Raw genomic sequence first — 130891 nt, 5'->3', positions numbered from 1 at the left:
GGGATGTAGAACAGCTCAACAGATGTGTCCAGGCTTTTCAACTTGTCATATAAGCTCTGGGCATCAGGAATGTCTCCTCCATGGGCTACAATACGGTCTGCCGACCTCTTGAGGGCCCCACCCACACCATCTGGTGCCCCCTTGCCATGACTAGCCTCAAAGAAATTCCACGTTATTTCTTTGAAGCCATACTTGTAGGGTTCTGTTGAGAGGTAGAAGAAATTTCCCTTTTGTCGATAGTGCGTTGCAGGCCCGTCGCTGAAAAAATGAAGTATGCTGACTTGTGGGTGTCGTTCTCTAACTACTTTCAGAACTGGATCAAGGTGGGCCCAGATGGCCACAGGGTCATGTCTTCTGGAGGGTGATATGGAGCAGAAGGTGTGTGGCGCTTGTTCACCAGTGGTGTAGATCACTCCAGTGTGCAGACTGGCCTGCTTGTGTGAACCTCCAAAATGCACAGATTGTATTTCTTTGCTGTACTTGCATAAGTAATTTTCGCTAAAATCTATATGCAAGAGTGACTCGAAGTGCTTCAGGCTGCTCCTGAGCTCCCTGTAGGCATCAAACTGCCATTTAATGTTGAGAACATGGCGCCTAAAATGGAGAAGCCTCTCCTGGAAATCTGTGTTAAGGTCATGCTCTGTTGTTATTATCTCCCTTTTCACTGTGATTGTTGACACCTTCTCATCCTTCGTGATCTTCTCTGTAATCCACTGAGACAAACGGATGTTCTCATTCCCAGGAGTTTTCAGCATTGGGTGACAAGTTAGGAAGCATTCACTGCACTCACCGTAAGCACAGACCTTTGCTTTTGGGTCGCACATGGTTGCTCCAGACATTTCCTCGATGTTTCTTGAGGACAGTAACCTCTGGCTCTTCAAAGCGTTGGCAATGAATTGCAAGTTCTCATGTTTTTTGCAGAGACATGTGTCACGGTCAGAGGAAGAGGGGGTTACCACCCAAAAGGGTCTCAGACGGCAAAAGGAGGTGTATGAAATGTGGCCAATTTGCTCAGAGACAAACCTCATATGCAAGTTCTTCATTGTATCAGTAAGCAGCCTATTATGCATCTTTTTGTTTCGCCGTGTGACTGTTTGCTTGCGGCCAGTTGTCATTCGACTGACATCATCTCGAAGAAAAAATGATGTAACGTTCTTTCTAATCTCATTTCGACTGATGCACTTCCTTCCACAATATGTAAGATCCACAGGATACTTTGCTCTCTTCTTAGAGTAGCCAAAAGCAGTCTGAGCATACTTTTGGAGCTTGTACTACTTCAGAATATTTCCACTGACCACTTTTGCTATCAACTGCTTCTCTCTGTTTGTTTTTGCATGTTCATATTTTCTTCTAATATTCTCAATCAGGGATGTATGGGAAAGAAGAGCTCTTTTGATGGGTGAATTCACTTTTTTACGTTCCAACAAAGCATCCACTTGTGTACGTGGTGAATTTGATGCACTTTTTTTTTCTTGGCCCGATGGTACCTCTTCTTATATTTTTCAGTTTTAGTTTTCTCTTTTTCGAGCTGTGCCTCCAATATTTTGATTTGTTTTTTCAGTTGTCTCTTCGAACTCCTTTGAATGCTTTTGCCTTGACGCCGTTGCCTGAAACACAAAATATTTGTGAGGATTATTAGGATTTTAGCAAGTTAGTTGTCAATATGTCATTTTATGCAGACATAAACAGTTGATAATTGTCACTCAAATAATTCAAAACTTTCTAATAAATCTCATTAGCCAAACTTTCAATGACCTGACCTGGATGGCCCTGGCTCACGCTTATTTTCAGGAGTTTCAGGAGCTGAAAGGGATTTGGGTGGTTTCTCTGCCTGTAGAAAGGCACTTGCCCTGTTTCTGGCTCTGGCTTGACTTTTTGCCTCTCTCCATTTCTTTCTTATTGCTCTCTTCCCCCTTTCACTGAGCTCATAGATCCCCTTCTTCTTCCCAGTCTCTCTGTCTTTTTTCCATTTGTCCCTTTCCTTCTCAAAATATGTGCTCCTTCTCTCTGGGTCAGCATCACGACGTTCCCGATATCGCCTTGCTATCTTAGCTCCTTTGGAACTCATACCTTGAAAAAGACAATTCAACATATTCCCTTAAACACCTTAATTGGGAGTCTGTATAGCATGTACTGTTACAAAATGTCTGTAATAGCTGTTGAAATATGTGTAACATTGTCAGCATGTGGCCTAAACTATGCAAATGTCCTTCCTGTCATGAACCATGTCCACCCTGTCATGGAAGGATTGCTGACAGGGTGGACAATGACAGGGTGGACATTTTTGGCTAATGTTAGCATTTAATTAGCACACGTGGACCTTACAGCTAGCTAAATGATTCAGTTAGCAAGAGGACTGTGTGCTGTTTAACACATATATTTTGAATTTCTGAAAAATTTTTATATTAATGGATATTTCACCATGACAGGGTGGACATGTTAAGCTTGACAACGTCAAACTACACACCAAAAATGATGAAAATTACGAAAAAATAAGAGTAAATACTTACTCTGCAACTAGCCACTGTTTCAGTCTCCACTGAAGAAAGGCAAAATGGTGCTTGTGATGCTACTGAAAACATCATTAGGTTTCGTAAAGGGGCAGTTCGCCCAAAATGACAGGGTGGACAGCAATTTCAGGGACACATGCAAAATGTTCAATATTATTATGAAAATAGAATACACATAATAAAAATGACTCGTTTTATCAAATAACTTGGTGTGACAGTAAGATAATGTAAACAAAAAAAAATATATTTAGTATAATTTAACCACTTATGACACAAACTGAAGTCAGCAACAGTGTGTGGGACATGCCAAAATCATGTACATCCAAAGGAAAAAAATGGTAAAAAAAATGAAGTAAACACATTTTAAGATACATATTATTGTACTGATATGTGTGCAAACCTTTGGTCACTTATAGTAAGACTTCAGAGTTTAATTATTCTGCTGCATTTTCATGATGACTGAGTTATTCTGATGGGGACACCAAAGGCACTTTATAATGATATTGACCCATATATATACATATATATCACAGAAGCAGGACCTGAGAGTGGACGTGGTGCACCCCCACGGGCCCCACCTGCAAAGAAACAGAAGGCAACACTGGGTAGCTTTTTCAAAAAATCCCTCTCCAGCAGCAGCACATCAGGTATTACACATCAGCAGGCCATTGAAGCTGAACTGAATACCTACCTGCAAACACCTGATGCAGACAGCGAGGCCGACCCCCTGGTATGGTGGCAGGTCCATGCACCGTCCTTTCCTAGAGTGAGCTGCCTGGCAAAACGCTACCTTTGCATACCTGCCACCAGTTCCCCCTCGGAGCGTGTTTTCAGCACGGGTGGTAACATTGTGACCTACCATAGGGTAGCTTTAAAGCCTGACAAAGTCGACAGGTTAGTCTTTCTCGCAAGAAACCTGGAGTGAAGTTGCCAAGAATATGCAGCAGTGTTCAAGGAATACAGTAGAGTAGCATAATTTTAAGTTAAACTTTTAAGTTTATTTCATTTGGTATTTCATTTTCTTAATACCAATGTTCAGTTCTGTATACTATGTTTGAAACAAGACACTTGATGTGAAGTTTGTGCAATGCTACCTCTAAAATGTTTGAGAGATGTTTGAAACAAGGCACTTTGATCCTCAACATTTAGTTATTTTATTTCAGTTCAGTTCATCTAAGATGAAAAAATACTTGAAACATGCCTTACATTATATGTTGCTCTGAATGGGTATTGCTGTTATATTTAAAGGGAAGCACAGCCATCTCCACTGCTATGCAAGCATGCTGCATTATGGTTGTAGATGTGCCAAGGTATTTGACATGCAATAAAAAAATTTTTTGTACTGTCTGACTGTCTGTACCTCTTTTTATTTATTTATTTACTTTTATTTAGTTCAGTACACTACCTCTAAAATGTTTGAGAGATTTTAAAAACAAGGCACATAATCCTCAACATTTAAGTTATTTTATTTAAGTACATCTAAGATGTCTTGGTTCTGGTTGTTGTTGAATGTTTTGTATTGTCAAACATTCTAACAATAAATATATAAAAATAATCATTCTGTTTTCTTTGGGGTCCAAAGAGAATACTAATATTAAAACTATTATTGATAAAATAAATAAAAAATAAAAAAATCATATTGTGATAATTATCGACATCGAGCGATATAAGAAAACATATCGTGATAAAAAAAATTGCCATATGGCCCAGGCCTATGTACGGGGTCCGATTGTGTGGAGAGTGGCCCATTCAAACCTGCAGTAGAACCTGTTCGGCTGGTGTGGAAGCCGGAGGTTCTCCACAGGTTGGGGGGAATGGTCTCTTTTAGCCGTGATGCTCCGCAGGCCTCTCCACACAGATGAGGGGTCAGGATTGGCAGAGAGGCAGCTCTCGAGGGTATATCTGTAGCTCCTCTTAGCTTTCCTGATCTCTCTCGTCAGTGTGTTCCGGGCCTGCTTAAACAGGGCGCGGCTTCCACTCTTGTAGCCCTCCTCCCTGGCTCTGCGCAGCTGCCTGAGGTTCGGTGTAAACCAGGGCTTGTTGTTGTTGAATGTGCGAAAGGTCTTAGTCTGCACGCACAAGTCCTAACAGAAGCTGATGTACCATGTCACAGTGTCAGTGAGTTCATGCAGGTCTGGGGTTGCAGATTCAAAAACACTCCAGTCTGTGCAGTCAAAGCAGGCTTGAAGGTCCTCTGTCCACTTTTTCACAGACCTCACTACAGGCTTAGAAGTCTTTAGTTTCTGCTTATAGGACGGGATCAGATGAAACAGGCCTTCAGCGTCATCTACCAGCAGGCTTCAGCAGAAGCTACCAACACCAGGTATTTCATAGACTTTCCACTTGTCCTTGAAATAACCAAGCTAAATGCCACCAAGAAAGTCTGCAATTTCAGATGAGGAGATAAAGAGATCGCTTAACTTCATGTCAGGAGAAATTGTAAATATCACCAAACAGCAGAAATTGATACTGGACCTGATGGGATGGATCGTAGATCTCAGTGTATCTCACTCAGAGCTTAATCGGACTAAGCAATAATTCGGTTTTCTCGTCCAATCGGAGTTCTCACCTTGTCCCCGTATACATGCAGCTGAGAAATTCGAATTATTGACGGGAACGTGTCCTCCTCCCAACAGTAGGGGGTGGCGTGAGTCTTTTCAGCTGGTCAGCTCCTTTCGGTTGACATATTACATCATTACGATATGTACGGTAGTACATAATGTACGTGTTACTTTGCAGATAAGGTGTACCCTATTTCTCGTGCTCATGGTGATTTTAAAAGGCAGACAAGAACGTTGTTTGCTGTTGGAGGGCTACAACAACACTTCGATGCTACGCTTTGTGCCGTCGCCACGGACCCAAAACTCTCGTTCTTGTTGGATGCGGGTTCTGCACAGACTGGTGGGAGAGTTTGTGTACAGGTTTTGCAAAGGAACGGTGTCTTCAGTTATACACACGCTCATTAAAGTGCCGACCGTGGAGGAAGCTCGTGCCGCTGCACGCCGTTTCCAGCAGAATAACAGCGAAATTACAAAAAATAAAAAAAATCAGAAAAACATCTCTTTGGTGTGCTTTTATTTACAAAGTTAAAATTCTTCTAACTTACAAAAAATGTGAACGAAAAGGTAGAAATATAAATACGAAAACCGGAGCCCTGCATTTGCTGCGCTGTCTTTTTAAAAAGGTCTCCGTTGCGCGTTATTTTAATATGTCCATCTCTTTTAGAAGAGAAAGCATCACCCCGGTCTCATCCTCTCTCCAAATGTCAACATTCTTATTCGCGTTTGCCAGGTTGTTTCGCGCTGTCTGTTTTGTTACACAATGTAGTTCTGTGGTCATGAGTCGCGAGAGGGAGGCGTGACGCGTGCACACTCGCATTGTCCAGTAATTAGTCCGATTAAGGCGTATATATGGCAGAGAAATTCAAATTCCAATCGCATTATCTGGGTGTCTCAATCGTAGATTCAGATTTTGACCCAGAAAAGTGACTGTCTAAAGAATGTGACCAGAAATTGATCAGAGAGTTGCTTGGCAACTAAAATGGTTTGCTAGTATTCAATAAGCACTGAACTGGCTGCTCCAGTAACAAAGCATGGCAAGGCATCAACATGTTGCGATGGAGAATTCTGCCCCTCCCTGTTCCTCGTTCAGGTTTTACCTCATACACTGGGCTGTTTTCCCCCTTTTGAGAGACAACAATGTGGATTTGTTCTTCCCAGTGTGAGCGCAGTTTCCCAGGCCCCCCATGCTCTGACATGTTTCTTACAAGAACCCTGTCACCTGAAAAAAACACTGAGCTTTGCCGCTTTTGGTCATAGTTAATTTTTCCTCTTGTCGTAGTCTTTTTGATTGTTTTTGTTGCAATGTCACACGCTTCTTTCATTTGTTGTTGCCATTTTTGAGCGTATTGCTGCTGTGACTTATATCCTTCCTCCTCATTTATCCCAAAAAGTAAATCAATTGGCAAACGGGGATGTCTTCCAAAAAGCAAATAGAAAGGAGAAAAACCTGTTGCTTCACTAGTCGTGCAGTTATAGGCATGTACCACTTTACTCACATAGTCACTCCAGTTTCCCTTTTTCTCCTCATCCAAGGTCCTCAACATTGCTAAAAGAGTACGATTAAATCTTTCGACTGGGTTCCCCTGTGGATGGTATGGAGTAGTTCTTGAGTTGGCAATGCCACTGATCTTTTGTAACTGCCTGAACAACTGGTTCTCAAATTCTTTGCCTTGATCGTGGTGTAATTTTGCAGGAAAACCACATTTTAAAGCAAAATCATCAAAAATCTTTGTTGCAGCAGTTTTGCCTGACTTGTTACGAGTTGGGTAGGCTTGTGCAAATTTAGTGAAGTTGTCAATGATCACTAAAATATACTCATACCCTCCCCTGCTTTTTTCAAGGTGAAGATAATCGATTGAAACCATCTCAAACGGTGCTGTTGCAGGTACATGACACATGGGTGCTCTACTTTGCACTGCAGGTTTTTTCTGAATATTACATTTACAAACCTGAGTGATGAAAAATGCAATATCATTTTGCATCCTAGGCCAATAAAATCTGTTTCTAGCCAAATGCAAAACCCGTTCCACCCCCAGGTGACCCATTTCACAGTGCAGGTACTTGTACACCAGTTCTTTGTACTGATCAGGTAGCACAATTTGAGTACAGGTTGCTGTTTTACGTTTCAACAGACCCTCTTGAGAAACGGAAAGTCTTTTCCATTCGTGCAACAGTTGCTTAGCTTTTGCTGTTTTCATGTTCATGACCCATTTCTTTGGTTTCTCCACCAACTTCTTCAGTTCAATTACATGGGCTATGACAGGATCTTGCAGTTGTGCTTGCAGTAGCTTATGAGGTGTTACTTGTATATCTGGCTGACTATCTGTAGTCATTTCTTGGACAAGTGGGCTACAGCTAATAGCTGAAATCCAATCCACTTCACACTGCTGTTGGTTTTCAACTGCACCAAATATTGCACCAAGCACTTCAGGTGAACACTGCTCTGAGCACTCACTTATGAAGGAGTCCATGCTCACCGGCGTGCGGGATAGGAAGTCTGCGTCAGTGTTGGATTTTCCTGGACGATATTTCAGGGTGATGTTGAAATCAGCCAGCTCTGACACCCAGCGATGTCCTGTCGCATTCAGTTTAGCTGTACTTAACACATAAGTTACAGGATTGTTATCACTGTATACTGTCACAGCGGGAGCATAAAACAAATAATCTCGAAACCTTTCTGTGACAGCCCACTTAAGTACTAAAAACTCTAGCTTCCCTGAATGTAATCTATAGTTTTTTTCTGCTGGTGTCAAAGTCTGTGAGCCGTATCCGATTACTCTTAGTTTCCCGTCCTGTCTCTGATATAAAACAGCCCCGAGACCCTGTTCTGAGTCGTCAATGTGCAGTATGAATGGATCCTCAAACCTTGGATAAGCCATTATAGGAGGGTTAGTTAAAACATCAACTAAATAGTCCAAAGCTTTCTGGTAAGTATCAGTCCACACTATCTTCTGGTTTGGGGGAAGCTGTCCTACCTTTGCTGACAGCATGTTGGACTTTGGCTTAGGACTCAAAGCTGTATCTGCAGAGAGCAGGTCATACAAGCATTTAGCATGGCGTGAAAAGTCTTGTACATAACTTCTGTAGTAACCTAGGAAACCAAGAAGTTTACGCAGCTCTTTGTTGTTTGTAGGTGGTTTTGTTTTCAATGCCTGTACTGCAGCTATTTCTTTATTGTCCATTTTGTAGCCATCTGCTGAGATCACCTTTCCGAGATAGCGCACCTCATTTTTAAAAAGGTCACATTTGTATTTTTGCGAGACATTTTAATAGGACTTAGAATTATTTTGTTTCATACTGTTGACTTGTATCAAAACACTGTCCGAGTGTTACACCACTCACTGCAGACGACTCTTGTGGTGTGGGAAAAACGTTCATTTATTGCTTCGCAGACAGGAAAACTCCGGGAAAACGCTAGGCAGCAGGCATACAGCAACACGAGGCAAAATCAGTTCTTCCGGGCTCGACTATCGACTGTAACGGTGTATAACCGATCGCCACCTGCTGGCAGGTGGAGCCCGTGAACTTGTCCCCTCCTATACACATCAAACAGTTTGAAAGAGTGACAACCCTCAAATAAAACAAGTGCACAATAAACTCCTTACAGGTGCCACACGAGCAGAGAAAATATGTACGCTGAAACGATCACTTCAGTCATAGTTGAGTTGTTTATTATTAGACAAGAATATCTGCACAACTTACGTCCACACCAAGCACAAAGCAGGAAGAGCTCTATACAACCCATGTTACCATGCTGGCAGCGTGAACATCTTCAGTTTCGCTGCCAGCGAACACAACACACATAACAAGCAGAGCATGGAGTTAGCGGTGGTGGCTAACAGTTCATCAACACGATTCAGCGGTTGTACGTTGCAAGTAGTCTTAAAACTAATGTTGCTTGAGGTTACAATACACTTACATTCCTCATACATGTTTTCAAATATTGCCGTGGCTGACTATTCTCTCGTCGTCCACCAGGGGGCTGAGAGTGTGCCTGAGCTTGGTCATGAAAGGAGATCCGGAACGCATTCACGTCAATGTGTTCCCAGCGTTAAAAAAAAAAACTGTGAACAGAGCGTTTAGAACCATGCCCAACAACTTGCAGGGCTCACGTCCAAACGCGTGAACCTCATTATTTGACGATTTTGGATTGTTTGACGATAGGGTTCAACATTATAACAGTATTTAGAGCTCAGAAAAGTGGAAAAGCATCATAGGTCCCCTTTAAGTCTTTCCAGTTCAATTTAATTGCTCTCAGCCACTCTCTGCCAAACAATGGAGGTGCATTTACTTTCACTACGTACAAAGGCAACTTAGCACACTGTTTAATTTAACTTGCACTTTAATGACCCCTTCTGGTGTCAGAGATTCTCCAGTGTACGTCTTGAGTATAACTTCCGTGGACTGAAAACTTCTGCCTCAGGAAACCCAACACTCCACAATTGAGAAAGAGTGTCTAGCAATCAAGTCGGCGTTGGACAGCCTACTAGATAGAGATAGATACTACCTTCCCTGGAGGGAGTTTGACCTCCAAACTGACCATAGAGCTCTGACCTGGATCTAGTCACCCAAGGACTGGAACGCCAGGGTGACTAGGTGGTACCTGGAGCTGCAACCCTTCAAGTTCTGCTTAAGGCATACGGCAGGCAAAGATAAGATAACAGCGGGCTTCCTGTCAAGATTGCCAAAAATCGCCGCTGTAGGAGAGGAGGGTCGTAATGTGACAAAGGCCTATCACTGAGGACTGACAACACATGGCACTCAGCACACTAACACTGGTACGACACATTCACATTTCCCTCTGTCATTGTGGTGAGTGCATGCATCACAATTACTTAAATTCTGAATATTTACATCATCCCTTACAGTCATATCATTCAAGAAAACACACAGTCTCTGTTCAAACAAGTTGGGTTATTTATTCACAAATACTTGAAGTGTGGGTTCTTATAGCTAACAGCAAGTAGCCATCTGCACAGGTGTGCTGATAGTGGAGCATACCATGTGTGGTTCCGTAATCCTTCAATTAGTAGTGTTGTGAGATGATTCAGGGGTTCCTTTGTCAGGAGAAGGTGGTGAAATCGTGTATGTTTTGTTCTGGTTGTGAGAGTAATGGCAGAGAGCCTTTACTGTTACTTTAATACCCTTAATGATGATGATGGTGATGTCGCTTCATGGAGTGTCTCTTGTGTATTGTGACTGAAGTTAGATTGAGGGAAAGGAAAGGAAAGGTTCTCCTCACCTGCTTTGCTCTCCCTTTTTCTCACGTTTTTTTCCCCTCCCTTCAGACCCTTCGGCTTTTATGAAGGAAAAAGAACAAGCTCTCAACCTTTTCTTTTATCCTCCTGTCCCACACTGGTGGTGTCAACAGGTTCTTAGAACCAGCTCCACCTCTGATTGGTTCCCTGCAGGAAGCACCCGTGGTGGCCTGGGCCTCCATCTTCCTGGAGTGCGCTCACGAGGAGCAGGGGGAGGGGGAGGACGCCGCCCCTAGGGCGTGTTTTCATTGCCTCACCTCGCCACGGTTCAATTGTGTTTTCACGAGACCGTGGACGGAGTCGACGCGGAAAAGCGGGACAATGTTTTTGACAGCATCATTTCTGTGCGATACACAACAGCGCAGCAATGGACAAAGTAGAGGTTGTTTCATACCTGCTGCTCGATCTGTGGTTGCTTTTCTGTTAAAGAAAGAACAGTTTTCCTCACTGAAGTCACAGTTGATCATTTATGCAGGCAACATTTATAATTTATTGTTTTGTTTTCTGGGAGAATAAAGGTGTAGTTCAGCCTTTATATTTTCACCAAAAGTAAACACGAGACAGATACAATGGGAAATAGCATTTATTTAAAAACAAACAAACAGAAAAGCAGACAGTAAACACGCCTCCTTATTTGAAATAGCTGCCCTAGCGAGCCAAGGACGACTTTGTTAAATGCCACGGTGTTCGAGGCTTCCTCGCGGCAAAGAGCCACGTCCTCTCGACCAATCCGTATTTCCTCTCGTCTCAAGACTCCTCGGATTCCCTAGCTTACCGCGCCTCACGCAGGAGTAACTCGATTTGTTTTTCCGAGTGTTTCACCATTTGCCGCTCGTCATTTTCGCGAATATGGTTGAACACACTCGCGACGTCGAGGGTGTCTTGTATTCACGGTAAAATGGAGGAGTTGGCGTCGATGTCCGCTCCGACAGGGAACATCGACAAGGACAGTGAGCCAATCCAGTGTCCTGCTTGTCGCTACATCACCACTAAACTCGCCTCATTTCGCTTGGACCCTGGGGGATTGAGGTACCAAAACAGGACCCCCACCAGCCGTGTAGCGGCCAGTGCGAACGCCCTACAACCGTACCGTGGCGAGGCGAGGCTAGGCAATGAGAACGCTCCCCTACTGCCTGGACTGCAGTGAGTGGGGTGTTGTTGTGTTGTGTTCCTTCTTACCAGTAGATGGTGTCAGGTTGGTTCTATAGTGGCATAAAAAAAAAAAATGGACACCTCCCTCTGTTTGCCCTGCCCATGCACAGAGCCCCTGGTAGTGAGCCCCGGTATTGCAGCGTGCACGCTCACTTGCTTTCTTTTGTTTTGCTCTTATTTTGGCGGCGCCTCCAACAGAATGTCCAGCCAGCACCAGCGAGCCCAGCATCAAGCTGGAGGGTCCGAGCTCCAGAGGAGCGGAGGACAAGTACCACCGCAACATGTCATGACTGCAGGTACGTCCAGAGTTTCTGCTGCACCCACATCAATGGTGCACGCCAAAGGAGAATAAAGAGGTGGGTTGCCTTGTGCAGGATTTGGTAGGCGGTCTTTGGCTATTTTTTTGTTTGTTTTCAGCATGTCTCTGGTCCCACACATGGCCTGACTGTTGATAATCTTCACATGGAGGATTCTCTTATCAGTGACCATAGTTGCATATTCTTTGATATGGCAAATGTTGAGAAGTTCCCATCATGTAATGGCCAGGGAAGGAAACATTTTATTCGTCACCTAGTTGTTGAAAACTTTATTTACCTGTTTGATGCTGAGCCCGTTTCAAACAGCAATGATAATGATGTGAATTCACTGGTGCAGAGCTTTAATCTGCGATGCAAGTCTCCTCTTGATAAAGTAGCTCTAGTCAAATTGAGATCCATCGCTCTTAGGAAGCCTTGCCCTTGGATAAATGAAGAGTTTTAACTTACAAAGCTCTTCATTCTCAGGCTCCTTCTTATATTAGGGAACTCATTGAACTTTATCATCCTCCAAGAGCCCTTCGCTCTGAGGATTCAGGTCTTTTAGTTATCCCAAAAATTTCTAGAGTTAGGTCAGGAGGTAGGTGTTTCAGTTTTCTGGCACCTTTATTTTGGAACCATCTTCCACCCTCGGTGAGGGGGGCAGACACAGTTAGTTTATTTAGGAGTAGACTTAAGACTTTCCTTTCTCTTAAAGCTTATAGTTAGACTCCATCCACTGTCAGTTAAGCTGCTGTAGGCTTACGCCGTGGAGGGAGATCTTTCGCTCCCGTTACAGGGATCGTTGCTCTGTGCAGGCGGAGCCTCTATCACTCTCCTCTCCCAATCAATCTTTTACTCTATCCACTCTGTCCAAGCTCTCATTATCCTTTGTATAGTATGCTCGATATGCATGATACTGCCGCAGTCTCTGTGTCCCCGGCAGGTGATGACCACTGCGCCAGGAGCTGGATTGTGCTGTCCTGGGGGTCTTGGTGTCATGGCTTCGTCCCACCACCACGCCTAGGACCTGGACTTGTCCTATCGGCAGATTGTCCATCGAGATAGGCTCTTGCCTTCCAAAGCATGGACACTTACACTGCACATGGACAGCAGCCTTGAATTATTTCCTATTCTTTGTGTTTATATCCGTTTTGCCTGGTTGGTGTATCTGTTTTTCACTCTGTCCTGTCTGCCACCCAGGCTCACTCTGCTCCTTTCTCTCTTTCTCTGTCTCTCCTCTATTTTTGTAGTTCACCCCAACTACTCATAGGCAGATGATGGCCCTCTGGAGTCTGGTTCTGCCCTAGGTTTCTTCCCACAGGGGTGTTTTTCCCAGCCATTGTCGCATCTTGCTTGCTCCGGGGGCCCGGTTGGTTCTCTCTGATTGTATAAAGCGCTTTGAGACGCCTTTGGTTGTGATTTAGCGCTGTACAAATAAAAGTTTATTATTATTATTATTATTATTATTATTATTATTATTATTAAGAATCACAGAAATGAAAAAACACACAACTCTCGCAAGACTGAGCAGCTGTGGAAAACATTAACGTTTGAGGTCCACAGGAGATTAGCACTAAACAATCTGATTAAGTCTGCAACTGCTGCTTACTTTGCCCAACTTAGTTCTTTTAATAAGAGAAATCCAAAGTTTCTGTTTGACACCATTGGCTCTAATATATCCCCTGAAGTCCCTGCGACCACGGTCTCTTCCACCACTGACTGTAATGCTTTTGCGAACTTCATAGTAGAGAAGGTCAATGACATTAGAGCAAACTGTGTCCAAACTGTACCAAACACTTGCACTTCTCTGCCTCCTCGGTGTAAATAGTCCTTGTTTTCATTGGTCTCACTGTCAAACATTAGTGCGCTGTTTACCACCATGACACCGTCCTGTAGCCCCCTGGACATACTTCCAACATCATTGCTCCTTAAAACTTTTGGCTCCACTGGCCCCTGCATTACTGAGATTATAAATCAATCTCTCCAATCTAAGATCCCTTTTCTGGCTAAAATCCTCAAAAAGGTGGTAGCTGTACAATTAAATGCCTTTATTGAAGTAAACTCTATCTTAGACACCTTCCAATCAGGCTTCCGGAAAAAACACTGTAAACAGCTGTTCCCCCCTCCGATGTTTCTGAGAGACGTCAGCAGCGGGTTATGCACCAGAAAACGACATTCAGCAAGAAGTTATAGTGCTCCAAAGCAACGAGAGAACACACATCGGTCGCAACAAAGCCCCTCAAAACACGGTGGAAACTAAGCAATGTGGCTCATTTACTTTCCGCTACCTCGAGTTCAAGACCACCCTTCATTTTCAGCATAAGCATATGCATATGCATATGCTTTTGGATGACCTGACTGTCACCACTACATCCATACCAGGCAGCAGGTGGATTCTCCAAGGCCTAGAGAAACTCATTGCCTGGGCAAGGATGAGTTTTAAGCCAGCAAAATCAAGGTCTCTGGTGCTGAAGAGAGGGAAAGTAGTGGACAGGTTCCGCTTATCACTGGCTGGAGCCACCATCCCTCCCATCACAGAGAAGCCAGTTAAGAGCCTCGGGAAGTACTTTGACTGTAGCCTCAAAGACTCTGCCTCCATCCAGAGAACCAGCAATGAACTTGAGGACTGGCTTAGCTGGGTTGATAAAAGTGGTCTGCCAGGGAGGTTCAAGGCCTGGACTTACCAGCATTCCATCCTGCCCCGGATCCTGTGGCCCCTGCTAGTGTACACAGTACCTATAACAACAGTCGAGGGCATGGAAAGAAAGATCAGCAGCTACCTGCGAAGATGGCTCGGTCTACCACGCAGCCTAAGCAGCTCTGCTCTGTATGGCACCAGCAACATCCTGCAGCTCCCAATCAGTGGCCTCACTGAAGAGTTCATGGTGTCCAGAACACGGGAAGCATTGCAATACAGAGAATCCAGAGATCCAAAGGTGGCATCAGCTGGTATCCAGGTGCGAACAGGCAGGAAATGGAGTGCAGGCAAAGCCCTGATCGTGGCTGAGGCAGAAAGAACTGGTGGGGTCCATTGCGACAGGGCGTGCTGGCATTGGTCCAGGCTGTTTGTGATGTCCTGACCACAAACCATCACATTCCACAGAGCTGGAGAGAAGCCCAACATACCACCACGGGCAAAGTCTGGCCCCCTCACCTCCGCTAATGACTGGCAACTGGGAGTGGACCTGGGCAGACAGCTGAAGTTCCCTCCCAGGATAATATCAACCAGGCTTCGCCCAGACATGACCATTGTCTCCGATTTCACCAAGCAGCTGATCATTCTGGAGCACACTGTGCCATGGGAAGAACGCATGGACGAGGCCAATGAGAGGAAGCGTGCCAAGTACCAGGAGCTGGTGGAAGAGTGCAGGAGGAAAGGCTGGAAAACGATCTGTGAGCCTCTGGAGGTGGGCTGCCGGGGTTTCGCAGGGCGTTCACTCTGTAGAGTGTTCACGCGGCTAGGACTCGTCGGGGAGGCAAAATGGAAGGCTATCAGATCCACAACTGAAGCCGCAGAGAAAGCCACAAGATGGCTTTGGATTAAGAGGGCAGTACCGTGGGCAAGCGCTGCTGGAACACAGGCCGGGATTGATCACCCCGGCCGGGTCGCCTGGGCTGAGGGGGTCTGATGTTGAAAGACCCGAAACCCGATGATCCCAGGATACAACGTCACTGATGATGTGTCTCAGTGCATCCGCAAGATGTATCTTTCAGCCAAACTCACATACACACCAACAGTTGTCAGTATTTTTTCATTTTTCACACCCGTGCCAGAAGACGACAACCACCACCACCGTGACTCGGCTGTGCTCAGTGACCTTGGTGCAAAGTCTTGGAGGACCTACCTCAGGTCTTCATGTGCATCTTACCAGATCAGCAAGTTTCCTAAAAACCCCACTATAAAAAAAAACAAAATGAGGAGGACATGAAGCCAAGTAATGTCATAAACAATATTCATTTATTGAGGATACTACAGAAATATTCCGATCTACTGTTAAAGTCGATTTTTAAGCTTTTTCACGACATGATGACACCAAAGACGCTCAAACAGACAAGAAAACCACTGACAAGAGGACGGAGCCTCAAAACATGTTGTTGTCATCGATGATAACTCAGCACCACGATACTGGTGAGACCATGTCAAACACGTGAAGCGGCGATGGCACTAGCATAGCAACTTAGCCAAGTCAGGACGCCAATTAGATGGGGGATGATCTGTCACAGTCAGAAATGAACAAGAAACACTAAACATAAACACAAATAAAAATGTAGTTATTATTTATATTCTACTGTATATGGCATTGACAAGACAGGCAGCTGCGAACACTCACAGTGGACTGGTGTGGCACTGGCCTTAGTTACTTGCTTCTGATTAGTCAATCAGTAAAAGCAAGTAAAAGCATTTTTTTTTTCATTTATGCATAGAGAAAAAACAAAACATGAAAGCAAAGCTTGTCTCCATTCTCGGCCAGATCGATATAATTTAAATGAGAAATGAGTCTGATAAGTTACGAGTGAATGGCCGTCCAATAGACAAGAGCGATCGTCCAGACACGAGAAACGACGAGCTACAAAAACGACGTTGAGTTTGGAGTTAATCCACTGGATACATGTGGCCACAGCGTCACTGCAGGGATCTTAACAAGAAGAGACAGAACAGCAACAACAAAAAAAACCCTGCTATGGCTAACTGCTCACTAGCGGTCGCCTAGCACTTTAAAATCAGCAAATAGAATTTTTTTTTATAAAACAATCTTTGATAATATTATTGTTACTCTGTCAAACACTTCATATTTCTAGCCCATATAAAAACATTATTTCTCCGACATTCCAGAAAATATTCCATATGACATCTACTGTTTTCATCTTTAGTAACTGTAGCATAGAGACGTCTGATATTAAATATTTCATAAATATCCCCTTTAAATAGCAATACTCTAAAAAACAAACAAACAACAAACTGGTTCCTGTTTGTAGCTCAATTTTACATTCCAACCATTCCGACGACGAGTTGCAGGCTTGTCGCTCCAGACACTGAAAGGACAGAACAGCGAGGAGGTGAGAAAGTGAGAGAGAGACAGAAGGTCAAAGCAGAGGTCAGAGGTCTGAGGTTAACGGGGCGTGACTGCGTTTGAAGAGGTGGGAGGGGCCACAGCTCAGTTTAAAAAACAAACAAACAAACATTCACCGTCTCTGTTCGAATGGCCTCCTCACACATGCGACTCGTCCAGGTCCAGGTCGACGGGTGAGAGTGGCAGGGGCGAGCGTCGCGGCGAGGGCGGGGCCAGGAGGGGGACAAGGAGGGGGGCCAGGAGGGGGTTCTCGGTGCCGCCGTCCTCGCCCAGCTGTAGCAGTGTGGCGCCGCCACCGCCGCCGCCACGGGGCAACAGCGCCGCCGTGTCCTCGTCGCCAGGGCTCTCCCTCATCATCCTGGGTGGGGGGGGCAGGAGGGGCGGGGCCGGCGGGGGCAGGGGTGGCGGCGGCGGGGGGCCCGGGGCTGGCGCCGTGCCCAGCACGGGCAGCGGGGGAGGGAGGGGCGAGCAGGTGCGGGAGAGCGGCAGTGGGGAGCAGGTGCGGGAGGGTGGGGTGGGGGTGGAGGGGCGGGACAGTGAGGGGGGCGGGGACAGACTGCTGCGGAGGCCCCACTGCTCCCGCTTCTCCTTGCTGCTGAGCGGCGGCGGCAGGGGGGATGAGGTGTGGGCGGGGCCAAGCTTCAGTGCAGGACTTTTCAGCTTTTGAAAAAGAAAAAGAAAAAGAAAATAAAAACCAAACAAAAAAAACAAACAGGGGTTGAGGTGGAGGAAGGGGAGATGCCTGAGCCACACCCACAATGAGTCACATGACCAAGTCGGACCAGAGTTACACAGGTAGAAAAAGACCAGAATCTAATAACCAGTGACTAACGCCAACTGTGCTTCCACAACAGTTTTTTTGCAAAATAAAAGCGATATTTCTAAAATTTCGACAAAGTACAATTGCAATTTGCAGGTGTTTCCATTGAATGGTGTGAAGCACATAAGCCATAATTCTCCAAAACCTCATCCTGCGAGTTTTTACGAGAATTACTTTTGATTTTGTTTATTTACGTTTGTTAGCTGTCAAGAACGGTTGTAATATTTTTGTCTTTCGTTACTTGTAAGGAATATTCCGTCTCCTCCTCCGTCCAAACATGACGTGCCATTTTCACTTGAAGTGAACTGGTCACATGGCCCCGTACGTCACGTTCTGGACGTGTAAATGCGAAAAGTGTTTCCATGACACTTTTGCGATATGCCTCTATATGGATACCACCTCATGAGAGCATCAAAACCTTTCAGCCATATTTGAGAGGTTTTTCGAAGTTTAGGTGTTTCCATAACCAGTTTTTTATTGCCATATTTAGGTTATGTACACTTCTAGGGATAATGGAAACGCAGCTTCAGTCGCGAAGACAAGCACTGTTTTTTTTTCGGACTAGAAGTCGCATCAGTAAAAAAAAAATTGCCATGAAGAAGAAAGTCGTACTGGACTATAAGTTGCATTTTTGGGGGGAAATTTATTTTACAAAACCCAAGACCTAGAACAGACATTTCATCTGCAAAAGGAAGTTAGAATAATAATAATAGAATAAAGAACACGCTGAATAGGTGTACGCTATGTAAAACGTAACACATTAGCGTAATTCAGCAACGCGTAGCATAAACTCCAGCTCTGGCCATCGTAGCTTTTAGCCCGCGATCAGCTTTCTTTGTTTTCTTCATTGCAGTAAGAGTTGACCTCTGCTTTTTGTCAGTCCCTCACAAGTTTCCCACTGGCTCCAAACTTTCTTTCTGCTGCCCGATTACAGTTTTCAGCTGCATAATTCCTTGCAATCTGCAGAACGGGATTTTCTTTTTGGGGGCATTTGTGTTCAGTCTTCCTCAGTTGTCTTTAATGTTTAAGTACATTTTCAGTGTACAGGAGTAAGACCGATACTTGTCACTAGCCTCAAGCGCCCTCTGGCGGGGAAAGGTAATGTTTACTCCTAGGTCATGTCAGTCACCGTGAATTAACATGTGACCTGTTCCAATTGTTTGTATTATAAATGAAAATATTCTGCTGACCTTTAGGACAGGCTACAAATATGATAAGTATGTTTACATGATGTGTAAGTGTTGAATGTCTGTTTCTAAATGTCAATAAAAAACTAAAGAAAAAAAGAAAAAAAAAGAACATCTAACATTATATATTTTAATATATACAAGTCGCACCTGAGTCATGTATGAGTCATGTATGAGTCACATGACCAGCCAAACTATGAAAAAAAAGTGCAACTTACAGTGTGAAAAATACGGTAAGTAAGTAAGCAAGCAAATCAATAAAATAAATAAATAGCGATGAATTTGGTTGAAATCAAACTAATTATTCAACATTTTATTTTGAAAGGCTGCTTCGTACCGGTGTGAGGGCGGGGCTGTGCAGGTCCGCAGTGACCATGGACGCCGCGACCGTTGGCACCTCCAGCGTGGGCGACTTGGAGGGGGCGGGGCTTGGCCTCGGGTCGTCGCCAGGGGGCTCTGCGGCGGCTGCCGGCTGCTGGAGCTGCGTCTCCGTGAAGGTCACCGACCTCTTCTGGTCGCCATGCGCTGGTCGCAGGGAACACAAGAGAGGCGCGTGATTGGTCAGAGAGGCGGTGGAGGAGGTGGGCAGGGTGGGTGGGCACAGCAGCAGAGGGCTATGACATCAGCAGGGAGTGGGGGAGGTTGGGAAGGGACACAGGAGGAGAGGGAGGCAAAGACTGGCGGGGCGGGGGCAGGGGCGGGGGCGGGGGCGGGGGCGGGGGGGTTCAAGACACAGACATGCAGAGCGCCCTACAGGGTGAGGTTGCAGAAAAGTCAATGAACTAATTAAATAAATAAAGAGGGTGAGGGGCCGTTGCAGGGTGGAGAGGAAGGAGGGTCAGGCTGGTGTCTCACCTTCACAGTCCAATAAAGTTTCTTTATTTGGTAAAAACAAAAAACAAAAACACAAAAACACAAAGGGGCATGAGACAGAACAGAGTGACAGTCAGTTCGGTGGCTCAACACACACACACACAATAACACTGGAACAACAACAAGGTTGAGAATGGAGATGATGCGCACACGCATGCGCACACGCATGTGCGTGCACGCGCGCACGCCCACACACACACACACACACACACACACACACACACACACACACACACACACACACACACCACAAACCTATTTGAGCCTTTGAGGTCAGAAATACCAACTAGCTGAAAAAAGGTTTTTAATGATATAATTGTTTATTAATTATTTGCACATGGAGCAGCTGTTTTTCTTTTCTTTTCTTAAATTGTTTGATATATTATATACTTTAACAAATCGCACGTTTTGTAAGTGGATCCACGCAAGAGCTGAGACTCGTGGTGAGCAGCACAACAGCGTCAATTATCACAACCCGCCTCGGCCCGAACCCGCTGTCATCAAATAGACCAATATGTCTTTGAGCACGGCTTTGTATTCCGTCAAAAAGGTGGTTGTAAATGACCTTAATGGCCTAATGTCACTTCCAAGCGCATAGAACAACAATGAATAGAATACATCAACATAACGCATTTATCAAATGAACCCCAGCGTCCCTCTTCAGGCAAACTAAGTACATAGCAGCCTAATTTGTAACTGTAACTGTAACTTATTTCACCCACCAGCCCAATAAAGTGAAAATATGTTGACACTGCTGTAAGTGGGCTAACCTTCACTGCCCCTCACTAACCCCAACACTGTCCCAAAAAGGTACTGGGGGAGGCAGGTGGAAAGCGAAGGGGTGGAGTCTTGATGTCTCCTGATTGGGATTCGTACTTTCACGACCCAAACTGGGGTTAGCCCGGAGGGGAAGGAGCTTGTTAGCAGCGCAAAAGTTTTCCCACAGTTCGGTATGCATCATGGGTTTTGGGCCACAGTAACTGTACGGATCCGATATCTTATCTATCTTATATATCTATATTAAACTACTTTGACTAACAAAGGCAATATTGTATTGAAAAAATAATTAAAAGCACATACACAATCAAAACACAAACTTTTTTTTTTTCCAATGTGCACTATCAGATAAATTCAACATAAAACCACCCAAATTAAATATAACATTCACGACTATCCAATAAAAATGAACAAAATTTTAGTGCATAGCACTGAGCCAATCGGAGATCAAGGGGGGGGGGGGCTGAAGGACAACAAGGCAGAGTTTTGGCTTCACTACAGTAGGATTCGCAATATCCATCCAGTTTGGACAATGTTTGTTTTTTTCTTCTCACGATGCAAGACGCTTCATCCCTTACATGGAGAACATGGCCAGCAAGGGGCAATAAAGGAGTGTGTGTGTGTGTGTGTGTGTGTGCGTGTGAGTGACTGAGTGAGTGAGTGAGTGTGTGAGAGAGAGGGAGAGAGAGAGCATGTGCGTTACCCAGCGGTTTGTTCTTGGGCTGGATGCTCCGGCGGGTCGTGGAGAGCCGAGCGCCCGATCGGCTGCGCGATTCTGTCTTCGGGATGGACAGCAGGGGGCGCCGCAGCTGCGTGATGAGGAAAAGTGAGACGTTTTGATAGCTTTGTGGAAAACTGATGCTGTGGATGCAAATTCCTTGGTAATAACAGACAATATGACATTTTTTAGTAGCCTTCTTTAAATATAGAAAATGAAATACAATTTAAAAAATGTCAATTAAAATGCTTACAGGCACATGCATATCGAGACATCTGACTGAGAACTAACCTGTCTGAGGCCGCGCTTCCTTCCTAGCGGGGGCTGGATCAGGAGGTTCTGTTGACCCGGTTCACTCTGCACACTGGCAACCCTGGTGTCGCCAATCACAAATGCATGCGCACACACACACACACACACAAACACACACAAGTTACAGTGCTGGACAGACCTTTGCCCGCTCAGCCGTCCATCTACGCTGCTGTTAACCTAACCACTCACTCACTGACTGTACAGCACAGCACGTATGAAGTTTGCAAGACAACAAATCACTTGTGTGTGGCGGTAAACAACAACAACAACGACAACAACAACATCGAGTGCTGCTGTGACTGGAACACTGAGGGAGACAACAGGGGAAAGTCGGGACTGGAGTCGCCGTGCGATGCTGCTGCACTTTCCAATTATCTTCAGACTTAAAAAAATAAGAAATTTGCGAAAAGAAATTGAAAAAAAAAAGAAGAAGAAATAATTCTTTCATTTGAGATTTTTCAGGCGTTCCCCAGTTCCCTCTGTCCCCGACAGATTGACAGGTCCAGAGTCGGACGGCCAATTTGATCAGCTGGAAGCCTGATAGACACGAGATGGGAACATCATGGCGCCGAATGGGACGACAGGCTGACGCTGTTGATGGTGCAACCACTGGAAAGGAAAAAAAATACCCACAATTCACAGCAAAAAGGTGGTCGGAGTGGGGCTGAACGGACGGAGCGAGGGTGGGAGGGGTCTTGTCACCCCTTCCTTTTTCTGTCCTCTTGATTTTTTTTTTTTTTAGTTTGAAATAAAAGTCAAGTATGGGGCAGGCCTGGTTAGGACGGCACAGTCAATGAGCTGAGACGATGAGGGTCAGTGTGGAGCTCAGAACAGCGGGGGCGAGTGAGAGGAGAGAGAGACATCACACTGCACCCACAGAAGGAGAGAGGGAGAGAGAGAGGTAGCAGAGGAGGAGAGGAGGCGGGACTTAGCCCAGGGCCACTCTGACTGGATGTGGGATGAGTGATTGACGAGGAGGAGGCCACGCCCACCCCAACACGGTCGCACAGATGGGACACAGACGGAGGTGGTGGCGGTGGTGGAGTGGGTGGGTGGGCGGGCGGGCGGGGGGGCCACTGTACCTAGAGAGGGCGCCCTCCTGCAGAAGGCCCTGCGACTCATCTAGCACATTGGGTTCACTGTGGAGAGGAGGGAGGAGGGGGGTGGAGGGAGGGGGAGTTCAGACCAGTTCCATCAAGTGTCATTACACCCCTACAATACAGGGGGTGGAGGCTGGTTCAGAGGGCGGGGCGAGGTGGGCTGGGGGGGCGGAGCTCTGAGCGGGGGTCTTACCATCGACAAACAGAGTCAACTGCTCATCATGCGCTGTTGGCGCAAGAAGATTAGAAATCAACAGAGAAACACAGAGAAAGATGACTGTGGCTGTGGGATGCGGGTTTGTTCCTATTCAAAAACAATGATTCAAAAAAAAGAGAAAAAAAGGTCATATCTGTGTAGTTTAGGGTTGTTCATCTCTGGTCTGTGGCCGATACGATACGAATCTCGATACACTACCAACGATTCGATACATTAAAGATACGATATGATTCGTATATTTACGACACGATACGATTCGCCCAATACGATGCAGTGCGATTCAGCACAGTTTGATCCAACACAATGTGATTTGATTTGAGACTCCGATGCAAAGGAATGATGCTATGCAATTCAATGAGTTTGATTATTTATCCACCAAAATACAAACATTCTGTATTTTTCAATTTAAATTTAAAGGTATTTTGTGAACAACTGGTTCACAATTAACAATAACAAGGCAAGTGCAATGAAAAATAAATAAACCTTTCCTTATTGCTTACAAATGGAATAAATGTAAACTCTTATTGCTGTTGCTGTAAACAGACACCAGCCTAACTGTCATAATAAAACAGTCACGACAGTGAAATAGCTTGGCTGTGATGAGAAATTGAAGGCAGAAAAAGATTCAAATACTAAAAAAAAATAATGTCATGGTTCCTTGAACTCAATCAAAATTTGTACGCAATGCAACTACTCATTGGTGTGTGACTTTCAGTCCATACTGTATTATTCAACCGACATGTTCCACTCTAAGGTTTTTCTTTAGGAATATCAGTTGATCCAGCACAGCGCAGTGCTGTAACTTTCGGCACAGCACTCCTTCCGCTGCGGCAGAATTCAGGAGTCCGGCGGTGACCAGTGTTCTTTGTTGTTGGGCACTTTTGGCTGTAGAATCGTTCCTCGAATAGCCGCCGAACGATGGTGTCGTTCACGTCAGACTTGAAGCGGCACGCACCTCCGTGGCCGGCTCGCGCCGCGATCGTTTCGACGTCTGGTCTATTTATTTATTTATTTATTTATTTTATAACTGCGCTGTGCTGTAAGTTCCAGCACTGCGCTGTGCAGCACTGTATCGTCTGTGACAGACGTAAAAACCGATGCATCTAGATTTAATCCCAAAATTGCATCGAGTCATGGTTGCTCTACCTATGCACTCGCGTCGTGCCCGCACCTGTCCGTGTATCGATACGCATCGGTTAATCTTCCCATCCCTAGTGTAGTTACATTGTCATGAAACACTGAGAGCCAAAAGGTCAAATCATACAAAGAACCTTTTTCCTGGAGGCCGTGCTGCCCTGGAAACGGAAAAGTTGGCCTGCAGTCCGAGAAAGACCACGCATGAATTGGGAGCGTTTCCATTTAAGCAAAAAACAAACTCACCACAAGGGGGCGTAAGAAAACTCATTGCAGATCAATTATTTATTTGAAATGTACAGGTTCTTTCAATCACCCGTCTCAAATGAATCATTCCCAGCATACCCACAAGGTGTCACTGGTGGACGAAATCTCTTCCTGCTTATGAAGGACATGTGTGTGTGTGTGTGTGTGTAGGCCTCACCTGTGGCTGGGCAGCATGGTGGTGCGAGGGACCTCGGGCTGCGAGGCGGCCGAGCCGGTGGCGTGGCTGGAGAAGCGGCGCTGCGCCATCACCCGGGGCAGGAAGGCCTCGTGCTCGCTGACCACGCTGGGAATGCTCATGGAGTCGTCTGGGGGAGGAGGAGGAGGAGGAGGAGGAGGAAGAATAGGAAAAGGAGGGACAAAAGAGCTCAGATGTGCAGTGAGAAAAAGACCTGAGGGGAATGTGCTCAAGGCGAGAGCCGCTGACTCTCTTCGTCGTCCTCGTCGGTGCGGCTCAGCGTGTCCTGGGACGGCTGGCGGGACGGCTGGCTGTCCTGCTCCCAGACGGTGCCGGTGCCGGTGTTGGAGCGGGACATGGTGGCCAGGCTGAGGCGGTAGGCCGAGGTGGAGGTGCCCACCGTGCTGATGGACGTCTTGCCCTGGTAGGCTGAACACAGCAAGTAAAAGAAACAAAACACAGGGTCAAAATCATATGGCGTCAAAGAGTTAAAAGTGAAAAAAAAAAAAAAAGTTTTGTATCTTCTGACCGGAACCGCTGTGCACGGCCTCCTTCAGGATCTTCAGCTCGTTGTTGAACTCGGCAAACAGTGAGCTCTTGCACAGCGGGCGCGGGATGAAGCGACGCTCCAGCTGGTCGGCGATGTGGTGGCGAGCCGTGATCTCCTCCTGAGAGTCGGCGGGCTGGGTCAACAACTGGCAGGAAAACAAACACAGAAATAAGGCGCAGCATCAAAACCAAGAGATGGAAGACATGGAACAACAAAGACAAAACCACTGGCTATACTATTGGCAGCCAGTCAGAAATCTGTCACGAGGAAACGGTTAAATCGCAATTGTACCATTGATGATTGGATTGACATTGTATACCAGATATATGTTATGGAGAAGGTACAGTATCTCATTCTCTCAAAGTTGCGAAAGACAAGTCCTATGAGATGAGGACCAAATGGACTGAGTACGTAAAACCAATTCCATCTGATGACATGCAACTGTGCCTGTGCTATGTATAAACATATCCTCTTTTTTATGTAATATTTAGATGTTCTGAAGCGGTGAGCTCCCCAGTTCTGTTCTGTTTTGTTTTTACTACACGTCTTTGAAAGACTAAGTTTGTAATTAATGTATGCGATGGAAATTTGCCTTTCCAAATAAAAAGATAATCTCAAAAAACAAAACAAAAAGAAACCAAGAGACTGGTACATCAACAAGACGAGGCTCCGCCCACCAGCCCACCCACCCACCTTGCACTGGATGAAGGGTCTGAGCAGGACGAAGATGGGGATGCGGGTCCTCACGATGAAGTCGATGAAGTCCCAGAAGGCCAGGCCGCCCACCTTCCTCAGGGCCATCTCCTTCACCTGCAGGCTCAGCCGGTACCACTGGTTCCCCAGGGAGCGCTCAAAGCACACCAGCACCACCTTCAGGGCTGCGAGGACAACGACCGGAGGGTCACAACTCTGTGCAGACCAATCATTGTACACAGAGTGTGGTGAACAATGGACAGTTAGCCTCCAGTTAGCGATGAAGCTAGCCTGTCACGTGCTCCTTGCAATAGGGACAGAATTAATGTTGGGGTAATATTTGATACTATTTATCAGGCAGCGGGCGTGCCTTTTCTGGAGCAACTTCTGCTAAAGTAAACTTTCACAGACGAGCAAACTGTTAATTTTTAATTGTCTTATTTCTTGTTGATTAATATAATTTTCCATATTTTTTGCACGACACCGTTGCTGTAATTATGCAAATTTCCCCACTGTGGGATTAATTAAGGCCTTCTACTCTATTGTAACTTGGTAGCATGTGAATAAAAGATTCATTCATTTTCTTGTTTTTTCATTTGTTCACTGTATGGCAGCACACAGGGACATTCATTGTGCAGTAGAAGCTCATGCACTGTAGAACATGAACATCACAGAGGATAGTTCCTGTACCCAGATAGGCCGCCTGGCTGGTGGACTCGGCCAGCCCCTCCCGCCGCAGGTCCTTGCCAGCGTCGCCCGGCGTGGAGCAGTGGGCCGGCGAGGCGTCCAGCATGAAGTTCTTGGTGCGGGAGGTGGAGATGACGCGCGGCGGCAGCAGGATGTTGATAACCGTCTGCAGCAGGAGGAAGATCTCGGGCTGCTCCAGGTGAGGGCTGTCTGCAGGGGGCGACGTTGTGCAACACACGGACATGCTGAGCAGGGAGACAAAACTCTTCCAACTAGTGAATACTAAATAAAAGCGATAGTTCCAAAATTTCGACAAAATGCAACTGCGATTTGCAGGTGTTTCCATTGAATAGTGTGAAGCACATAAGCCGTAATTCTTGTAAAATCCAGTCCCGCAAGAGCCCACGTTGAGCAGGACGGAGGTACAAAACATGTTGTGTTTTGGAGCATTTTCACTTGAAGTGAACTGGTCACGTGACCCTGTACTGCATTGTCTGGTGACATGGAAATGCGAAAAAAGTTATTCCGAGAAACTTCTGCAATATACCTCTATATCGAGATATGAGAGCGTCAAAACTATTTACCGATCGAAGTTTAAGTGTTTCCATAACCAGTTTTTTATGGCGATATTTAGGTTTTGCGCAATTCTTGGGGTAATAGAAACTCACTCACTCAGCTAGTGAGAGTCGGTGCTGGGCGCAGACTTTCACCCCACTGTGTCCAGCACACCTTGCTGTCTTTTTTACATTCTCAGATTATTTAGCGGCAACTTTGCACCATATTGAAATCAGCTGGAATAAGAAATTCTGAAAATTTCAATTTTTTTATTTTAAGTTTGATAGCAAAACAAAATAATGAAGATTGAAACATTTGAATGGTAAGTTCTAACACAGTTGCACATTGCCAAATATTGCATTGTGAAATTTTCCATTGTTTTGTGTCTTTTGCCATCAACAAGGCCAAATTGCAATAGAAAAACAGGTAACGAGTATTACTTAGCAATGTGCAACTGTGTTACAACTTACCGTCCAAATGTTTCAAACGCCTTTCTTTTGTTTGTTTATCAAACTTCAATAGAAGAAGAAAAAAATTCCAACTTCCTTGTGCCTTGAGATGGCAAAATACAAAAATTTGCATTCATTCTTTTTCCGTTAATTTTGCAAACTTTCACAGTCACCGTGTTTGCAACAAGTCCTTTCGCTTGTTTGTTTTTTTTTTCCCACCTTTGCTGCCGGATCCCACGGTGAGCACAAAGGGGATGAGCAGGTTGAGCAGCATCCCCTCCCGCCGTTCCTGATTGGTGAAGGGGGAAATCACATGACTGAGGGGGAAGTCCTCCTTTAGAGCCTGACAAGGTGAGGGAGAACGACAGATTCAAAGATTAATAATGAAGATGATAATAATGATGGAGTTAAATAAAACCTTTTCTTTTCAAGATGGAGGCCACGCTCACCTGGATCTGCAGCGCCACCAGCCGCACCACGGCGGTACTGAAGGGCAGCGGCGGCGACAGGTAGGGGCTCAGGTGCAGCAGAGGGAGGCCGTCGGCCACGCTGGACGGCCCGACCACGCCCATCACCTTTTCACCACGCAGGACGGGAAGACAGTTAAAGCAACACGACGTACAGATTTAGAGGTCAGACGAACTGATTAATATCTATAATATATCGATAATATATATAATAAATTGACAACTGCTGGGAGGAAAGCTCTATCAAGAAAACATTGGAGTGGCTAAGCAGAGCAAATTATATTTACCGAGTGGAATGGAAGATTACCTTCTCCCTGTGCCTTCAGAAATGCAGTTTTATGAAACATTGGACCAAGCGGGTTGCAAATTTTGCTACCCTATAAATGGATGATGTGAAAGGTTGATTCTGCAATGCTACTTTCATTTTCCATCGTCAAATGTGTTGTTGAGCCGAACAATTTCTTTGTATTGCTCATATTTAATGTGAGAACTCACTGACGGAGCTCCTTCATATATTTCTTTCCCAATGTGTTTTCGGTTTCGACAATTACATTCCTGTTTTTTTGTATTTTTGTTCAAACAAGTGGCAAAAAATTGTGAGTGGCAAAAATTTGACTGTATAATGTCTGAAAGCACATTGCATTCTCATGCCCTTTTTAAATACAAAAATTAGGGCTGTCAAACAATTATCTTCTTTAGTCACAATTAATCGAAGAATCTTCATCGTTAACTGCGATTAATTGCGGTTTGAATTGCATGTGTAAAATTTTGCATTTAAGTTTTAAGCCCATTATGTGAAGTATTTCTTACCAGAAATCGGCCAGAGGGGTCAACTACGAGTTAGTAAAAGGGACAAAAAGGCTTACGCCGGGTTAACACTGGATGCGGAAGTGCCGTGAAGCGACGCGTCCACGAAGATTTGACACTAGACGCACATTTCTTCACTACGGTCGACAAGCGCTTCTGCTCAGCTGTTGTTTACTCCTTTTTTTCATCAAGATCAATTTCATCAGTCCATCTTGACTTGACAACAACTCCTCTCTGCCTCTGCTCTTCCGCTCTTTCCCTGTCTGTGTGTTTTGACACCCAGAACCCCACCCCCAGGCCAGACGGTGAAACGATTGCTGCATCTTGGAGCCCCCAGACTCCAAGATGGCGGCCCATTCGTTTCAATGAAGTTGCTCACCCAGGACCGAAAAGTTTTTGACTTCTGCATTAATGGGTCAATAGAGCATGTGCAGTAGTGTCACTTTCCATCGTGCCTCCATAACTTGCATAATCTTTTGCCAATCAGAACGATCCTGGAGAACGTCACTTACAAACACGTCAGAACGAGCTGAGACACAGCCCATGGGACTTTTTGCTGCAGTACCTCGAGTGGCCACTGGAAAGAATCGGCTCGCCGCCATATTGTCAGTCCGGTATCCAGTTCTTATAGTACATCTATGGGTCTGACCGACACCATCGAAAAACAAGGGCGCCAAAAGGAAGTGGGCTCCGTTCCGGGGGGTTCCAGTGTGAACCCGGCGTAATCCTTTTTGTCCCTTTTACTAAGCCGTAGTTGGTAAAAAGGCAGATTTCTGGTAAGAAATACTTTACATTATGCGGTTAAAACTGCCTTGAAATGCAAAATAACAGAATTGGTTGTGAAAAGGTTGTGTAAAAAAAATGAACACGTTATGGATTGTGTTTATTTAATCGCAATTAATGCGTTGACACGTTGACAGCCCTATAAAAATATATTTATAAAAAAAGCAACACGATGTAACGCTAAACCAATGAAAAGCATCCCTCCAGAAGACTCCACCCCCCCTACCAGGTTGACGCAGACGTTGATAAGCGAGCGCAGGTGCGGCAGGAAGGAGATGATTGGCTGCCGCTGCAGGGTGAGGCAGATCCCCTCAATCAGGCTGCTGGCCGCCTCCCACTCCACCTGTCTCCTGGAGGAGGACATGCCCCCCCGCGCCCAAACCAGAGAGCATGGTCAGAAAGAACATTACAACAAAAACTATTTGTTTTTTTTAGTAGATATAATCTGAGAACAATCAAACCGCTTCCCTGTGATACATAAATAATGAGAATAAAACCTCTCATTGCCGTTTGGTCACATTGAGCACAGCAAAGCTCACAGACGTAGCCAGCGCCACACTGCAGAAACACACCGGGAGTGACACACACACACACACACACACACACACACACACACACACACACACACACACACACACACACACACTCCTGCGAGCAGCGTTCCCTCACAGCCAGCCAGTCTTGTGTCACTGACAATGACCCTACCACTTCCTGTCGCACACATTTTTTTTCATATTTCTTTCAAATAAAATTTGTTTTAATATTTAAGTCTGATTTGTCGAAAATGTGAATAACTGTTGCTAAAAATGTCAATGCTGCATTTTTGGATTACTTTGAACGGGTGTGTGCAAGTGTGGAACAATGTTGTACTTGATAGGTGAAAGCAGCTGGCATTACATTATTTCACAAGGGACAACATTTTCCTTTATTATTATTATATTTATAATTTCCCCACAGATTGATTTGTCCACCTGTGCGAGGATCCAAAATAATTCTGGTTTTAAAAAAGAGGCTGAGATGATTGCTTAACTAAACTGAGCAAATCTATCGTCTCCTCGTGTGTTCAACTAAATATTCCACCTTGCATCAGTAGGGGGCGTTACAGCTCCACCCTAGCAAAGCCAGATCAGCACCCCGTAGGCGCGACAAAAGACTGAACGCTGGCTCAGCAGAAACACCGTCCGTCCGACCGTCAGTCACATCCACCCACCCACCCATCCATCCATCCATCCATCCATCCATCCGTCTGCACAGGAAACAGCAGCAACAGTAGCAGCACCACCACTTACGGCACGTCACCAACAGGGGGCAGCCACGCCCAGAGAAGCCGCCTAGCTACGGCGACACCACAGCACGACACAGGGCACGCACACGGCGAGGCGGGAGGAAGGAGTGGTGAACAGACCTGCTGCAGAGTGCCTGAGGGCGAGCGCACCTGAGCGTGGGCATCTTGTGGATCTTGTTGAACATGCGGTCCAGCCTCTTGAGGATGAGGATGAGCGCCGGCCGCACCGCCTCCGATGACCAGTCTGTGATGGGCAGCATCTCCATGATGTAGCGCCGCAGGCCGCGGCTCTCCATGGTCAGCGTGTCGTAGGGCGCCAGCTTCAGCAGGGCGTGGGCGATCTCCGCCAGCCTGCCAACACACACACACACACACACACACACACACACACACACACACAAACACACACACACACACACACACACAGACTCAGACGTCATAAAATAATGATTGAAAAATGATATCAAAGAGTCACGATTTAACAGGGGTGTCAAAATCAAATACACAGTGGGGCCAAAATGTAAAACTTGGACAAAGTCGCGGGCCAAAATTGATATTTATTGAAAAAAAAAAAAATGGACCCAAACGAGCTTTGTTTCAACCTGAATATGGAAAATACCAGCAGAGCATTCTGGGATTTGTAGTATTAGAGGGAAATGTGCTGGGAAATGTGCTGGGAAATGTGCTGTCTATTACAGGGGGCCAGCTTTAGTAGTGATTTTGTATTGCCTCACGGGCCAAAAAATACATTTGGCCTGCAGTGTCATGCCAGAGATTGACACCTATGCTCTACAATTTTGGATCAACTTATAAAATTCAAAAATGTCTCTCTATGCTATGTTGCTCAGCTAGTCAAGTTGCTGCAAACAACTCTTGATTAGTTGTTCTTGAACTTGCTCTTATAGTCACTGAGAATTGAGAATTGAGACTTCCTTCAAAGTTTCTATCGTGAAAAAAACAAAACACAAAACACAAATTTTGTTGTGTGCAATTTACATTTTGTAACCTTCCAGGAAGAAAGGGCAGCTAGCATCAGGTTTTTTTTTTTTTTTTGTGTACACTGCATCTTTTGTTGTACAATCTGAAAATCAATAACATGTTGAAACTATTGCCTTAAGTTTAGCTTTCCAATTTAGGAATCACATGCCATAATAGACAAATTTTTAACACACTATGCGCTGTATTAATCAATCAATGCAATACATTTTTTAATCGCAAATCATTTGAATTGTGAATCATTTAAATCGAGAATTGATTTTAAATCAAATTGTGAAATATTCACATCCTTCAATAAAACCAACAAAACTGGGAAAAAAGTCTTGAATTTTGGGGGACACCCTCCGCCTGCAGTCTCGTCAGGGAACTGCAGCTCTTGGTTTACCTCATGTGCGACTTGATGTCCAGGAGCTCCAGCGCCGTCACACGGGGCTCCCCCGCCATGTTCTGCAGGATCTTGAGTCGCGGGCCGCAGTGCTTGTAGAACTCGGTGCAGATGTTGAGCAGCGACTCGCGGGGCCGCCTGAACTCCTCGCGGGCGATGCGCTCGTCCATCTCCTCCCTCGGCATGCCCTGGCCCTCCTCCAGCAGGTGCAGGTTGTCCCTGCGTGCAGACAGAGAACCAAAAGTTTAGCAGTGGGCAAACTTCTTGACTGTTGGGGCCACAATGGCTTCTAACATTTGACAGAAGTGGCTGGAGCAGGAGCAGATGGATGGAGTGTTTTAGTGGCCCACCTCATAGGCGGAAAAAATATAGCATGGGATCTGTAGAAAACATGCTTTTGAAAATGAACCAAAGCAAAGTTCCAAAAAAATCAGTGTTTTTGAAACCCCACAGTATTTAGCTCTTTACTCAAATGACTCTTGAAGCACTGAAAAAATACAGCCATTTCACTGACTATTAATATCATTTGTTCAAGTTCGGCGGGCTGAATTGAAAGCTTTAATAGGCCACATATGGCCCCCCGGGCCGTAGTTTGCCCATGTCTGGTTTAGAACCTCTGGCCGCCGACTCCTCCCCCCACCAACTCCACCTGGTGTTGACTCCTCCCGACATGGCGTGATTGGCCGCCGTGCCACCCTTGTGGCCCTGGTCGCAGCGGGACATCTGGGGCGCCGTCATGGGCCTGCAACAGAGTTATGTAATTTAATTACAAAATAAAGGTAACTGGAATCAGTTACGTTATTGGGGGAAAAATGTGTAATTAAATTATATTTACTTGTTCATTATTACAATTTTAAATACATCTGAACAAATTTTATTCAGAAAAAGGCTGGGCATTATGATTAAGAATTTTTTTTTTATTGCTCTGCATGGCTCTTGTGCAAAGCGAAAAAAGTTTTCTGATGCTTCCAATTGGTTCTCCTGTCAGGTTTGTGGGCTGAGCGAAGTTGCAGCAACAACAATATCGATTAAAAACGCTTAAAAAGTGCCTAAAGTCAAAAGGATATTTAGTGCAGATATCAGGAAAGGGCGCTAAATATAATTGTCCAGTGTGAAAAAGAACGTTTGCCATGTCAAATCTCAAGACACTTCTGACATCTCACGTCTGCTTTGAGTGCTGCTGGTAGCGCAACGCTGTCAGGTCTAAACAGCTGAGAACACATTCAATATTTTGAATAGTGATCAAAACCTAATCAAATGGAATAATTTACATTACTTTGTAATAATTGACAGTTGTTAGGCTTAATTGTAATCCAACTTCAGTTGCAAAGTAATCTTTCCGACCGTGCCGTTGGGAACGAGCAGTCTTGACAAAGTGGGCGGAGTCTCACCTGGTGAGGGTCTCGGAGCTGTAGAGGAGCGCCTGCAGGGAAGTGGCCAGGGCGGCGATGGCGGCGATCTCGTCGCGGGCGGCCGACGCCGACTCCATGGTCACCGTGTTGCTCTTGAGCTTCTGCAGGTGGCAGGGCACCAGCGCCTCCAGCACCATCAGCATCTGAAGGCTGCCCAGAAACACGCAGGTCCTGCTCAGCCCTCAAAGCAAACTCACATCGATGACTCAGCATTTTTTCGTTGCGTTACGTGAACACTCCAAACAGGGCTGAGACGCCTCTGAAGCAAATCGAGCCGCCTTAAGGAGTGCAAGATTACCCATAATTCATAGCACTAAAGGTCCGTGCTCTCAAAAAAAAACAGTCGTGTGAACAGAAAAAACTGAGACCCATTGGAGGTGAAGTGGACCAGAAAGAGAAGCGAATCCTCTTTCAAATGAATTGAAATTCTAAAATAGCAAAAAGAACCGAGTCACTTTTCCATTTTAAGGGTGAAGTGTGTAATATTTGGAGATTTTGAGAGGCAGCAACATCCAGTGGTTACATTTTAGATTCCATCGCTCTTTCGCTCCCCCTCCCTCTCCTGAGCTTGTCAGTGAGCCTGCGCACACAAACCCGTAGACTTTGTCCTTCTCTTCTTTGCTGGTTTAATTGAGGACACAAGCGCTCATCCTAAATACAAAAAGTGCTGTCAGGTAGCTGGTTTGTCCAGAGCAACTGCCATAAAAAGATGGCGGTGCCAACTAAGAACCGTTCAATCGGTTGGAAAACCAAGTTATTTTTATTGTACTACGAGTATACGCTTTTATTCATGAATTAACGGGCAGTATATTAAGCTTTTACCAGTATAAAAATCATAAGTGGGGCCACATTTTACACACTGGACCTGTAAGAGGACTGAGTTTGGTTCTTTTGAACAAGACTATATTTACCTGCGGAAGGACTCCGGGGCGTAGGCCACCACGGTGACGCACAGCTTGATGGCCTCGCTGATGGAGAAGGCCAAGTCCTCGTTACCGTAGCAGAAGTCTGGCGGGGGGGGGGGAGGTGTTAGCGCAGGTGGGTCAGACAGTGAGTGAATGGGCTGGGGGATCTGGAGCTGTGAGGAGGTAGCAGCAGCAGCTCACCCAGGGAGCGCAGGGGTTTCTCCGCCTTCACCAGCTCCAGAGCGTCCAGGGCGTCGTGAGTCTCGCCCTCCAGGGAGATCAGCAGGTCGAAGAGGCACTGGGCCGACACACCCTTGGACAGACCGCTGCTGGTGCTGGTCTGAGGGCCGGAAGAAAAAGAAGAAGAAGAAAGGACAAAATTTGAATTCTTGACAGTTTGATTTTGGCCTTTCATTTGGATTATTATTAAAGAAAGGCCAGCCATAATATTGATTTCTTTAAGTATTTCCAAAACTCTTATATTACCAGGTAATATAATTTCATTTCATTTTTGAGACATTTTATATTAGAAGGTATTAATGCAGACAAGAAACAATGAAGGACTATCAGAAAAATTGGAGAAAAACAATTAGAGAAATGGTAATGATAATTTACTTTTTTGTATTGTTGCTTTGTTCTTGCATTTTTGTCTTGTTAAATATACTTACACTTTCACTTTTTGTGAATAAAAAAATATACTTTTGATTCTGTGAATATGAGTGGCTCAAGTCTGACCGTGAACTCCAGCAGAGGCGCCACGCTGGCAAACAGCTGCAGGATGAAAGGCTTCCTGTGCAGTATGTAAAACTGGCGGCAGCAGAACTCGATGCCCTGCCTCAGCAGCGGGTCGCTCTCGTAGTCGGCGTACACCTGCGGGAGGAGGCGGGGACGCCGTCAAACACCAGGCCTCGCCAACGACAAACTGCAATAGCTACAAGAGCAGCACCTGCAGCATGGTGGGCAGGATCCACTGGTAGCCGCTGAGCGAGAAGAGGTGGTTGAAGTGCACGGCCGTGTTGATGGCGGTAGCCGTGTACTGCCTGAGGAGGGCGCTGTCCTCCGGGTGCAGCAGCAGCGCCCCGTTGAAGACGTTGAGGAAGAGCATCATCTCATCACCCCAAGGGTACTCGCTGGGCATGCCCAGGAACATCTCCTCCAGCAGCTTGATCCACAGCACCTTGTGCAGCGTGTCCAGGCCAAACAGCTCCTTCCCTGAGAGCAAGCAGGAAGCAGGAAGTAGGAAATAAAGCATTTGCACTTTTTTTTTCTACCTCTACCTTTGTTTGCAGCATGTTCTTTTACCCTGCGGCTCGTTGACCAGCGAGAACTCAGCGTCGATGGCCGTGCGGGGGAAGGAGGGCAGGCGCAGCAGGTCCTCCTGCAGCAGCGACACGTGCGACTGCTTGTGCGCGGCGGGCATGTGCTGCGTGAGGGAGATGAGGAAGAGGACGCGGCCCACTTCCTCCAGTTTGCGGGAGAACACCTGGATGAAGAGCAGGGAGTGGGAAAAAACAAAAGAAATGCACAAGTTTTCTTCCTCAGGTTTGTTGTTGCATCATCATCATCATCACCCCAGGACTGATTCAGATACCCACTGCATGTTTCCATCCTGCTCACCTGTTTCTGGATGAGCTCCTGTCCCTTATCGGGCAGCATGTGGACCAGGTTGAGCTGCGGAGACACTGACCTCCGGAAGGGGTAGATGTCCCGGACGTACGTCTGCAGGAGGAGGAGGAGGAGGAGGAGGCGGGGACGGGGACACAGTTGGATTATTCAGTCAGCGCCTGCAGCAGCTCGTTCAGGCCAACAGGAGGCTCCACCCACCTTGCTGTAATGGATGAGGTTCCACCGCTTGTCCATGAGGAAGTAGTGCGCCGAGCGGGCCTCTGGAATGTTGAAGAACTCCAGACACTCCTGTTGGGAGACAAGTGGCTCTGATGAACGAGAACTTCACTGCATATTGAGCATTGCACCTTATCAATATACAAGATCTGCATTTGACATCAAACGCAGGGAGTATTTCTATTCATTCCGTTTTATTCAACGGTCTGTTTTGTCAATACGTCTTTTTTTTTTAAATGTTGTGTTCAGAGGGAGGAATAATCTCATTGTATGGTTACATGCAATGGCAATAAAGTATCTGATTCTGATCATTTTTACTCCATTCTGCCTCCAAGTAAAAAAAAAAAAGAAAAAAAGGTGATTTTAATTTTAAACTATCTCACAAAAAGTATGAAACAGTTTCTGTCAAATTACGGCAAAACAGGAGTTCACTGGAGCATCGCACTGTAAAATCCTCCTCCGTACCTTCAGCAAGGCCTCAAACTGTGTGTCTTCGTGCACAGGAAGCTGCGTGGGGATGTCGCACTCGTTCTGGCCGTGCACCACCAGCGTCTTGGTACCTGCAGTGACAAGGCAGACTGACGGTGGTTAACAGAGCGACCAGCGCAGCGGCAGCAATGAGCAGCAGCGAGCGCAGTGACGGGACAGGAGGTGGCATGAACCTGGCATGGAGGCGGTGACCAGCAGCTTGACCTCGCACTGCTCCTTCTTCATGGTCTGCTTCAGGTCCTTGAAGAAGAGGCCCTCCACGTAGCCCACCACCTCCCACAGGAAGGTGAGCGTGGCGGAGATGGCGTCCATTCCCCACTCGCAGGGCGTCCGCACAAAGTACATGATCAACCCCACCTAGACATAATTGCATTTCAATGTTGTATTTTTTTCATTTTAATTTATCAATAGCAGACACAGCCAAAGAGTGTGTTGACTCACCAGGTAGTTGAAGAGGATGTGGGAGGTCTGAGCAGGAAGATCTCCGATGTTCAGCAGGAGCTTCCTCAGCATGTACATCAGCTCGTCCTGGAGACGACAGGAGGGAAAACACGAAGATAAAGTCTGGAGTGTGTGTGTGTGTGCACGCGTGCCTGTATGACGGCGACACCCACCTGCCGGTTACTGACTGTCAGCTTCTCCAGGAAGTGTCGGAGGACCAGCGCCGGGTCTTCAATCAGGCAGTTCCACAGGATTTGTTGGGCGACGGCGCTGACTGAAGGTACGACACAATATAATAAGGTTAGAGTGGGATGCCATAGCATATGTCCTCATCATATTCACACACTCCTGTTGTACAATTACATGGGAGACAAATTCTACACACAGTAGGATGGCAGTGACTGACCAGACCAGGCTAGATAGGATGGGACGGGACTGGGTGGGATACAGAGAATTTGAGGATGTAACAGATGGAAACGTAAAACTATGCTGACAAATCCAAAACAGACAATACGATGACACAATGCACAAAATTGTACTGAAAACATGATGCAAAGCCACGCAACACCACAAACAGACAAAAACACACAGAACGTCACAAAAGGATCCGATGTGATACAACACAATGTGGTAACGTATGATTTTAGAGCAAGTGGTGAAATACTACACAACAAAAGACAACACACAAATAAAAAACACAATTTGACGCGTTTCAACTGAATGAGATTTTGCAACATTTGCTGCAACACGTTACAGACAACACAATGTGGGGCATAATTATGCAATGTATAACTAATATATTACAAATGACTACATGGAGGGCTGAAAATAGGAGACAAATTTCAGATGCACAGAATTAAATATTTAAATGTTGCTTTTCATTAAAATATAATTAAGTCTTGAACAGTGCATTTCATTTTGTGTGCATCATTGTGATTGTAATGATTGTGTGCAATATGAGATTGCAGCAGTGAGCCTACCAGCGACGCCGTCCTCGCGAACCTCTCCGTCCTCCATCAGGTGCACTATGGGCAGCACGGCAGCACAGATGCATGCTGGGAAGACAGCCTGGGGCGGCTGTAGCATGTGGTGGGTGGGCGTGTGCTCCGTGGTGTTCTCCTCGTCTGACGGCGGGGATGAATGGAGAAAAAGAAAATGGGCCGAGGGAAGGGCAGGGAAGCTGGATTGTCAGGATTCTTTGGACGCGGCCTCACCCTCGGCGCTGGCCAGCGAGCGCACGGACCAGACGGAGCCGCGGCGGAACGAGTAGTTCCTGTGGGAGTTGCTGGAGGCGCAGGAGGGGCTGACGGACAGGCGGCGCGATGTCAGGTTCACCACTTCTTCTGCTGGCAGGACCAACGGGAGGAGACAGACGTTAAGGGATCAAGATCATCAACAACACGCACACACAGAAACACACACGCCGATGCGACGTGTCCCCACCTTCCTCCTCCTGCTCTGGCGGCGGGCTGCAGGTGGGCTCGTAGCAGGCCTCCTGGGCCATCGGGATGGCCGTGATGATGCTGGCCTCGCGGCCCAGCCGCCGCTTCTCCTCCTCCTGCTGCAGGTTCTTCAGGATGTGCTCGGCCCGCTGGTGGGAGCGCGACACCGCCCGCGCCGAGAAGGATTTCTGGTGGAGAAGGGGAAAGGGGGAAGAGAGAATAAAAAAAGGACAAATTCTCCTCTTGAGAAGCTTCGACAGGAGGTCGCTAGCTCCAGACTCTCAGCTACAGATCTGAGGAACATGACGCCATGGAAGATGACCGGACGCGTGAATACAGTAAGTCTCCTCCAGCAGGTCCTGGTCAGGAGCTCTGAGGGAGCTGCCGAGCATCAAGGTCTGTCTAAGGAAGCTCTTCATTGAGCCAGATAATCATCTTTAGCCTGGATCGTCTTTTTTTCGTCCTTTTTTACCCTTTGTTTTTGTTTTGTTTGTTCTTTTGGAGAATTTACTGTATCGCCTGTACAGTAAATGCCTCGCAGCATTCACATGAGTGCACCTACGCAGACACACACATCCAAACAAGCCGAGGAGGAACACATACAGCAAAGTCATTCTCATCTAATGCCCATGCACAAGAAGGCACACTTGCACGCACACGCGCACGCACACACACACACACACACACACACGCACACACGCACACACGCACACACACACACACACACACACACACACACACACACAGACATGCCGCTCGATGCAGTTTGAGATGAAAACCTACAGCTGCCAAAATGGAGCTACATTTAAAATAAATAAATAAATAAAGAGGGGGATGGTGGATGGGGAAAGTTTTGTCCGCAGCCGTCTGGAATGATCTGAGGAGACAAGATGCATCGGCACGTCCAGCAGACAGAAGTACCAACTTACTATGGCATGGACTGACTGAATTAATGTGGAGAACTAAAAACAAAGACAGGCCAAAGATAAATTACACAAGATAGAAGAAGAAGAAGCAGCAGCAGCGCATCAAAGTGAAGTTTAATGGTCAAAACAGCTGGAAAACTCAAAATAACTCAAATGCTTGTCTTTCAACATATTAGAACGCTAACTCAGAACTAAACCCATTGTCCAGCTTAAGGAGAGACAGGCAGTTGTTCTTTTTTTCCTCCCCCCCTTTCTCTTTAATGGGAAATATTTCCCAGCAGCCACTGCACTCACCGACTGGTCCTCATTGATGGGGTCCTGCACGCTGCCCGTGTTCTGCGGCACCCAGGGCGGGTCGAATATGGGGACGCAGGGCATGCCCAGGATGGGAGAGGGCAGCGTGAAGTTGATGCTGGGAGGCGGGATCTGTGGGGGGGCAGAGACAAACAGATAAAGAGACTCAGATGGACGGCGGCAGTGGTGGGGGTGAGGGGGACGGGGACGGAGCGTCCGGGCACCTTAAAGATCTGCTGGGCTCCCTCCTCCATGCGAGGCCACACCTGGTAGCGGAAGCGCCACAGCGTGTAGAACTTGAGGATGGAGTTGATGCGCTGGCACGCCTCCTGGTGGTGCAGCTCCGCCATCATCATCTCCGTCACGGCGTCCGGCACCTTGACGGCGCACAGCAGGAACATGGCGGCTACGGAGTGGGGGGTGTCACGTGACGTCAGGGTGGAGCCACGGGAGGGTTGGGGTCGGGGTTTGGGAGGGACTGGGGGCCAGAGACTCACCAGCGGCGGCCGCCATGTGCTCGTCCACGCTGAGCAGGAGCTCCCAGGCGGCAGGCTGCACGTCGGCGTACATGTCGTCGGTGAGGATGGGCGCCGCCTTGATGAGGAGCGACAGCGGCGCCGGGGACAAGCTCATCACCTGGAGGAGAGCAGAGACAACGCAGCAGCACCGCAATTTCATTTTAAACAGGAGAAAAATAAATCAGGCTAAAAAATGTGGTTACATTCTCAGAGTTTCTGGAGACCTTTTTCATCAAAGTACATTCGAATAAAAAAGTCCTGCAGAGTTTTTGTAATTATCATATATTTAAGTCAAAGAAGAAGTGAATGTGAACATCTTTAATTGTGTAGATTGGTTTGTATTTATGTAGTATTTATGTTTGACTGTAATTTGATTTAAGAAGCTAATTTTCTAGTTGTTTTTTTTATTATTATTAATCAGCAAGAAAGGGGCAGTAATGTAGGAGTAATATAAGTTTTACTTTAACCGGCTACTTTTCTGCCCGTTTCCTGTTTTTTCATTTTGCATTTCATTTTTTATTCAGTATAAAAAAATGCCATCACCTGGTTGCGGATGTACTTGAGCATGCCGGTGTCCTTCTTGCCCTCTGTGTTGGAGTCGGTGGGTCTCCTCTTCATGGACGGCGTGCGCAGGCACGACTTGTCCGAACACTGCAAAAGAACAAAAAGATAAAGAAAAGAAAAAAAAAGAAAAATCACACGTCAGAGACCGCCCACCAACGGCAAACACAAGGCGACCCACCTCTTTGTTCTTCTTGGCGCGTGCTCCGATGTTGCCAGTGGTGGCGCTGTCCTCCCTCAGGCTGTCCACCGTCTCACCGTACACCAGCTTGATGGCGCGCACCAGCCGGGCGCAGGAGCGGCTGTGGTGCTGGTAGCAGCGCGGGTGGCAGAAGTCGATGTGGGTGCAGATGAAGCTCTGCTGGTTGCACAGCAGGATCATGATCTGTGGATGGGGGAGGAGGGAGAGTGAGGGGGAGGTGAGGGAGGTGAGGTGAGAGGTGGGCTGGACGGGAGGACATACGTGCAGCCACGACATATTGCGGTGGTAGTTGTCCTCCGTCCCTCCGGAGCTCGGACCCTCTGGCTCGATGCTGGGCTCACTGGTACTGAAGGGACTTCCTGTCGGAGGTGCCACCAAAATAAGAGCAAAGCAAAAGAAAAGCAATAGACTTTCAGACACGAGGAGAGAATTAGCAGAATAAAAAAGTGTTGTTTTTTTTTCCACCCCGTTTGCTCAGTTATTTAAAGTGTGGCAAAAGCTCCAGAAAAACATCATTCTGTGATGTCACAAAAGGAGCCGACAACCCAGTCAGGTGTTGGCTCACCTTATTCTTATACAAAACCCCAACAAAGCCTCAGTTTTAGCCCAAGGCTGCAAAACACAGGGCTAAGTACAAAGGTTTTTCCTTCTTCGGATGTGAAAGGACCTGAAGGTGGCCTTGCCTATGTCGGTGACCGTGTCCCTGCTTTGTGTCTTCGACAGCTGCCCGTCCTCGGTCTCCGATTCCGAGTCCTGCCGCGACAGTTTAGTGCTCTTCAGGCTGCCAGCGCGGCGGATGGATGACAGCGAGCCTCCCTTCTTCACCCGGAAGCTGCGAGCGCCTTTAATCTGCAGCAGGCGGGAGCCGCCGATGCGGATCTTTCGGATGGGTGCTGGAGGTGGGTTGGGGGGAGAAAATATCATTCTATGGACTACCTCTGTATCACATGTGAATTTAGTATTTAGCAGAGTTAATTTCAGCCTCTGTATTTAACTGTTGCAACTTTATAACTGTATAACTTTGTGCTGGTTGCATAGTTAATATGAATACATAAAATGTTCTCATTTCTTTTAATTAGGGGTTGAGTACTCAACATGTACTTGTAAAATACATTGCCAGTTGTACATGTATGTATGTACTGTATGTATCTGACAAATTTTGTTAATTTTTTTTGTACTGTAATGAAACTCGTGACACCCCATGTTGTAGAAAAACATGCTGAGGAATGTTATTCAAATAACTGAACATCTGTGAAAAAAAAAAATCTGAGTAATTCAATAATGTATAATATGTGGCTTTTTTTTAAGTACTGAAAAGCCAACACATAAACACATAAAGCTCCTTTAAATCCTTGAATGGAGAGGAGAGGGAGGAGTCTCACCTTGAGCCTCGGGGGTCTTCTTGTCGTCGCAGGTGATGTCCGACTTGAGGGTGTGGCTGCTGCTGTTGAGCGAGTCGTGTCCGTCCTCGTCGTCCAGGATGCCGGCGAAGCTGATCTTCCGCTCGTAGCGGTGGCGGCCCAGCTCGGGGTCCAGACGCAGGCGGCAGCTGTCCAGGTCCTACAGAAGGTCGGCGGGAGGGTGGCGGAGCGTCAAAGCACGGGGAGGGGAGGGGAGGAGACAGCAGCGAGTGAGCATGCCCGCTGCGATACTGGGACTCACCACCAGGGGCTCGGTGCGTGGCCGGGGCAAGCAGGGGAAGGTCTCCCGCAGGAAGGTGGTGATCTCCAGCAGTAGCTGGCACGCCGCCATCTTCAGCGCGAAGGGGCAGCCGCACTTGGTGGGGTTGACTGTGTCTGAATTAAAATATTGAAAATATCAGAAATGTTTAAAATAGCAAAAATTTAAAAAAAAATTCTCATAAATGAATCCATAGAAGACTTGAAACATCCACCTGAACTCTTGAATTAAAAAAAACAAAAGAGCAATTTTGACACAGAACTGATGTTTGGCACCATCTAGTGGTAAAAAGGAAACATTACAACCCTGACTCACTGTCGTCCAGGTAGTCCTCGTCCTCGTCCTCCTTCCTCATTCGCCGCTTGGTCTCCTCGTCGAAGATGTAGCCCAGGATGTTGGCGGGGCTCTCGCTGTCCGAGTGACACAGCTCGCTGAGCCGCGTGCCGATTGCCTGGTGGGGGTAGAGGGCGGGGCCAGAGAGAGGCGAGCTCGCATAAAACAAAATCCCTGACATGCATGTCCCTGACAGGTCAGAGGTCGGGGTTCAACTCACATCCCCCCACTGGCAGAAGTGCTTGGCGGCGTTCCACTGCAGCTTCTGGTTCCTCTTGTTGCCCACGATGGGCGAGCGGCCCCGGGAGAGGCCCCGCTTGGTGATGTTGACGTGGTGGCCCTTCATCCACTCAGGCCAGTTGCCGCGGTTGCAGCGGTGGACGAAGCGAGCGCACTCCAGGAAGAGGGAGGCCCGGGCCACCACGGGGGCTTCCTGCAGGGAACCAATCAGAGGCGGAGCTGAGGTTCTAAGAACCTGCTGGTGTGAGACAGGGGTGGAAAAAACAAAATGAAAACAAAGACGACGCACCAGGTCGAGGGCGGCGGCCAGGATGGAGGCGTCCGGGATGGTGCCCGGCTCGCAGCAGTTGAGCAGGAACTGGAAGCGCTTCATGCCCTGGCGAATGGCGCCCAGGTTGACCATGTTCTTGTTCTTCATGGCTTCCTGGCTGGCAGCCAGGCGCTCCTGGAAACCGTGAGGCCCTGGAGGGAGAGGGGGATGGAGGGAGGGGACACAAAAACGAAACAAAACAAAAACACGAGAAAAAGGAAGAGCAGAGCAGGTGAAGACAGCTTTTTTCCCCTCTTTCCTTCAAAATAACTTCAGTCACGATGCACACGAGACTCCATGAAGCGACATCACCATCCACGGTGCTCGAGAAAGAGAAGAAGAAGTAGTATGGGGGTCCTACTGTGGCAATACTATTTGCAAATGCGTATTTCAATCTATGTGTGTGTATTTTTTTAAATCCGTGTGTGTAAAAAAAACAAACCTGCATGTCTGTACTCAAATCTGCAAATGTGTGCAAAGACATCTGCATGTGAAGTGGGACAAAAATCTTGTGTGAAAAGAGCCAATGGAGAGCTCCTGCCTGAGTTGTAACTGGTGACAGACATTTATCGATCTGTGTTCACATTTACATTATGTGCACCAACAGATCTGGGTGTGCATTCACAGATCTTTGCAGATTGGTTTCCACATGCAAATCTGAGTACAGACAAACAGTTTTTTTTTTCTTTTCACACAGACAAATCTGAATACACGCACACACACATTGAGATATGCGTTTGCAAATATTGTCACAATAGCACCCCAAAAAGAAGAAGAAGCTGAAGATGAAGAAGGCGACAACAACGTCATGCTGGAGACAGCGCAGCTCTACTGTAGAAAGATGGTTTTTGGTAGGTACAAACAGACAGACAGACACACACAAAAAACGCCTCTTTTCGCCCCCTGGTGGAACAGAAAGGAAGCGGCTTGTCAGACGAAGACGGGACGCTAAAACACAAATATTACTCCGGCGGAGGCAAAAACTTTGCCTCATTGAATTTTCTGAGTTTTTATCTATTATACACGCGACTTATAATATAATTTTAATAACTGGTGATTTTAATCTGCACATTGATACCATCTCCGACTCATTGTCGAGAGAATTTTTAAACCTTTTAAACTGCTTGGATTTTAAGCAACATGTCACGCAGCCAACTCACAACAGAGGACACACCCTGGACCTGGTCATAACATATGGCCTGTCCACTAGTGTGTCCTCTGTTGTTGACTTGGCTGTATCTGACCACTATTGCGTGTATTTTAACTTCACCAGATTTAATGATCAGGAAGCCGCGGTGAGAACGGTGAGGAAACACTACATTACTTCTGAAGTGGCTGCAAATTTTATTGAAATTTTAAAGAGCACTCCTGCTGAAATTTTACCCGCACCCTGTGATTTTATCGTTGACAATTTTAACAGAAAACTGAAAACAACATTGGACTCTGTGGCTCCAGTTGTCACAAAAACTAAACACTTAACTAAAAAGTAAACCCACACCCCCCCATGGAGATCTGCAAATGGAATCCCAGAATTAAAAAGACAATGCAGGAGTGCAGAGAGAAGGTGGAGAAAAAGTAAATTAACTGTCCATTATGAAACATTTCGTCATCTACTCAAATCTTACAATAAAATTGTCAAACAGGCAAGAATATCCCATTTCTCCAATCTCATCACAAACAATAGCAAAAACACTTGATTTCTTTTCTCCACCTTCGATCTTTTAACCAATAAAAATTTTAATCAGGGCGTACAGACACCAACAGATGCCCTCTGTGAGGATTTTGCAGACCACTTCGTAAGTAAAATTGATGTCATTAGGTCCAGTATTTTAACTAATCAAAATAAAAAATTTTACACATCTGGACAACCACTTTTATCTGAGGAAACACTGGAGAGTTTTGCTCTGGTTGGAGCAAGGACACTTGGTAGAGTTTTCTCCCAAGTGAAGCCCACAACCTGCCTTTTAGACCCGATTCCCACGTCACTCTTAAAGTCACTTTATGGGTTCTTTGAGGAGCAGATTTTATATATTGTCAATTGCTCTCTTCAGATGGGTGTTTTCCCTGCTGCCTTTAGAATGGCGGTGGTGAGGCCCCTTCTGAAGAGGAGCAATTTGGATCAAAACATTTTTAATAACTACCGACCTGTATCCAATTTACCATTTTTAAGTAAGATTTTAGAAAAACTGTTTTTTAACCAAGTAAATTACTTTTTAAATACAAACAATATTTTAGAGAAATATCAATCTGGTTTTAGAAAGAACCACAGTACTGAGACAGCCCTTTTAAAGATCGTCAATGATTTCAGGTGCAACGCAGACTCTCAGAAGCTGACAGTCTTGGTGCTACTGGATCAAAGCGCTGCTTTTGATACAGTAGATCACCATATTTTATTAAATAGACTCAGAAACCTGGTGGGCTTGTCAGGTACTGTTTTTAACTGGTTTCGTTCTTATCTCACAGATCGATGTTTCTTTGTAAGTATGGATACGTGCTCCTCCAGAATGCATGAAATTAGATGTGCGTCAATTTTAGGTCCGGTTCTTTTTAATCTGTACATGCTTCCCTTGGGGGACGTCGTCAGGAAACACGGCATCAGCCTCCACAGCTATGCTGATGATACACAAATGTACATTGCCGTGTCTCCTGATGACACGGCAATGTACAATTGATGCCCTTTTTAACTGTATTTTAGATATCAAATCATGGATGGCAGAGAATTTCCTACAGCTCAACCAGGACAAAACTGAGGTTTTAGTTATTGGTCCTGAAGGCCGGAGAGAGGAACTTTTACCAAAACTTCGGGATTTTAAACCTTCACAATATGTAAAGAACCTGGGCGTTGTTTTTGATTCTGAGCTCACCTTTGTTCCACACATAAAAAATATTACAAAGATAGGTTTTTATCATCTAAAGAATATAGCCAGAATCCGCCCGTTCCTCTCTCAGGCCAACACGGAGGTGCTAATGCATGCTTTTATTTCCTGTAGATTAGATTACTGCAATGCCCTGCTCTCTGGTCTCCCAAAAACAGTGTTTACAGTCTACAATTACTACAAAACTCAGCCGCTTGTGTGCTGACGAGGACCAGAGGAAAGGAAAACACATTACACCGGTTTTAAAGTCACTGCATTGGCTCCCCGTCCGCTTCAGGATTGATTTTAAGGTTCTGTTATTAGTTTTTAAATGTCTTAACGGTCTTGGCCCATCTTATCTATCTGACCTGCTTTTATCATATCAGCCCTCGCGGAACCTGAGGTCTTCTGGCACTGGCCTGTTAACTGTTCCCCGAGTCAAAACCAAAACCCATGGCGAGGCTGCTTTCAGCCATTACGGCTCTACTCGGTGGAACAGCCTGCCAGAGAGCCTCAGGGCCGCAGAGACTGTTGATATTTTTAAGGGGAGGCTCAAGACGTACCTTTTTAACCTGGCGTTTAACTAATTTATTTTACTCTTCTCTCTCTTACTCCACTAATTTTATGCCGTTTTACTATTTTTATGCCTTTTATTTACCTTCAATTGACTTTTATACCTTTATAATGGTTGCCCATTTTTATGCCACTGTTTCAAACTTTATTTTTATGTATTTATTTTATTTCTCATTATGATTATTCTCCCTTTTATACTTAGTGCCAGTGTTTCCTCATGGGGGACCCTCCACGCTGGGAGCTACGCCTGGTCTGCCCATAGGGGCGCTGCAGACCATGGTGCCTCCTTGTGTGGACGGCTCCCCATAGTGGCCTTTCCTCATCCGATTCTTCAGAGCCAAGCCATTTTATCTAATGTCTGTGTGAATATGGGGGTGGGCGTTTGTCTGTGTGCGTTGGTGGGGAGGGGTGGGTCCGTATGGGGTGTGGGGAGGGGCAATGTTCTTCTTATTATTATTATCATTATCTTTCTTTGTTTTGCTTTGTTTTGTTTTGTTTTATGTTGTTTAGCACTGTGGGTTGCACATGTTGTATGAGCAGTGCTATATAAATAAAGTTTATTATTATTATTATTATTGTTTTCTGACTCGCCTCGTTAGAGTGGTGGGCTAGTGCAGTTTCGGCACCACCTGGGCAGGATTTTTGATTGTTGCCGATGGGACTTGCAGCGATGGACAGAGGAAGGGAGATAAAATGCAGAGATTGGCAGAGCGCCACCACTAGGCTTGCTGCAGAGCGGCCAACTCCAAAAAAAACTTGGCCTAGCCATCAGTTGTTGTCACCACAGTTGTCCAAGTCAGTTGGCCAAACTGAGACAGTTGGACACCACAATTTTACTTAAATATAATAAAGTCTTTGCAATCAACGCTGCATTCCACGAGAACTCGGAAAGCAAATTCATTTATTTTAACCAATTTTAATTTATAATTTAGACAAAAGCCTCCCTAAGAAAAGCGAGAAATTAGATTTTTTCCACAACTGCAGCAACGATTTCCTCAATTTTGCAACATTGAGGTGCCAAGCAGTCGGACGGCCTGACGTGATGGAGGAGGAGACGGACACCCAGGCGCACAGAGCTGAGCAGACAGGCAGCGAGGACCATCACACACACACAAACAGAGAGGGGGAGAGACACAGGAAAAGGGGGCGTGGCTGGGGTGGTGAGGGGCACCCCGGGGTGGGGGAGGTCTACCATCTTTCTCTTCTGTGTGGTGAAGCTTGGATGGATTCCTCCTGCCAGACCTCCATTTACCGAGCCGCTTGAAGAAATTCTCCTCCTCGTCCCGGCTGTACTCTGGCCCCACAGCGCCCCCCTCTGACAGCTTCACCGCACTGGTGAACTTCACCTGCGCAGACAGCGGGACAGAAGACCAGATCCCCTGATGTGATGTTTCTCCCCTTGGCGCGACAAGACTTTTTGAGAGGGTCCCTCGACGGCAGCTGACCTTTGAACTCTGCCGTATGAAAGAGAGGCGGTCCACTGAGCTGATGTCCAGCAGGTCCTCCACGCCGTCCGTCAGTCCGGAGAGAGACGAGCGCTTCAGCCAGTTTCCTGGACAGAAACCAAAAGTGAAATCAAAAGAGAGAAAAGAAAAATAATAACCTTGCAACAACACGAGCCACCGGACAGACAAACAAACCTGCTGGTCGAAACTGGGTCACATGCACACACACACACACACACACAAAGAAATACACACACTGGGTCTGGCTAGCGGTGGTCCTCACTGTGTGGTGCACGACTTCAAGTTCAAATATGCTACGAAAAACAAAAAAACTTTGAGAAGGAGCCACGGTATTGGGTATCCATACCAGGTGTATGGAGGACACAACACTGCCCTCTAGTGGCACTACAGGAAACGGGAAGCCGTTATGTCAGCTTGTTTTTTTTTCTGTTTTTAAACCCTTCATCCACCTGATACAGGAAAGGAAAAAAAGGTGTGTAACAAGGTGCACACAGGGAGGGGGAGGGACAGGGGCAGGGACAGGGGGAGGGGGAGGATGTGACATGAAGATGGCTCCACATACGTAAAACAGAGAGCGTGAGTGGCGGGCGAGAGCTCCGGCGGCATGCTGAGGCACAGAGAGGGAAGACGGGACAGAGGATGAATGAGAAGAGAGCAGCCGGGCGGCCGTCAGTCAGTCGGCGCAGACGCAATGAGTCATGGAGTCATGGAGGTGGCGCTATCGCAGGACGTGAACACAAGTGACTGTTAGTTATTCTGCTCACAAGGAGGAGGAGAAGAAGAAAAACTTGGCTGTTGCTCCCTGTACAACTTCTGTCAAACATTTGTACCAACACCACATTTGTTTTTACCTCTAAAAAGATTTTCTAATAAATGTGTTATTTGTTATGTAATTATATTTCGTAGTGTCACCTTTCAGTTTTTCGGAAAATAAATAACCTGAAAAATGATTTGGGCCAGAAAAAACATTAACAGTATGTCTAAGCATTATTTCTGAGAGGTGACGTCAAAGCAAATATTTCATTTTACAATTTCCCCTCCTTCAACGCTCTTATTTTGAATCCTCTCACCGATGGGCAGCTTGAGCTTCTTGCGCAGCGAGATTCGCCGCGACCTGGAGCGGGAGCGGCGGTCCGTTGTGGTGCCCGAGTGTGCGGTGGTGCACTCGGAGGTGTCCTGCTCTGATTGGCTGCTGGTGTCACTAGCGGCGCTCTGAGACTTGAACATCTTCCTCCAGAAGTCCTTGCGGCCCAGCAGGGCGCCGGGGATCTGCTCGTCGCTGCAGACACACACACACACACACACACACACACACACGTTGACCTACAGACAGTGTTCCCTCCTCACATCCCTCCCACTCAGACGGACAGACAGACGGCGGCTGGCCTGGACAAACAGTTGATGGCGCTATATGAGGTGATGGACACTCACTGTTCGGGGGTCTGGGGGGGTCTGCTGGAGATGTAGCTGCGACACTCATCTGCAGCACTGGACACCTGACCCTTCTCCCCGGACACACCCGGCTCTGACCTGCACACGCACACATCACACACACAGACACAGACACACACACACACACACACCAGACTTAGACATGACACCTGATGAACTAAAGAGTTTCTCCTCTTTAGCTTTAAGATCAAACTACCATGTAAACCAGATCGGTGGTGATGTATTTTTTAGTATCATATGGGGCCTTCAAAAGTAAATTGTGGTTATTTCACGTTCCAAAATGCGGTATATGAAGAAATAATATTAAGATTAAAAACAAAATCCTAATAAAATCTGGTTGAGGTATTTGTGCCCTTTGTGACATCACAGAGGACCAATATCGAAATATGTGCACGCTTTGGCTCGCTGACTCAGGACCTTGGTTTAACTGGAGAACATTTAGGACAGACGACATCAAACCAGCCACTCAAGCGGGATAAACAGATGCAGACGGGACAAGATAAAAAATAATAAAGTATAAAATAAAAATAAAACTAAGTGAACATGCAGCAGTGATGGAGGTGACCTTTGTTCTGCACGGGTTTCATCTCTACAGCTTTTAGGACTACGAGCGCTGTGATTGGACGGCTACCTCCTGGCTCCGCCCTGCTTGCTCTCCTCCTTCTCCTCGGGCTTCTTGGTGGCGGTGACCTTCTCGGCGCTGTCCAGGAGCGCGCTCAGCGCCACCCTGCGGAACACGTTACCGTGCGCCTCCTTGATGAACTGCACCAGCTGGCGGATGTCGCAGTACAAACCCTGTGGATGAGGAGGAGGAGGGGGAAGAGGAGGGAGGTGAACAGGTGGAGGATGAGTGATGATGAAGAGGAGAAGGAGAATTATAAAGATGCAGAGGAGGACAATGAGAGGAGGAGGACAAAGAGGAGGAGGACGAAGAGGAGGATGAAGAGCAGGAGGAGTGGGAGGAGTCAAGACAAATAAAAGAGTGGTGACTTTTTAAAATTCCCACGAGTGACTCGTGCTTTTCCCTCTCATGCGGCAGCTGGTGAGTAGGCCAACGTGTGCGACATGCCGAGAGGCAGCAGGGGGCGCTGGGGAGCGAGGGATCACTCACCAGGTTCTCGGGGCTGTGCAGCTCGTGCGTGGTGGAGGCGCAGCGCGTGATGAGCGACTTGAACATGCAGCCCACCACCACCGCCTCCATGTTCTGGGCCACTGACTTGTTGTCGCCAGTGGTGAAGTTGTTGCAGAAGCCCGCCTTGTCTGGGGGGGAGGGGTCAACAGGGAGGGGAGGAGGGAGGGAGGGGGTGAGAGGAGAAGACGTACAGGAACAGGTGTGCTGCAGGTAAAAAAAGAAACACTGAGGCAAAAAAAAAATAAAAAAATATATATATATATATATATATAAATCAAAAACAGAAAATATTAAACAACAAGTAGGGGAGGGGTGGATGGGGAGGAGGGGCAAAATTAAAAAAGGTCCATAAAGCATAATGGGGGGGGGGGACTGAAAGGGATTCTGGGTAAGGGAATACATGCAAGTGACTAAGGCCTGCAGGCGTGGGCTTAATTCTCTAAGTATTTCTGGGTCCAGTTGATGATTTTATATAACAAAGATCTTCCAAATGTATTTAAACGTGTCGGAAAACTTTTTTTGCAGGCAAATTTTGTCACTTTTCAAATGAGGGGGGGTGGTGGGGGGGTTTTGCAGCGATGGAAGCAGTGCCTAGGGGAAGGGTCTGATTGGGTGAGTGGGTCCACCTGGGACCCGGGCTACTGGCAGTCATTGATTATTGATTGATTGATTGATTATGTGTATCTACCGATGTTTCTTTTTTTCGCCCTCCTGGACCTCTCACCTGCACTGCCGTACTCTGCAAGAGAAAAGAGGCGGGGCACACAGGTTGATTGACAGTCAGGCCAGCACGGACGTGCCACGCCCCCTCCCATGACCTCCCCGGGGGGGAAGGAGGAGGTAGAGCCTCAATACATATCAAACACACACACACACACACACAAACTAAACAATCATACAACAACAGCAGGTGCCCTGGTCACTTTCAGAATAAAAGCACTCATCAGTTCAGTAACTTGCCATTCAGGGAAGAAGAAAATACGTATATATAAATATATATATTTTTTTAGCGTGCACAATGTTCAGATTTCAGTGCAACAAAAGAAAGTGAATTGGTGACGAGCGCATCAGTGCTCAGCTGAGGGGGAAAGCTGACCAATTGAGCAGAGATGTAAATGGGCAAAAAGCTTAAGCACTTGGCAAGTGTACAGAATGGATGAGCGAGTAAAAGGAGAGCGAGAGAGAGAGAGAGGAGGCGGGACCTCGGCTCGGTTTGGTTTTGGAGGTGGATGGGAGGAGGGAGGTGGTCGGAGAAGAAGCAGGGGAGATGAAGGCGAAAGGGACAAAAAATAAATAAGTAAAGGGACGCAGACGGACGTGGCGGAGGACGAGTGGGAGGAGACGACAGATATAAACAAAGAGAGCGCTGGGATGCCGAGTCGAGGTGCGAGAGGTGAGACAGCGCCGCAGCCAGTCAGCTTTGTGCAATCAGAAGCGTCCTGCTCACGCTCAGCGCTAAATTGACCTGGAGTTGGACAGTGTTCCAATGCTAGCGCTGTTGTAATTAGGAAGTAAAAAAAAAAAGAAAAAATGTAAAAGAAAAAAAACAACAACGAGAAAACTTCAATGTATCAAATTGTATATTGAGAATTTAATTATTAATTCAACAAAATAATATTTTTTTTATCAATATTTGGATGTTAAAAAAGCACATAGCCTGCCAAACCCCCCCTTCCCATATCCAATTATGTATAGAAATATGTGATAACTAGCGCATGTCAGCATGTTGCCACACAAACTATAGAGGTCAAACACATTAGCATGGTAGCATGGCTGCTGCGTCGCTTAAGATTAAATTGCGCAAAATTATTACTATTATTACATCACCTCAGACCAGTTTATGCTGGTTAACAACAATAAGAAATCAAATAAAAAACAGCCGCAGTCAGTCCTGGCTGTGTGTGTGTGCTACGTACCCGGCCCTGTTGCGCCACACACTTACTGTCAGTGATGGGCTCCATGCAGAAGCCCAGCAGTGCGTGCAGGAAGTCCACAATGTTATTGAGAGAGTCTTTGTTGACATACTCGCGCATGGTCTGCCGGAACTGCACCTTGTCCAGCTTGTAAAGGCTGGTCAGGCAGTTCTGAGCCTGGATCGGACAGACAAAGGACGGTGGGATTGAAATAATTTACACTGACTGATGTAACACGGACGAGCTTGAATGTAAGGAAGCAGCTTCCCGCTCCAGATGTAAAATCTCTCTGGATTAATTTCACTTCCATGAATGTTTAATGGCACCAGTGGACCAATACAGTTAATAATTAATAAGACGAATAGACGTCGGGCAACACAAGCTTCGTTGCTTTTTCCCCACACTGGCCGCGAGCACGCCCGGCCGAGGTTCTGAAGTGGGCTGACCTGCATCCGGAGGCGGTCCCCAGACAGTCCGCGGTGTCCCTCGCCGCAGCCGTAGGCACAGCCCAGTGACTTGACTATCTTGATCAACATGGTGAGAGCCAGGCGGTGCGTGCTGAGGCCGGAGCCGTCTTCCTGTTAGAGACACCAGGGCGAGAGGAAGTGTTTTCTGCTCAAAGTTTTTCTAAAGGCAAAAAATTAAATGTTAATGTTGTAATAAAGCTGGATCAGTGTTAGAAAAAACAAACACATCAAAAGACAGAAAGTGAATGCATTAGCTACTGCTCATGCGATTAGTACGGATGCTGCAAAAGGGGCAGTTTTTTCAGAACCATTCAGTACACATCAACATCACATCATTGTTTTTTCTTTCTTACTCTATAAATATTTCAATATAAATATATATATATATATAGTTCATTTTTATTTCTTCACTTCTTTTTAATTCATATAACTTTCCTTCTCTTTGCACTATATTGTTGCTCATTATGCAAATGTCCCCAAAGTGGGATTAATAAAGGCGTTCTTATTCTAAGTGCTGAACTTTATATGTTATGAGCAAAAACCTTTCTGAGGTCCGTCAAACACTGCCGGCATACATCTAATGTTCCTCACACCAATATGAAGTATCAGCCTGTAGCTGTCTAGTGAAAGCAATGAGACAAAAGGGAAAAAAAAACTTCCTGTGGGCTCTTGACCAGATGGATGTGACATAACCCCAAAGGATTGTGGGTGCTACCTTCTTGTCGTTATCCTTGTTGTTCTTCACATCGTCCTTGCTCCCCTGCCCACTCCCTCCGCTGCTCCCCCCTCCTCCTCCTCCGCCACCTCCTCCTCCACTGCCTCCATCACCTCCTCCGCCTGCTCCCGCCCCAGGCATGGCCCCGCCCCCTTGCGCTCCACCGCCGAGCCCCTGCGTGGAGGCGTCTTTGGCCCAAGCCTCCTGGTTCTCCTTGTTGTCGGGCTTGGAGAGCTTCTTGCCCATGCCGGGCACCACGCCCAGCTGCAGCAGGCAGTCGATGATGTTGAGGGCCACGTCGCAGATGCGGGAGCTGATGTCGTGGCTGAGGACGGCGTAGAGGGCGCGTAGGACAGCCTGGCGGGGAGAGGCGAGACAGGCGGTGAGATGTTCAGTCTTACCGGTCAGACAACAGCGAGCGAGTGGGGCAGGACGGGACGCCTACGGTGAGGTCCAGCATGCCGTTCTTCAGCACAAAGTTGTTGGTGCCCTCGATGTTGTCGCCCTCCTCCAGGAAGGAGTAGTTGATGCAGGAGTCGGTGAAGCTGCGCGGCAGGTTGGCGCACGCCAGCGGCTCCACGGGCATCTCAGGCACGGCCACCGGGTTGCACAGCTTCTTCATGTGCTCGGTGAAGAAGTCGGCGTAGCCCACGTTGAAGGACGCCACCGTGGTGTTGAAAGCTGCCATGGTGATGGTGGAGATCTGGGATCGGACTGCGGCAGGTCGGAGAGCAGTTGGAGTTTTTTAAATTACTTATTTTACTTGCAAATAACCACTTCCATGAACTGGAAGTTAATATATATATATAACAGGATTGTAGTTTTTATATTCTTAAAAGAACAGCTGTTGCAGCTGTGAGTTAAAAATAAAAGGGATCTGCATGGAAGACATCAACGATGTTCTAAATATGGCAGTGGATGCTAATGCTATTAGCAGTTTACAGAATGAGTGACCACACTGACAAATTAAATTATGATTCCAGACTAACAGTTAATTTCCTTCCCTCCTTTTCTCATCAGCGCGTCTGTTTCCTGATTAAGGCTTCTTCTGCTTTCAGACTCTAAAGTGAACTACGACAACAGGTCTCCGGCTCCGACGCGGTCAAACAACAGCGAGGGTCAAACTGCCTTTGATTCAGTTCAACGATAGAGCCGGGTATCGCCACTGACCTCCCGATACGATACGATTCTGATATTTCCGATACCATATTGATATTTTAGCTACAACACCATTTGCTTTGGTAATGGCAAAGATTCTCAAAGAACTAATGCTGTAAATTCAATTGTAAAAGTAACCCTCTAACATGGTGCATAATTAAATATTGATATTTACATTAAGAAAGAACTGCCCATTAAACAAATAGTTACATAACAACATGCACTTTTTATTCAAACGCCTGAACCCAGATACATGGCCACCAAACTGTACCTCATGGAAACATACAAACACTGCAGTGATTGTCTCACAAACGTTTGGTTCATTTTGAACAGAAATGGAAAAAACACACCAGTCTGCACTAAAGTGCATTTAAAACCAAACTTGACTGAACAATGTAAACCAAGTTGTAAAGTGCATGACACTAGGCTGCGATTGAAGAAGGCTGCAATTCGCCTCACTCTGCCCATCAGTCGGCCAACAGAGGGTATTTTGAGTGCTGCTTGCGAGGCTAAGCTGAGTGTGTGAGCGCAATGAGGGCGTGTACTTGGTACAGTACAGCTGGTTACCACCTGAGCGTGGGCGGAGTTACGGCTGCACGGCGGACCGAAGGTCCCTGGACGTTTATTCATAGGTTTTACCTTTTGTATTGACCGTGCTTTTGTTTTGTTTTGTGCAAGACACTTTAGCAGGGCTTAGAATGATGTTGTTTAATACTGTTGACTTAAAACACTGTGCTAGCAGGGAAAATGTAGACGTTGAAACGATCACTTGAGTCTCAGAGTCGTTTATTATTAGACAAGAATATCCGCACAAGTTCACACAAAGCATAAAGCAGGAAGAGCTCTATTCAACCGGTGTTAACACACTAGCAACGTTAAAATCGCTATAAGGAGCGAAACTTAAGAGGCGGAATCGCTCCCTTGGAAGTTTCACTGCCAGCGAACACAACACACAAGCAGAACACGGAGTTAGCGGTGGTGGCTAACAGTTTATTAACACGATTCAGCGCTTGTGCGTTGAAAACTGCAGTTCCTTAAGTTCACAATACACAGACAGTCCTCATACATGTGTTCAAACATTATGACCGACTGTTCTCTCATCCCCGTTGCCCACCGGGCCGGTGGTCCATCACATCCGCATTAGGCTCAACAATTCTCCAACATTTTCTCTGTTCGTTCCACTCAGGCTATTGTAGTCCTTGGTGTTTCGGTAGTCGCTCGGCATTATTATTATTATTATTATTATTATTATTATTATTATTATTATTATTATTATTCCTCCCGACACTATTTTTGCTAAACTGCGGCCACTGACTGGAAACCAGGAGGATGTTTGCATTGCGTGTCGCTCCGTCCGTCCAGCTCTCTTTGAGCTTTTTCCTCGGCCACTGCGAACAAAAAACGTCCGCAGCTCTTTGTTCGCCCATGGTAAAGTTTCATAAGCATGTCAGTTTTTAATTCGCTAGATCTCCCGGGGAAAAGAGTTGTACTTCCTTCTCCGCCATTATTTGTTCTCTCTGAAGCGGAGGGGCTGGATCTCACGACATCTGACTGCAATAACGGTGCACAAAGCATTAAACCACGCGAGACTAATTAACCAAACAAACAAACAAAGGGTAAAATCTATTGTATTTTAAAGTATCGATACTGGGATTTATGTATCGATGATAATATTTAAACGTGTATCGATAAATATCTAAATTATCTATATTTTTTAACCCACCCCTATTCAATGACTCTTTTAAACATTTAACATTGTTTTTTTATGTTTTACTTTTAACAACCACCTACCTTCTTTGACGGTGTTGTCACTGTGGCTGTTGGAGTGGTCCGGCATGTCTCTGAGCAGAGAGTGGTGGGAGTGGGAGTGTTTGGCGCTGAGGCTGTCAGCGTCCGCCGCTGTGTCGGTGCTTCCTCGCCTTGTGAATTTGCCTGAAGAGTGATTTAAAAAAAAATGGATGATCAAATACTCAGAACTTACAAAAAATAAAAGCAGTATGTTTTTATCTTATATTTACAACTAGGAACAATTTAAAAGGACTAATGACATTATGTGTAGCTAGGTTGCTAATGCTATCTAGTTAACTTGTACAAGGTTATCCAACATCCTGTTGCTAGCTGCAGTGGTGTAGCAAGTCAGGCCTTGGGAACTCAAAAAACATTTTCAAAACAGAAACTTTTGATATTTTCGGGACCATTATTTTTTCATGTTGAAATGCATCACTCAGGCTAACTCAGGTTACTTTCGGCATTTCTCCTTGTACCGGGACATTTAAACAAGGTAGCTAGCAGCAATCACTACTTGGTTCCCCGACAAGTAAAAGCTGATTGGTTATAAACTAAACGCAAGTGGAGTATGATATCAGTCAAAGTTTGATCAATGCCGCTGTGGAATTATTATTATTATTATTATTATTATTATTATTATTATTATTATTATTATTATTATTGTTATTATTATTATTGTTATTATTATTATTATTGTTATCAACGTTGTACAGAAGTGGATACTAGCAGGTCTCGTCTTATGTAAGCCACTGGCGGCAACTAAGCTCGGCAGTGGCACTGGATGACAACACCAGACGCCCCCGGTGGCTCCAGCGAGTGTTTGAAAATCACACTTCTCAGCAGCAGCGTTAATGAGCTGACCTAATTCAGCAGCCGACACCACAATCGGAATCTTATGACTCACCCCAAAAAAATAAAATAAATAAAAATTAGTGGAGAGAGACAGGAAGGGAGGAATGGAGGGAGTGAGAAATAGACAGCAGTTCCTCACCCATGATAGTGGCCTGCCAGCCGCCGCGGTCCAGCGGCCGCCGGTCGTCGCCCAGACCGGAGAAGCTGCCGAAGGAGAAGGTGCTGCGGGTGGGCGACACGTCCAGGTGGTCCTCGTGCAGCAGGAAGGGCACACCCATGCGCCGCTGGCGCTTCTTACCCGCGTGGTGGAAGGGGATGGAGCCCTTCCGCTCCCGGTCCTCGCGCCGGTTCTTAAACTGAAAATGTTTGGTTAAATGTATATTTATCCAACTAAAAGTGAAACAATTCCATTTGATAAAGTGACGCCATGTAAGATGCACCAGTTCAAAGTCTTTGGCAACTCCAGCCCAGCAGCTGGTGGCAACGTTGTACTAAACGCGAGATTTTAATGCCACAGTCACTTGAAGTTACTGGACAACAGACCCAGCAAGGACAAAGAAACCCCAGCTTCCACAGGCCAAAGGACACAAACACTCCCCAGCAGGTCCTAAACTACACTGCAGCTGCTGCTGGAATGCAAAATTAAAAAAAAAAAACTTTTTCAAGAAGGCCAAAATATCCCTTAATAAAGGCTGTGTCTGAAATTGCCCCCTACTCATGCCATTTTGTCGTGGTGTCCAAACATCGGTCATCACTGTATAGTCTACTCAACGTATCCTCGCTAAAAGCAGTGTACAACCGATGGCCACTAACCGGGCAATATATCCCATCATGCATTACACTCACACTGACCCATTGAAAAAGACAGCATATATTATTTTTTAAATGTACAAGTATAAATTCATTTATATATTTAATCATTCATTTATTTATGACCACCTGCCATCACCACAATGACATCTTTGACGGCACCAAGAGTGTCTGAAAGTTGTCCCTATATAATCTAATGAGTCACTATATAGTGGCTACATATAAGTACCGATACAGGGACGACGGAGGAGGGAACGAGTGGGTGATTTTGGACACATTCAAAGTCTTTATTCTGAGTGAGCATGATGCTGTGTCACGACTCACTCTGATTGGCTCATAGAGGCATGATGTGAAGCGGCTCTACTGCACATGCTCTAACCGACCGGCATCCAGTTCTTATTAAAAACACATTGTTTGAACTGCACAATAATTGGGGCTGAGCTTTGTTGAGGTTCATCACATCACGCGCAGCATCCCTGCAAAGATAAATTAATAAACATTGATTTAAAAAAAAAAACAACAACCTTCTTGAAGATGTTCATGCCCAAGTCTGAGGCCAGGTCGGGCACCGCCTGCCGCCGCAGGTTGGTCAGGGAGACCTTGGTGAAGGTCTCTGTGCTCAGAGACTTTCCCTCCTCGTTGCACTTCAGACTCAAATCCTGCAGAAAGCGAAGACGACAACACAAATCATCTCGCAGGCAGTTTGCGTGAGCGCCGCAACTAGCATTCCGCCGCCATCGTCGTCGTCACCTGGGTCTTGTGCGTATTGACCAGCGAGGGCGTGGCCGCCACCATGGAGCTGCTGCGGGGCCGCGGCAGGGGTGCAACCAGCGGCTCGGGGACGCGCTCAGGCCGCTCCTCCAGAATCTGACGCAGCCGCTGGAGGTAGTACATGAGGGCCCAGTGGATGCCCTCCTCCGTCCAGTGGGGCTGCAGCAGGCAGCGCAGCACTGCCACATCAAAGTAGGTGGCGTAGCGCCCCCGCTGGGAGAGGGAGGCGGGCAGACCGGCAGGGGCTGATGTCCTGCATGGGGGGGGCATAGGTGAGTCGGAGCCAATCGGAGCAGCTTCGAAGTCTGCAGCGGATTGTGTTAGCAGAGCTAACCTCGGTTCAGTTCACTTCAAAATACTTTATTAGTCCCTGAAGGGCAATTCTCTATACAATCACCTGTCCACAGCAAAAACACAAGAGGACAAAACAAGGCAACACTACACTACAGGATAAAACAGGAGATACACAACAGTTAACATCCACAGTCAGGTATGGTCACCTCAGCAACAGCACAGCAAGGCTGAATGCAAATAAAAAATAAATAAAACACAAATCATCGCAGATCATTTAGCAGCCTATGGTAGACGGGATAAAGGAATTGGCATAGCGGTTTGTTTTCCCCCTCACTCCATAGAATGTGATTGGGGTTGGATGAATTTCTTTCTGCTTTCTGGACCACCTGTATTTTCCAGAGGGAGTCGAGGTCCTCAAAATGGACTCCAGTAATTTTGAAGCACACTCTCCAAAATTGTGATGTCATTGAGACATTTCTTATCCTTCACGGACAGACCTCCAAACCAGCAGACAAAGGAAAAAGTTGAAAGAGAATCAATAAAAGATTGATAAAACGTACGCAAAAAGTGTCTGCTGACATCAAAGGAGTTCAGTTTCCTCAGCAGGTGGATTCTTTGGTTTGCTCACTTGATGATGCTGTCTGTGTTCTTACTAAATTTTAATTACGAGCCTATCACAATGCCCAAGTACTTATAGCTTTGTATTATTTGTACAACCTCGCCATGAATGCTGCTTGGTTTGGGGTCAACATTAGATTTCCTAAAATCTATGATGGTCTCCTTAGTTTTAGATACGTTTAAATCATGGAAACACACAACCATGACTTGATTGGTAGCCCTGAAGATGAGACATGAAGACTGTGTCGTCTGAAAACTTGACGAGGAAGCTGTTGTCTTGCGAGGATCTGCAGATAAAAAGCAGGAGAGAAAGAACACAGCCCAGAGAGGGGCCTGTGTTAGAGACCCTAAGAGAGGACATGCGCCCATTCACAAAAACCTGCTGCAATCTGTTTAAGAAGTTTAAAATCATCAATAAAATATGATCAGGTAGCATAAAACTAAAAGCTAGCCATTCAATTAAAGTATGAGGTTGCCTCTTGTTATAAGCAGAGCTGAAATGAAAAGCAAATAAAAGTCTGGCATGGGATTTAGGCTCTTCAAGATGCTTGTATATCCTGTCTGAGATGAAGGGCAAACTAGAGTGGATCCAGTTTGTCTCAAGTTAATGAAATCATTTCGTCCATCAGAATTTTTTTCAAATCCTTTCATAACTAACGAGGTGAGAGCGATTGGCCTGTTGATTTGGACATAGGTATTATGGTTGATTTTTGTTCCATCCAGTGGGTATCTGGCCACTGTTTGCACACATTTGTAATATATTTGTGAAAATATTACCCAGTTGGTCAGCACAATAGTGCAATGTGCGTCCACATCTGGCGTCTGGACCAGCAGCCTTCCCTATTTCTGCTTTCTTGAACAGGGTTATGATCTGTTCCTGAGATATCTCCAGTTCATTGAGAGGTGTTAGTGACTCTCTTAACTTGGGGACGTCATCTGACGGGGGCCTTTCAAATCCAGATAAAAACAAATTACAAGCATCAGTCAAGTCAGCATCATCCACACCTGTTATTCTGGTAGGTTGTCTGGTCTCATCGGTGTGCTGGTTAATAACTGCCATGGATTTTATTCCTTGCCATGCTGCCCTTAGATCCCCCCTACTGTACTGAGTCTCAATTGTCTTTCTGTACTGTAATTTTGCCTTCCTGATCTGCTCAGCTAGAGGATGTTTTCACAATGAACCCTTATGATATCTTCTGTATACGTTCATGCCTTTTAAGGAAAGGGTGAACGAACACCTCCTCAGTATGTGACTGTAATTCCATAAAACTCAAGGACATTTGTCTAACATCCCGCTGACATATACACTCTTGACCGAGTAGCTGCAGATCAGTGATAGGTTATTGAATGTTATTCACAAAGCCTGTATCTGCCCAAGCATAATAATACAAATAATTAAAATATACATATATAAAGATATATATATATATATATATATACCTTTCAAAATATATATTATTAATTTCATACCTGCACTTTATAGCAACAGTTATCATATATATATATACACACATATATGTATATATATATATACACACATATATGTATATATATATATATATATATATATATATATATATATATATACATACATATATATATATATATACATACATATATATGTATATATACATATACACATATACATATATATACATACATATACACATATATATATATACATACATATACATATATACATATACATATATATATATACATATATACATACATATATATATACACATATATACATATATATATATACACACATGTATATATACATATACACATATACATATATATACATACATATATATATGTATATATACATATACACATATACACATATATACATATACACACATATACACATATATATATATATATACATATATATATATATGTGTATATATATATATATATATATACATATACACATATATACATATACACACATATACACATATATATATACATATATATATATATATATATACATATATATACATATACACATATATATATACATATCCACATATGTATATATATATATATATATGTTTATAATATAATGTGTATATACTGTACTTTTGTATTTAATTCACTTCTAAGGATGCCAACTGTGTTTCATTGCTCTGTACTTGTGAGATGTGCACAATGACAATAAAGTTGAATCTTATCTATAAAGAAGATAGCACAAAATGTACTTGGCCAATGACAACTCTGCATGTCCGGTGTTGGGGATGGATTTAGGTCAAAAACCAACTCTGAACACAGGCTCGACCTCAATTAACATCACACACACAGAGACTCCCCCTATTTGAAATGAACAACGCGCACAACTTGAGGGGCACCAAGTGTCGCACTGCAAGTTTCAACACCTTGCGCCGCAATATTAGCTTGTCATTGACTCCGATCGCCACCGCTTAATTTATAATGCATCAACGGATGATGGTACACAGGGGTGCACACGCACCCTGTAGTATCACTGGGCGAGCAGCAGAAGGGAAGAGGAGAGAGAGGCACGGAGGGAGGGAGGGGACGTGAGTCCACTATAAATAAGTCGGGATGAAGGTCAGCGGCAGTTAGAGAGCTGCGGCGCATATGCAGAAGCCTCAACACACACGCACACACGCACGCACGCACACACACACACACACACACACACACACACACACACACACACACACACACACACACAGAACAGCAGTATTGACAGTGTGTGAGTGGGGGCATTTAATCAGAGCGACTGTAGTGAATGAGTGGAAGCAGGAAGGAGACGGTCGATAGGAACACCAATCACTCTGGCAGCAGACAGCAGAGGGAGGCTGTATCACCTTCCATCATCTCACACACACACACACTCTCACCCCCCCCACCACACACACAGAGGACTCTGCTGCTGTTGTACCAGGTTGTCATAGCAACAGAGTGACGACAGCAAGGAGGGAGGTACGGGCAGTAGGAATGGGGGGATGCAGCAGCAGCAGCAGCAGCAGCAGCAGGCTGCGGTTGCCATGGAAACTGTCTCAGCATCGCTACGGCGCTCAGGGGTGGACGGATGTTGGGGGAGGGGGGGGGCTTTGTCATAAGATGAATGAGCCGCACTAATGTCGGGGAAGAAGCGACGACAGGAAGTGAGCTCGGTCTGCGTGTCGCGACGGGGAGGAGAGAGAAAAAACAGACAGACTCAGAATCACTCTCCTCAGGCTCTCCTCTGTTACCATGTGACCAGCAGGGGGCGTTGGTGGTAGTGGTGCAGCTGCTGGAGTGTTTGAGGATATGAGGAGGTGACTCCTAGACTCCTCCCCTTTGAACTCTGACCCCTGCTGTCTGACAGCAGAGGCCCAACGGCTGTAATCCGATGCTTTCCGCCAAATTAAGAGAAGCCCGCTATGCTAAGCTAACCTGCCAGCTCGCCGGGCGAGAGCAGCCGACGGCGCTCGCCCAAAAAAGACCTGTCGCACTGAGAGAAAGAGAAAAAGAGAGGGTGAGGGGAGGGAGGGGGAGGTTGGGAGGGAAGCAGGTCCTGCACCAAACAGGCGGGTGACACACTGCCAGACACGCAGCACATTACTGCAGCGTCATTACCCCGCTTTTGCAGGGCCACATGTCAGATGGGACCAGTGCCGCAAGAAAAAAGAGGGAAAAAAGGAAAAAGGAAAAACACCACATGATGATGATGATGCGTGCACAGAGAGGGAAGCTGCCCTTGGGGGCTCAGCTATCATCAAGACAGACCACACTACTGCTGCTGCTGCAGGGATGAATAATGTTGAGCCATCAACATGACGACGGCGCCGCCCTTCTGGTGGTCAGCACAGGTCACTAATAAATCCCTCCTGCAGGGGGCGGAGCCAGACAAACAGGCAGGAGTCAGGAAGCGCTTCAGCTGCGTGTTCTTCTCGGGGATGTTTAGGAGTCGACGCAGCATACGGACTCAACGAAAAAAGGTTTGAAGGAAAAAAAGGACTGCGATTGGACGAGATTTCTTCAGCGGGCGGCAGCAAAAAAAATAAAAGCCTTCTGCGTCTTCAGTTCTTGGACCGAACTATAGAATCCGCGCTGACAGAGACGCTGTTCGCCAGCTAGCAGCAGCTCCACCCGTCTTTCATCAAAGGTTATTTTTTTTGCACGACTGCAGCTGTTCATGATGGATCAGCCAGAATTCAGAACCATTCATTCAGTGATTCTACTGCACCATTAAACATCTTTAAATCTACATTTGTGCACAGATTTAGCAGTTAAATTTCTGAGAATTTCAGGATTCAAAATAGTTAATATTCATCAACATTGATTTATTCTAAAGGACAAAAACGTAACAAAACAGAGTGCAACTCCAGCTACATGATGCAGGGACACGTCTCCTAGATCAGGAAATCGATGGCGCAGACGGGAGCCGCCGCCGCCGCCGCCGCCGCCGCCCAGAGGCTAAATTGATAAATGGCGCTCACTTTTTCTTGGAGGGTCCTTTAACTGGTGGCTGCTGCTGCTGCTGGTGGGAGGGGCCGCTCTTCTCCACCGAGTTGCCGCGGGGGCTGCTTTGCTCGACTCCGACGACGGGGGAGGGGGAGGAGTCGGACTGGGCGGCCTCGCACACCACCTGGAAGCCCTGTGGGCGGAGCCAGAGAGGCAGGTGAAAAAAACAAATAGGGAGAGGATGCTGGGAAAAATAAAGTTTCCCTCACCATGGGACCGGGGTTGGCTGACCCACAGGGGCTGCACTGGTTGTTGACGGGGGAATTCCGCTTGGCTGCCGAGACGACGACACAGTTTAATTAATTAAATTAAAATGTCTCCAGGGCGTTTAGTGATTTATTTATTGTTTTATTCCAACCTGTGACGATGTTCCTGACAGGCTTGATGAGTGCGGTGAAGGCCGGGATGTCCGGTTGCCGGTGCTCCCACATTGGCTGCCAGATGACCAGGCCGCTGGCTAATCGGAAGGTCAGGTCAGATTCCTGAAACAAAAACAGAAGAAAAAAAGATCCTCATCAAAAAGAGAAACAGCACCAGATTTAAAGGTCCCATATTAAATGGAAGAGGGCGGAGCAATCACCTCACAGAGAAAAACAATTTTGTACACTATGGAGCCTTTAAAATGTATTAAAAATAAGGGCCTAAAGTTTCAAAATAAAAGGTATATTTTATGAAAATAAATGCTTTAAAAAAACGTATTTTCAATGCATATACACAACACATAAATGCTGCACAATATTACAACTACATATCAGTTAAGTTTTTCCTATTTTTTAACGCTCCTTTGACAGGTAAAGATTGCTGTGGAACACAGGCTGCATTGAAAAATGGGCCATTTTAATTCAGTCAAACAATCTATTTCCACCCTGAGGATCCAGACTCAGATCAAAGTAGCTTTTGAGATGAAACAAAAACAAAAAACATCCAGCAGGAATCGTAACGGATGCTCTAAATGATGATACATGGCTCTATAAGGGAGGACCTGTCTCATCTCTGGAGGATTGTGTGTATCGATAGGTCAATAGTCGACAGGGCAACAGTGGAAACGTGTGTTGGCAGGATTTCACTCAGGCAAAACCCATCGAATAAACAATGATAATTAATAATAGTTCGTTAGTAATAAGTGTTTCCCCGTCACACACCTTGATGCGATGGATGAGCGGCGCAAACAGGAAGACAAACAGCTCCACCGTGGCCATGCTCTTGTGGAAGAGTTTGGTGCGAGTGTGCTCGTCCTCCTCCAGCAGCAGGGACCCCCCGACCCCGCCCCCCCCGCCATGCGGGGGTCCCGACCCACCCAGCGCCGAGCCCGAGGGGGAGGAGGAGCCCTGGTTGCCCAGCGGCTGCAGGAAGCCCATGACTCCGCCCCCACCGCCGACTCCACCTCCACCGCCGCTGCTGCTGCCCGACCAGCCGTGGCCCAGTCCGGCCTCGTGGTTGCACTCCTGGGCGGCGTCCAGCAGCATCCAGTGCAGCGTGTGCAGCAGCTTGGTCTCGGCCACGCCCAGTTTGTCCTGGTGACCTGGTTGGTGAGGACGGGAGGGGTTGGGAGGTAAGTGGGGGGGTCAGGAGGTCAGTTTACTGTCGGCTAGTGAGGTGAGAAGCGAAAACGGATTAAACCTGCACTGACAGGAAGTTTGGTCTTTTTTTTAAAAAAAAAACATCTTTCTGCAGCAAAACCCTGTTTTTGTGGGGTTTTCTTTTTATCAGAAACTGCAGCAGATAAACTTGGTGAGTTTGTTTCTCCGTTTGAATCCGTCTATATATGTTTCACTGGAGGTCAATACGCTCAATACGGGAACGCCAAACTCCTCCCACAATCGATTTTAAATAAAACCCTAAATAAACTCATGAATAAAAAACATTTTATTGGCTAAATAAGAACCAAACTGACAATAGATGCGGCACATTAGCTTGACGGCACCGCCTCATGAAGGTGTTTGCTCATGAAAAAAGGTTCAAAGGTCACTTCCTGTGTGCAGCCACCAGCTTCCTCCCCCACCCAGGAGCAAAAATCCAAAATCTAATTAAAACACATTGGCTCAAGTGTTTCCCCCTGAAGGAGCCCTTTCAGCCTGTCAGCTGTGTGTGTATGTGTGCGTCTCCTTCCTCTCACCCAGCTTGTTCCTGTTGGACAGCAGGATGGAGGTGCAGTGCAGGACGTGGGGCAGCGCCGCCTGGACCAGCTCCCAGCGGGAGACGCTCTGGATGGCCTCGGACAGGGCCGGGGAGAGACCGTGCAGCTTGTTCTCCACCAGCACCCGCTCGAAGGACTGGGGGTGGGGAGGTGGGGGAGTCAGATAGAGGGGGGAGATAAACAAACAGAGACAGAGGGAGATGAGAGATGAGAGTAGCGCTGCTGGACTGTCATTACTGGTATTACTTGCAGTTGGCAGGTGGAAGCAATTATCTTAATGGGACCGAACTGGAAGTAGGAACTGGGATTACAGGTGCGCCAGCAGATGAATATTATTATTTTTCATGATGTATAATTGACTCACTGGAGGGATGGTTTCTGTTTAGTTTTTTTTTTTTTCCCACTCACCACGCAGGAGGCTTCATACTGTTTCCCCAACTTGGGTCTCAGGAAGGCGCTGCGGAAGGAGGAGAAACGCGGCCGCTGTCACACAATCAGTCCGGACTCACAGCCCCCCGACACCCCCCCACCGTCCCCCACTCCCACCCTGATGATTTAACACCGTCACAGGTGCGACGTCTGCGCGCAGGTCTCGAGCGCAATTATCCTCCCCCCATTTCTTCCCCTTTTTCAAAATAAATAATAAATGAATGAAGAAATGAAATTAAGAAATCGCCGTGCTGCTGCTCGGACACCTGTTCTGCTCGGACACCGACCTGGTCTGCCGCCACAGGAAGGTCTGGATGGGGAACGGGATCCCCTTGCCGCACTCCGGCTCGTTGTCGTCCAGGCTCTTCCTCTTCACCATCTTCCCCCCCTTTTTTTTTTATTCCTGAGCTCGCGCGCGTCCTCTTCCTTCCTTCCCACCGTCCTTCCTCTTCCTTCCTCCCTCTCTCTCTCTCGCCCTCCCTGCTCGCGCGGCACCGGGATGCTCGCGGTGCCCAGGTGACCGTCCCGCGGCTCCGCTCACCACATGATTGGCTGGGTCCCTGCGTAAAAAAATGGCTGCAAGTGTCGCCCACAAGACCGCTAATGTGGAGAGATAGGAGGGGGAGATGGAGAGAGGGAGGGAGATGGGTGAGGAGGGGGAGACGGTCGCTCTGATTTGAGCAGCAGCACCTCCCAGCGCCCCCCCCGCTCTCTCTCTCTCTCTCTCTCTCTCTCTCTCTCTCTCTCTCTCTCTCAACCACCAACCGCACTCGACGCTTGATTACCGCGCACCGGATGTCTGGGCGATTTAAGAAAGAAAAGAAAAGAAAAAGGGAAAGACGCAGTGTGAGACGTCAACAGGTAGTTCAGGACAGGTGGGCAAAGAGGAGGAAGGAGGAGGAAGAGTCGCCGTCAGCCAATCACGACGATACACTGGGCGTTTTATTGTTGTGTTTTATTACTCTCAATGAGATTTAAATAATATATTTTTCTTTGTTCATAGGTTAGATTGAGGACCCCGCCCCGCAAAAAAGACAATTTTTGAAGTCAAGTGATGAACATGCTTTATCATATTACAATTCACAATTTATTTTATTTTCCTAAACTCCTCCCACAACCAGCAGAAGGATATTTGATTGGGTTTGTTGGCTGAATAAGAATTAAAGCGAAAATGGATGTGGGACAAAAATCGACTCAAGGGCGGTGATTGAAAAAATATATATATAATAAACAGGACCTCCCTGGGGCTTCAAGGTCACTTCCTGTATGCAGCTATTCTAAGACAAAGAAAGAAAGCCGGTAACATTTTTAATTCAATTTGAGTCATCCTCCTCAAACAAATGTGATTGCTTCCCCAGAATCATTCATTCATTCATCTTCTATATCCGCTTATTCCTATTCAGGGTCACGGGGGTCTGCTGGAGCCTCTCCCAGCTGTCTTAGGGCGAAGGCAGGGTGACACCCTGGACAAGTCACCAGTTCATCGCAGGGCCACATAGAGACAAACAACCATTCACACTCACATGCACACCTACGGACAATTTAGAACGTTCAATTGACCTCACATGCATGTTTTTGGAGTGTGGGAGGAAGCCGGAGAACCCGGAGAGAACCCACGCAGACACAGGGAGAACATGCAAACTCCACACAGAAAGGTCCCAGGTCCAGGCCCCGGAATCAAACCCACGACCTTCTTGCTGTGAGGCGGCAGCGCTAACCACTGCGCCACCAACTATTCCCCAGAATCACCTTTGGTCAAACTTGTGGAAAGCCCCTTTTGACCGACACTAGCAGTGCAAATTCTTCACAGCTAGCATTGTATTATTAGACTATCTGATAAAAACATGTAGCGGCCACTTTCTTCATTCTTCAGCAGATGAAATGACACCACAGACCAGAGCCAAACTAATTTTCATCTTTCGTCTTTATTCATCTGTCGTCATTGTTGTCGCTGCCCAGTGAGCAGGGAGCTTTTATGTAATTTTTTTTGTCATCAGAACTTGGTCTCAAACAGCGGGAAAAAGGTTGTGCACACATCTAACATGGTCTCATAATACACTTACACAGGCAGGGGAGGGAGAGGTCGGGGGAGAAGGGGGGGGGGGGGTCACAGAAAAACACTGCAGGATCATTGGACAACAGGGGGAGGAGGGTTCACAACAGTGAAATGCTAGAAGAGATTTTTCATAAATTCTCTTTTTTTTTCTCTTTTCATGAACTCTGAACAGCTGCAGGTTGATGGTGATCATCTCCCCGTTTCTTCACTTCCTGGTGAGGTTTCCAGCTCTGGCGCTTTCACCGGAACGTCTTCCACAAATTTTAGGAAAATAAGAACAAAAAGAACTTCCATCGCTCGGACGCAACACGCAGCGCAGCCACCAGGGGTATCAACGTAAAAAAAAATGCATCCACCGACTGTTTTTTAGGTTTTCTTGTTTTTCTTTGCCATGCCAGCGTAACAGCACAGTCGCAGCAGAGCTAGTACAGTCACAGAGCTAGCAGAAAACTAAGAGAGCGCTATGGAAGCTAGCGACCTTTAGCGACCTGGCGCAAACTGTAGGTGCTAAAAAAAGAAGAGGAGGAAAAAAAACAGCCAGAGGGAATGCTGGAGGGGCAGAAAACTGGGACAAACACTGTAACAAAAAAGGACGCCGTTCATTCAACAATTCTGCACATCGTCAGGAAATTAGCGGCAAAACTTATTTAGCGTGACTGTGTCTTTTTGAAATACAACAGTGCCACACGCGTTTGGATACAGCCATGGTTTTTTTTTATATATGAGTGGAATGTTTATGGTTTTACCTGCGCTAAAAAAACAAAACAAAATAATAATAATAATAATAATAATAATAATAATAATAATAATAATAATAATAAAAAAGAAAAAAAGAAGCGCTGTACAATCATTAAAACATTCTTTCAAAGGAGCGCGACCACTCAAATTCTCAGCGTTGGTCTCGTCTCTTGGGACAGAATGACGGGAAATGAAGCGGTAACCAAGTGGGCGGTGCTAGATTATTATTTTTTTCTGTTTTTTTTCTTCTTTTTAAATCACTTTAAAATCCTGGGACGGGGAAAGATGTTTGAGAGAGAGAAAGAAAGAGAGAGAGAAAGACAATCGATTACAACTGTAGGAGGTGAAGGAGGAGGGGGAGCAATGCACCCTGGGAGAGGATGCAGGGTGAGAGGATGAGGATGGTGGTGGAGGGGAGGAAGGGTTAGGTTAGGAGGAGGAAGATTGGGCTGAGGGGTGGAGCTCATAGGCCCTGCTTGGCCAGGGCGGCGGTGACGTCCTGGGCCAGTGTGGACAGCTGCGGCGACTCCAGCAGGTTGATGCTGCCGGCTGACGACAGGTGGGGCGACGTGCCGCCCATCTCCAGCCCCGGCGAGTGGGTGACCACGATCTCGGCACCGTGGTCCACACGGGCTTTGGCCGTATCCCGGAAGGTCAGCTTGTGGCTCTCGATCTGGAGGGACACGGAGGAGGAGGTTGTGTTTTATTTTGAAAGGCTGGGTTTTTTAGTGTTTCTATTTCGGGAGCTACATTTTCGAATGGGCTTAGTGATGATGTGAAAATGTGTAGATCTTTTTTGAGTTTTAAAAAAATATTAAAGGGCAGAATGTTTATTGATTATAAGGAAAAATGACTGAATTGTGATATGATTATGAATAATAATTTAAAGCATATTTTGTTTGTTGTGCTTATTTTTTGTTATTTTAAAGTCTTTTTACTACTAACATTCTGGGTAATTCTGGACTGTACAGGATAGGCAAAAATAAGTCTCGGTTTTAGCCTATTCTGCTTTTCGATTACAGAGTTGTTTCATTTTTGTTGTGAGAGTATATATTGTGCAAATTAGTTTGTAAGTTTTTTTTTGTCTTTTTGTTAGTTGATTGCACACAATTTCATTGTTTTACATTGTAAACGAAAAAATAACCCAAAAATTCTATTCAAATTCAAAGGTCGTACAGGAAGGAGTGTGTCTGTATGTGTGTGTGTGTGTGTGTGTGTGTGTGTGTGTGTGTCTCCTCACCATGACATTGCCGCCACCGGGGGTGTGCGTGGCGTTGCTCAGCGAGCCGACTTTGGCGTGAGCCTTGTCTTTAAAGTCCACCTTCTGGTTCTCGATGCGCACCAGTCCGCCCCCTGGTGGACACGAGGACAACAGGAAGGAGGAAACGGAAAGGGAGGGAGGAAGGAGGAGGAGGAGCGAAAGAAGAGTCAGTGCCGTGTGTATGCAGGAATCTTTCAACAAATCCAGTGTTTTAAATATATGTAATAAAGAACAAAAACAACCCCAGCTCTATTTTTACATCAATAACAATAATAATGTAAGATTGATGACATTATTACTAAAATGATTATTATCATTATTATTATATTATTATTATTATAGTATCAGTAGTATAGTATCAGCTGACGGGCGGCTGGTCACCTGGTCTGTGGTGGATGTTGGACATGGAGCCGCACTTGGAGGTGATGTGGCTCACATCCACCTTCTTGGACTGGATCTGGATCTGTGGGTGGGAGAGAGGAGGCGGGGTCACTGACCAATCGCTGCTCTTTTGGCGTGTTTTTTGCCACATTTCCAGGTTTTTGACTCACGTTTCCGCCACCGGCCGCGTGCTGCATCTTGTCCAGTGAGCCGCACTTGGCCTGGACGTGGCTGAAGTCCAGCTTCACACTGGGAATCATGACCTGGGAGCAGGAGGACGGACACACACGCGCGCGCGCACACACACACACACACACACACACACACACACACACACACATAATCCAGTCAAAGTGTCCCCATTTCAAATCCCCCATCAGAGGAATGAAGCCCGATGGCTCTTTTTTTTCTCGACGACTGAGATTTAATATGGGTTTAAATTCTATTTTGGAGTGGCAGCGCGGCTGCACTTTTCCTAATCCGCCACAACAAAAACAGCATTTCGGAGGAAGTGGGGTGGAGGGTGCACGAGTAAAAGCAGCAGAAATAGAGCAGCGACAGAAGAAGAAGAAGAAGAGGAGAGAGTGACAGGTCGTACATACATGGCCTCCTCTGGGCGAGTGCTTCAGATTATCCTTGGAGCCGCACTTTGACTGAACATGACGGAAGTCCAGCTTCTCGTGCAAAATCTGAACCTGGAACCAGTGACGGGAACAATAAATAAAAGAAAAATAATAATAAAGTAAAGAAAAAATGAAGAAAGTCTATATGTTCCTATGTATGTGTTTCAGTGGGAGTATCTGCAAGCAGGATTACACTATTATTATTATTCATAATATATATTATTATTATACATTATTAATATTCATATTATTATTCATAATAATAATTAAATAATAATAATGCTGTAATATCACAGTATGCCAACTAAACTGGTTCTGTTCTGCAAAAAGGAACCTCCTCCTATGGGTCTGAAACAGTTAATGCTGAATAAATGTGAGTTCATAAAACAGGGAACTTCTTCTCTGCTTATCTTATTTTTTCTACAAATATTGTGGAACTCAGTCAGGGATTTCGCCTCTCTCCAACACACTCTACAGCTCTGTGCCACTCGGAATTCATGAAAAATTCCTGCCAGCGCGCCACATCTCTCATGAACAGGGGGGCGGGGGAGCCGCAAATCACAACCTTCCTCCTTTTTCTACTCCTCCTCCTCCAGCTCAATTAAAAATTCTCACTCCTTCAGCACTCAGGGAGCACTACGGCTGCCTGTCGCCATGGTTACGTCATTTATTTTAAAAAACAGGAGACCAGAGTCTTTAAATCTCCAAAATAGAGGAGGGATGGGAGCAGCAGCAGCTCCCTGGGGGCTGAGTGACTCTGCAGGTGGAGGAGAGGATGCTGGGAAATAAACTCGGAGCAGGTTCAGATCTGTTGCTGAGACACATCGGGACGTCTGAGGCCGAGGAGGCGGAGAGGAGAGGTAGAGGAGAGAGGGAGGAGTGGGGGAAGAGGGGGTGAGAAGAGGGGGACTGCAGGCAGCTGCTGATGGAGATGACTGCAGACAAGGAGAGGATGGGGGGAGCAGGGCGGAGGAGAAGGAGGGGGTGAGGCAGGTCAGCCGGTGAGCGACAGAGAGGATGTGAGAAGCTCCCACACAGGCAGACAGACAGACAGACTGACAGACAGGACAGACAGACAGACAGCAGTTCTTACAGATCAACACAGATCAAAACTGCCCTTTATGAAGTACTAAAAAATTCAACATATGAATAAACAATTACTGAAACCCTCAGCCTGGATTTTATACAACCAGGTGTTAAAATATACAAATGCTGATGTGTGATTTTCACCCAGTGAAGTGGAGATCCATACAACAACTCTTCACTTCAAACACAGGGCTAATAAATGTTCTGCTCTCCAGGCATTCAGAGTGTTTTTAATTTTAATGATAATTTATCACGTGGGAAGGGAAAAGATCGAAAACTGCATTCCGACGTGCAACTATTAAATGTGTAACAAATGGAATTCTTTCCTTTACTGACACCTTGTGGTCAAATGAAGTAATTGCATCTTGACAGATAATCTTTTTTCTTCAGTAACTCAGACTGATTTGGCTCCTAACCCCGCTCCCTCCCCGCAGGTCACCTGTCCGCCTTTGGGCTGGTGCTTGAGGTTGGAGGTGGAGCCGATCTTGGACTTGACGTTCTTCAGGTCGGGCAGAGGCTGGTTGAGAACCTTGAGCTGCCGCTGGGCAGAGGAGGGTGACTTGGGCGGTGTGCGGATGACTGCCACCTTCTTCTCCTGCAGCACGCTGAAGGACTTGGGCGTGTGGCTGCCCGGCGTGCGGGAGCCCGGCGTGCGGCACGAGTAGTTGGGCGGTGTGCCGGGCGTGACGGCCGAGCCGGGCGTGGAGGCGCCGCTGCGCACCGAGCGGGAGCGGGCGGAGTCTGTGCCTGGGGGACACGGGGGGAGTGAGGAGGGAAGGGGTGGAGGAAAAGTGATGATGATGATGATGACGATGAGGTGGAGGAGGAGGAGGAAGAGGAGGAGGATGACGACAGAACCTGAATGCTGCACCTGTTCACTGAACGAACAGCGCAGCTCAAACAAGGATGTTTCACAAAGAGCTGCAAGGTGCAATACACACACGCACACGCACACACGCGCTCTCTCTCTCTCACACACATACACACACACACACACACTCATTTCCTGCTTGTTGCTGGGATACAGGACCATCCTGGCCTCTTCCTGGTGAAGCAGGGCCAAAGCTGACTCACTGACTCACTCACTCAATGTGTGACTGAGACAGACAACAAATGAACGGGTCGGTGAGGGACTTTGATGGAGAAGATTTGATGAGGAAGAGGAGGAGGAGGAGGAGGAAGGGGAGGAGCTACTGGTTGCTCTACCTGCCATCGCAGGGCTTCTCCCAGTCCTGCTTTCGGCTCTGGACTGGATGGCTGTTCCGGAGGAGAAGGGGAGGGCAGGGTGGAGGTAGGGGGAGGTATTAAGTGGGTCAAAGGGACGGTCCCGGGTTCGGAAAAAAAAAAACACCATCCGGGTGCAAGAGTGGGAGGAAAAAAAAAAGAGGAAAATGTGGCATATTTGTTTCAAGTGAGTTCTTTTTTATTAGGAGGTGGGGGGCAAAAACAAGGTGAAAAGTGCGTTCTTACAGGTTGGCCTGGTGGGGGCGCTGTTGTCCTCCTGCTCGGCAGCGGGCAGGTGGCGTGTCAGGGACTTGGCGGGCCTGGGGAGGGACGACCTCTTCTCAGGGCTGCGGTATGTTCGCTCCTGCGTCACAAGCACAAAGTCAGTCGACAATGACATCAACAACAAAGGGGCGGCGTTGCACCACTACCTAGCCTAGCCTAGCCTAGCCTAGCCTCGGCTACCCGACCCGGCTCCTGACTGAGCCGGCACCCTACCTTCACCAACGGCTTGCTTTGCCGAGGGAGTGGGCGGGAGCAAGCGGAGGAGGGGCGGACCTCATTGAACTCCGCCTCCTCGCTCCGCTTAAGGCTGCAGGCGGAGCCAGACCGGGGAGGGTGGTGCTGGTGATGGTTGGAGGCCCGCCGCTGCACCGCCATCTTTAACAGAACCGCCCTGGTGGGGCTCTGACATTGGGGGGGCGAGGGTAAGTGGGGGTGAGCGGGGTAAGATAGAAGATGACGATGATGTGTTGATTGTGGAGACGAAACACAGACATTTTGTGATGTAAACAATAACACACACACACAAACACACACACAAACACGTTGTGATGGAGTAACAAAGGGGAACCCTAATACGACTCTCTGATAGAAAACACACTAAGGCAGCGTGTGACTCCTGGTGTCCATGTCCATACTCACAGATTTTCTCTGTCTCGACTGATGCAACCATGCAAGGACAAGAAAAATGTGTACATGCACACGCATACACACACACACACACACACACACACACACAAATGTAAAATGGACAAGACATCATGCATCACGCTGATGACTTTATGACCAAGGGGACAAAAAAACTCGACTTAAAACTGCTTAACTAAGTCCTAGTACCTCCTCTCTCATTTGATTGGTGATCATTTATGACATGCATACAGCTTTGTTTTTTTTTTGTTCTTTAACTCAACACTTACGGTGGTCCTGGATGGGTGGGCCACACTGAGAGGCTGATGGCTCTCCGTCCCTGTGGAGAAACAAAGTCCAGCTGTAATCCCGGTTGTGTCCACTTTAGGGAGCCGTGCAAACTGGAATTTTTACATCCAATTTTTTGTTCTTTTCTTGGGGGGCAAGGGCGCTTAAACAGCTGTTAGCAGGCTAAACACCTTACGGACTTTGAATTCAAAGTCCTACGTCCAAAGTGCAACCAGGGCAGAAGAAGAAGAAGAAAAAAACCCTGCAAAAGCTGTTTAAGGGGGTTAAAGTACAAGAGCAAATATTAGAGAAGCAGTTTGTGTACATGTTTGCCAGCTACATTGCAGGAGGGTGAGCCATCAATCAAAATCTGATACCAGTTTGGTCTCTGTAGGAATGATTCAAAGTTAAAATTATCATTGGATTTCCCATCAAGTGAAAATTTAACTACTGATGCTAATCAGACAAAATGAGAAAATAGGAGCTCAGAGAGGAAAATAAACTGCTTTGCCAGTTCAGTTATGTTAAAGCTTACTAGCTGCTTACTGTCCACAGCTGGGGTCCAGCCAGGACTTGGAGTCTGAGGAAGGCCTTCAATTTGCTCACTTGTCATGTTACTTTTGTCATCTGCAGCAAAAAGGGATTAAAAGAGGACCATTTCTTCACATTGCCTGCGAGGCAGGAGCTAGCTTAGTGCAAACACACACTTGGCTTATTTGCTTAGTTAGCTAGTTTTTGCTTAAAAAAGATCATTAAATAAGATAAGACATTAATTGTTATTTTTTTATCCAAGCAGTTTAGAAATATTTCAAGTTTCAGGTACCTTGCAGTTTCAGCAAGCCTTTGTCAGTATCTACAATGTCTTTCTTTTTATTCCTCGTTTGTGGTTCTTCTCCAGCCGCGGCACCAGGAACCACTCCCTCATCTCCCCAAGTTTGGTTGTCCCTTGAAACGTTGCCTTGCTCTTTGCTTACAGATCGAATCTTTAATGGTGTTGCTTCCCTTCCTTGGTCTTCTTTTATACACACACCTTCAACGCCTCCTGCTGGTTGCTCCTGATCCATGTGCGGAACGGTGTCAATAGCAAGGTCAGGGTTACTTCCGTCCTGGGTGCCATCGCTCCTTCCTTTTGCTCCAGATTCTGGGTCTTCCTGAGCACTCTGTGCTAGCCCTACTCTCTCTGTGGTGGGCGTTTCCTCATCTCCTTGATTTGCTCCATGGGGGACTTCAGCTTCCTCCTTAACCTCTTCTGCTATCTCAATGTCATTGTCTTCGCCCGTTTCTTCCTCTACTTGCGCTTGAGGTACAACAATTACTGTGGAAGACGGGTGTGTCGCTGCCCAGTCTTTGGAGATTTGGGGATTTTCTTCCCTTGAGGTCTTTTCAACAATTAAAACCTCAGCACTTTTCTCTGGTCTTGCGGTGTTTACAGGCTCCACGTTGACCTTACTGCCATGTAATTCTGTAATCTGTACAGACTGAGAGTGCACAATTTGTGGTGTATTACATTCCCGCTGTGATATCTCTCGGTCGCATTTGTGAATTTCCTCACCAGGCTCTGTCTTCTCCTTACTGGTCCATTCAGCTTCTGGATAATTCTTTACCGTTACCTTCCATAATCCATCTATCCTTGCCTGATTTGTTGCGTCCTCTGAAGGTGTTTTTGTGGGAGACTTTGGGGAAGTGGGAGTCGGGGGAGCTTTCCCTCCACTTTCTGCAACATTGAAAGTAAAGGAATTGTCTGGCGGTATGGGGGAGGCCTCTCTGGAGGGGTCCTTTTCTATGTCAACCTCAGGAATCACCTGGATCTTTAAGTCCCCAGGCAGTCCACTCTCCAAACGGAACTCCGACAGTCTGTCTTTGGAAGAACTCAGCGGAATCCTCAGCCGGTCTGGTTTCACTCCGCTTGTCACGGCTTTCTCAAGGATCATCGTGGTCTTGACTGGTGAACCTTTTTTTTCAGGCAACTTTTTCTGAGGACTTTCAGGGTCAACGTCTTTACATGCCTGTTGCTGCAATTCTTTTTGATGAGGGATGACTGCAGCAGACACCAGATCCTTATCAACCTCTGTGGGGAAACAATGTGCAGTTTCCTCAGAAGAAGGTACATCGGCAGGGGAAGGCATCGGCCCTGAATACTCGCCCAGGACACAGTCACAATGATTTTCTCCTACATCTCTTGGAACATGATCTCCTACGGACAGATTGGTCAAGGAACTACTGACGAGAGTTGATATGTTGGCGGGCATGGACCTTCGTCTCACATGAGTAAAGTCTCTGGTCTCTAGTGATAGCTGAGGCAGGGCTCCGGCCAAGTCCAACATCTCAGAGAAACTAACAGAACTACCAAAGTTACATTTCTCCTGATCAGAAGGTGAAGGGTTAGGTACCCTGTGGATCATATCGTGAGGTGATTCAGTATAACTTGAGGTAACCGATACTGCTGGAGGGAAATGTTGCTGAGCGTCCACAGATGCTGCTAAAGGTTTTTTAGATTCATCAAAAATTCCAGAGCCTGGACAAGGTTCCGTAGATCCTTGTAGTTTAGCAGGATACATTTTTGCCATTCTCTCACTCTGCTGGTCCACATTTTGCAAGCCACACTCAGCTTCTTTATCCAACGTCTCTCCAGCTGTAGTAATTTCAGAAGATGTCTGGTCTTTGGCCGACTCCTGTTCGTGGCCTGTTGAGGGTGTCTCATGGTCCATTCCTGACGTTGACCCACCTTCTACAATAGGATTGGATGTTTCTTTCAACTCTGGTCCAAGTTTCACTATTGACTCTTGCGTTGGGTCTTCTTTCTCAGTGCAGTTCACTGGCGTCTTGTGCAAGATGACGTCACGGTTGTTGTTTGCATTCTCGTTTACCTCCACAACTGGTTCAGATTTTTCCGAGGTGCTGTCCGCCAAATCTGCTGTAGCGTCTGCTGTGATCCCCTTCGACTCTTCCTCCTCAGGAATGGAGGACTCCTCTGTACATGAATGCTGGCTTGATTCTCCAGTTTTGGACCCTTCAGAGAGGGTGCATTCCACAATACACACACATTCGCTGACTTCACTTTCAAGTGCTGGGCGGTCACGAAGCGGCGACGGCACCTGTGCTTTGTCTTCTTTGCCACCAGACCCGCACTGTGCCTCACACACAGATTCCTCTGCTTGGGCTGCAAGTTTTGAAGGACAATGTACAACTTTGTGCCAACTGTGTCACATGATCTCACAGCGTCGCCCACAAAAGCTAGCCAGTCAATGCCAGGGGGAGCCTTTCGCACAAAGATAGCTGTCCATCAATGCAAAACACACAGCAGAGTGTATTTTGTAGCCGGCCAACAACAGCACGGGGAGGGGGGTTCACAGCATCTAATACAGCGTGCAGAACTGCAATGAAGGAATGCGTTGCACAATGTCAGGTGACAATACAGAGATGTACAACAGGATATTGTATTCCTATTGCATAAGCAAAGGTCGAAGTAGTTAAAGTACTTTTTTAAATTACTTTTTATTTCCTCAGATGGAAAACTAGACAGGACACTGATTCCTTATTGAAATGGTCTTGGTAATACTGGTGCAATGTCCAATGAAAGGGAGGTATTTTGGAATGTTCAGGGTGCAAGTTTAGTGACAATAGGAAAACAGAGCTAAACCTTCGCCATGGGATGGAATGACAACTGAATCTACAGTTGGTTACGACAGACAGAAATACATCCAGGAGACGACCTGGTCCGCCACACCTGGTTTCACTCAGACGTGTTTTCGAACAGAAGTAATCCAGCAAAAAAACTCACTCACTCAAATTACAAAGATACTCTTGCAACACTCAGGTATAAAAGGCTCGACAGTTTGGACAGTGATACTTTTGCATTTGCAATGTAGCTGGCAATACACGACGCGGGCAAGTGATCAACTCTAGTCAGGTTGATCAGGCGTTCTGATGTTCCCCCCCGGTGACAAGCAAATGGTTATGATTCGGCATGATTAAGCGACGACAGAAGCAAACAAAACAAACCCCAACCACCGCCAAAGAAAGAAGAAGGTCCAAACACTTTGTCACATGATTTTACATATTTGGTTTTGAAAGCAGCAGCCTTCATCTGTGCCATTAGGGAGCTCGTCTGGAGCCTCGTCCTGCAGTCGAGTGACAACTTCTGCTTTATGGTCGTCGTCGACAGTGGTGGTGGTGGCAAAGGGGGATGGAGGACATACAGGTGAGAGATGGGGGGTTTGGAGGGTGGGGGAGAGGGGGAGAGGGAGACGGCACAAATGGAGTTACAACACTGTGACTACGTTTACATGCAGAGCTTAATGGGACTAAGCTCATAATTTGTTTTTCTCGTTGAATCTGACTTCTCTCCTTGTCCCTGTATACATGCAGCTGAGAAAATCCCACACTATGGGGCGAGTCTTTTCAGCATGTTCACTTCCGAGTAAACGTTCGTCGCCCAATAACAAAACAACTGGAGCGCAATACAACACCGGTGTAATGTCCGAAATGGTCTTCAATTTAACGAGTTTCCTCATTGAACAGCTACAGATGTGCTGCGCCACCGTCAGTGGATTGGTCAGAAATTCACCAACATACACAAAATATTACTGGCGGTTTTACTGTCGAAGCCCACATCTACCACAGTGAATGTACTCTTGTAGTGAGCGCTATCTATCAGCTGTCTACCTCTGTGACTACCGAGACTCACAGAGGTTACATTTTGATTTGGGCTGCCTGAGACAACTGCTTTCCCTTGGCTATCATGTTTTCTTTACTTAGATTAAAATCACTAGTAACGTGTATGTATGTGAATTTTTGACGATCGGCTTATGGTGGCGCAGTAGCTGTTCGGTAAGGAAACCCATGGTGATTTGGAGAGGCAGACAACACTGTGTGCTGTTGGAGGGTTAGAACAAAACCATGTCTTTGATTGAACATTATGTGACATCATTGTGTCGAGAAATCCAGACCCTTCATTCTTGGTGCATACGGGTTCGGAAAACAGACTGGTGGGAGAGGATTTGGAATTGTAGTGTATGGAGCTTCAATAAAAGCAATGAAACGTATCTACCGACTCCTTTAATTACGTTGATAAATAGAACTACAAAACACAATGGTAAGGAAGGAGTTTTGAACACATTTCCGAATAACGCGCAAATCATTTGAGAAACTTTAGCCTCTGTTCCACTGAAATTAGCGGGATGACACCATGTTTTTGGACACGGGACGTCGCGGAAGCGATCGGCATTGAGTTCCGTGTCCACGCACCAAACCCAGCGGGGTGTCCCCCCCGCCGGCAAGCTGCACCCCCTCCGCTTTCACCGCTGCGTGTCTGCTGACGTCATCGCGCTGAGATCGCATGATGAAGTTCTACAGAATTCAAGAGTCCGGCGGTGGCCAGTGTTCTTAGTTGTTGGGCACTTTTGGCTGTAGTGGAACGATGACGTCGTTGCCGCCAGACTTGAAGCGGCGCGCACCTCCGCGGCTGCTTCCCACCGTGCAGCCATTGTTTCGGCGTCTGGTCCGTTTTGTGCGCGAGCAGCGGGCGAAACAGCGAGGACAATGAACAATTATCCAGCGCTGATGGAACGTGATGGAAAACCTTTGCATCAGTGCTTGATATACGCCGCTACTGGTGCGATATTATGATTTAGCGCACGTTACGCTCAACGTCACCCCGTGCGGCAGGTAAAAAAGGCGGTGTTGTCCCGGGTTTCCCGATTCCACCGCAATGATCGCATCGATTGGTGCGGAGCCGATCGGAGTCGATTTTGACCGCTTGCCGAGTTGCTTGACCCGTTTTGTCGCGCGGCTTGGTGAGCAGATTCCACCGCCACCAAATGCCGATTATTAAAAAAAAAAAAGCACGTTATTTGGGCAGTGGAATTGGGGCTTTTGTGTGGACGATGTTTCGAGCCTCCAGGAAGTAACCATGAGCTCCAAGTCCACTCCAGGTGAGAAGCGCCATTCTTCTGTATGAAGTTGTACAGAGCACCGTTTTGTTACAAACTTTTTGGGAGAACACAAATGAACTGAAAAGGTTCTCGGTTGTGTCCTCAGTTATACACAAACTCGTAGTAGCGCGCCATGCATTGAAGGAGCTCGTATCTTGAACGTTTTTGTTCCAGGGGCAGACGCTCGTGCCACACATGCCGGAGAAATTCCAATTCCAATCACATTATCTGGGTGTCTCAATCGGAGTTCTCAAACTTGGACTAACACGTTTACATGCACGTGAGTTGTCTTGATCATAGTTGGAATAAGGCAATAATTCGGTTTTCTCAAGTGTCATGTAAACGTAGTGAGTGAGGGGGGAGACGCATGGGAGCCAATTGTCCGATACCCTCAAGCTTTGACTCGCAACAATGGAGGCAAAACGCTTGAGGGACACTTTCATACTGTATCTGACAGGACATTGAGACATTGAGATAAAAGCCTTCATGAATTCCACGTCGCCCCCCACTCCCCCACTCCAATGGCACGGGACGAGTGAAGGCCTTTAGCTCGAGTTGAAGGGGCCAACCAATTTTTTTTTTATTGAAATGGGAAAACATAAAGAAAAAGTCGAAAATCAACCTGTTCCTCGATTCAGGTTCAGAACGAGGAAAACAAAGACAAAAAAAAATATTTTTTAGTTTTGTTTTAAGTTATAAAAACAGAAAAGCCACCAATCAAATGAAAAAATGGTCATTATTGGTAGTTTGTTTCCCCGTTTTCTGAAGGGCTGGTTGAGAAACGGATTGTTTCCTGTTTTTGTTTTGTTTTTTGTTTTTTACCCCATTAAATAACAAAATAATCGGTTTGGCCTCTGAGTAATGCAGACTGTGAGCCAATCAGAGGGACAGAAAGGAGCAGAAACACAAAAGGTGGGTCGACAGAGGAGACGTGAGGGGAAAGCAAACTAGTGAGGTGAGGAGAGGTGAATAGAGGGGGGGTTGGGTGGGGAGGTTGGAAGAGGGGGAGGGGCTGATCTCGAAGCCTGGATAGTGTGGATGCATTTTCTTTAACTCTTGATAGAATTTTTAAATATTATTTTATTATATATTATCTCAACTGTAGTCAGAGTCCAGAGTGAGCAGGAGCTGCAACATGCTGCAGACAAGCAGGTGAAGAAGCAGCATTAAGCTGAAAACAGTGGAGGGAGGGAGGAGGGGGAGGAGGAGGAGGAAGAAGGGGAGGAGCTAAGAGTGACCTCGTCCTGCCACCATTCGCATTCTGAAGGGCCTTGGCGGTGGAAGTGGTGTGGGAGGGAGGGGGAGGGGGGCGTGGGGGGAGGAGGTACCTGCTGCCGGGAGGCCGACCTGCTCACTGGATGGAGAGGGGGGAGGGGAGGGAGGCAGATTGGCCGAGTCATCCACTGCAGAGGGAGAGAAGAGAGATAGAGGGAGGGAGAGAGAGAGAGAGAGAGAGAGAGAGAGAGAGATGGCAGAGGAAGGAGGGGGGAGGAGACAGGACATGGATGGGGGAGGGGTGAGGAAGGAGGTTTTGATGCGTCATGATTGGTGGAGGTAAATCCCAGCATCCTCTGGGATTTGATCCCCTGGGGGAGTTTTGTTGCAGACCAAAACAAACAAAAAACAAACAAAAACAACAAAACTTCCCCACAGTTGGTGTCAAAGGTCACCAACGACCCAGCAGTGCTGAGACAAAGATGTCAAAGGCTCTCAGGTGAACACACACATACACACACATACACACACACACACACACACACAAACACACACATGTACACACATTGTGGACCTTAATGGAGTTTCCTACTATTTCAGCTAAAGTGCTGCAATTTTGCAAAAGAAAATAAAGCTTCTTTCCATCCCTCCCCTTCCTTTAATTGAGAAGCTGATCTTCTATAATGATTCATCTGTCAATGTTATGGAAGTATCTGTCAAAACTATGTAACTTGTGAAATAATCTGTCAATATGTATGTAATGTAAATATCTTGCTTTTCCGCTCTAGTCAATGAATATTTTTATTTTATGTTATTTATTGTCTTTCTTATTAATATAATTTTCATTCTTTTGCAATGTATTCTTGTAGTAATTATGCAAATCTTCCCAATGTGGGATTAATAAAGGTTGCTATTGCACATAATTACTTTAACAGCAAAACACTGAAACACACACAAGCACTGACCTGCTGCCATGGCGGTGGTGGCGGCGGCGCCGTGGTAGCCGTTCTCCCTGTGGGCCGAGTCGTAGTCCGAGTAGCCGTTCTGGCCGCCGTTCTCCTGGCCGTTGGAGGTCCAGTGCTGCTCCGGCTGCCGACCGTCTGCCATGGCTGCCTGCTGGGGCGGCGGGGGAGGGGCAGAGTCACCTGCCATTAGGGCGGGAGGACCAGAGGAGAGGTGGAAAAAAAACAGTGAGGTCACAAAGGGCGGGTAGAGGTGGTTCAGGAGGAAAAACGAGCTGAGTTGAGGTGGAAGAGCAACTTCCCAAAATCAGCCAGCAGGGGGCAGGAGGCACCAGAAGTTGGCAGTGGCGGCTCAGCCTTTTGTCTGAACGGGAGGAGACTGGATGCCGCACACACACACACTGGCAGCAGCAGTAGGAGCAGCAACAGCAGCATTTAGTGTGGAAGCCTGAGTTGCATGTGTTTGTGCTAAAAACACAACGATATCATCACCACCAGGTGGCCGAAGGACAGTTGAGTGGACGGAAAAATGTAAAGTGAAATAAAATAAAACCTCACGACAAACAAACAAAAATCCTCCTCTCAGTTGGTGAGGACGAGGTGTGAACACACCCTCCTCGAGCTGATGTGAGGGTGAGGATGCGGCTGTTGCCATGGCAACAGGAGCAGGTCCAGCAGCAGATGGGTGTGACGGGTCTTTTTTTTGTACAAGCCAGTCGAGAAAGAAGAAGAAGAAGAAGAAGACAAAAAACATGCAACAAGCGCCACCTGAGGAACCTCCTGCAGTCGACAACATCAGCAAATAACCTACTTATCATCATCATCATGAGCAGCAGCAGCAGCAGCACAGCTGCAGATAATTTCATCAGGACCCATCAGCGCTCGCCACAACCTCATCGCTCATTTTCCTGTTTGCCCTTCCTACCCTCCATCCCTCCCTGCCTGAGAGAGAGAGAGAGAGAGACACAGAGAGAGAGAGAGAGAGGGAGAGAGAGACAGAGAGAGAGAGGGAGAGAGAGACAGAGAGAGACAGACAGACAGACAGAAAGAGAGAGAGAGACAGAGAGAGAGAGAGAGGGAGAGAGAGACAGAGAGAGAGAGACAGAGAGAGAGAGAGAGAGAGAGACAGACAGACAGACAGACAGACAGAAAGAGAGAGAGAGACAGAGAGAGAGAGGGAGAGAGAGACAGAGAGAGAGAGGGAGAGAGAGAGAGAGAGACAGACAGACAGACAGAAAGAGAGAGAGAGGGAGAGGGAGACACAGACAGAGGGAGACAGAGAGAGAGAGAGAGAGAGAGAGAGAGAGTGCCACTCCCAGGGACCTCAGACAGTCTCAGCTTGTTGCCGAGGCAGAAAACTGGTGCGACGCTGCCCACCGCCACTTTAGAAAATAGCCCCCCAAAAAAACCCAGAAAAATAAAAACAGTATTGACCCGTTTTTTTTTTTTCAGCTTCTGCCCTTTTGGCAGTGTTGTCGAACCATCGACCTCTGAGCCGTCCGTCCGTCCTGCTGTTAAAGCGCTTTGCTTTTCATTCAAAACCAGAGCAGCGAGGTTTAAAATGTGGACAGAGGTGGGGCCAAACTCTCTCGAGTGCACTTGAACGCAACATCGAAGACCCTCCTCGTTGTCCTCGTTGTCCTCCTCTTCCTACTCCTCTTCTTCCTCCATCTCCTCGCCCTCCTCCTAGTGTAGCCGGCTAATATGCTGATAATCTAGCAACATCAAAAATTCAGCAACGTGGAAGAAGAGAGATGGAAGGACCCCTTTCAGTTGCACTATATTGGACCTGTTGTGCCCCCCCTCGCCCCTCCCTCCTTCCTCCCTTGGTACTGAGTTGGTCAGGTGGGCGGAGTCAGCGACGAGGACCCTCGACCTGGTTAAAGGGTTAAAATGACAGTGCAGCCAGTCTCAAACAGGCTGTCCACTCCCATTGCATCTTGGTAGTGAAGGTGCAGAACAGAAGGTCCCCTGAGGGTCTCGGCCACCTTCACTTCCCTATATCCTTAATCTGACCTAGGCCCCTCCTCTATCTACGCACCCCTCTCTCCCCCATCCTCACCCCCTCCTCTCCCAGATCTGGGTCACTCCTCACGCCTTCGTGGAGCGCCAGCCGCTCTCATCGGAATGTCACCATCCATTTAGAGAAGGAAGGATGGAATAACCTGGCCTTAATCCCCTGTGTGTGAGCACCCCAGTGGGTGTGTGTGTGTGTGTGTGTGTGTGTGCGTGCGTGTTGGAATGTCTGTATGTGAGTTCAATTTTAGGAACATAGTTAACTGAAACAATGCAGTCTGTGTTTGTTTGATCCCCTCCTGTGTCACATCTCCCACTGTCCAGTGGTCATGTGACCATCGTCACTGTTTGTTTTTCCAATTAAGATTCCCAAAAATAAAATATGCACAAGAAAAAGAAAAAAAAAGAAAAAGAGAAAAGCTGTGCAGTGATCATCATCAGTATGGGCGGGAGAACAAACAGACGGAAGGTCCAACTGTCCTGTTGCGATCCAATTTAAAATGGGAATTAAGGCCAATTAAATGATTTGTCTTTTCCCATGTGACCCGGAAATATCAGACCAACAACTGCATTGGCTGAGATTTTCGCATTTCCGCATGTTAAAAAAAATCAGAAAAAAATATACCAAAAAATGGAGAAATGACAGTCATTGCGCTGATATCGCGTAGATGAAATGCGACAGAATTCAAGAAAGTAAATAATGGAGAGCAACATGGAAGCGAGTCCGGCGGCGGCCAGTGTTTTTTGTTGTTTGGCACTTTTGACTGTAGAATCGTTGAGCGAATAGCCGCTGAATGATGGTGTCGTTCACGCCAGACTTGAAGCAGCCGAGCAGCGATCATTTCGGCGCCTGGTCTATTGTGCACGAGCCGCGAGCCAAAAAGCCGGAGGACAATGAACAATATTTGAGCACTGATGGAACGGAACACCTTTGCATCAGTACGTGATATACGTGACTGACGCAATATTCTGACTTAGTGCACGTAACGCTCAATGTCATCCCGTGTGGCAGGTAAAAGATGCAATGTTGTCGCGTGTCTGCCTTTCCCACCGCAAGCCGATTGCAGCCGAGCCGATCGGAGCCGAGCCGATCGGAGCCGGTTTCAACCCGGGTCCCTTGCCGTGTTGTCTGACGCGTTCAGCTCAGTGAGCCTTTCCCACTGCCACCAAATGCCGATTCGTAGCGGGACTACATTATGTTTTTTGGCCGGTGGGAAAGGGGCTTAAGGCTCCTTCCTCTTATTTGCTGTCCAATGCTAAGCTAAATGCTAAAGGGGCGTAATAACGATCTGTCTCCATGCTGTCAATGAACTTCTTTTGTAATTAGCAAATCTCTCAACTTCCTCCGCTGGATCCTGGCCCTTTGTGATGTCACAAAAGGCACAACCAACGCCCCTTCGGGTAAGCAGCCACACCCTCAGGCCAGTTGTTGGCTCTGCCCTGCGAGATCAACCCTTCCCAGTGGCTGCAAGCAGGAGGCTGCAAACACTGGGCTAAGTGGGCCGTTGAAGAAGATGGCGGTCGGGGGGGTTTAAGCAGATTATGCTTTGTTGACTCGGCATGACGCTGAACCAAAGTGTGAACAATCTGCGCCGACACACACACACACAAACACACACACACACACACACACACACACACACACACAGGGATAAAAGGTGCTTCTGCTGGAAGCAGATTAAGCCGCCGTATTAACTGTGCTACAGGCGAATTTGGGATTGCGTGACGGCAACAGAGTCTCCTTGAAAAGTTGCATGTGTGTGAGTTTGTGCATATGCGTGTGTGTTTATTTTGTCTGTCTTATCTGACCGCGGTTTGAACTCCCCCCCCAACAGTGTCACAACCAATCAGCCACTGGCAAAGTGACTGAGACGACTGCAGGACAAAACAAAAGCGGCAGCAACGGCGTGTGTGTGTGTGTTTGTGTATTTTTTGTGTGTTTTCATGTCTAAATTTAACACAACTAAAAGGCGGACCTGAGGTCAGACTCGTCTTTCAGTTTCACTTCCACCCACTGACCCCCCGGAGAGAAGGGGGTGATGGGGGCGGAGAAGGAGGAGGGAGAGACACTTCCTGGCAAAACGTGGGCCCCACCCCACTGTGATGTCAGCGTGTTCCCATGGCGACATGAAGCTGGGGTGGGAGGGGCCGGGTGGGTCAACCATGTTATAGATCCTGAAATAGGTCACCCACCACCATCCCCACCCCCACCCCGCCGGGGCTCTGTCCCTTTCCTAAGTGCACTGACGCAAATGGGATCTGAGCCATTTAAATTGGTCGATAGGCCAAAGAACAGGACGAGGGTCTCCGATGGGAAAAACATTGACTGTTTCCTCGTGCGAGTGCCCGAGTCGACATCCCACGTTTATTAGATCCAGCTCAAGATGCAGAACTCACTAAACCACCGCATCACATCTCCCCCCCACTCGCAAACCACCGGCCGCCCACCGACTCGCTCACGTTCCGCTGAGCTTCTCGTCCTCCTTTCGCTGCATCATGCAAACAACCAAGCTAATCATGCGGCTGAGTGCAGCCACTTAGATCAACTCTCGAGGCCCCCCCGTGAGTCACGGGTCCGAGTCAGTGTGAAATGTTGATGGATGCCGAATCTCATTGGATCATCATCTGGTTGGTAATCCTGGCAAAGTTCCAATAAAATGCTCATGGCTAGAAGTGAAAAACTTCATTGAAAAGATTCCAAATTATTTAAATTGGCTTTATAACCGAATAAACATAACTTCAGTCACGCAGAAAGTACTTTTGTTGATTTTAGCTCATTGATAGCAAAAGGATGTAAAGCTTTAAATTGGAAGAACATGAATGGACCTGGTGTCTCCCAATGGTTAAAACAGATGTCGTCTAACTTACCTTTGGAAAGAATGACATATATACAAAAGTCCAGGCAACAAGAACTTGGGGGCCCTTTTTGTTTGCCCATTTGTTTTCTATATTTATACAAAACGTGATATTGAACTGCTACTCAAGTACGAGTATAATGGAAAAATGTATCACTTTGAAAAGAAAAATATAATACAGTAAAATACATTATGAAAAAATGCTAAAAATCTTCCATCCATCTACTTTCATATACCAAGATTGCTAACCTGACACCGTTAATGTGCTAGCGTGCCAGGGGGAGCATGGCAATGGTCCGACCTCCCCTAACCTTAACCATAACCCTAACCTTAACCGTAATGGTAGGTCGGATGAATGGACAATTTGTCGGACTAACGAGAGGTCGGACTATGGGGAGGTCGGACTAATGGGCAATTCCCCTGCCAGGTTAGCAAAAAAAAAAAAGAGTAGTGCTTTTTTGTTAGCTTACCTACGGTGGAGTGCGGTCTTTACTGATAGGCGACACGGGCCGGCGACGAGGCGTAGCGTCTGCTCAGACCTGCACGGGATGAAAAAAATTAAATTCAAGTTGGACCCTCGACAAAGTGAAGCAGCTAACAGCGAGCTAACACATGCTAAAGTTAATTTCTGATTGAGAAATCAAATAAACAATTCTTGAACCTGCCAAACCGTGACCAACAAAAGAAGCTGCAGAAGAAGAAGTTGGACGGCGACTGAGCTGTGAAACCACAGCTGAGAAACAGAGAAAGAGAGTCTACGGTTCAAGTTCAAAAGGAAAAAAAAAAGCGTGATTCGATTTTTGTCAAGCGGCTGGACAGAAGAAGAAAGAAACGATGGGTGAGGGAGAAGCTGCAGACAGGAAGGAAGGAGGCCAATTTATTACAGAGGAGGAGAGAGAGGGAGAAAAAAAGCCCCGGGGAGATGAAGGAGAGAGGAAATAGTAGAAATACTCGTCTTAACTCCTGACTGGGAGGGTTGACAGAGTGAAGTTAGATCAATCACATGGTTCATCAAATCATGAAATGTGCCGGGAACATCTCCAGACTCTCACAAAAGACAAATTTGTTTCAGTAATCAGATATTACAACAGTTGATGGACGTTTAAATCTACTAAATACCTATTTTTCCTGTCTTATGACAAAGTGGGGAATGAAAATATATATTTTGGATGTTTGGCAAGACGGTTGAGGAAGATTCCAGACTTCCAGAAAGTGCAGTTTGTCATGTGGGGGTTAAATATTAGAATTTAGGGGTCACACAAACAAAACCATTTGTCTCTCATCTGGAGGAAGCAACGCAATGCAATGCAACACAACTGACAACTGAGTTTAGTTTTCTGTGCTATTCCTCCTGGGAGGCCAAACGGGTCAAAGAGAAGCCAAAAAAGGAAGAGGAGGGAGGAGGAATGAGAAGGAAGGAGGTCAGAGGTCAAGCTAATCCGCAGATCTGGCTTCACGGCAGCAGACGAGGCAAACAGGAAATGAATCCTAATCTCTGTCCTGCACTAAAAAGGCCCCATAAATCTTGGAAGTGGAGGCGGGCAGGCGGTGTTTACACTGTGAACTGGGTCAGAGCTTCCTCGCCACCTTCCACATCCGCCGCCACCAACCACCACCAGGGGGAGGAGGACCAGGCTGCGGGTTTGCATCGTTTGCTGTGACTCTCAAAGTCATATTAACGGAGAATCTGAAGCAGCAGTAGTGCAAAATAAGGAGAGGAGGAGAGGAAGAGGTAAAGGAGGAGTGAGGAGGAGGATGGGGAGGGGGAGGAGTGGATTAAGTTCCTGGCCCCGCCTACTTTTGGTTGGCATCCCCTCGGGGCATTTGATTGTGTTCTGTAAGGTGACAATTTCATTTCGACACACACGCACACACACACTCACACACGCACGCACACACACACACACACACACACACACGCACGCACGCACGCACGCACCCCTCCACTCTGAGGACTCTGCTTTCAGTGGCCCCTCCCCCTTCCTCATCTATTATTCACATACACCCCCTTCACCCCAGAGGGCCTCTTTAATAGAGACGCTGCCGCATGTTTAAAACATCAAAGCCACCGGCCAATCAATGAGGTTGGGGGTGGGGATGGGGGGGGGGGGGTGAGAAGGGGGTCTTTTTTTTTTTTTAGAATTTGCCGGTTCGAACGCCACATGACAGTGAGTCGCTGATGGCGAGAGGAGAAAAGTGTCCGATTATGACATCACCGAGGGCTACAGGAGATGACTTGTCCCACCTTCAATGACCTTCAATGAAAATCTGCACTTTCGGAACAAACAACAACAACAACAACAGTAGTTGACGCTTGACGTGACGCCTGTCACGGCTGAGCTCGGAGCTGATTGGCCGGTTGGGACGTCTTGTCATGGCGAGTTTGCGAGACACGCAGGGGGATGGAAATAGATACGGACGTCCTCCTCGAGGTCGTGACGTCCGGGAAGATGGACGGATGTCTCGGAGGAAATGCCGAGGCCGTTTTTCAATATAAAAAAAATAATAATATTATTATTAAAAAAAGAAAAAAATGGATTTGGAATTTGGATAATTGGGGTTTAGGACTTGAATGAAGTTAATGTTTGATTAAGGACACGTGGACAAGAAACTGGGGGTGGGTATATTTTCGTAGATGGCCGTAGCTCCGCCTCCTTGTCTTTAAAATGGACACTGATTGGTCCAGTTCTGATTTCCTGACTGCGGCAGCTGAACTGGCCAGAGAACTTTACATTTTTACCCGGAAACTGAGTCTCACCTGGTCCAGCACAGAGGGAGTCCAGTGGGCAGCGCTAGTGGAGTAGGGGGCAGAGCTGGAGAAGCAGGGGGCGGAGCTAGTGGAGCAGAGGGCAGAGCTGAAGGAGGTCAAGGCAGCAGCTTCTACGGAGGACAGAGGGGAGAAAATCAGGAGACCAGCAGCAGAAGAGGCTTGTTTTGTTATTGTTTTCTTTTTAAATCTTTTTTTTTAGCAAGCTAGAAGACAAAAACACCTGGAGGTGCAGCAGCATCCACCACTAGGGGGCGCTACAACTGCACCTAAAGCTGCACTTTGGCACCTGAGCTGCACAAATTCACCTCCGAAATGGATGGGAAAAAGCCCGACTGTTCCTAAAAGCATCAAACCACCCCAAAAAAACCCAATGACAAAACAACACAACCCAGGCTCATTAGCAGGCAGGGATGTCTGCAGCAGGCCCACAAAGGCCGAGGGGCAGCGACTCAGCGGAGGACTGCACTCAAGTTCAACAACCTCCAGGCATGATCGCAATCAGATGAGGAAAAATGAATTGAGATTGGTGGCACATTTTAATATGGATGTTGAATGATATTTTATGGCGTGTTAGAAGGCGTAAAAATCACAGCAGAGTGACTTGAAAATGTCCTTTTTGAATAGTTTTCCTGGGGTCATTGGAGGTGAATGAGGTTTCAGCCCATTGGGGGCGCTAAATCACAACTTAAAAAAAAAGGTTTTGAGCTCTAGCTTTTACTGTGCACAGCCATGTTGTTACATCTACACGTGGTGTTTTTAAAGCAAGTGGGTTTGGCTTTTCTTCTTCTTCTTGGCTTTAATCCTCCAAGCCACTAATGAGCTAATACTTTCACCCAGACAGGGACCTGCTAATCATACTTCCATGGCTGGGCCACGGCTTCAGCTCTGATAGGACGACAGCAGGTTCTTCCTCACGGATCCTCCAGAAACACTCAGAGCTTCACTGAAACACTTTTCCTCCTGATTTTTTTGTTTGTTTCTAGACTTTGTTATTCTTGTTTGCGTTCGACAAATGCGATTTAGCGTGGCCATGGGAATCTAATTAGCCAAATTAATGCTGATCTGCCCGTCGGTGGGTTAGCCGACGGGCAGATCTTTAGATTTTTAGTGAGAAAACGACCAGCTAATTCCAATTGTGTCTGCTCATGAGATTCTACTGTTGAAAAAAACAATGTAGTTATTATTAGATTTGTGATATTTGGGTTGTGTGTAAAAAAAAACAACAATTTATTTTATTTTTTTAGCTAGAACGGTAGCAAACAAAGGCACATCACCCAGTAAAAAACACACCCACCTTGTATAATTTACTGAGTGGACCAAGCAACCGTCAAGAAGAAGGAGACGGGACCACTTTTGACTGGCCTCTGAGTGGTCTAAAAGGTGACCAATCAGCTTCAAGGTGGATGGGACCTTTCTTTTCCAAACATGTATTATAATGCGCAACAACCATGCACCTGCTGCGACAGGTAGTCAGAATCGCCAGAAACAGAAAAAAGTGTGACATATCTGCAAAAAATCTGCTGCAAAAATCTGACGTATATATTATATTCTATTGATAGAAATATTCTGATTGATGCAACAGATGAAGTCGAGCTGTCGCAGAGGGAGGGACGGAGGGAGAGAGAGAAAAAAAAACCTCAAGTGGTTTCTCAAAGTGCAGCCTTCCTGTTTGGGACGGGCCGAGCAGCCGAGCGTCAGTGTGTCTCAGCGAAACACAGCAAAAAAAATATATATGTATAAAATATTCAGAATATTCAGAATTAAGCTGAAAAGTTACAACTTTCTGAAAGAAATAAAAATCATACAACCTCATGGCTCAGATGCACACACATACAATACACACACACACACACACACACTGACAGAGTGAAGATGTGCTGTGTGTGTGTGTGTGTGTGTGTGTGCATGTCTGTCCGTTCCGCTCTGATATAAGCAGAACACAGGAAATTCCTTAAATGTGAAATATGCCTCTGACAGAGAGGCCCTGGCCAAAACGGCTGTCTGAAAAAAAGGGGGGGCTGTGGGGGGAGTACACAGGAAGTGGAGTGTGTGTGTGTGTGTGTGTGTGTGTGTGTGTGTGTGTGTGTGTGTGTGTGTGTGTGTGCGCGCAAGCGCGTGCGTGTGCATGTGTGTATGTGTGTTACAGAGAGTGGTGGGGTGAGAACTCTGTAAACTGCTTTTATGGACTTAAATCTGTGGCCCGTCTGGGGGTGTTTTTACAATGTGCACTGTAGTATATTGCATGAACTCTGTGCCTGTGTGCGTGTGTACGTGTTCATGTGTGTGTGTGTGTGTGTGTGTGTGTGTGTGTGTGTGTGTGCGTGCGCTAACCACAGGGTGTAGCTGTGGGGCTTTGAAGTCGTTGCTGCACACTGAGCTCAACTCAAACACAGGCTACTGTACGACATCCACCAATTACAGCATGGAAAGAATGAAACCAAAATATATATAACACAAGTTTTCCTTCCTGGGAAACACTGCCCCCTCTGGACGACAAGAGGTATCACACCCTACTATCCATCCATCTGTTTCAGTTTTAGGGAATATTTGTTTTGTCAGGTGTTTTTTTTTTAATGTTGCAACACTTTTTTTGTTTGCCAAATTAGCATTGCCAGCGTGCTGGCGCTGCTAGCTTAGCCGCATTTGGCTAAAGCTCTTCAGCAGCCGTCCAGTATGTCAAACTGACCAAAAACTGCTGCATCTCGCAAGTCGATTTCACTATGTTTGTCCTGAGCTGCTAATTGAGACACAAAAATACACACCCAAAAACAGTCACCTCACCCCGCCGTGTTATTTTTAACAGTTTCTATCGCTGACAGACTGTTTGATGACATCATCCGTTCCCGCCGCTGCTGTCTGAGGGCAAAGCAAACCCGAAGAGGAGCCGCATCGGAGCGACACAAGAGCTAATTTGTAGCAGTGAGTGCGTCTGCCGGGCCAAGTCATTTCCTGCCGCTGGGAGTTCTGAGGTCCGCCGGCCATCTGCTCCACATTAGCACCCACACTGGGAGCACAGGGAGGCGGGCTACTGGTGGTCGGACGGCGCCGGGCAGATCGGAGAGGAGAGCAAGGGCGCTGAGAAAAAGCTGCAAGATTTGCAAAGTTGCAGGATTGGATTTACTGAGTGAGTAGAAGCACTTTTGTATCTCACTGGTTTGAAGAAGAAGAAGGAGACCAAGAAGAAGAACAAAGGCAAGAAGAAGAAGAAGAAGAGAAAGAAGGAGAAGGAGAAGGAGAAGGAGAAGGAGAAGGAGAAGGAGAAGGAGAAGAAATGTCCCTCTGAGGTTTTGGAGCAGACGAGTCACACGTGTCACTGAGGCGCAGCTGAAGAACGGAAGTTTCTGGAAGCCATCAGGGAGAGGGAGGGGGAGGATGCTGGAGTGACATGCACGCACACGCACATACACACACACACACATGCACGCACGCGCGCACACACACACACACACACACACACACACACACACACCGCCAAACTGCTGCAACAGGGACACGTGGAAAAATGAGACACACTCAGTATTTTCAAAGTAAACGGCAAAGCAAACAAGAGAAGCTAAAACCTGCTGCTCAACGCAAACAAACACACACACATACACACACACACACTCACACACACACACACACACACACACACACACACACACACACAAACACCAGCAGTTGCAGCTGTCAAATCTCACAGGGTGACTTGTCAGTGAAGCGTTCCAGTGAGTAGAGACAACCCTTTTTCCCTGTCTTCCTCCATCCATCCGTCCGTCCATCCATCCACCCATCCATCCATCCATAAAAACACAGTGAGTCATGCTCGAAGGCTCGGCAAGAAAAGAATTTTGAGGAAAAAAATTTGCAGGAAACGCTCTTGCACGGTAAGCGGCTGATGTTGCGTTGTGACAGAGAAAGCATTGAAAACAGCAGACAAACGCAAAACATGTGGTGTTTTTGTTGCATTATTATTATCATTGTTTTTTCCCATCATTCCAGGTAGCCATTGATCCAGGTCCTGTCTAAAGTCGATGTAAAAAGGCTTTGTGTTTTTTTCTCCTTCTTTTTTTGGAAGGTTTCTGTGTAGGGGCTGCTTTGCTAAATTCAATTTAGGTTTCCCTCCAAACGAGCACTTGGCAGCAACAACGGTGGAAAAAAGAATCCAAACACGGCACGGTGAAAAATAAACAGCGGGCAACTTTTTTTTTTCTTTCTCGATGAGCTCGTGCAGCATCCAAGGATGAGGGAGAAGAATTTCCTGGTAATGAGGGAGAAGCTGCGAACTGAGGCCGCCAGTTATGCTAAATGTGAATATATGAATCGACAGCCTGATGTTGACAATCTGACTACTAGGCTGTAATTTGGCGGCTGAACTACGAGATGCCAAACAGAAGATGATTGTATTTCCTTGAAACATCAACAAAGTGAGTGGATGAAGTTTCTGTTTCTGTCTGCAATGGTTCCAGTTTGTCTTCTTAACATTAAGGACTATGCTGCAAAAACCTGCCGGAAAACTTTTACAGAAACAAAGCTAGCATGAGACACAAGATATCAGAAAAAGCTTTGAAGAGACTTGTTTCTTTACTTTAGTTTTTGCTGCGGTGTAAAGGAGGAAACCGGCTGCTTGTCATTCAGCTGAGGAAACAAACAAGCTAATAACCATGAATATTAAAAAAGAAAAAAGAAGCAGCAATTGATAATAGAGGAGAACGCTCCGATCCTTTACAGCCGCATCCACTCCATTAAGTCGAGCGTCTTCTGTCAGATTGCACTTTAACAGCGTCACTCAAATGCACCGTCCATCCGTCCGTTTGTCACGGAGGCACTTCCGAGTGCTGCCTGTCAGCGAGGAGGTGGGGGAGGTGGAGGCAGCAGGAGTGGGGGGAGCTTGTGGGAGTGGAGCAGCTCGTCCTGATGACAGCGGTGTTATTAAGAAGCAGGAGAGCAACAGCTGAGGCGGCGAGAAGACATAATGACTTCTCGAGGAGCGTTGACGGCTAAAAGTCATCAACTTTTGCTCAGAGCCAAAAAGCAGCTCGGGACTCGTCCCGGGAACGTCTGCCGCATTTTAAATCAAAGACAGAAGCTGAGCGTAGCTCACGGCCGTCTTTATTACGACAGTGGGAAAAAACAACAAGAGAGGGAGAGAGAGAGAGAGAGAGAGAGAGAGAGAGAGAGAGGAACGGAGAGAGAGAGTAAGAGGGAGAGAGTGGGAGAGAGAGAGAGAGAGAGAGAGAGAGAGAGAGGGAGAGAGAGAGAGAGAGAGAGAGAGAGAGAGAGATGAGTCACGACGGCTCGGAGGCAAAGTAGGAGGGTGACATCGGCAAAGAAGAGGAGGAGGTCCAGAGGGAAATAAAGCCTTCGCTATTTTTTTTCCTCAAAAAACTGCATTGTGCGGAAAGTTAAATCACGGACGAATGAACACTTTGATGTTGAACTGATGACCGGCAGTGCTCATACAATTAGATTAGATAACAATTACTGGCAACAAACTTCTGCGAGTTGTTGGTTCATGAGGTTTGGATTAGCTGTGAGACGTTCATGCAGACAAACAAGCTACACAATAAAGAAATAAATGGATTAGCTTCCTCAATTAGATTCGCTGAAGACTTTCATAACTCACGGAGCTCCGTGCTGTTGTTGTTAATAAAAAGTTGCCACATTTCTGTAAAACCAACCCCGCGCAGCCTTTCGAAACCTTTATGATGACGTTTGTGCATTAGTTGCAATTGGCAAGGCAAGAACTGGATCAGTGCCATCTCTTTTTAGCATACCGCAGGCTTTTTTGAGCTACTTGCTAAGCAAGTTGGTTGCACATTTGACCCACACCTTTGCCACATGGTCGCTAGCAGATTATTTTATCATAGCCAGGGAGAAAAAACAACTGACTAATTCCAAAAAGAAAGGGGAGGTAAACTCTTCAGTCAGCACACAGAACACACCACAGCACTGAGACCGCTGTGATCAAGATCACCAATGCAGACTCTGGTACAATCAGCATCCTCATCCTCCTTGCCACACTATCCTCCTCAAACACCTTTCTGACATTGGCATCTCCGCCTCTGCACTGGCATACTTTCAATCTTACCTCTCAAACAGAACCCTGCATGTCACCCTGCATGGCTCCTCCTCCCCCCTTGCCGCAGTCCCTCAGGGCTCCGTGCTTGGTCCCAGTCTATTCACCACCTAGCTGCTCCCCCTCGGCCAGATCATACGCCTCCACAGTCTCAACTTCCACTGCTACGCTGACCATAACCAGCTTTATCTCAGCACCTTACCATCCTCCCAGCTCCCCCGGACGACAACCAACCTACTAAAACTCAATAGCAGTAAGACCGAGCTCATTGTTGTGGCCCGCAAGTAACTGCTCCGGAAGGTTGGAGATCTCATCACCATTGATGGCTGTTCCATCAGACCAGCCTCTGAGGTCCGGAACTTGGGCGTCGTCTTTGATCCCACCCTCTCCTTTGAGTCGCATGTCAAGTCCATGACCAAATCTGCTTTCCACCACCTCAAAAACATTTATCCACGTTTTTATTGCATCCCGGCTGGACTACTGCAATGGAGTCCTGTCTGGGGTTCCAAGTAAAACCCTTGACAGGCTCCAGTATGTGCAGAACTCAGCTGCTGGGGTTCTCACTCACACCAAACCCTGGCAGCACATCACCCCGACCCTAATCCACCTCCACTGGCTCCTGGTCAAGTTCCGCATCTACTACAAACTCCTCCTAGTCAACTATAAGTCCCTTCACGCACTCACCCCCCAATATCTTGCTGATCTCTTGCATCAACACACTCCATCCCGGAACCTGATGCTGGTCTCCTCTCCATCCCTCGGACCAAGCTCAGAACTTCCGGGGACAGAGCCTTGAGCGTGGCTGCCCCCTCCCTCTGGAACTCTCTCCCCTCTGAAATCCAAAATTTCCTGACTTTGGACAGTTTCAAATTACACCAATAAACTCACCTTTTCTCCCTGGCTTTTCCTGATTAATGTTTAGTTTAGGTCTCTTCCTGTTTTGTTTTGTTGTTGTTTTTGTTTGTTTTTTTGTTTGTAAAGCGACTTTGGGTTCCTTGGAAGCCGCAACGTAAATGAAAGTTGTTGTTGTTATTATTATTATTATTATCATTATTATTATTATTATTATTAATAATAATAATAATAATAATAATAATAATAATAATAATAATAATAATAATCATTCATTCATTCATCCATCTTCTATACCCGCTTATTCCTATTCAGGGTCACGGGGGTCTGCTGGAGCCTATCCCAGCTGTCTTAGGGCAAAGGCAGGGGACACCCTGGACAAGTCGCCAGTTAATAATAATAATAATAATGATAAACGCAATGACTCAGGCGTGTTTTGAGCAGGTGAGGAGTTGTCACATTATCTTCCCAAACAGCAGACAGACAGGCACACACACACACACACACACACACACACACACACACACACACACACACACACCTTTAAAAGAAAGAAAACACAAAACAAAACAAAGAGAAAGAGCCAGCCTGCGGCGACAAGCAGGGCGTGTTCAGACCTGTAAAAGCTTTGTAATCGTCATTTCACATCAGTTACACCGCTTCCAAAAATATGCAGAGTTATCAGTGCAGCCAGCCGATGTGTCTGCAGAAACCAGAAACCTGTCTGATGGCACTAAGCCCGCCGTGGTAGAAGCGTGATTGAAACTTTTCTGCACACGTGCAGCAGAGTTTCATCTGACAGAAATAAAAATCTGACACAAAAAAACCCAACAAAAAAACGCAGACCAGTTCCGACTGGATTGTCCGTGTAGGACAAAAATCTGGAGGACGAGAAGAAAGAAATCAGCTGCAGGGAAGAAAGAGGAGGAATAACCAGAGGGGGCGACGGAGGCCAAAATATACGGCGTTATGTCATCAAGAGCTCTGAATGAACACACACACACACACACACACACACACACACACACACACACACACACACACGGGGGGGCAGCTGCTCCTGACGGTCCTCCCACTCCACAGCAGTGGGAGCCGCGCTGAAAACTTCCCGGCGGCCCTGTGCGTGTAAATCACGTCCGCGCCATTTGACGCGGTGAAAGCCTGCGATGTGGCGGTGCCGCTCGTTAACTGGTCCGCCTGCGGGGCCCTTTGAAGGCCCCTGAAAAGAGCCTCCATCAGGCCAAGGTCCGTTGAACCCTTTAGCGCCTCTCTCTGGGCTTTTTTCTCCACGGATGAGCAAGTTTTGTTTTGTTTTGTTTTTTTTCTTCCGGGTCGTGGTGAGCACACGGACCTGGAGCCACGCCCCCACCTTCGCCTCCTCCACCTCCTCCTCCAGGGGTAGCGGGCAGATGGTGGAGGGATTAGCATGTCAATGTGGACGTGTCAGATCCACGGGGTGTCCGACCCTCCTGGAAGAGGAGGAAAAAAAGAAGGAGAAGGAGGATCTGCTAGGACAAAAGAGACATAACTGGCAACCCCACGGTGAGGAAAGAAAAGGTCAGGGGAGGAGATCTCGTCAGCGTGGACGAGGATGTCAGACACCGGCAGTGATGCATCATCACATCTCTCACATTTGCCAGCGGGAAGCTTTCAAGTTCACATCCGTAGTGTTGAAGAGAGAAATGAAAAAAATATGCTGGTACCAGCAGTGAGGTTAGCCGATTTGAAAAGCATGACAGGAGATGGCTTCATGCGAGAGACAAAGATAAAAAAAAAAAAATGTTTTCCAGACTCCTGATAGTAAAACTTCAAAGAAAACTTCTAAAAATTCTAAATTCGAGAAACAAGTTTGCTGCACTGACATATTTTCCATCAACTCTGCCATCTTGCTGCGCCGCAAAACTGAGCCTTATGCATTCACACAAGAAGAAGAAGAAGAAGAAGAAGAAGAAGAAAAGCTCCTCTAGAGGCTTTTCATAAACATCTGTGGTCGTTGAGGTTTATGAATAAGGCTATAAACTTTTTTCTTCTTTCTCTCTTTCTTCCTTTTCTCCTCCCCAACGACAATTTATGGCCGCCGGTTGAATGAGCCGCCTGGAGGTGGCGACATCTGACTGACTTGTGTAACTTTGCTTCTGGGGGCGACACGACTGGTTTGAATTAAAGTAAATATAAAAAGAGTAAACAAACAAAAACAGCAAACAAGTCATTTATTGGACGGGCGTCTTTGGAATCTGATTGGAGGAGGAGGGAAGGGTGGAGGAGGAGAGAGAGAAGTGTTGATGAAGTGGGAGGGGGGGGGGTGTCATTCCACTGGGCTACTGGTTTCCATGGCAGGGTTGCTGTGGTGAGGGAGGGGTGGTGTCCCAGTGGGGGCGGCGGCCAACACACAACAACACAACACGGACTGAACTAGTGACACTCGAGAAGGGGCGGGGTGTAGAAATCTCTCTCTCTCTCATCTCTCTCTCTCTCCTAGTGGATGGATGGATGGATGGATGGATGAAGTGATGTCATGTGACCTCTGCAGGCACAGGAAGTGGAGATCGTTGAGAGGGCCAGTACCAGTGCAGAAACTGGACAGCGGCCAGCAGTGGGCCTCCACATACACATGCACTGTTCACACAGACTCTGTTCACACATACACACACATACACACGCGCACGCACGCACGCACACACACACACACACACACACACAAACACACACACACACACTCTGTTCACACAGTCCAGAGTGAAAACAGAACATCGAATGCTTTTATGTCCTTCAGCTGTTTCAGTATCTCAGAGTCGGCTCAGTGTGTGAATGGAGCTGAGAGTCGGGGGGGAATAGAGGAAGGTTCCATTCATCAACCCCCTCCAAAAAAAAGAAAAGAAGAGAGAGTGTGTGAGAGAGTGAGGGCCCTGCTGAGGCAGGAAGTTAGCGGCTAATCGGTGCTGCTATGCCCTCACATACAGCAGTCAGAGCCGTTGAGAGTCAGAGTCGGCTGTTTGCAAACATCTTGGCTGTCAAACATCTGGAAGTGATCAGCTGACGGGACAGTGGGACAACACACACACACACACAGGCACGCACGCACGCACGCACACACACACACACGCACAAGCTGCAGACAATCCGATAACACCAGCCGCACATGTCCATGTCTCACTTGTTGGAGTTTTTTTTTCTCCTTTGTTTTTCCTTTTTTGGCGCCACCAATTAGGGCCGTGGAGGCCCGAGCATCCAATCAGAAGACAGAGAGCCTCGGAGAACTTCCCGCGGGGACGGCATGAGAACAGAGCGGGACATTCTTGTTGAGGAAGCTCATGTTTTTTGGGGGCCGATGTATAGAAAAGGATTTCCAGGATTTAGTGTTCTGGGAGCGACGGCGAAAAAAAAAAAACATAACCTCCCGTCCTGCACTCCTAGCCTCCTCGCCCCTCCGCCCCCTTTCCTGCCGGGGGATGAGTGGGCGGAGCTTGATGCCGCCGCCGCTGCATGAATGTCCTCTCTGTCGGAGGGCAGCGTCCTGTGAGCAATCAGATGAGACACTGGCTGTCGGGGCCGCTTTGGGAGAGTGGCGGCTGCCGAGCCATGGAGAGGGAGGGCAGGCGGGCGAGCGAGCGAGAGAGAGCGGGCGAAAAAGAGAGAGAGTGGACGGCGGCTGCAGGATGGATCTCCTCGCCAAGAGGCCCGACGGCCATCACAGGGGGACGAGAGACGAGAGCAGGAGAGACGACTAGCAGGACGCACGCAGGAAGTGTTTGTGGGCGGGGTTAGAGGTCATGTGACGCGAGAATCTCGGCGGCAGCGGCCAATGGCACGTCCTCAAGCATTAGGTTAAATCCCACGACGACAACAACGACAAGCTCACCTCCCATACAGACTGCAGACCTCTGAGGTCATGTGACTAACAGTCAACGTTTTTGTCAAAGAAGTCGAGTGTTGCACTCAAGATTGTGTGTGTGTGTGTGTGTGTGTGTGTGTGTGTGTGTGTGTGTGCCCTCAGTCAGCACCACATGCAGGTCACTGGGCCAATTGGCGGCTGCCCGTGACTGCAGATCAGATTAGGCCCCGTCTCGTAAAGTCAGGAGTGACAGTTTGAGGGCTGAGGGCCGAAGTCCTGCCACCTCCCATTAGACACCTGGTGGGGGAGGGAGGTGAGGAGTGGGGGGGGCGGGGTGAGAGAGGATGCACAACAACACAAGACAGCGACGACACAACAACACACACCATCTGCGGGCGCTCGTTGAGAGAGAGAGAAACAGAGAGAGAGAGAGGGAGCGAGAGAGCCCTTCCGACCCGACCCTCCCTCCAGCAGCTGGAACCAGGTCCTGCAGGGCAGCGAATCAAGCGCTCCCACCCACCGATGGACAACCCCAAACAATTTACATCGTGGCACAAACAAGTCGGTGAAACACAATCGCTCTGCTCCGATAGTGCCTCCACCGCGGCAGGAAGTGCCGGGTTCTGCGGTGCACACACACACACACACACACACTATGACGCACACACCTTGTTAAACAGCAACACAAGCTGAGGCGTCAACAGGCGTTTTGTTTACTTTGGCGCGCAAACAAACACAACGAGACACAAACGCAACCTTCTGGTTTCTTTTTTCTTTTTTTTAAATGGTGATTAAGGTCATGTCAATTACTCCACCAGCGATTAGACTCAGCCCAATCTGGCCCCCGGTCCTGCTGCTGCTACTGCTGCTGCTGGTGGAGACTCAGGGAGATCTGGGCCTTAATGCACCTTGTCAACCTCAATTCGTGGGCAGAGCCGAGGCCATCGGGAGCTGCGTCCTGATTGGCTGAGCCTGACATGGCAGGTAGAGACCCAAAATCGTACCTTTATGTCGCAATGTTTTCTAAGTTCTCATCGATTTTTACAATATTGGAGGCAGCAAAGGCATCTTTAAGCGACATCTCACTCGTCTTTCTTCATTTTTTTTGAATTGACAAAATCAACTATGTACAAAGACAACGGGTGGCAAAAACAGCAACGCAAACATTTGACTTCTGACTCGTCGACTCGTTTTGCTTTTCCAGCGGCAACATTCTTAATTTCTTAAAATCTTAATCTCACACGTTCTGGATATTCTGTAGTGAAAGTTGCTGCTTCAGCTGTAGCATGACGACCCTTACAGAGAATTGTTGTTTGCTCAGCATTGTGTGTGTTTTTTTCCAAACACACACACACACACACACACACACACAGGGAGACAAACACCTGACACGGAACACGGAACAAATGCCAGACAGGACAGGTGTAAAAAAATCAGCCAATCACAGCCTTGGATAGCTATGCTAGGCCCCACCCACAATAGGCTGTCGAGCCTAAAATTGATGTGCAGGGTTGGCTGGTCCTGGTTCAACCTCAGACGGGTGCTAAATCAACCCTGACTCTCTCTCTCTCTCTCTCTCTCTCTCTCTCTCTCTCTCTCTCTCTCTCTCTCTGAGTGTGTGTGTGTGTGTGTGTGTGTGTGTGCGTGTGTGTGTGTGTGTCTGGTCTTTTTTGACACACATCATTGCAGTATCTTTAATCACTGAGCCACAAACCGACTGAACCAGGAAGGTCATCTCACCAAACCCCAGCAGATCCATCAACTATGTACCAGGAGCAGGAGGAGGAAGAAGAAGAGGAGGTGGTGAGGATGAAGGTCCTCCACCTCCTCCTCCTTGCCAAAAAAAAAAATCCAGGTTCTTCCCTGCATCATATGTCCATTAGAAACATAAATTTACACAAACGCAGTGACACACAAAGGATCTGCATCCCAGTTCTCCCTCCCAGAGCAACCTTCTACCAGACAGACAGACAGACAGACATGAGGGCAACCCGTCGACCTGCAGCCAACATGTGGGGGTGTCACTGAGGGAGGGGGAGGAAGGGAAGGGAGGGGAAGGGAGGCAGGGGGAGAGGAGAGGCAGCAGATCCTCACTGTTCAGTTTTTCCAAATCGCAACTAGAAAAAAAAAACATCTCGGCTCCTGCAGACAGACTGACGGCTCGGTTGTCAGGGGTGAACACCCAATAAAAAAGGGCACTAAGGAGCCGTGCGCGCGTGTGTGTGTGTGTGTGTGTGTGTGTGTGTGTGTGTGTGTGTGTGCTGTGCTCTCAATACTGCAGGAGCGGGGAGACGGGTGGTGGTGGAGCGTGGGGGGCTGCCAGACAAGATGCCAACACCACTAGGGGCACCTCCCAAAGCCGCCAGACGTGGCCGCAGGCGGCGCACAAGAACCGTAGAGTCCTTTAGGGGTGACTGCGGCATAAATAACCCGCACCTTTGGTTTTGTGTTGGGATTTTTATTTTGTCCACCCCCCCACCCCCCTTAGTGCAGCTGCAGCAGGAGCAGCAGCAACAGCAGAGGAAACCGGCGCCGGCTTCAGCACCACGCAGGCGTGGACCAGAACAAAAGGCGCAGAGCTGCGTCTGCGGCACAGCAGCAATTAGCGCACTACTCGCGAAATACCAGCTTCTTCTTCTTCTTTTACTTCTGTTTTTTTTTTTTTTTTTTTTTTTAATTGAATGCGAGCTCGGGTTTATAAGCATTCATGCTGCGCGTTCATGCAAAAACAAAACGCGGCTGAAATAGACCCCCACAAAGTTTTGTTTTTTTGCAAGTGGAGGATGGAAATGATTTGGATTTGCGAAAAAGAGAAAAGATAAGATGACGCAAAAGCTGCGGCGGATAACAAACAAAGAGCTGTGGCTCTTACCTGGAGCTGTAAGCTGCTGAGCGCCACTAACACCCTCGGACGTGCGCGCGCCTTGCCTGCCTGCGTGTGTGTGTGTGTGTATGTGTGTATGTGTGTGTGTGTGTGTGTGAGAGAGAGAGAGAGAGAGAGAGAGAGAGAGAGAGAGAGAGAGAGAGAGAGAGAGGCGAGATGTGACAGAGCCGAACTGACAATGAGAGCAGTGTGGGACCCGGAGGCCCCTCCCACCGCCATGCCGCCCTACCGTAAGTGCGCGAGCACAAGCGCAACAGTGTGAGGGAAGCGGCGCCGGGAGCCTGACTGGCTGGCACGTGCGGAGAAAAAAAAAAAAAAAAAAATCACCGGCAGGTGCAAACCACCATGTGGAGTGTTTGATTTGTCAGGATTTGAAAAAGAAGAATAAGAAAATGTACCTGCGTATCAGTCAGTGTGCGGAGTTTGAGGGGGAAAGGATGCGTTCAGCCCGCAGTGCAGAGTAGGGGAGGAGGACGAGGAGGGGGAGGAGTGTGGGTGTGGCTGTTGCCGAGGGAGGATGGAGAGGCAATGAGGTTAAAAAAAAAAAAAAAAAAGGTGAGGGGATAGCTGGAGGAGACACCGGAAGTAGCTGCACTCAAAGCCTGCAAGGATGTTGCCATCAGCGGGTGACCGGATCTCGACCAGAAGCGCGCAGAGGTTGTTAAGCTACTGCTGGAGAATTTTTTTTTTCTAATGGCTAACGACAATCAAACTACACATCCGCAACGACCTTGTCGCAGCAGCAGCAGCAGCAGCAGCAGGAGCAGCGAGGAATCAAGCTCTGGACATTACGCTGCCGCCATCTAGTGACCCAAACCAGTTGGTGCAACGAATAATTTCGCTGCAGTTGCACCACTTTCATGTCTCCAACCTCGATAATAATAATAATAATAATAATAATAATAATAATAATTATTATTATTATTATTATTATTATTATTATTATTATTATTATTATTATTATTATTATTATGATAATAGAATAAACCATAACACATTTCAACAAGAGGTACAAGCAGGTACACAGAAGTGTTTTGATTTTCACAACACGCATTAAAAACACGGTCAGCACACCCAAGTCTCACTTCATTTCTGTAATTGTCATGTCATGCAGAATCCACTTTGCCAATGATCTCACCCAAAAATAAAAAACCGTGTACTATTATTATTACTATTATCCACTATTTTTTTTTTTTTTTTAAATTAAAATAAATAAATAAAATAAAATAAAATATTAGCATCTTTTTAGCAAGCAGCTGTAAGCAGAGGGTTAAATATCCTGGACCATCGTGTCTATTAGTTTTATTAGCATTTTCTAACGTTGGCCACAAGAAGGCATCATTGTAACAAAAACTAATATTTTTTCATTTTTTGTTTTTTGAAGGATTAAATTTACTCTTTATTTTGTGACCGTTTGCAAAGTAAGTATTTGTGGCTACAACAATATCTTGACCATTGACCTTATCTAAATGTTTTTTTTTTCTTTTTGAATAATGTGAATATTTATATTTACATTTTATTTGTCAGTGTTTTGAATTCGGATATCCTGCCACCGGTCTCAATGTGTAACACCAGTGCGACGCTAAATGTACAATAAGCACTTCTCCTTGCCACCACAGGATGGCAGGCTCTCCTAAAAAGCTGGAGCACAGAACGCACGTCACTTGTGAATCACTCGTCAAAAAAGGTCCAGTGTGTGAAATTTGACTTGATTTATAGTTTCTATATTGGTAAAATCTTAACATATTGCCCAAAAATACATTACTAAAAGTGTATACTCGCAGTGCAACAAAAGTAATTTGGTTTTCGTTCCCTTCGAACAATTCTAATAAATCTTAGAATAAACATTGAGAAAGGGTCTTGTTCCTAGGTAGCTGCCTTCTTGCCCGCTTGAAAGTGGCCTAAATACGAAACGCACTGTTAGGCAGGCTTATGTAACACGTTTACACACCTTTAGATGAGGTATAAAATGATTTAAAAGGGAAGAAATGGTGAAATGCTTGTCAAATAAATCTGCTAAAAATAAATAAATCTAAAAAACCCAATAAAAACCCAGCAATAGCAGCAAATGCTTTGATACACCTACTGTAGTGTATATACATACATACACACATGCACATGTCGATGTATATATAAATATAGCTCACCTTTGCAATATGCACAGCAATGTTCAACCAACATTCCCTTTTTTCAGCAGTTTGCCGCAAAACAACTTTAGACCAAGATTTTGGTTTTATTTCTTTACCCTTTAAATTACTCATTCAATGGTGTCTACAAACAGCAATGAAGGCTCAGTAGTCGACCCCAGCTGGGACGTAGGTTGGAGAAGTTTATTCTGATGTGAACAGAAGTGGGAATAAATACAACTTTTTTCGTTTCTCAGAGGGGCGTGGCCTATCCACGACCGTTAAACCCAGCACCTTTGGCTTTGCTGGGCCAGCGATGGCAAGACTGAATGAGGTGGCGGTGGGAAGGGAGGGATCTACCCTCACTTGATGAGCGGTCACCCCTTCTCCCCCGTGTCCTCACCCCATGCGGCGCGTAGACACCGAGGCCTTGGGAAGGGTTCTGGGGGGTAAGGAAGGTGGCTAGGTGATGGGGGGGGTCAGAGGCCGACTGGCGGAGAGGAAGACGGTGGCGATGTCCCCGGGAGAGGAGTGTGGAGGTTTCTTTGAGAGGCGTGACGGAAAAAACAAAAGGAAAACAAAATACAACAACATTGACGACAATAGGGTTTTGCTTCAACATCCCTTGTACATAGTCCTTGTCTTTCCTTGGTTGGTCTTTAGGCACAGTGTTGGTGTCCTGAACACTGCCTGTAGGCGGCGCTACAGTGTCCTCAGCGCTCCCTCTACTGGACGCTTACACAGACAGGATGTGCTTGACGAAAGCTGGAGAGGAAAACAGTACATAAATAAATAAGATAAGAAATAAATTTTTAAAAAATCCACAAGTTTCAAAGTTTCCCTCTTGTGGCCAGTACTGTAAATGCAAATGCTAAATAAATGCTGCTGGGGTCAAGCATATTTAGCCAGATTGCTAAAAAAAAACAAAAAAAAACTCAAGAACTCAAGAGTTAATTTTACCTTCGTACAAAGAAATTTTGACTTCATGATACAAAAAAGAAAAGAAATGAGAAGAGTTGGATGACGGGGAAAACGTGTGCTCACCCTCATAGTGCACGCTGCCGTTCTCATCCTCCTGGCCGGCCATGAGGGCATCAATCTCGGGCTCAGACATCTTCTCTCCTGTAAGGGGGGAGGGGCCATGGGGTCAAGATGGCGGAGTCAACTTCCCCCTCATTACATCCCATATTTGGTCGTGTGCTGCCACTCACCCAGGGTGGACAGCACGATGCGCAGCTCAGCGCCCATGACGGTGCCGTTGCCCTCCTTGTCGAAGACGCGCAGACCCTCAACGTAGTCGTCGTAGGTTCCCTTGGGCAGGGCGTCCACCTGCTTCAGCATGGGCAGGAAGGCTTCGAAGCTCAGCCTCTTGTTGGCCATGTCTGAGCGGGAGGGTGAGCTACAGTTACAGGAAGTCTCACAGACAGTAGGGAACTTTTTATTTTATGTTAAATTTTGCACTCACCGTCGGCGCTGGGGCTGCCCAGAATCTTGACAACGTCCTTGTTGGTGGGGTTCTGGCCCAGGGCGCGCATGATGTCGGCCACCTGGTTGAAGGCCACCTGGCTGTCACCGACTCTGTCAAAGAGACCGAAAGCCTCCTTGAAGTCTGAGGGGGATGAGAAGAAGAAGAAGAAGAAGAGGAAGAAGAAGAAGAAGTTGAGAGGACTTCCTGTTTTAGGGAGGGCTGGAACACGATGATAAGGTCCGGAGGTCGGAGGTCAGATCCGCTTTAATGCAGTTTAATCTCATGTTTGGGGAGGCGGTTTTAAGTTTATACAAACTACGGCAGCTATGTGGCGTTGGAGCGCGTTGGCAGATTAAAGGGGCATTACGTCCACCAAGCCCGCCATTGTTCGAGTGGCGACAGCTGGAAGAGGCCCGCCAAGGTGCCCCATGGGAAGGGAAGCGAGCAAAAAAAAGAAAGGAAAAAAAAAGATGAGCTATTTCTGAAAACATTCCAGCAGGAGGCAGCACACAACCCCGGTGCCCTCTCGGAGATTGATACTCTTCATGACGCTTCTGAAAGGGTGGCAGCTGCTTGGCCCCTCCCTCTACCCGGAATTTATGGCGGCTAGCGGCGGTGCAAGCTGATACACGGCAGCCAGAAGTCTGAGCCCCCCCCTCGGCCTTATAGAGGCATCGGCGGCTCGGCCGTGTAATCAATACCTGCAGTCAGCTACAGCAGAAATGTGCCGGACTAGCCCTTTTTTATTTTAATGCCCCCACTGCCCCCAACCAACCAACCCCTCCCACTCCCATCCAAAAGCCCGTCAAAATAAGAGTCCAGACGGAGAAACTACTTTGACGAAATACGCAAACTAGCAAACGATACAACCATCCAAAACATGGTGTGAATGGGATTTTAAAGGAGCATTACGCTACAGAAAAAGGAGGCCACATCTGTCAGCAGCTGTCATAAGGAGGGAGGGAGGGAGGTGGGGGAGTAGGAGGGGTCATATTCTGGTGTAAGGCGATGCTCCAGGAGCTCCGTCTTATTAACACCCGTCTTGTGGCCCAGCGAGACTTAGAATAGACACGTGTGGAATTCTGCAGGACAGCTGGAGGAGGCGTGTGGGGAGCGCTGTGTCCTTCACTTACACCCTTTTAGCCGCTAACCCGGGGAAAAAAGTTCAAAGGTGCAGCTAGCTTGAACGAGTTTGAAGAAAAAAAAATTGACAAAAAACAAAAAGATTGTGGTGATAGTGAGTGATGCTGCTAGATGTCACCCTGGGCGATGATGCTGTGAGTGGGTTGGGGAGGATGGTGTGCTGTGCACTTACCCTCAATCTGGTCGGGGGTGAACTCGGCCTGTGCCTCAGTCTGACACAGAGAGCGAGGGGAGGTGGAGGAGGAGGAGAAGAAGAAGAAGGTGAGGGTGAGAATGAGTATTACAGAACACATACAACAGTCAGCAGCCACACATGACAGATGACGGACTGATGATTTCTGGGTTAATGGATTTATAGCGGTGGCAGAGTGTGAATATTGTTATTTTTAAAAGACATATTTTTCTAGAGATTTTTCAAAAAGAAAATTGACGAAAGTCCAATTTTTTGTTTTCAAGTATATCCAAAACTCAAGACGGACAAAACGAATCCACGGCAAGAAAGAGAAAAACGACCAGCCCCCCCAAAAAAGTAAAGTCCAAAGACAAGAGAAGACGAGAAGGAAGAGACACGGAGGAGAAGGTTCCACACCACCACACAGCGCCTGTTACGCACCATGTTGGAGAGTTGGAGCTGCAGGAAAAAAGGAGGAGGAAAGAAGAAGCAGGAGTCCCAAGACAGAGTGGTCCTGGGCCACGCGGCCGCACGCCCTCTTATTTATCGCTGCCGCGTGATGTCACCACCGCCAGCAGGGGGTGGAGGATCGGGTGACACGGCCGCGACATCTTTAACTTTCTTAGGGCACACGGAGAGCCGGGGGCCACGCCGGGCGGGGGCGGGCTGAGGGGTATTTTTAGAAGAACCGTGTCAAGAACTTTGAGCCTCTCCTCGCGACCGTGTGGGACGACTCTGTTCATTCCGATTCCGGAAATATAGAGACTTACATTTCTTCTTTTAACGCGAAGGTTTTGTGTTGAGTTGATGTTACGGCGGGAGTGAAAAAGAGAGGCGGGGTACCCGGGGTGGCCACCGGGGGCCACTGGGTCCCCCTTGAGTGCAGTAGCAGGGGTGGTATTTTTAAAAACGGGGCCACTACCTCCTCTTCCTCCTCCCTTCCCTCACCTCCTCCTCCTATTATGGTGAACCAGCCGGACAAACGTTTGGAAAAGCTGATTCCTCTCATGCAGGTCAGCTGACCTCAGAATGGGTCGACGAGAAGACCACTTTGCCTCAAGAAAGAAGGAGGAGGAGGAGAAGAGGGAGGAGGTGGTGAGGAGGAGGAGGTGAGGAGGAGGAGGTGAGACCACCTGAGAGCGGCGCCGGGTCGCTCTCCGTGGTGCTGACTCTGATCCTGGCATTAAACATTAAAAAGAAGCCCTACGAGGGCTCTTTCTCCACGACCGTCGCGAGGGGTCAAGACGAAGCCCCCCCCACCCCTGTGTTTGATTGAGGCCTCGCCCTCAATCAATTAAAATAGCTGCCTTTGGATAACAGTAACGACTCCAGTAGCACTCAGTTTCTTCTGGCCTGATGCTTTATTGAAACCGTTTCAGCACCCTTTTTTGAAAAGTGGAGAAAATGAGGAAGTAAAGGCGCCCAAATACTTGTGCAGGTGTTGTGTTAAAGGTTTGTATCTAGAGCTACAAGATCAGCCTTTATTACTTCCATTATTGTCCAGTAAGTCCAGAATGTTGACGTCCACGCTTTGAGAGCATCGACTGGGTGGCCTCTGGTGACCCCCAGCAACTATTGTGAGGCTGTGGGTGGGACAACAGACACACGGGATAATGCAAAACACTTGTCATTAGCTTTTGTCGTTCCATGGACGACACGTATGATGAGAGGCTGAACCCCGAACCGCCCCCCCCCCCCCTCACCCCAACCTGCCCCCCGCTGACACTGGAGCCTCAGGGACAGACGAGCTCTATTTTTACTCCCCCCTGCTCCCTGCCGAGGTGTTGGGTTTCTCCTCCTCCTCCTGCTGCTGGGGAGGAAGAGGATGAGCGCCCCCCACCGCTCCTCAGGACCCTTCTGGTACTGTCACCCTGCCCTGCGACCCCTCCCACTGCCCCCACACTCCCGCAATGACCTCCAGCTGGCGTGGGCTCGTAAAGAGAAACTCGGGCTTAAAAAAGAGCCACGCAGCATTATTACGTTGCTGCCGCTGAAGCTGCCGAGCTCCCAGCCGGGCGACGTTCAACCTTATTTGGAAGAGCGGAGCGAGAGAGTGGAAAGCGGCAGCAGAGGATGGAGGAGTTTGGAGAAAATATTTTGGCTTCGGGAGGAAAATATTTACAGTTAGAAATTGGCCAGACGACTGAGGAAAAAATGTGCAGATCTGCAGCTTTTGTTTCATAAAGCGTGAAAAAATTAATCATAGAACTATTAATATTAGTTAAATATATTCTGATTGAACTAATTCATTGTCTTTACAGAACTGAAATTGATGAAATCAAATAATATCTCAAAACATTCAATATCCTCCTGGTTTTTGAATCAAAAGTTTAGATTTTTCTACAAAAAGGTGCCGCAGCTGCGATCGGTCCAAAAAAGCTCGACACTGCCCCAGTGTGGCTTGTCTTGGCCACTGCACGTTTCTGGCAGAGAAGAGCGTCAACGCCAAAGGAGCGGCTGTAAAAAGACACAACTTTATTGGTTGACAGTGCAGCGGAGACACACACCCGATCACACGACACACAGCTTGTGTTGTTTTCATATTTAAGTGCAAAAAACGGCAGCGAAAGCGTGCAAAGACCATTTTCCTTTTCAAACATCACAGCACGGCTGCAGGTAAGACGCCATCGCCATCAATTTTTTTCTCTCCAATGTTGTGTTTGGCTGCGATGCAGCCACGCGCCCTCACCTCTCGACACTTCCCGGAGACAACTACGCTGAAGACGACGACGCACAAATTGTGTGAGAGAGCAGATCTGATTTTGTTAGCGATGCGTCGGCGAAGGAGAAGAGAACTGAAAAAAAAAACATGGCAGAGGGTGTCAGAATTCTTTTATATGAATAAGAGGACGATGATTTGTTGTTGTTTGTTGTCGTTCACGTCCTCTTCTGGCATTTTGGCTGGAGAAACCTTTTTTAGTTGTTTTTTTTCTTTCTTTTTTTTTTTTACAACTCAAACGCTGGGAACTTGGCTTTCATTGGCTGCAGCAGGTCGGCCAGGAAGTAGATGGTGCCGGCCATGCCTGGAAACAGGAAGTGATGACATGACTTCATAAGTTAGAGGAGGACAATGAGAAAAAATGAGACAGTGGCACGTGCTAACGCAGCAGGGATAATGGACTGATGATCTTTGCTTTCATTTAGAAGTGATGTGCAAAACCTTGCGGACACGGTGATGGAATTTCATGACTTGTTCTCGGGATTCGTAGCCCCCAATTTACCTTCGAAGAGGGAGAAGGGCGTGTCTGGGGTCCTACAGCCGTGTCTGCCGTAGTTCATGCACCAGTCGGCGAACTGAGGGAAGAGAGAGGAGGGGGAGGAAGAGGAGGAGCTTAGGGTTAGGGCTCGTTAGTTCTAGCTCTGCTTTGCACCAGAGTCATTCGTCTTCCTTGTTTAATCTCTCGCGTCTCTACACTGCTGGAATGTGTGTGTTTCTCCTCGTGGATGAATAAAGTATCTATCTTATCTAATCTACAGTACTGCGCCACACTACTGTGCACAGCATGTAGCATGTAGCATTTGGGCCACTCGTAGTTCCTCTCACCATGCAGGCTCTGTACAGGTGCTTGGCCTCCTGCGTCTGCCGGTACAGGGCCAGGAAGGTGTAGGCGTTGCCCGCCGCGCCGTGACACAGGCCGTAGCCCTTCTTCAGCAGGCCGTAGTGCCACACCACCTCGCCGCACTGCAGGGCGTCGCTCAGGTACTGGGCCACGCCGAAGCTCTAGGGGCAAAACACTATTCATTACTATTCATATTCATTCACTGTCATCGTCAAAGACAAAGATTACGGAAAATGGTAATGATATTCATTAAACTCGATAATAACCATTTATAATAATAATTAATAAAAAAAAGGATGGCAGCCCCTTCACTCTCTCACCCAGTAGCCAATATGGCGGCCCATTCATTTTATGGATTTGCCCTCTGGCTAGCTAACACATACGCCGAAAAAAAACCAAAGACAGTAGCAGTAGCAGTAGTGTCACTTCCCATCACGCCTCTGCAAGTCACTTGATTCATCAGGACGCATCAGCCAATTAGAACCAGTGGGGATTTTCTTTATATATATCTAATTCATTTTTTTTTTTTGAAAAAAAGTCCATTAATTATAAAAATCTGTAGAAATATTTACTGTGAACGGTCTGTCAGGTCAAAGGTCATTCTGTCTGCTGCTTTACATGCGTTTATTTTTGTACTGCGGTCTATGTGGGGAAAAAGTGCTTTTTGGGGCTGAATGGGATTTATGGCCGCAGTACCTTGGGTTGCCACAGGGGAAAATAATTGTAGAGGCTGCCGTATTGCCGGTTCTTCTAACAGATCCAGGCTCTCACCTTGTAGGCCTGCAGCAGCATGAAGACCACGCCGGGCGCTCCGTGGCACCAGTGCACCAGCAGGTCGCGCTCGTCGCCCACGCAGGGCGGGTAGTTGCCCAGCGGGAAGCGCAGACGGCACACGTAGTCCACGCTTGGCTTGACCAGCTGATGCACGTGCTCCTCGTAGGCCACCAGGCCCGGCTGCAGTGACCAGAGAGCCAGAGAGAAAGAGAGAAGGAGAGAGGGAGAGAAGGAGAGAAGGAGAGGAGGAGAGAAGGAGAGAGAGAGTTAAAACCGTTGGGCGAGAGGTGAAATTGGAGGGCGAGTTTTGCTCTTAGCCTTCATTATATTTTTTCTTCACCTGCATGAGGAAGTAGTAGATGCCGGCCAGGCCGTGGGCAGCGCCCACGTACTTCTCCTGGTACCACTCGTACATGAGCGGGCTCTGGTTCTGCGCTCGGAACTTCCTGCTCTGCTGCACGCCCGACGCCAGCACGGCCTCGCTGACCTGGTGAGGGGAGGGGGGGGAGTTGAGGTGAGCTGGGTGAGGAGCGGTCGGACTGTGGAACCGCGGGCGTGTCAGACTGCCACCTGCTGGATGTACTGCAGCGGGATGCGGTGCTGGCCTAGCTGCTGGTTGACGAAGACCAGGGAGAAGAGGTAGCCCACCCGGCCGTAGAGCAGCTCGTCGGGGAGCCCGCCGGCGCCCTGCACCACCCGCTGGTGGTACTGCAGCAACCTGCCGAGGGGGTCACATGACCACACAGGAAGTCAGGTTAACCATAAAAAGCTGGTGGTTTCAATCATGGCTGTATTATAAGAACTGTATACCAGACTGACAATACGGCAGAGTAGCGATTTTTCCCCCCCAGTGGCCACTTGAGATACTGCAGCCAAAAAACCCTTTAAGGCCCCAAAAGTATTTTGCCCATCAGACCACAAAACAAACAAACAAAAAAAAGCTAATAGGAAGACCTTTCACCTGAAACACAGTTCACAATAGATTTTTTTTTAATTGTACATTTTTAAGTCATTGACTTTTAATCTTTCCAAAAGATTAAAAATGCCAGAAAATTGCCAGAGAAAAGGTCATTCCCAGCATGACGTCACAGCTCGTTCTGATTGGCTGCTACATCCTGGGTATCAAGAGTTTTACAGAGGCATGATGGGACGTGACACTACTGCGCTACATGCTCTACAGGGGCCACAAGAACTTTTCCAGTGTATTCGCTAGCTAGCTATATCAATGAGAAATGAATGGATCGCCAAATTGGAACCCTTTCTTTCTACAGAAATAAATTCTATATAAAAATAGGGCAACTGCGGACTTGTTGCATCTTCCACACCAACCTGCTGAGGCACTCGTCAGCCTCTGGCGCCCTCTGCAGGCGGTGGTAGACCACGGCGGCTACGGCCAGGGGCCCAGCGTCACCGCACAGGAAAGTGACGTCATGGCGGTGTGTCAGGCAGCTCAGGCTGCGCTCCGCGTGCATCTGGGCCTTCTGCAGGAAGGTGGGCTCCCTGAAGACGTCGTGCAGGTGCAGGTAGAGCAGCGCGATGCCTTCAGACGGAGAGGGAGAGCGAGAAGGAGGAGGAGAGGGGCCGAGGAGAGGTACATGACGTCATGCTGGAAAAGCGTGCAATAACAAGAGGCCACTGGGTATTTTTCAAAGCACATTGGTCATTATAAACGTTGCCAAATCAGCTGGAAATATAGGGTTTCCCCAAAAATCAAATAGCCACCCCCAGTTCTCTATAGGATTGAGTTTCATGCAAACAGAAAACCAAACGCACACGGTGGTGACGTCACACATCGCGCTACCTTCGCGTCCGGCCATTCTATCATCCCACTTTTAAGGGCGGCGGCAGTGGCGCTACGTGGCGCTACCTGCCGCCGCCGCCAGTGTCCCGGGTTTTCGCGCCCGACGGTGTCATCACCTGCCCAGCCGGTGTAGGCGGTGCAGTCCCGCGGGTCTGCGCTCCTCAGCCCGTTCTCCATCACCGCCAGCAGCTCGCTGATGGTGGTGCGCAGCCGCTGCGAAAACTCCGGCGTCAGCTGGAGTGCAAACAACAACAACAAAAACAACAACACAAATGGGTTAAACGTCTGGTGAGGGGCTTCATTTATTTAATTATTGTTTTTTGTTACCTGTCCGGAAGAGTCGAAGAGCGACTGTGTGAGAGCGGCGCTCCCGTCATAGTCCACATACGGGTTCCTCAGCGCTCTCGTGTCCATGTCCCGAGTCACTTAGCTTAGCAAAGCGGCTATCTGTTTTTCTTCTTGTATCTGCGACACAGACAAAGAGCGAGACGGATGAAAGGCGCTTGCGGCCCGTCTTTAAACCGACGACGACAGAGTCACGCAGCCTGTCTGTCCTCGCACACAACAGCACAACGCACGCACACACCCACTCGGGAGCTCGCTAGAGGAGCCCACCCGTTAGCTTAGCTGCGCCGGAAATGCAGCTAACGGCTACGCCGACGTCCGCCTCGTGAAAACAGCAGAGCGCGATTAGTAACGTCTGGTAAATGACGGTAAGTATGACAACAATACTTACAACGCTGTGCTGTAAGTATTGATGGATTTTTTTCTGAAACGCACTTACCTCTGCAAGCGCACCACGGTTCTCTTCTTCGTCTTCTCTGTGTCACACAAACACATGGGGGCTGACGCTTACGATGTCAAGTGCGTTGCTGCCGCCTACTGCCGGGGCGGTGCTACCACAACAACTGTCAACAGCAAACGTAAAATGTGATTTAAAAAAAAAACAAAAAAAACTTTGAGGAGTGAAATACGCAAAAATCTACAAAAGCCCTCGTCTGTCAACATAAACAAATCAAGCAAATTTGCACATTGCAAATATTTACGTATGCAATACTTACATAACTTAAAAAGGTCAGTCTAAAGACAGGCCTAATGCATAACGGCACAGAGATTGATCTGTCTTGCCGTAATCTCATTTGACGAAGAATTAAGAGAAGATTATTAAAATTAATAATACATGGTGACAACAAGTTTGCCTATAAATAAATCAGTGAGTGAACCTTTTCACGCACAAACAGCAGGGTGTAAACTCCATCGTTAGCTCTTCATTAAGACCTGTTATGACGGAGGCTTTAAAGGTTATTACCTCCATCAGTCTTCATCAGTCCAATGTAAAGCAGCACAGCAGCTGCCTCCTCCGCTCCTTCTGCCCTCTTTTCCTTCACACTTCTGCCACATTCAGAAAGAAATCAGACACATGTTGACATGCATGCATGCCACGGCAATGCTGCATGTCTGGAACAGCCCCCCTTCTCCTCCCCACCTCCACAGGTGGTCATGCACTGCGTTTAGCATTCAGTTCAGATGGTTGACGACCTGGAGCCAGATGGTTTTGGAAAAGCTCCACCCAATGTGTTTATTTCACTGAAGTCAAAATCTGCAGAGTTGATTTTCTGTGCAGCCTTTAGCCCTGATGTCCCTTTGTAACCCCCCCTCCCCTGCCCGCCCCCCGTCACCCCTCCTCCTGCACCCCTCCTACTTGTGTTAGCTTGTGGCCTCGTCAGTGAGAAAACTGCAAATCAGGCCGACAATTAGCTAGAAGCGGCAGATCTGCATCAGTCATCTGTGCCACTCCTCTGTTTTTTCTGTGCTGTTTTGCTCCTCATCAGTCGTTTGTCATTTCCATATCAATTGACCGGAGCCGAGCTGCAGGTGAAGGCTGCCGCAGCCGCAGCACCGCCGCCTCTGCTCGGGCACTCCCGGGACTCTTTCACCTCGCCTTGAGGGACGGCCGATGGAAATGAGGCAGCGAGCGCAACCAGCTTCCAGAGGCAGAGACCTTCGGGAGGCTTGATTGGAGCTCCCGGCTTGAAAGACGCATTATTGAGCCGGAGACCCTGCACTCCCTGCTTCCTTCTCTGCCTCCACCCTCTCCTTGTGCTACTGGAGGAAAGGGGGGGGGGGGGGGTCGAAGAAAAATCAGCTCAGTGCAGAGTGAAAAATATTAATTAGAGGCACTATTGATCATGGTGCATTGCTGCTCTGAGTCCTGAGTGCAGACCGAAGCCCAACTGCACGCTTTAATGTTTTATTTTTTTAATTTAAGGAATAATGCTTATGTGAGGCTTGTGTTTGAAGGATTAAGTTGCTGATTTGCAATTTGCAGTATTAATAAATAAATAAATAAACAGCTCATTAGCCCAGGAGTTGCACTCACATCCCAGAGAGAAATCAAAACCACAAGCCATTAGACAAAACTGCCTCATAGTGAATTAACAAAGGGTAAATGAATTCATTCATGAATAATAAAGATAAATAATGATGGCAGAGCAACATAAGGGGGGTCATGATGCTTTCCTATAATTGTTAAACTGGCGAGAGGGATTTTTCTGCACAAGCCTTCAAACTTCTGTCTTCACCACAGAAAATGCATGTTCACGGGAAGAGATTAGCACCATCTAGTGGTGGAGCTTCTGGACCATGACGACAACGTCTTCCGCCCTCCTTCCAGAAAAAGTTGGGGCTCTCTTGCAGCAACAGGTTCTTAAATGGCATGATGTGAAGATATTTCTCAGCTTGCTGGAGCAGCAACTCAGGTCAGTCAGGCCTCTCTGATGCTAGGCTAGGAGGAGGAGGAGAAGTGGAAGGTAACAGGTCAGGCAAGAAACTGACTCCTTCCAAACTTGGAGAGCACCTTGAGCAACAACAAAGACGTGTCGGATGGCGATGTCGCCAGTCCAGAACCTGAAAAACTATGCAATTCTATTTCCCTACATTTTTAATAATTAACTTCCAATCTCACCGCAGCTCCTGGTTTATTCATTAGGTGGAAACTCTCCTTGATGAAAAGGCGAACAAAAAAAAAATTGACTTTCCCCTCATGCCTGGATTTATCAGGAGTGTGTGTGAGAGAGATAGAAATAGAGAGAGAGAGAGAGAGAGAAAGGACGAGATTAATCTTTGGAAAAAAAAAAAAAAAAGAGTTTGCGCCGTGATGACCAAAGCGCGGCCGGAGTGTCAGATTCAGGTTTGATTTAATTGCCGCTCTGTTTGAGTGAAGCATCAAAGTAGGAACACGGCGGCAGACAAAGGGAAGCTGATTGCGGCCGACTCACTCACTCTATCACTAGCCCCCTCCTCCTCCTCTTTTTTCTCTCTTTCTCTCTCTCGGGCTGAAATTGAGTTATGAAAATTTGATCACGGTCTTAATCTAAAAAGCCGCTCATCTCTTCCTGGTCTTTAGTGGCGATCAGCGTGGACATGTGACGGGCTAATCAGGAGGGGATTTAAATAGTGCCAGGTTCCTTGTCAACACCGTCGTATAACACATCAAAAACACACAGACAAGCAAACCCAAAAAAATCCAAAGCCCTCTCTGATCTCACACAGGGCACTGATGCATCACTGATACCACCCCAAGCTCAGTTATCAGATGTCAGCTGTGTTCTTCAGTCCACAACTGCAACACTTGATGGTAAATAAAAGGTATAAATATATATATATATATATATATATATATATATATATAAAAAAACAAAAAAACATGAAGAACGCAAAAGACCACAACTTGTAATTCCATTGGAAGCCGCTAGGTGGGAACCTTGTAACAGTTAGGGCCTCCTCCTGCACACCGTCTGTCCTACCTGCTGGTGGCTCAGTGTGGGATCACTGATTTCTTCATTATTGCCACGTGAAAGTACATTTTGCGCCCAAGAATGCGAGCGTGTGGTTTTTGCAATTAAAACAACTCGCCGTATAATTGTTTGTTTCTTTTCCTCCTCCTTCCTCCTCCTCCTCTTCCTCCACCCGGTGTTTGGCAGCCTGCATCCCCCGTGATCCCTCTCCCCTGAACGGTTGATCCTCAGCAACAGGGACTGTTTAGCTTCCCTAATTAGAGAGCAAATGCTAAGCACTCGCTCAGCTCTCCCTGAGTGGACTTAACAAAGAGGCTCCTCATTAAAAAACCGGCCGCCGCGCTAATAGCGCAAAGGCGAGAGACCCCCCGCCTGCCAACTAAAGGACCTCCTCCTCGCACGAAAAAGAAAAGAAATAAACAATCGACGACCCTCCACCCCTTCTCCCCATAAAATGTTTTAAATATGACCAGGATATATTTAATGGTCTCCAATAACTTCGCTCTGAGGATTCCGGCATCTTTCACGCAACGATGATGCATGACACACACGCTAAGCTCATGCTACATCTTTTTAGCAGAGGGCTAAAATCAGGCCCTGATGTGCGGAGTCATGTGCAGGAGGGAAGGTACAATAGAAAAATAAAGGTAATGGGTTGTTGTGCAGGTGATACATGAATATATGATGTGATACAATGTAACTTTTGGGGTGTGAAATTAAGACTCCACTCACTTTTTGTTTGACCAGAATATGCAAGACATGCAAAGTGAACTCTCGGCTAAAAGACAAAATATGATACGATACAAAATGGAATACAATCAGGTGCGATGTATCATACGGCACATTGTGACAGACTGCACACATCACATATCGTTTCCTGCTTAATCCGTGTTTTTTATTTCATGGTGAGCCTTTTAAAAGTTTAGTTCTATACGTCAATTTTAGCGCAGACTCAGTTGATGAGGAACACGGCGCTGCACTCCTCAAAGCGGAGCCTGGAAACTGTGATCTGTGAGTGTCAAGACGGGGGAGGCGGGGGTGGGGGATGGGGGCGAGGTGGGGGGTGGGTGATAGAGAATCAGAAATGAGTGATGTGAGCGGAGCGCTGAAAAAATGGGGAACGGTGGAGCGGGGAGATCGGGGAGGGAACGTTTTGCCTTTGGATGCCTCGATGGGGATGCACAGCAGCCTGGAATAACACTTGATCCAACTGCAGGTGTGTTCTTGTGCAGTCGGCCAAGCACAGAGAACCACACTGAGGCCTTGATGACATGATTGGGAGGCGTCTCATGATTCTCCCTCCGTCTCTCATTCATCCTTCCCTTCGTCCCCCCCCCCCCGCCGGGCTGGGAGTCCTGCCTCGCCATGAGGGTGTGGGGGGCTCCAGCAGCGAGGCTAACTGCCAGTTAATGGCAGTGGCTGCCTGAAAAAATCTGTCCCCCCCACCTCTGCAGCCGCCTCATCAGGGCCAAATCGCATTAGAGCGCCGTTCCTCAAAACAACCGCGGACCCTGACTGGAGTTGACCACCGAGGCAGCAAGGCGCTTGTTTTAGTCCAAGACTCAGACTCTGGGTCCCACTTTTGATTTGACTCTTTAGAATTATGATCCACCCATCATCCATCCATCCATCCATCCATCCATCCATCCATCCATCTACTGATTCATCCATCCACTGATCCTTCCATCCATCATCCATCCATCCATCCATCCATCCATCCATCCATCCATCTACTGATTCATCCATCCACTGATCCTTCCATCCATCCATCCATCCATCCATCCATTCACTGACTCATCATCAGCCACCCATCCAGCTACTGATCCATCCATCCATCCACTGATTCATCCATCCACTGATCCTTCCATCCATCATCCATCCATCCATCCATCCATCCATCCATCTACTGATTCATCCATCCACTGATCCTTCCATCCATCATCCATCCATCCATCCATCCATCCATCTACTGATTCATCCATCCACTGATCCTTCCATCCATCCATCCATCCACTGACTCATCATCAGCCACCCATCCAGCTACTGATCCATCCATCCATCCATCCATCCATCCATCCATCCATCCATCTCCTGATTCATCCATCCACTGATCCTTCCATCCATCATCCATCCATCCATCCATCCATCCATCCATCCATCTACTGATTCATCCATCCACTGATCCTTCCATCCATCCATCCATCCATCCACTGACTCATCATCAGCCACCCATCCAGCTACTGATCCATCCATCCATCCACTGATTCATCATCCACCCCGCTATCACTCACTGATCCGTCTTTCCATCCATCCATCCATCCTTCCATCCGTCCACTGATCAATCTATCCATTCACTCATCATCCATCAGCCCAATCCATCCAAATACTGATCCATCCATCCGTCCATCCATCCATCCATCCTTTTACTGATCCAACTCATCCATCCACCCATCCACCCATCCACAACTCAGCCTTTAGTCCCTCTGACCTTTTTCTCCTCTGAACTTGCAGCTTGTTTCTAACATGTTGCTGTGAGTCAGCAGACCTTCTTTTACTCCCCCCCTCCTCCTCTCTCCCTCTCTGGACCCGTCTGCCTCGGTCCGTCCTGCTGCAGCAGGCGTGTGAATCACACCCCCACCCCCACCGCCTGGCCGCCACGCTCGCTGCCCTCTGCCTCCATCCCGGCCTCAAATCTTCCGAAGTGCATATGTGGGCTGACAGTGCTTATTTCTCAACACGCCACCACCACCAGTTTTTTTCTTCTCCTTTTTTTTGTTCCTTTTAACGCATCGGATGTCAGAACTGAGGGGGCCCCCGCCGGGTCATTACGCATCCCGACACCTCCGAGAGCGCCACCGTCCTGCCAGCTGCCAATACTGTCATGTTTTATGGTCGTCAGCTCCCACTTTGTGTGTATCCATGCGACGACTCGACTCCGGGTTACATCCACGGGCTAACCGGGGGTCCGGACCTCTCCGTCTCCTCTGGGCTTCCGGGGGAGAGGGGGACAAACAAGAGTGCGACGTGACTCGTGCTGTTCCGGGTCAGCGGGCGACTCAGTTCACAGGGAGCCAGACTGGCCAATCAACAGCGGAGGTGCTGATGAGGCTGAAGCAGCAGCAGCAGCAGCAGCCGGGTGGGATGCAGGATGCTGGATGCGGGAAAAAACTTTAGCCAGTGTGCAAAAAAACCCCAAAACAGCTAAGACAACACTCGGCAGAGAAAAAAAACACATTAAAAGCATGAAAAGCAACGGGAATGCAAATTTCCCCCCTTCTATCCCGTTGAGACGCTGCTCTGCAAAAAATCCGGAACAACCCCAACAGGCTTTGCAAATGAGCGTTTGGTGTCTTGCAGATAGAAGAAGAAGAAGAAGAAGAAGAAGAAGAAGAAGAAGAAGAAGAAGAAGAAGGAGAAAAAAGAGGAGGGGTAGAAAAAAAACGGCTGCGTGGGAATTTTCTTTTTAAGCTGATTCAGTCCGCAAAGTACTTAGCATTACAAACAGTGTTCATGTTTTTTTTTTTATTCCCTTCTGCCGTGCTTTCTTGCCTCTCGTGCTTAAAGCGGGGAGGGCCATTAAAAAAATATACAACTAAGAGCAGCGGATTCTGGGAGGGAGCGTCTGAAAATTGGAAAGTCAAATTGAGCGAGTAATTAGATCAATTAAGGGCTCAGTCGCCCGGAAACGGGGCGTTGAGAAACGCGCGGCGCCACGCGGCGGACCGGCGCAGTGTGTTGTTGTGGTTGTGATTGTTGTAGCTGCTGTGGAGGAATGGCTCACTTATTCATCCTGCATACATAATTCATGAGGCCCGACGCCTGACGGAGGCGGGAGCAGTTGTCAGCGGGAGCGGTGGTGGAATTGCTAAAGTTTCCAATGCAAGAATTTGCTGGAAAGGCAAAAAAAAAAAAAAAAATCTGAAATCGTGAAATCACGACACAGCGCAGTGGTGGTAGGAGTATTGCACGGGGTCGACAACGCAGTTCTCAGGAAGCAGCTGGTTTCTGAAGGGGCCTTTGATTTGTTGTGCTCATTTGATTTCATTTCCGTTTGATAAAAAAATCCAAATCAAACAAAAAACATTAGGATGTCTTGCCCCCTCAAACCTCTTCCCCCGGTGGTCCAACTGACGATTGGTCAGTTGTGGTTGGCCTGTAGCCCCTCCCCTCCCCATGAATCCCCCCACCTACAATGGGGGCCTCTGCTTTGCTCAAAGGCGGCTATTGATTGGCTGTGAATCCTGGGAACGTGGAGGGAATGATAATACCTCTGCCTCCCGCTCTTCTTCCTCCTCCTCCTCTTCCTTCCTCTCTTCTTCTGCTTCCCTGATACCCCTTCCCCACCCCACCTGCTGGCAGTGCCAAGGCAAGGCACCCTGCTGGCAGAGGAAAACATGCCCCCCAACCCCCTGCCACGCTGGAGGTGTGAACTGGAAGAATCGCTTGTTTGAACGGATACCTTCATTAGTGGAAATTAGCTGAATGTAAGTGATTTATCTGTCGTCATGCTGATACTGATTAGTTATTCATGTGGCTTTTTTCCCTTTCTACACACACACAAACACACACACACACACACACACACACACACAGACACACACAGACACACGGACACACACACATAAATATACATTTCATGTGCCGCAATTTTAATATGCATGTCCACGAACCCACAGCCGGCCCAAGGCATAAGCGAAGTAAGCGACGGCTTAGGGCCCCAAGTCCAATAGGGGGCCCCCAAGAGCAATAAAAATATTCAAAAAAAAAATTAAAAAAATTACATGTATATGATTTCTACATGATCAAAGATATATTATTGTACAAAACACACTTTCAACAGAGTGCAGATTTAGACCTAGTGATTCTTAATGCCTCTGTAGCTAAAGCTTCGCTGCCCCGGTGCCTCCTGCCAAGAAAAAAAAAAAAAAAGAGTAACACCGCTCCCGACAAGGGCCCCAAAATCAAATTTTGCTTAGGGCCCCATGGAGGCTTGGGCCGGCCCTGTACAAACCACACGGGGGCGATACAACAGCACAGAAAGCACTTCTTATATGTCTGCACACATGCTCCGTGTGTGTGCGCCTCTGCTCACACACGCAGAGTTAGCCTTGTGCTAATCTAATGGCCTGCTAAAGGACAAAAGGGCCAAAGGAATTTTGCAATAAGAGGGAGTCTGCCTCCTCCCCAACCCCCCAGTGGTTGGATGAACCTCAGTGCGATCATGACCAAAGATTTAAATGAAATTGTAAGGAGAAAACAGACGACAGAACCAACATTTTTGGAGCTTCCTCTGTCAAGTTATTCTGCTACTTCCCTCCGCCATCGGGGTGCCTTTGAAAAACTGAAAGGCTGGAAATAAATATCAGACACTTCGGTGTCTGTCAGCAGATGTTTGCCGGCAGAGAAAGTTTTTATCTCGCTATAGTATTTCAACTGCAAAAGTTCACAATTTGCTCGACAGCAGCGGCCACTGCGGCGCCGTCTTTTATGGTCGTCATTCTTTCTTGCGAACCCAGTGGATGTTTCAGTGACTTAACCCTTTCAGCGCCATAATTTTTTCAAGAAAATATTAAATTTTGATATCAAGTTTTCAAATGGCTGTGACTTGAAATTGGTTAGAGATAAAGCCATACTGTAATTGAGAAAAATCTTCAGTAAACCCAAACTTTTTGTTTGTTTGTTTTTGTATAATGTCAGATGTCAGGGGTCTGTATGTCAGATCCCTGTCTCCACAATACCCCACAGGCTCATCAAAATGTTTGATCCACTTTTGATAATTTTCCACATATCTCAAACAGACCCAGCCATCATCACTGTAATTTACAGGGTGACCGCGAACATCCCTGCTGCCTCCACCAGCACTGGCTGGGCGTGTCCTCCCACAGCTTTTACCACGTTGATCACTAACCTACTGCGCCCTCCGTCACCATTAGCGGTGTTTTGAGCACTTCTGCTTCCCCCACCACGTCCGCTCATCGTCATTTGCCGATTACTCCCTTTACACCCCGGCCACGCTGAGGCGAAGCATGTGCTGCTTGGTGACTGTCGTGGCGCATGGACTCGCTGCCGCTGCGTAAAGACACACCGGCAGACTTGCTCTCACCGGACAACTGAACATCATCGTCAGAGGGTGAATATTCCTCTTCGTTATCTGAGTCAGACATTACTTGACAAAGTACTTCGTCAACGAACAAACCTCTCGGCAATGTATTCTCAGTAAAATTCGCTGCCTTTCTCTCCGCTCCCACGACAACCACTTCCTCGTCGCCTCGGCTGAGGCTTTCTCTCTATTTATACTCCCAAGTCTGAATATAAACACCCTCACAAATGCTGCTGAGATTGAAGCCACAGGTGTCTGCCATCTCCTGGTGTAAAGTGGAAACTACTTTTAGCCCCATATTTACAGCTATGGCCTGTTTAATTCAGCAATGACGCTTGTCACAATTCTGCGACCATGGCGCCTAAAGGGTTAAAACCCGCAACATTTTTTGAGCTCATAAGATTTAAAACAAAACAAAACAAAAAAAAAATGCTTTCTCTCTACCCGTTCTTGGACCAAATGCTTTAATCTCTATGGACGACGCTGGAATATTTCCAAAAGTTGTTTTACGATTATTATCGTTGCCCCTGTGAAAACTGAAAACCAGCGTTAGCATAAGAAGAATTTTTTTTTAAATATTTATATATATATCTATATTTACATAAAAAACTGCATTCTCTCTTTGAGGGATCAGAAGCGACACTCGGCCTTGTGACAAAAGGCCAGCATCCGTGCTTGAATCGGCTGATGATTTGAAACGACCCTCACGCGGCTCCCTCTTTAAACCGCCTCATTGTGTTTCCCCTGCCGCCGCCTGCCGCTCAGGGAGGTCGGCGTGCGGTCCGTTCTCTTTTGTGCATCCGCGTCCCCCTCAAAAGGACGCTAATCAGGCCGCTAATTGTGCAGCGCTCTGGCGGCGACAAAAGCGCTCGTCCAATTTCACCGAGGAGCTTCGCAATTAGGCGCGTTAAAGGAAAGAATAAGGGATGAGGAGCAAGAGGAGGAGGAGGAGGGAAAAAAGGTACTCCTGCTTATAATTCCGATGCATGTCTCCAAAGAGGATTCAGTATTTTTATTGTTATTATTTTATTTAGAATTTGAAGTATTTTGTTTGGTTGGAGCGCTGCGAGTCGGCCGTTATCTGCACTGGCAACATATTATATTATTCTTTGGTGTAATTTGGAGGATTTTTACCTAAATGCTTCGGGTTTGACTCGCGTATCCGTCTGAGTCCAGTGGAGAGTGTTTCGTATAGGGCTGGGCCAAAGGACAGTCTTTAGAAAACACAGGAAAGACAGGGAAGATGTTGTAGGTTAATGGGCCAAGATGATTTTTCTTTTTCTTTCTTTTTTCTTTTTTTTTTTAGAGTAAATAGGAAGCTTGGAATTTGATTACTGGTCCTCAAGGACAAACCATCAATTTAAATGTCTGAGAAAACACACTCGGAACCTGAAAGCTGCTTTTTCACCCTCCTCTTGCTCTACAAAGAAAAGTGAATTTTTAAAATCACACTTTCTCCACTTTCACGATTTTTTTCCCCAGCTCAGCGGCTAACCCCTGGCTCCAACTCTTCCATCTATTTTCTCCTCGGCGCTGGGAAAAAAAAACCTCGCTCTCTGTGGCCCACTGCTGTGTCTTTTTTGTCTGCCTCGCCCCGCCAAGCCACCGTCTGCGTGATTGCACTCGATAGCGGCTGGTTAGCGGCCTGGTCGGACGCCGCCGCCGCTCGGCCGGCCATTATTGCCACTCACGCTGACTCCTCCCAACACCCTCCCTTCGCCCCCCCCCGCCACCTTGCTCGGCCTCAGCCCCGCTGCTCGCTGCTGATTATCCCATTCGGAGTCAACAAATACGGTTGGCGGCAGCGAGGAATAGCTCCACCTGGTGGCCTTGCCCACGCTGAGTGTTTGGGAGGCGGGATGTGCCTCCGAGGCTCGGCGGCTGATTATGCTCTGAGCGCGGCAAAAGTTGTTTTGTCTGGCTCGGCAGCACGGACGATGAGGGGAGGCCGCGGCGTTCGGCAGCTGCACCACGCCGTGGGAGGGATGGAGGAGGGGAAAAAAGGAGGGAAAAAAAGCAGCGATCTAAAGACAACGAGACGTTCAGATAGTACAAAGGAGAGAAGAAAAACGTGAGGAGGAATCACCAGCCGGTGTTTGACAGCAAAGTTTTCATGCATGGATGGAGTCATGCTGATCCATCTGCAATTGGAAATTTTGGGCTTTCGGCTGGAAGGACCAATCGGCTTCTCTTTAAGGGGAAAAGAGGCGGAGCTTCTACGGCCAGGTGCCAAAACTGGTTTTCCCGACTGTAAGAAGAACAACAGAACTAACAACACTGTAGAGCTTTTTCTATGTTGCCAGCTGGCACTTTGGTTGAACTCCGCCCACCATGTCGGGAGGACATTTTATTGGACGGTAGAAGGTACATCCAATCACAAAGTTATACTGTGACAGTGTTAGTTTGACAAAATGTTCCGTTTGAGTGAAAGTGAGAGTTTTGGTTGAGGATGTTATAAAATACTTCACATATATGTATACATATACATATATGTATATATATATATATATATATATATATATATATATATATATATATATATACATATATGTATACATATACATATATATATATACATATACATATATGTATATATATATATATATATATATATATACATACATATCCAGGCTTCCTCTCTCGAAACATGCGGAGGATATGCGTTATTGCTAGCATTATGGATGTAAATGTATCTGTAAAAACCTCCGTTCTGGTCTGGGGACTCCTTTCCTCTCGGCTAATGCTAAAGAATTAATCACAGGCTTTTTTACGAGAAGCTAACAGCACCCGGCGCACTGGGCAGGAAGTGGATAATGTCCTCCTGCCTTGCTAACGACCCGAGGGGGGTGAAGGGCCCAAAACTGCAGCGGGTAACCACATCGAGCATCGGGCATCTTGAATGTTCACCTCCCTCTCTCCCCTGCCTCCCCTCTCCCTCGTCCGTCCAACTGAATCCTTCCCTCCCACGGTCCCCGAACGCACCATCTTGCCGACCCTGCGTATAAAGAAACCTCTCTCCATAAAAACTGCTGGCGTTCATCAGACTGATGACTCACGCGCTTCTTTTCTCTGCCTTCCTTTATTTTCAGAGCATATGTTAAAGGAATAATACACTATAATTTTCTTTTCTATCACCGCCTGTTGGTTTACATTCTATTCTTCCTCCACCACCATTCTTCTTAAGCCCCCCACACACACACCATCTGCTTTGAGAAATTCGCAGCCCTCTTTTAAGTTACGTTAACATTTATGATGTCACTAGCGAGAAAATATGTTCCCTAAATGCATTGTAGCTGTAGTTAAAAACAGACTGAGGAAGGTGAAAATTAAATAGATTAATAGATTAAGGTGACAGATTAAATAGGTTAAAAAAATATATGAACACACAGTTTCTCAACTGAAGCCAACCTGTCGTGTCGTGTCTGCGTTTACATGCAGAGCTTAATCGGACTAAGCAATAATTCGGTTTTCTCGTCCAATCGGTGTTCTCACCTTGTCCCTGTATACATGCAGCTGAGAAATTCAAATTATTGACGGGAACGTGTCCTCCTCCCAACAGTAGGGGGTGGAGTGAGTCTTTTCAGCTTGTCAGCTGCTTTCAGTTGACATATTACATCATTACGATATGTACGATAGTTCATAATGTACTGTACTGTTACTTTGCAGATAAGGTGTACCCTCATGGTGATTTTAAAAGGCAGACAAGAACGTCGTATGCTGTTGGAGGGCTACAACAACACAATGTCTTCGATGCTACGCTTTGTGCCGTCGCTTTGTGCCATCACCGAAACTCTCGTTCTATACATATATATATGTATATGTATATGTATATATGTATATGTATATGTATGTATGTATATATATATGCCATGTTGTTTCTCAGATTTTTCGCACCGTCTGTTTTGTTAGACAATGTAGTTCTGTGGCCATGAGTCGCGAGAGGGAGTCGTGACGCGTGCGCACACGCATTGTCCAGTTAATAGTCCGACTAAGGCGTATACATGGCAGAGAATTCCAATTGCATTATCTGGGTGTCTCAGTCGGAGTTCTCCGATTCCAATTGGAGTTCTCAAACTCCGATCATAATCGGACTAAGGTGTTTACATGCACGTGAGTTCTCCGATCATAATCGGACTAAGGCAATAATTTGAATTTCTCTAGTGCCATGTAAATGCACTGAGTGCTATGAGCTTTAGCATGAGCATGAAAAGCACAAGTAAACAAACCTCAGACAGTCATTCCCCGTCCCCGCCAACGCCCTCGCTGCGCCCCAGCCGTTACGCAGCTTTGATTCCCAAAGGACACCAACATCTTGGTTCCTCCCATCCGCCGCCATCTCAAAAAGGAAAAAAAAGCTTTGTTTCGCCGTCACCCGCGGGCCAGAGTCTTCGCTGCCGTGAAAGCTGCGAGAGCG

The 130891-nt window shown here is 47.1% G+C and overlaps 4 protein-coding genes across 14 annotated transcripts; all 4 read right to left on the bottom strand.

Annotated features, from left to right (window-relative positions):
• Nucleotides 1-15713: 15713 nt before the first annotated feature.
• unc80 (unc-80 homolog (C. elegans)) lies at nucleotides 15714-68275 on the bottom strand. The gene is made up of 66 exons (XM_076048638.1): nucleotides 67881-68275; nucleotides 67573-67621; nucleotides 67144-67300; nucleotides 66170-66549; nucleotides 65386-65509; nucleotides 65237-65301; nucleotides 65003-65160; nucleotides 59613-59886; nucleotides 59387-59521; nucleotides 58192-58408; nucleotides 57204-57344; nucleotides 54700-54968; nucleotides 54255-54611; nucleotides 53519-53650; nucleotides 53102-53249; nucleotides 51848-51898; nucleotides 51139-51287; nucleotides 50659-50822; nucleotides 50007-50105; nucleotides 49646-49854; nucleotides 48555-48661; nucleotides 48302-48455; nucleotides 43661-43833; nucleotides 43352-43564; nucleotides 43114-43249; nucleotides 42781-42914; nucleotides 42501-42678; nucleotides 41802-42011; nucleotides 41380-41477; nucleotides 41098-41301; nucleotides 40899-41006; nucleotides 40335-40473; nucleotides 40062-40243; nucleotides 39838-39969; nucleotides 38619-38805; nucleotides 38390-38521; nucleotides 38156-38299; nucleotides 37349-37449; nucleotides 37176-37262; nucleotides 36908-37091; nucleotides 36711-36805; nucleotides 36228-36317; nucleotides 36021-36122; nucleotides 35706-35886; nucleotides 35350-35615; nucleotides 35139-35273; nucleotides 34605-34743; nucleotides 34410-34506; nucleotides 33478-33648; nucleotides 32736-32828; nucleotides 32087-32305; nucleotides 30826-31056; nucleotides 29647-29770; nucleotides 27813-27938; nucleotides 27583-27706; nucleotides 26363-26569; nucleotides 25673-25857; nucleotides 24959-25124; nucleotides 24679-24858; nucleotides 24412-24559; nucleotides 22619-22675; nucleotides 21516-21597; nucleotides 21210-21315; nucleotides 19712-19732; nucleotides 19194-19381; nucleotides 15714-17509 (listed from the first exon to the last, which is right to left on the bottom strand). The coding sequence occupies exons 1-66, from the start codon at nucleotides 67970-67972 to the stop codon at nucleotides 16988-16990; spliced, it is 10428 nt and encodes a 3475-aa protein (XP_075904753.1). The 5' UTR covers nucleotides 67973-68275; the 3' UTR covers nucleotides 15714-16987.
• A 1225-nt stretch (nucleotides 68276-69500) lies between these two features.
• LOC142903132 (microtubule-associated protein tau-like) lies at nucleotides 69501-105672 on the bottom strand. Of its 7 annotated transcripts, none has more exons than XM_076048614.1 (15): nucleotides 105525-105672; nucleotides 91899-92020; nucleotides 89611-89679; nucleotides 84273-84452; nucleotides 83421-83495; nucleotides 76983-79319; nucleotides 76706-76786; nucleotides 76162-76211; nucleotides 75209-75326; nucleotides 74945-74995; nucleotides 74178-74485; nucleotides 72200-72292; nucleotides 72030-72111; nucleotides 71628-71740; nucleotides 69501-71060 (listed from the first exon to the last, which is right to left on the bottom strand). In XM_076048614.1, exons 4-15 carry the CDS (start codon nucleotides 84412-84414, stop codon nucleotides 70851-70853), a joined length of 3660 nt encoding a protein of 1219 aa, XP_075904729.1. In that variant the 5' UTR covers nucleotides 84415-84452; nucleotides 89611-89679; nucleotides 91899-92020; nucleotides 105525-105672; the 3' UTR covers nucleotides 69501-70850. The 7 variants fall into 7 exon arrangements, with proteins under 7 accessions (XP_075904729.1, XP_075904730.1, XP_075904731.1 ...); XM_076048615.1 differs by lacking the exons at nucleotides 76706-76786; nucleotides 76983-79319 and adding exons at nucleotides 72632-72724; nucleotides 80217-80303 and having other exon boundaries at nucleotides 105525-105671; XM_076048616.1 differs by lacking the exons at nucleotides 76706-76786; nucleotides 76983-79319 and adding exons at nucleotides 72632-72724; nucleotides 80217-80300 and having other exon boundaries at nucleotides 105525-105671.
• Nucleotides 105673-107852: 2180 nt separating this feature from the next.
• On the bottom strand, nucleotides 107853-111000 carry mylz3 (myosin, light polypeptide 3, skeletal muscle). The gene is made up of 6 exons (XM_076048605.1): nucleotides 110887-111000; nucleotides 110446-110485; nucleotides 109128-109271; nucleotides 108874-109044; nucleotides 108707-108784; nucleotides 107853-108427 (listed from the first exon to the last, which is right to left on the bottom strand). Exons 1-6 carry the CDS (start codon nucleotides 110887-110889, stop codon nucleotides 108399-108401), a joined length of 465 nt encoding a protein of 154 aa, XP_075904720.1. The 5' UTR covers nucleotides 110890-111000; the 3' UTR covers nucleotides 107853-108398.
• A 1900-nt stretch (nucleotides 111001-112900) lies between these two features.
• Nucleotides 112901-117488, bottom strand: lancl1 (LanC antibiotic synthetase component C-like 1 (bacterial)). 5 transcript variants are annotated; one of them, XM_076048599.1, is made up of 10 exons: nucleotides 117365-117488; nucleotides 116908-117045; nucleotides 116697-116814; nucleotides 116109-116319; nucleotides 115350-115497; nucleotides 115120-115266; nucleotides 114777-114959; nucleotides 113990-114166; nucleotides 113667-113739; nucleotides 112901-113468 (listed from the first exon to the last, which is right to left on the bottom strand). In XM_076048599.1, exons 2-10 carry the CDS (start codon nucleotides 116992-116994, stop codon nucleotides 113392-113394), a joined length of 1221 nt encoding a protein of 406 aa, XP_075904714.1. In that variant the 5' UTR covers nucleotides 116995-117045; nucleotides 117365-117488; the 3' UTR covers nucleotides 112901-113391. The 5 variants fall into 5 exon arrangements, with proteins under 5 accessions (XP_075904714.1, XP_075904716.1, XP_075904715.1 ...); XM_076048601.1 differs by lacking the exon at nucleotides 117365-117488 and adding an exon at nucleotides 117196-117253; XM_076048600.1 differs by lacking the exon at nucleotides 117365-117488 and adding an exon at nucleotides 117167-117240.
• Nucleotides 117489-130891: the final 13403 nt, after the last annotated feature.

This window comes from Nelusetta ayraudi, unplaced genomic scaffold (genome assembly GCF_046127955.1).
Source record: "Nelusetta ayraudi isolate G7.1 ecotype Tasmania unplaced genomic scaffold, CSIRO-AGI_Nayr_v1 ptg000106l, whole genome shotgun sequence".
Taxonomy (NCBI): domain Eukaryota; kingdom Metazoa; phylum Chordata; class Actinopteri; order Tetraodontiformes; family Monacanthidae; genus Nelusetta; species Nelusetta ayraudi.
Note: the sequence above shows the minus strand (reverse complement) of the source record. Positions and strands in the feature narration are given on the sequence as shown.

Bases quoted from the DNA above. Each gene is read 5' to 3' on its own strand.
- unc80 (XM_076048638.1), bottom strand. From the start codon at position 67,972: ATGGTGAAGAGGAAGAGCCTGGACGACAACGAGCCGGAGTGCGGCAAG. The intron at 65,302-65,385 runs GTTGGAATAAAA...TCGTCTCGGCAG, and splicing joins TGTCAGGAACATCGTCACAG to CCAAGCGGAATTCCCCCGTC. The intron at 43,250-43,351 runs GTGAGTTGAACC...TACCCCCACCAG, and splicing joins ACTTCTGCCAGTGGGGGGAT to GCAATCGGCACGCGGCTCAG.
- LOC142903132 (XM_076048614.1), bottom strand. From the start codon at position 84,414: ATGGCAGACGGTCGGCAGCCGGAGCAGCACTGGACCTCCAACGGCCAG. The intron at 76,212-76,705 runs GTAAGCAGCTAG...GTTTCTCCACAG, and splicing joins CTGGACCCCAGCTGTGGACA to GGACGGAGAGCCATCAGCCT. The intron at 71,741-72,029 runs GTGACCAGCCGC...CGTGTCCACCAG, and splicing joins CAACATCCACCACAGACCAG to GGGGCGGACTGGTGCGCATC.
- mylz3 (XM_076048605.1), bottom strand. The intron at 109,272-110,445 runs GTAAGTGCACAG...CATCCCCCTCAG, and splicing joins CACCCCCGACCAGATTGAGG to ACTTCAAGGAGGCTTTCGGT. The intron at 108,428-108,706 runs GTGAGCACACGT...TTTCCTCTCCAG, and splicing joins CGGCAGCGTGCACTATGAGG to CTTTCGTCAAGCACATCCTG.
- lancl1 (XM_076048599.1), bottom strand. From the start codon at position 116,994: ATGGACACGAGAGCGCTGAGGAACCCGTATGTGGACTATGACGGGAGC. The intron at 115,498-116,108 runs GTTGGTGTGGAA...CCCCCTCGGCAG, and splicing joins GCTGACGAGTGCCTCAGCAG to GTTGCTGCAGTACCACCAGC. The intron at 115,267-115,349 runs GTGGCAGTCTGA...TCCCCTCACCAG, and splicing joins CGCTGCAGTACATCCAGCAG to GTCAGCGAGGCCGTGCTGGC.